This window comes from Papio anubis, chromosome X (genome assembly GCF_008728515.1).
Source record: "Papio anubis isolate 15944 chromosome X, Panubis1.0, whole genome shotgun sequence".
NCBI classification, from domain to species: Eukaryota; Metazoa; Chordata; class Mammalia; order Primates; family Cercopithecidae; genus Papio; species Papio anubis.
In genome coordinates this window covers 114574634-114718812 of record NC_044996.1, presented here as the reverse complement: position 1 = coordinate 114718812, position 144179 = coordinate 114574634, and the positions used below count along the sequence as shown (strand labels likewise).

The 144179-nt window shown below is 39.5% G+C and overlaps 1 protein-coding gene across 13 annotated transcripts; it reads right to left on the bottom strand.

Annotated features, from left to right (window-relative positions):
* Positions 1-47009: 47009 nt before the first annotated feature.
* On the bottom strand, positions 47010-108677 carry TAB3 (TGF-beta activated kinase 1 (MAP3K7) binding protein 3). 13 transcript variants are annotated; one of them, XM_021932568.2, is made up of 12 exons: positions 108397-108668; positions 91174-91275; positions 87235-87320; positions 86880-86983; positions 86080-86197; positions 78972-79163; positions 73740-75186; positions 72491-72651; positions 65913-66006; positions 62318-62401; positions 53372-53473; positions 47010-51172 (listed from the first exon to the last, which is right to left on the bottom strand). In XM_021932568.2, exons 6-12 carry the CDS (start codon positions 79071-79073, stop codon positions 51024-51026), a joined length of 2139 nt encoding a protein of 712 aa, XP_021788260.1. In that variant the 5' UTR covers positions 79074-79163; positions 86080-86197; positions 86880-86983; positions 87235-87320; positions 91174-91275; positions 108397-108668; the 3' UTR covers positions 47010-51023. The 13 variants fall into 13 exon arrangements, 12 of the variants coding, with proteins under 12 accessions (XP_021788260.1, XP_003917590.1, XP_009195635.1 ...); XM_003917541.3 differs by lacking the exon at positions 86080-86197 and having other exon boundaries at positions 108397-108669; XM_009197371.4 differs by lacking the exons at positions 86080-86197; positions 108397-108668 and adding an exon at positions 102788-105847.
* Positions 108678-144179: the final 35502 nt, after the last annotated feature.

Sequence of the window (144179 nt, the reverse complement as noted above, 5' to 3'; positions counted from 1 at the left end):
TTTTTAAGATGGAGTCTCACTCTGTCACCCAAGCTGGAGTGCAGTGGTGTAATCTCAGCTCACTGCAGCCTCCAACTCCTGGGTTCAGGTGATTCTCGTGCCTCAGCCTCTGGAGTAGCTGGGCCTATGGGCGCACACCACTATGCCCAACAAATTTTTGTATTTTCAGTAGAGATGGGGTTTCACTATGTTGGCCAGGCTGGTTGCAAACTCCTGACTTCCGACTTCAAGTGATCCACCCACCTCAGCCTCCCAACGTGCCGGGATTACAGGCTTGAGCTACCGTTCTCGGCCATTAATTAGCAAACTGGAAAGCAGATCGGGACAAATTACCCAGCATTGAGCAAAGAAAAAAAAGAAGGGGGAAAAAATCTCTGCCAGCCCGACTAGGAGTCCTGGAGTGGAGATTGCCAGTTAAAGAAGTCTCACACTGGGCAGAAGTGGCCAGGCCCAAGTTTCACTGAGCAGTCTTTGAAAGTGTTGGATGTTTGGTAAATGTCTACAACTTTTATTTAAAGATAAGGATGGAAGGTGATCCTTCCTCTGTGAATAATAATGAAAAACCAGACAGGAAAAGAATCTCTTTATATAGTTTATATACCTCATGCTCAGTCATTGGCTGGGGGCCACCCTGAGAAAAGCATAATCTCTGTTCAAAAACTGACATGGGTCCTGCAGGAGCTAATGGCTGGAGGCATATATAGGTAGTAAAACTATTAAAAAATGCAAAGGAGGCTGGGCATGGTGGCTCAGGCCTGTAATCCCAGCACTTTGGGAGGCCAAGATGGGTGGATCACTTGAGGTCAGGAGTTTGAGACCAGCCTGGGCAACACGGTGAAACCCTGTATCTACAAAAAAAAAAAAAAAAAAAAAAAAGCAAAGGACACTGAGAGTCATCCCAAGTGTCAGACTCCAAAGCCAAACCTCTTAACCACTCCCCCAAGTTTCTTAGCATCATTGACCCTCTTCTGAACATGATCAACTATTGTTCTGCCATATGCATTTCTGGGGCCAAAAGTTGGGGGATGCATATGTTCAAAAATGTTACCAAAAAATGGTAGTGAGATAGTATATGGTCAGGCGCAATTCAGCCACCCACCTTGACATCCTACTAGGATAGCTTAGATTATACATTCTAGTCTATGACACACGCAGACTTTCCAGGAACGTGCGCCATTCCCACTCAATAAAGTTGCCATGACGAATATTTGCAGGTATATTTACTTCTAAGCCTTTATTTTCTACTTCAATAGCTTCTGCCATTAATATTTATTATTAATCCACAAAGCCTACATGATTGTACCTAAGTAGGTGACCCTAAATTATCAAATTTCTATCCTATCAACCACAGAAGATTTATTTGTTCCAGGAGTAATTTATTTTGTAATCACTGATTCTCTGTGGGGCGTGGGGATTTCAGAGCTTTTCATGGCCATTGCTTCTCAGCTCACTAGAAAAATAGACTGAGCAGTCTTTGAAAATGCTGGATGTTTGATAAATGTCTACAACTTTTATTTAAAAATAAGGATGGAAGGTGAACCTTCCTCTGTGAATAATAATTAAAAACCAGACAAGAAAAGAATCTCTTTACATACTTGGGGTGAAAGGGGCCCAGTGAGTGATACATTTCATAACTCAGTTTAATGAACAAACTTTTTACCCACCTGTTCTGGCAATATACACATGTAGAAATAATAGATAAATTAAAAGGTTTGTATATGTTTTATAAATAAAATAAAGGAGAAGCCATCTCAGATAAATTTAACCATCATTTAGGGGAAAAAATTGGAAATAAAAGGTCAAATAAATCATCTTCTGCGCCTTAAAACTTTTTAAAACCACATTTTAAATGTGAGGTGGAGGAGGGAGAGGAAGGGGAACAGGGGAAGATAGGAGAAAGAGGAGAGAGGGAGAAAGAAGCAAATTAAAAACCAAATGGCCAGGCATGGTGGATGCTAGCACTTTGGGAAGCTGAGGCAAGAGGATCGCTTGAGCCCAGAAGTTCAAATCCAGCCTAGGTAATATAGTGAGACCTCATCTCTACAAAAAATTAAAAAATTAGCTGGGTGTGGTGGTGTACACCTGTGGTCCCAGCTACTTGGGAGGCTGAGGCTGGAGGATCACTTGAGCCCAGAAGGTTGAGGCTGTAGTGAGATGTGATCATGCCATTGCACTCCAGCCTGGGCAACAGAGTGAGACCCCATCTTGAAAAAAGAAAAACAAAACAAGCAAACCAACCAACCCAGGAACTCAGTGTGGCCAGTAGATTGAAAAGACAAGTCATTATTGAAAAACCCTTATTAGCTCACTGTCAAAGTTAATATGATAAATTATTGTGCAAAAATACTCCATCCCTCTCCTCTACTTCTGTGGAAGGACTCTATTTCACCCCATCTTAACTTTGAACTTGGCTACATGTTGGGCCAGTGGAATGTTAACAGATATGCCACAAGCAGAGACTTCAAAAGTGCCTGTGCAGTTGAGTGTGTCTTCTTGCGCCCCTGCATCATCAGGAGACGTGCCTTGGCTAACCCTCTGAATCAAGGATGATGAGAGACACATGGAGTTAATGAAAATCCAGCTTAAACCATCAGACCCCCCCAGCTGATCCGCAGACATATAAGCAAAATCAACGTTTATTGCTGTATGCCATAGAAACATTGCATTTTGTCATTACTTACCAATAGCTGACTGATACAATAATTATATCTCTTCTAAATGTTCTAAAGAAAGGATTTTTTTTTTGAGATGAAAAGCTTACATAAGTAAATGTATAGTGGTCCATGAAATACTTTGAGTCAAGTAGAAGACATGGGACATACCAAAATACAATTCAAAGTTTTCTCATTAGAATCACAAAATCCACAAGAAGTGATACTGCAGTGGCTGGAGAACCTGCTAGGGAATCAATGCATCAAAGCCATGGAATGACTGAGCATCAATCAATTCTATGCTTTGGTCTTGACTACTGAGGACACAAATAACGTTAACATAGCTAGACACCAGGTCAAGAACACTAGGTCAAATCGGTGTTGGGCATATGCTAATGTACTGACTCTACATAAATATCAATAAATCACTGGGATTGTAGAAAATTCTCCTACAAGTTTTGAAGTCATTCACTATTAAAACAATAAAAACATATGTGGCAGATTTTTTCAGTAATTATCTCAAATTTGGTCACAGCTCTCTATATCCAGGTCCTTAAGTGGTCCTCTTGTACAATGATTGTGGACTTCACTATGTGACTTTTGTCCAATGGAACAACAGTAAATGAGATGCAGATGAAAGCAGGGAAACTGACAGCACTCTGGGGCTAGCTAGTCTTTGGAGCTCTGATACCATCATGTAAAAGAGAGCAGGTGTATTAGTCTGTTTTCACGCTGCTAATAAAGACACATCCAAAACTGGGTAATTTATAAAGGTAAGAGGTTTAATGGATTCACATTTCCACATGGCTGGGGGTGGGGTGCCTCACAATCATGGTGGAAGGCAAAGGAGAAGCAAAGGCACGTCTTACATGGCAGCAGGCAAAAGAGAGCATGTGCAAGGAAACTGCCCTTTGTAAAACCATCGGATCTCATGAGACTTACTCACTACCATGAGAACAGTATGGGGGAAACTGCCCCCATAATTCAATTATCTCCACCTGCCCCCCCATGTGGGAATTATTACAATTATAGGTGAGATTTAGGTGGAGACACAGCCAAACCATATCAGCAGGCTAGCCTACTGGAAGATGAGCAGATCATGTGGAGCATACCACCCATCTGAGCACAGCCCAAATTGGCAAGCCTCAGAATTGTGAGTGAATAGATTATTGTTGTTTTAAACCATTACATTTTGGGGGTGATTATACAGTAAAAGCTACCTGATACACTGTGTGAGTGACCTCATGTGAATGGCTTTGCAATTCTTGTCCAAAAGAAAGTGCAGCTTGTTAGTTTGTTTTTACCTTTAAGAAGTTGCTAGAAACCTTAATAAAGATAATATTGAAATTTGGCGAAATATGTGAGTCAACTTTGACACTTTCTTCAGCCTGCATCTACCCATCACCAAAGTCTGTTGTTCTTATCTCCTATACATCTGAACTCCTTTTCTCCATGTCCACTGGCACCATCCTAGTCCAGGCTCTCAGCTATAGTAATAACCAGGGATTCCTCTTAACCCATCTCCCTGCACCCACCCTGGTCCCACTTTGAAGATCTGTTCTCCATGCAACTGTCAGAACAATCATTTTAAAAGCGAATCTGAACATGCCCTTTCCCCCAACTTAAGATCCTTTATTCACTCTCATTTATCTTAGGATAAAAACCTCTGTATTTCCTGGGACCTACAGCCCTTCCCAGGATATGCTGCTCCCCTTCTCCAGCCTCCCGTCCTTCCTTCAGTTCTGCTGAAGGGTGGTGGCTCCTCCTGCCACAGAACCTTTTTGTGTGCTGTTGCTTTTGCCTTGGATTCTGCACCTCTTGCTCCCCACTCTCCTTCCCACCTTCTCATCTCATCTCAGGCATCACTTACTCAGGGAAGCCTTTTCTGCCCCCCAGGTCCAGGTTATATTCTTCTCCTTTATTTGTACTTTTATCGCATTTTTTGGATTGGATATACTTACGTTTGTATAATCATAAGATTGATGTCTGTATTCCCAACTACAGTATAAACTCTAGAAAGCAAAGAATGCTGAATTTTGCTCACCTGTAGAGCTCTAATATCAGGCATTGTACCCATCAAGCATAATGTCTGACACATAACTGACACTCAGTATGTATTTGTCGATGGAATGGATGGTTTGATATGCAGAGTTGCAATTGTAGTACTTGGCATACAAAATTTACTCAATAGATATTTGCTGAATGAGTACGGAATGAATGAATAAGCCTGCAATGAGGAGGGGCTGGCAAATAAGAAACCATATCTTACGTGACATTTAGCATTGCTCCTTGCACATAATAAGCCAAATAAGTATTTTCAGGATGAACAACTAACTAGGAAATTTTGAAGGGATAAATAGGAATACGGACAACAAGGGAACAATAATTTGTTTCCTTTATACTTGAAATAATCGTGAATTAAGTGGCCTCCTTTGTGCAGATATGAAACTAATCTGCAAACAAAAAGTAAATTTAAATGGGTACCTCTCTGGATGTAGAGCTGGAAACAGTGGTGAGTTTCTATAGGACAATACTTTGGGATCATAATTACCTAACATTTCTATACAGTCTACAGGATGAATTTTCTAGGTTTGTACGACGTTAACATCTTCCCAGTACAGAAATGAGCACAAACTATAGTCAACTTTTCCTAAACATAAATAGAAATCAAAATAGAACATACATGTTAGCCTGTCTCCCAATTGTCCCCCTTATTAACCTTATTTAAAGCCTCATCAGCTCTCAAATGTACACAGATGTTTAAAAAGTCACCAGAGCTGCAGAAAATCTGCCCACAAAGTTTGAAGTAACCCACAGGTGATACAATGAAACCCTCTGCTATAGATTGCTGCAATGATAGGCCCCAATTTTGTCAGACCTCTCTGTATCCACGCCTTTGATTGGTCCCCACGTGCACAAGTGCACTAAATCAGGGCTTGACCATGTGATTTGCTTTGCCCACAGAATCATGAGCAATAAAATGACTGTTTTTTTTAAGCCTTTATGTTTGGGGTTCATTTTGCTACTCAGCAAAAACTAACTGCCCCAATGTTGCCACTGTAGCAGAGTTTTCCACACATGAATCTGATATGTCATTCTATTACTTAAAAACTTTCAAGAACCATCATCTCTGAGGAACCGGGGACTAGCCAAGAAGGTCTCTCTCAGAAAAAAAGTCAAGATTCATTCAGGAATTTGGTAAGGGGTGTGTGTGTGTGTGCACGCGTGCGCGTGTGCCCGCGCGTGCACGTGTTTGGGGCAGAGAATGACTCAGTGTCCATGAAATTACACGTGTTTCTGTGGAATCTAATCTAGTGGCAAGTTTTAACCTTATTTTGAAAATTCAGACTTTTGGGGATTTTTTTTTTTCATACATGATATTGACAGAGTTCTAAGTGTTAGGGAAAGAGAAATGTTTGTAGTCATTCTCTCCTTGAATTTCTTTCTTTCTTTCTTTTTTTTTTTGATGCATACTTAGCATCTTAGTGCAATACTCTGTTTAGGATGCAACCCCTTCACATTTTTAAACAGTGATAAATAGGTGTAGATGTTTTACTTTAAAAGGACATTTTAGTTAATGTTCCTTGAGGAGAAGCGGTAGTAACCAATGTTGCCCATTTGTCTGGTCATTTTGGGCTCCAGATGGCTTCGTCAATGCTTGAGGAAATAAGAATGTTTTATTGAGCTGGGAGATTAAATATGTGTGGAGCCACTTGTACCACTTTGGGAGGAGTTTTCAGTTTAAGCCTACAGCATTTCTGGTAAAACTCACATGAAGTGTGACTAAGTAATCAGAACTGCTTGCTATTGCAACAGGGAACTGTTACTGTCTTTTCCACAACTGAGAATTTATAGAACTGTCCCTCAGCCTACTAGCAGAAAAGCACTTTGGAGTATTACCAACTGGATTTGCAAAGGATGTATAAGTTTCAGGACAAATAATAAATATATACAATGTGCATCTCCGAGATCATTAATTAAATATCCTATCCAAAGTCCTTAAAAATGGGATTACCCAGCTAAAATGCCAGTAGGGGATTGCTTTGAAGTTACTGTTGGTTTAAAGACTTGAAATAGACGTCTCGTAAAATTTCCCTAATTAGTTGTAAGTGATTGCTGTGGCAATGATGTATGATTGTAAACATTCCACACTAACGCTTTAACAATTGTTGTTGTTGTTTTTTTTTTTTTTTTTTGGAGACGGAGTTTCGCTCTTTCACCGAGGCTGGAGTGGAGTAGCGTGATCTCGGCTCACTACAACCTCCGCCTTCCATTTTCCAGTTTCAAGTGATTCTCCTGCCTTAGCCTCCTGAGTAGCTGCGATTACAGGCATGTGCCACCACGCCTGGCTAATTTTTGTATTTTTACTAGAGATGGTGTTTCACCATGTTGGCCAAGCTGGTCTCGAAAACCTGACCTGGTGATCCGTCCACCTCGGCCTCCCAAAGTGCTGGGATTACAGGCATGTGCCACCGTGCCCGGCCCACTTTAACAATTTTTAAATAGCTTCTATCAGTAGTTGATCAAGTGACAGAAATCCAAGTTGAACTAGCTATAGTAGATTGCAAACTATCAAAATTATTTTCCTCCCTTCCCAAGGTGTAATTGATTTCTCTAACCTTTGCACCGGGATTGACCATGTGGCTGGCTTTGGCCAATCGGACACTAAAAAATGTGATGCAATCAGAAGCCTGAAAAGTGTTTGCATATTGAGGCTTGCCTTCTCCAGCAGCAAACAGAATCCCACAATTGCCGCGTGGAGAAGGCGAACTGGCCTACTGAAAACAAGAAAAAACATGGCTCCCCCACCTCCACAACACCCTAACCAATAGCCAACCACCTGTCGGCCCATAAATGACGTCATCCTCTGGATAACCCAGCTGCCAGCTAACCACAAATGCGTGAGTTAGCGCAGGTGAGATCAACTAACGCAGCCCAGCCCAGAGTCCTCTAGCTGACCCACATTATCAGGAGCTAAATAAATGCTGGTTTTACGCCACTGTCGTAAAGGAGGGAGTTACGCCGTAAAAGCTAACTGCTTAGCTTTTTTTTTTTTAAGCTTAAAACAAGGAAAATTTGTCGGACAACCCTGTGTGTTCTGAGACTGAGCCAAGCAGAAGAAAGATGGGACGTACTTGGGCCTCAGGAACAACCAGAACTAACTATATGGATGTCAGCACAAAATAAAAGATGAAGATATTTTAAAGGCTCATATCTGGTAAGCAATTAAAAAGTCAAATGTTGACCAAAACAGGAGTTCAAATCCACTGTTTTTTTTTTTTTACCCTTTGAAGTACTTCCTCCCACTTTTTTTTTCATGCTCCCCGTTGCCGCCATTTTACCCTCTGTTTCTCTCTCTCTTTCTCTCTCTCTCTCTCTCCCCCTCTCCTCTCTCTCCCCTCTCCCCTCTCTCCCCTCTCCCCCTATCCCCCTCTCCCGCCTCCCCCCCTCCCCCCCCCTCCCCCCTCTCCCCCCTCTCTCCTCTCCTTTCTCTTTTCTTTCTTTTTTTTTGAGACCAGGCCTGGCTCTGTTGCCCAGGCCTGTGGGTGCGGTGGGCCATCCGAGCCCATACGGCCTCTGCTTCCCAGGTTCAGAGCTGATTCCCCTGCCTCAGCCTCCAGAATAGCTGGGATTACAGGCGCCTGCCACCAAGTCCGGCCAATTTTTCGTAGTTTTAGTAGAGACAGGATTTCACCATATTGGCCAGGCTGGTCTTAGCTCTGGCCTCAGGTAATTCTCCGGCTTTGGCGCAAGCTGCTGGGATTACAGGCGTGAGCCACCTGTACCGGCCTACCCTCCGTTTCCTAATGTTTGAAAGCCCTTTTTTTTTTTTCCGTTACGCCAAAATCATGCAGCATTTTTTTTTTCTATGTCTGGTTTATTTTGGATTTTATCATAATGTTCTCCAGGTTCATCCATGTTGTACAAATGGTAGGATTTCCTTCTTTTTAAAGGCTGAACAATATTGTACCAAAATACTCCTTTATATCACAATTTCATTATCCATTCATCTATCAACAGACATTTGTTTTCATATTTGGCTGTTGTGAATAGTGCTACAATGAACATGGGATTGCAGCTGTCCCTTCACCGTATTGGTTTCAGTTCCTTTTGATATATGCCCAGAAGTGCAGAAGTGGGATTGCTGGGTTATATGGTAGTTCTTTTTTGTTTGTTTTGAGACAGGGTCTTGCTCTGTCGCCCACACTGTAGTGCAGTGGCACAATCACGGCACACTGTGGCCTTGACCTTCTGGGCTCAAGTGGTCCTCAGCCTCACAAGAGTAGCTGGGACCACAGGTGCGTCCCGCCATGCCTGGCTAACACACTTTTGTAGAGATGGAGTCTCCGGCCGGGTGCCGTGGCTCCCGGGTTCCACCTCCCCTTCTAGGTTCAAGTGATTCTGTTGCCTCAGCTTCCTGAGTACCTGGGATTACAGGCGCACACCACCATGTCCGGCTAATTTTTGTATTTTTAGTAGAGACGGGGTTTCACCATGTTGGTCAGTAATCCCAGCACTGGGAGGTAGCCAAGGCAGGCAGATCACTTGAGTGAAGTTCAAGACCAACCTGGCCAACATGGTGAAACCCTGTCTTCACTAAAAAAAAAAAAAAAATTAGCTGGGCGTAGTGGCAGGCCCCAGTAATCCCAAGTACTCAGGAGGCTGAGACAGGAGAATCGATTGGATGCAGGAGGCAGAGGTTGCAGTGAGCGGAGATTGCACTTCAGCCTGGGTGACAAGGGTGAAACTCTGTCTCTGAAGGAAAAAAAAAAAGAGAGAGAGAGAGATGGGGTCTCCCTATGTTGCCCAGGCTGGTCTCGAATTCCTGGCCACAAGAGATTCTCTCACCTCAGCCTCCGAAAGTGTTATGATTACAGGTGTGAACCACCGTGCCTTGGCCAGTTCTACTTTTAATTTATTTAGAAACCTCACTATTGTTTTCCACAGTGGCTGCACTAATCTACATTCCCATCAACAGTGTTGATGAGAAAAGTTCCCTTTTCTCCGAACCCTTGTTAACATTTGTAATTTCTTGTTTTTTTGATAAAAGCCATCATAACAGATGTGAGATGATCTCATAATTTTGGTTTACATTTCCCTGTTAATTAGCATACTGGCTATTTTTATGTCCTCTTGGACAAATGTTTATTGAGATCCTTTGCCCATTTTTAAACCAATTTATCCTATTTTATTTTATTTTTGCTATTGAGTTAGGTGAGCTCATATATTTTGGTTGATAACCCCTTATTATATGTAGCTTGCAAATATTTTCTCCCAACCTATAAATTGCCTTCTCATTTTGTTAACTGTTTCCTTTGCTGTTCAGAAGCCTTTTTGTTTGATGTGATCCCACTTGTTTGGTTTTTGATTGCTTATGCTTTTGATGTCATAACCAAAAAAAATCATTGCTATGACCCATGTCAAACTCTTTTCCTATGTGTTGAGTTTTATGGTTTCAGGTTTTATGTTTGGGTTTTTAATACATTTAGGTTTCGGCGGGTTTTTTCATGCATGTATGGCATAAGGGTCCAATTTCATTCTTTTACACGTGGATATCCGGTTTTCCTTGTGCTACTTAATGAAAAGACTTTTTTTTTTTTTTTTTTTTTTTTTTTGGGGGGACGGAGTCTTGCTCTGTCGCCCAGGCTGGAGTGCAGTGGCTGGATCTCAGCTCACTGTAAGCTCCGGCTCCCGGGTTTACATCATTCTCCTGCCTCAGCCTCCCGTGTAGGGACTACAGGCGCCCACCACCTCGCCCAGCTAGGTTTTTTTCGTATTTTTTAGTAGAGATGGGGTTTCACCGTGTTAGCCAGGATGGTCTCGATCTCCTGACCTCGTGATCCGCCCATCCCAGCCTCCCAAAGTGCTGGGATTACAGGCTTGAGCCACCGCACCCGGCCCGAAAAGACTATTGTTTCCCCATGGTGTCATCTTGGTGCCCTTATCAAAAGTTAGTTGACCGTATATTCTGGGTTTACTGCTGGGTTTTTCTATTCTGTTCCATTGGTCTATGTGTCTGTTTATGCTACTGCTATAATGTTTTGGTTACAAAAGCTTTGTGTAGTAGATTTTGAAATCAGGTAGCATGATACCTCCAGCATTGTTCTTTTTGCTCAGGATTGCTTTGGCTGTTTGGGGTCTTCATGGTTCCCTATGAATTTTATAATTTCTATTTTTGTGAAAAAAGACATTGGAATTTTGATAGGAATACAAATTAAAAGCTCAACTCCTTCTATCTAATTCAATGCAAATTGCATTGAATCTATAGATTGTTTTGGGTAGTACAGACATCTTAACTATTTTTCCAATCTGTGAAAAATATTCTGTTTATTTGTGTCTTCAATTGTTTTCCATTTTTGTCTTTTTGAGGCAGTTGTCCAGGCTGTAGGGTAGTGACACAATCATGACTCACTGAAGCCTCCAACTCCTGGGTTTAAGCATTTAAGTAGGTATGACTACAGGCATGCACCATCACACCTGGCTAGTGGTTTTTATTTAATATTTTTTTTTTTTTTTTTTTTTTTTTTGTAGAAACAGGTCTCACTATGTTTCCCAGGCTGGTCTCAAACTTCTGACTTCAAGTGATCCTCCCACATCAGCCTCCAAAAGTGTTGGGATTACAGGCATGAGCCATCATGCCTGGCCTCTTTCAATGTTTTATAGTTCTCTCTGTACACACCTTTGACCTTTGGTTTAATATATTCCCAACTATTTTTTAATGCTATTGTAAGTGGGATTGTCTTCTTGATTTCTTTTACAGATAGTTCATTGTTAGTGTATAGAGAATCACTGCTGATTTTTCTTTGTTGTTGAGATTTTATTTTTCTATTTTTTTTTTTTTTTTTTTTTTTTTTGAGATGGCATCTTGTTCTGTCACTGAGGCTGGAGTGCAGTGGTGTGATCTCGGCTCACTGTAACCTACCCTCCCAGGTTCAAGCGATTCTCTTGCCTCAGCTTCCTGAGTACCTGGGATTACAGGCATACGCCACTACACCCGGCTAATTTTTGTATTTTTAGTAGAGACGAGGTTTCACCATGTTGGTCAGGCTGGTCTCGAACTCTTGACCTCGTGATCTGCCCGCCTCCACCTCCCAAAGTGCTGGGATTACAGGCATGAGCCACCATGCCCAGCCTGTTGTTGAGTTTTTAAAATAAGTATCCTGCAACTTTACCAAACTCATTTATTGGTTCTAACCGTTCTTTAGAGTCTTTGGGGTTTTCTATATATAAAATGATGTTGTCTTCAAACAGGGACAATTTAACTGTCTTTCCAATTTGAATGCCTTTTATTTCTTGACTGGGACTTCCAGTCAAGAAAAGTAAAACAGAAGTGACAAGAATGGGCATCTTTGTCTTGTTCCTGATTTATTTTACAGAAAAAGCTTTCAACTTTTCCACATTCAGTATGCTAGCTATGAACTTCTCATATATGGCCTTTATTATGTTGAGGTACATTCCTTCTTTTATATATTGGCAAACTATAGTTGTATATATTTATGGAGTACAAACTGATGGTATGATTTTTAAAAAATACAATGTGGAATAATTAAGTCAAGCTAACCTACCCATCATCTCAAATTTTTGACATTTTTTGTGATGAGAACATTTGAGATTTACACTTAGTGACATTGAAATGTTCAGTACTCAGTTGTTAGCTATAATCGCCAAACTGTGCAATAGCTCTCAAAAAAAATCAAACTTATTTCTCCTATCTGAGGCTTTTTACCCTTTGACCATCATCTCCCCATTCCTCCAGCCCCCATCCTCTGGTAACCTGTCCCTGCCCTCCTAGTTTAAAAACTGTCTTCTTGGCTAAATATATTTAAGTCATTGCCTAGCATATTACAAAAGTACCAATTACGTATATTCATATATTTAAAATATTCTTGTAAGCATAAATACTCTTGTTAACAAACAGGAAAGCACTACTTTCTTTCCAAATAACATTTTAGAAAATTATAATGATGAGGATAGCTATTGGCTAATATACTACCTTCTATGGCCAAAATTCCAGAGCACCATTTAAAGTACTTCACAAAGATTTGTCCAGTTTTCTGGTGAGAACATTTAAATCCTCTTAAAAACTTGTTATTTGAGGTATTGCAAAGGATAGATCAAACCACCTTAAAGGGGGAGAAATGTGGAGCAGAAGTTTCTCATGTAACCTATCAACTGTAGAGCTAGATTCATGGCCACAAAGGCACCAGTGATCTTTCTCACAGCAGACAGAATCGGAGAGAATCCTCCCCAGAAAGCGGTATCTGACCTGAAAACTCTGGGTGCCCATCTCTACAGTGTTCTGGCCAATGAAGAAGGAAGACTTCCTTTCCAACTGCAATACAGAAAGGTCTGGGGAAGAACTTTGGCCCAACTGGAGCCATGTGCCCACCCCTCAGATTTACTGTGACAATGGAATGAAAAGACTACAGTTAGCAGTTCCAGAAGCACATGGATGAAGTGAGGTAGGAGCAGCCTCCTAAAGATCATTCTGTCAGGATAGATAGCAAATATTCTCCGAATAAAGCCTATAATCCAGCTGTGAGCAAAGCTATCTAAACACAGCAGAATACAATGCAAAGCCTTACTGAAGACTCTTTTAAATGACCATTGTAAGTTCCAGTTTTCTAAGAAGTTATAACAAACTCTTATGCACTTTATAACAGACCCCCAATATATAGAGCAAAAATTGACAGAAATATGAGGATAGACAAACCCATAGATATAGTGGGAGATACTAACCTACCTGCTCAGTTTAATATATCAAGAAAATAAGAAGATGGCTGGCTAAACACAGCCAGGTGGAACAGCTGCCACCAAGGGATCAGGACAACTGGTGTACTCCTAGCCGATCTTCAGAGGGAAGGCACTGAGACTGGAAGGAGGGAAGATACAGAAGCTGGGCTGAAGGGGGAGGAAGCTAGAGCTACTGCACACTGGGATTCATACCTGGCCCCTAACGACTCTGGAGCAATGGGTGAGTTGAACAGGCAAGGAGAAACCTGATCTGGCACTGGGCCTCTGGAATCCCGGCAGGAGGAGACCACTCGACCACCACAGAAACTTGAGTTGGCCAGGAAATCTGCTTAGAGAAGTAGTAGGGGCAGTATCCAGCTGGTGTGGAGCCCAGAGGGTTTGGCAGGGGAGCATGTGTAGTGGAGCATGGCCAGCAAAGTCCATCCTCCTAGGCTCAACTTTATTCCATAGGAGACTTTAGCCCTAGGAGAACTGTCAGACCTCAACTCTGTAGGGTGGTCTTGCTTATCAGATGGGGCTGGTCCTGCCTGAGTACCACTTGGAGCAGGCCTCATGTGCACTGGGGGCCCACATCATAGCTCCTGCACTGGCAGACTATGCTTGACCAGCAGAGAGGGCGTTATGGCCATGCACTAGCCCAGCCAACCCCACATTGCTTTGCCAGTGCAGTTCCTGTGTGCAGGGGTAGATCTTGCCTTCCCTGCCCTACCAGCATGCGTGTGCACATGCACCCTCCCCTGCCACTGCTGATGGAGTGAGTGCACTCCAATCCTTTCCTCCTACCATATCACCATTGCAATGGGAGCCTTGATGGGCACAGAGCCCACCAGTGCCGTCCCCCGCCAGCACCCAACCCCTGCACTGATACTGCCACCAGTTTGAAACTAGGCACAGAGAACAGTGGGCCCTCCCCAGCCCTGAGTGGCTACCTCTGCCTGTGTGAACATGCACAGAGAAAGCACACAGTCTTGCACGTGCCAGTACCCCAACACCTTGCTAACACCACCACTATCTCAACCTGTGTACACGGTTGCCAGCAGGGGTTCCTCCAGCTCCTGGAGCCATGTTAGCTCCACTGCAGCTGCAAATGCCCACACAGAAGCTGGTAGCCTGGCACCTGCTAGCACCCTGCTGCAGCCAACAGGTGTGCACACAGCTCCGCTGCTGCTGGCATGTATGAACAAGAATGGATCCTACTGCCACCGTCCTATGAAATGCTTTGGTTGGCACCATCCATCAGAGTGTTGTGACCAGCGGTCTGGGAGTACCTCAGCCCCCCAACCCAGAACAGTGGGTTCCTAACTTTGAGGAGCCAGAGAACAAAGTTGGGGCCCAAAACCAGTACCCCAGAGTTAGAGCATGCAGCCTAGGAGTCAGGAGCTGAACCTATGGCCCCTATTCTAGAAACGAAGCCAGTTGACTGAATTCACCTTATACCACAGTCAAACCCTCAAGGTTACCAAGAGCTATATCACCTCTGCAGCAGGGGTTCTTAACCAGACTGTGATGGCTGAAATGACAGAAATAGAATTCAAAATATGGATAAGAACAAAGATCATTGAGATGCAGGAGTACATGGGAACCCAGTCCAAGAATCACAGTAAAACAGTACAGAAGCTGACAGAGAACCTAGCCAGTATATAAAAGTACATAACCTAATAGAGCTGAAAAACACAAATTTTGTAATGCAATCGCAAGTATTTTTTTCTTCTTCTTCTTGAGACAGAGTCTTGCTCTGTTGCCCAGGCTGGAGTGCAGAGGGGTGATCTTGGCTCATTGCAACCTCTGCCTCCCAGGTTCAAGCGATTCTTGTGCCTCAACCTCCTGAGTAACTGGGATTACAGGTATGCACCATCATGCCTGGCTAACTTTTGTATTTTTAGTAGAGATGGGGTTTCACCATGTTGACCAGGTTGGTCTTGAACTCCTGGTCTCAAGTAATCCACCTGTCTGGCCCTCTCAAAGTGCTGGGATTACAGGCATGAGCCACCATGCCCGGCCAACACAATCGCAAGTATTAACAGCAGAATAGACCAAGTGAAGGAAAGAATCTCAGAGCTTCAAGAGTGGCTTTCTGAAATAAGACAGTCAAGAATAGAGAAGAGAATGACAAGGAACAAACAAAACCTCTGAAAATATGGGATTATAAAAGACCAAATCTACCATGCATTCATGTCTTTGAAGGAGGGGAGGGAGAGTGTAAGCACCTTGGAAAACATATTTCAGGATATCATCCATGAGAACTTCCCCAGTCCAGCTAGAGAGACCAGCAGTCAAATTCAGGAAATGCAGAGAGCTCCAGTAAGATATTTCACAAGATCATCCCCAAGACACATAATTATCAGATTCTCCAAGGTCATAATAAAAGAAAAAATGTTAAAGGCAGCTAGAGAGAAAAGCCAGGTCACCCATCAGACTAACAGCGAACCTCTTAGAAACCCTACAAGCCAGAAGAGATTGGGGGCCAATATTCAAACCTTTATTTTGAGACAGTGTCTCACTTCTGTTGCCCAGGCTGCAGTTCAGTGGCACAATCTCAGCTCACTGCAGCCTCAAACTCCTGGACTCAGGTGATCTTCCCACCTCAGCCTCCTGAGTAGGTGGGACTACAGGTGTATGCCACCATGCCCAGCTAATTTTTTATTTTTAGTAGAGACAGGGGTCTCGCCATGTTGTCCAGGCTAGTCTTGAACTCCTGGACTCCAGTGATCTGCCTAACTTGGCCTCCCAAAGTGATGGGATCACAGGTGTGGGCCACTGCACCTGGCCTATATTCAACGTTCTTGAAGAAAAATACCAAGGGCCAGGTATGGCTGCTCATGCCTATAATCCCAGCACTTTGAGAGGCCAAGGCAGGCGGATCACTTGAAGCCAGGAGTTTGAGACCAGCCTGGGAAACATTGTGAAACCCCGTCTCTATTAAAAATACAAAAATTAGCCGGGGCATGGTGGTGCGTTCCTGTAATCCCAGGTACTTGGTTGGCTGAGGCACGAGAATCACTTGAACCTGGGAGGCAGAAGCTGCAGTGAGCCAAGATCATGCCACTGTACTCTAGCCTGGGTGACAGAGCAATACTCTGTCTCAAAAAAAAAAAAAAAAAAAAAAAAGAGGGGGGCGGGAGGCAGTAATTACCACTGACCCCACAGAAACACAAATAACCATCAGAGAATATTATGAACATCTTTATGTATACAAACTAGGAAACCTAGAAGAAATGGATAAATTCCTGGACACATACATCCTCCCAAGACTGAACCAGGAAGAAATGGAATCCCTGAACAGACAATAATAAGCTCCTAAATTAAATCAGTAATAACTTACCAACCAAAAAAGGCCTAGGACCAGAAAGATTCACAGCTGGATTCTACCAGTTGCACAAAGAAGAACTTGTACCATTCCTACTGAAACTACTCCTAAAAATTGGGAAGGAGGGACTCCTCCCTAACTAATTCTATGAGGCCAGCATCATGATGATACTAAGACCTGGAAGTGACACAAGAAAAAAAGAAAACTTCAGGCCAGTATCCTTTGTGGACATTAATGCAAAAGTCCTCAACAAAATATTAGCAAACTGAATCCAGGAGTACATCGAAAAGCTTATTCACCACGATCAAGTAGGCTTTATCTCTGGGATGCAAGGTTGGTTCAACATATACAAGTCAATAAATGTGATTCATCACATAAATAAAACTAAAGACAAAAATCACATGATATCTTAACAGATGCAGAAAACGCTTTTGATAAAATTCACCCTTCATGTTAAAAACTCTCAGTAAACTAGGTATTGAAGGGATGAACATACCTCAAAATAATAAGAGCCAGCTACAATACTGAATGGGCAAAAGTTTGAAACATTTCCCTTGAAAACCAGCACAAGAAAAGGATGCCCTCTCTCACCATTCCTGTTCAACATAGTATTGGAAGTCCTGGCCAATGACTGAAACAAGATAAAAAAAGTAAGGGGTGGCTGGCACGGTGGCTCACGCCTGTAATCCCAGCACTTTGGGAGGTCAAGTTGGGCAGATCACGAGGTCAGGAGCTGGAGACCAACTTGGCTAACACGGTGAAACCCCATCTCTACTAAAAATACCAAAAATAGCCGGGTGTGGTGGCATGCGCCTGTAGTCCCAGCTACTTGGGAGGTTGAGGCAGGAGAATTGCTTGAACCTGAGAGGTGGATGTTGCAGTGAGCCGAGATTGTGCCACTGCACTCTAGCCTGGGAGACAGAGTGAGACTCAGTCTCAAAAAAAGGCATCCAAATTGGTAAAGAGAAAGTCAGGTATCAGAAAACCCCATAGTCTCGGCCTGAAAGCTCTTTAACCTGATAAATAACTTCAGCAAAGTCTCGGGATATAAAATCAATGTACAAAAATCACTAGCATTCCTGTACACCAACAACAGTCAAGCCGAAAGCCAAATCAAGTATGCAATCTTGTTCACAATTGCCACAAACAGAATAAAATACCTAGGAATATAGCTAACTGGGGAGGTGAAAGATAAGGAGAACAATAAAACACTGCTCAATGAAATCAGAGATGACACAAATGGAAAATCATTCCATGCCTGTAGATAAGAATCAATATCATTAATATGGCTATACTGCCCAAAGCAATTTATAGATTCGTCGCTATTCTTTTCAAACTACCAATAGCATTCTTCACAGAACTAGAAAGAAAAACCTATTTTAAAATGTATATGGAACCGAAAAAGAACCCAAATAGCCAAGGCAACCCTAAGCAAAAAGAACAAAGCTGGAGGCATCACACTACCCAACTTCAGACTATATTACAGGGCTATAGTAACCAAAACTGAATGGTACTGGTACAAAAACAGACACACTGAGCAATGGAACAGAATAGAGAACTCAGATAAGGCCACACACCTACAACCAACCATCTGATCATTGACAAAGCTGACAAAAACAAGCAATGGGGAAAGGACTCCCTATTTAATAAATAGTGCTGGGATAACTGCAAAAGATTGAAACTGGACCCCCTCCTTATACCATATTACAAAACCCAACTCAAGATGGCTTAAAGACTTAAAACCCAAACTATAAAAACCCTGGAAAACAACCTGGGAACTACCATTCTGGACATAGGAACTGGCAAATATTTCATGATGAAGACGTCAAAAGCAATTGCAACAAAAGCAGTAACTCACAAATGGTATCTAATCAAAGCAAAGAGCTTCTGCACAGCAAAAGAAACTAACAACGGAGTAAACAGACAACCTACAGAATGAGAAAAAATATTTGCAAACTATGCATCTGACAAAGGTCTAACATCCAGCATTTATAAGGAACTTAAACAAATTTACAAGAGAAAAACCCCATTACAAAGTGGGCAAAGGACATGAACAGACACTTTTCAGAAGAAGACATACATGTGGCCAACAAGCATATGAAAAAAAGCTCAATATCACTGATCATTAGAGAAATGCAAATTGAAACTACAATGAGATACCATCTCATGCCTACCAGAATGGCTATTACTAAAAAGTCAAGGCTGCAGTGACTCATGCCTGTAATCCCAGCACTTTAGGAGGCCAAGGCAGGTGGATCACGAGGTCAGGAGTTTGAGACCAGCCTGGCCAACATGGTGAAACCCTGTCTGTACTAAAAATACAAAAATTAGCTGGGCATGGTGGTGTGTTCCTGTAATCCCAGCTACTCCAGAGGCTGAGGCAGGAGAATTGCTTGAACCTGGGAGGTAGAGGTTGCAGTGAGCTGAGATTGTGCCACTGCACTCCAGCCTGGGGGACTGAGCAAGACTCCTTCTCAGGGGGTGGGGGGAAAGTCAAAACAGATACTTGTGAGGTTGCAGAGAAAAAGGATTGGTTATATACTGCTGGTGGGTGTATTAGCCTGTTCTCGCATTGCAATAAGGACCTACCTGAGACTGGGCAATTTATGAAGAAAAGAGGTTTAATTGACTCACAGTTCCACAGGCTGTGCAGGAAGCATGGCTAGGGAGGCCTCAGGAAATTTACAATCATGGCAGAAAGCGAAGGGGAAGCAAATACATCTTCACATGGTGGAGAAGGAGAGAGAGAGTGGGAAGTGTGACATACTTTTAAACAACCAGATCTCGTAAGCACTCAGATCACATGAACAACAAGGGGGAAGTCCACCCCCATGATCCAGTCATCTCCCAGCTTGCCACTCCTCCAACACGTGGTGATTACAACTCAACATGAGATTTGGGCAGGGATACAAATCCAAACCATATCAGTGGGAGTGTAAATTAGTTCAACCATTGTGGAAAGCAGTGTGGTGATTCCTCAAAGCCCTAAAAAACAGAACTATCATTTGACCCTGCAATCCCATTACTGGGTATATACCCAAAGGAATAGAAATCTATCATAAAGACACATGCACACGTATGTTCACTGCAGCACTATTCACAGTAGCAAACACATGAAATCTAAATGCCTATGAATGGTAGACTGGTTAAAGAAAATGTGGTACATAAACACCATGGAATACTACAGCCATAGAAAGGAATGAGACCATGTCCTTTGCAGGAACATAGATGGAGCTGAAGGCTGTTATCCTTAGCAAACTAACGCAGGAACAGAAAACCAAATACCACATGTTCTCACCTTTAAGTGGGGCTAAATTATGAGAACACATGGATACATAGAGGGGAACAATTGACACTGAAGGCCTGAGGGTAGAGGCTGGGAGGAGGGAGAGCAGCAGAAAAAATAACTAATAGGTATGAGACTTAATACCTTAGTGATGAAATAGGCAGTACACCAAACCCCTGTGACATGAGTCTAAATAACAAATCTGCACATGTACCCCAAACCTAAAAAATAAAATTGAGGATATAGACAATTTGAACCATGCAATTACATTTGATTTAATAGAAATACAGCAGCCAATAACCAATTCCATCATGACTGATACTGAAACAGTAGTCTTAGCTCACTGGGTTACCTTCCAAAATTCATTCCAAGAAGATTCACATAGACATTGACATTATAGAAAGATGGCCTAAACTATCATAGGGAAGTTAGAATTCACTTACTACTTCCTTCTCTGATCCTTTTTTTCCCTCCTCCTCTTCTAATGAGTTAGAAACTTGATGCCTCTGAAATCATCCTGTTAGATTAATAGCAGGTCTGTAACTAGGGTAATGTTCTATTTGTCCATATTCTTATTATGTTTTTACCATGTATATAGTCTCAGTAATAGAAATCTGGTAAACGGAGACAACTTAAACTACATTTATGTGTCTCATGTATATCTGTAACAATTTTGGTGAGAAAGACCCCATGGAAAAACCAATAAACTTGCCAAAATTCCTACTAGAAAGTCATTTGGAAATTGATCAGGGCAGCCAAGAACTGAATAAGGAGCACATGAAAAATTAGAACCTGCTGAAAGAACAAAATATAGTCTGTTCAAAACCCAAAACCTCTTCAAAAAGGTGGAGGCCCTTGGGCATCTGCTGCTCATTCTTGCATAGAGGAGGTACTCTTGTCAAAAGGCCCTTGTAATGAGTCAAGTAAAGGAAATATTTATTATATGGATTTTTTTAAAAAAAGCAAATGGGAACTACTTATTACTTGTCGGTATTTGTGAGTTTTATGGCTGTGACTTATTTGCTGCCAAACAAGCAAGTAAGTGCTGTATCTCCTAGCGACTCCCTCAGTCACCATTCCTGGTACTCTGTTGTCAAATGACCTGTCAGTTGGTTTTTATTCTAGCATGTCTTTTAAATAAGTTTTCAAAGTGGGGAATAGTTAAATCTATTTCTTCTTTTCAGAAGTCTTAACTTTGCTTGGAAGCTATTAACAAGATTGAAATCCGTAGAAAAAAAAGGTTGAAGAGGAATTTGCTGAAATGTTAACAGTAGTTATCTCTTAGCAATGAAATTTTAGTTAATTTTACTTTCCTCTTTGCACTTATTTTTCTACTGTGAACATAAATTGCAAAATCAGAAGGAAAAAAGACACTAAAATGGAAAGCATTTATGGCAAAGGCCATTTATAGTCATTCCATTTCTCAGGGCAATCATTTAATCTTTATAAGCAGAAGATATTTACTGCCATCATTTATCCTTGTATCCTCCATAGCTCCTAGTTTAAAAAAAAAAAAAAAACCAGCCAGGTGTAGTGGTTCACACCTGCAATCCTAGCACTTTGGGAGGCCAAGGTGGGTGGATCACTAAGCCCGGGAGTTCAAGACCAGCTTGGGCAACATGGCAAAACCCTGTGTCTGCAAAACATACAAAATTAGCTGGGCATGGTGGCATGTGCCTGTAGTCCCAGCTACTTGGGAGGCTGAGGTGGAAGAATCACCTGAGCCCAAGGAGGTCAAGGCTGCAGTGAGCTGTGATTGAACCACTGCACTCCAGCCTGGGCAACAGAAAGAGACCTTGTCTCAAAGACAAAACAAACAAACAAACACCACACATAATAAAGAAGTGTAAGGCACAATACTAAGCATTGCAAGAGATAAGGGATTATCATAAACACATGTAAAGAATTTAAAATTATTCATCTTTACAAGGAACTTTGTGATATAAATGGTTTCTGTATTTTACAGATAAAGTATCAGAGAGACAAATGACTTGCTCAATGTTACATAGTGAGTGGCTGGGCTAGATTGGTTAGTAATGACCCCTTAAAAAGCAAATCTTATGTGGCTTGCTGTGTCCAATGGGACATTAGCAAATAGGACATGAGCAGAGGCTTGAAAAGGTCTCAAACATTGGAGCTTGTTCTCTTGCTGCTGTTTTTTGTTGGTTTTGGTTTTTTTTGTTTGTGTTTTTTTTTTCTTTGAGACGGAGTCTCGCTCTGTTGCCCAGGCTGGAGTGCAGTGGCATGATCTCGGCTCACTGCAACCTCCACCTCCCGGGTTCAAGTGATTCTCCTGCCTCAGCCTCCCCAGCCTCCCGAGTAGCTGGGATTACAGGTACCTGCCACCACGCCCGGCTAATTTTTGTATTTTCAGTAGAGACTGGGTTTCACCATGTTGGCCAGGCTGGTCTCAAAACTCCTGACCTTGAGTGATCTGCCCGCCTTGGCCTCCCAAAGTGTTGGGATTGCAGGCATTAGGCACCACGCCTGGCCCTCTTACTGTTCTTTGTAACCCTGAGTCGACCATGTGAAGAAGCCAGGACTAGCCTATTGGAAGATAAGACATCATGTGGAGCAGAAATAAGCCCTCACAGCTGAGGCACATGAGACATTCTAGCCTCACCGCTGCCACACATCTAAGGCCATACTAAATATCCAGTCTCAACAGAGGCTCCAAATGCTTTCAGGAGTCAAATGAGCTAGCTGGGACGAGAACTGCCCAGCAGACCCACAGAACTGTGAGAAATGATAAATGCTTATTGTTTTAAGCCACTATGTTTCGGAGTCTGTTATGCAGAAAAATTATGTTACGCAGTGACCAAACCTGAATTTGATCTTTCTCCATTGGAAACTCTGATCTTTCCTATTGAATGCCACTGACTACCCATTCCTGCCAGCTTTCAAACAGATGAAAGGGATAATGACCCAAATAACTGGACACAAAGGGGCCATGTCATACACATGTGTAACAGATTCTACTAGATATAATTGGCAAAAAGGGAAGTCAACTCAGGCAAAATTATGTAGAGTCAAAATTGCCTTTGGAAACACCTTAGGTCCAGGCAGAGAAAACAGCAAGTATAAAGGCCCTGAGGAAAGTAGAAGATGGGCTTAGAGAGATAGCAGGGCCCTGCAGCCCAAGATTGAAAAGCCTTGATCAACAAACACAACAAACTGAGTGGGATTTTAATAGATTTAACAAAACACAGCAGATGCAGGTTTGTGAGCAAAATTGTAGTAAGATGGCTCAGAAAGCAAGCAGTTAGAGGAAGGAAGAAGAGATGGGGAATAATTGCAGCCATTTAGGGAAGAAACAAGGGAATGGCCATGTTGATGGAAAAGATGCGCTGGAATCAAAGCCTGCTGCAGAAGTTGAATCATGGCAGTTATTGACTAAGTAGATGCGGAGTGCAAAATCCAAGAAAAGAACATGAGTGACTAACATTTCGAAAAGTGTGTAGGTTGAATGCAGTGGCTCACGCCTGGAATCCCAGTACTTTGGGAGGCTGAAGTAGGGAGATTGCTTGGGTTCAGGAACCAGCCTGGGCAACATAGGGAGAGCCTGTCTTTACAAAAAATTTTCAAAAGTTAACGGGGCATGGTGGTGCATGCCTGTAGTATCTTGGCTACTTGGGAGGCCGAAGTGGGAGGATCACTTGAGCCTGGGAGGACAGAGCAAGACCCTGTCTCATCTCAAAAACAAACAAAAAAAAGTGTATAGAAGAAATCTTTTTTTTTTTTTTTTTTTTGAGACAGGGTCTCACTGTGTTGCCCAGGCTGGAGTATAGTGGTATGATAGTGGCTCACTGCAGCCTCAACTTCCAGGGCTGAAGTGAGCCTTTCTCCTTTAGTAGCTGGGATTACAGGTACATACCACTATGCCCTGCTAATTGTTATTATTTTTAAACTTTTCGTAGAGATGGGGGTCTTTATGTTGCCCAGGCTCGTCTCCAGCTCCTGACCTCAAGCTTTCCTCCAGCTGCGGCCTCCCAAAGTGCTAGAATTATAGGTGTGAGCCACTGGGCCTAGTCAGAAGAAAGTTTTTTTTTTTTGGTTTTTTTTTTTTTCTTTTCTGAGACAGGTCTCACTCTGTCACCCAGGTTGAAGTGCAGTGGGTGATTTTGACCCACTGCAACCTCTACCCGCTGGGCTGAAGGGATCCTCCCACCTCAGCCTCATGAGTAGCTGGGACCACAGGTGTGCACCACCATACCCGGCTATTTTTTTTTTTTTTTTGTATTTTTAGTAGAGCCGGGGGTCTCACCATGTTGCCCAACCTGGTCTCGAACTCCTGGCCTCAAACAATCCACTCATCTCAGCCTCTCAAATTGCTGGGATTATAGACATGAGCCACTGCGCCCGGCCCAGAAGAAATTTTTTATACCTACTGTCTGCCGAGCACTTTATACTCAGTGCCTCCTTTAATTTTTACACCAATCCTTAATGAGATAATTGTTCTCCATGTTGCACAAAAGAGAAAACTGAAGCTTGAGACAGTTTGAAAAATACGCCAAACTTAAAGGGGTGGCAAAGTCACAACTTGAACCCAAGTGTGTATGACCTCTAGTTGGGTGGGGAGGGTGGCTAGTGGCATCACAAACAAAGAACAAACCTGGGACAAGTCTGGAGGAAGAGTTAAGTTGAGCTTGAAGCCTGCTGCATGTGAGGCACTGGAAAGCATTCAGGTATGGATGTTCGGCCACCGGGGGAACGGGAACTAACCAAGGAGCTCAGGAGAGGCAAGGAAGCAGATTTGGGTCCGCTGCATTTGCCTTGCCTCATATATACACCGATATATTCTTATGAAACAAATTAATATTTTTTTTCAGTAAAACTGTGCATATCAGTTTGTATTCTAGAGAAGTTATCCAAAAATTTCATCTAAGCCAACCAGGCCGAATTTTTATCTTCTTGAACAGGGTGAGTTAATTCTGTCTCTGAACCTCAAAGTACCTCACTGTTAGTTAAAACATTTTGAGACAGGATCTCTCTCTCTTGCCCAGCTAGAGTGCAGTGGCACCATCTTGGCTCAATGCAGCCTCTACCCCCTGGGTTCAAGTGATTCTCCTGCCTCAGCCACCGAGTAGCTGGGGTTACAGGTGTGCCACCACCACACCCGGCTAATTTTTGTATTTTTAGTAGAGACCAGGTTTCACCCTGTTGACCGGGCTGGTCTGAAACTCCTGAGCTCAAGTGATCCACCTGCCTTGGCCTCCCAAAGTGCTGGGATTACAGGCATAAGCCACTGTACCCGACCAGTGAAAACATTCTTTTAATGTTTTCAAGGCAACAGTGGCACAAGTAATCAAGGTCTTATATTACTGATGTCAACTTACTGTCTGCTGAACTTGCAGGAAGCAAAAAACCAGTGAGTCAAATTTAGTAACTCATCTTTACGTTATATAAGCTTTCTTCTTCCCCACCCCCTTAGTTAAGGGGCCGACAAACTGTTTTTGTAAAGGGCCAGAGAGTATGTATTTTAGACTTTGCAGGCTGTATGGCTGCCATCACAACTACTCAGCTGTGTTGCAACTGTTCAGCTCTACCATTGTAGCAAGAAAGAAGCCATAGACAATATGTAAACAAATGGGCATGGCTGTGTTCTGATAAAACTTTATTTACAAGAACAGGCCATGGGCTGGATTTGTCCCACAGGTTATAGTTTACTAACCTCTGCCTTAGATAATTATGTAAGCTATGAGTAATATTTTCTGATGTACATTCTGTACCTTAGAATGGGTACTATATTCATTTTATTGTTTTAAAAATCACAATTATATTATCTTTGAATCTGGCACATTAGAGATCATTCAGATTTTGAGGAAAGAAACCATTTCTTCTTCATCTTGCATCTCCTGCTCCTTGCTCAGTGCATGGCATACATCAAATGCTTGGTTAATGCTCCTTTATAAATTGAAGGGTTAATTGCATCTAGCCAGCCAACACTCTCATCTCGGAGGTGAGGATATGGTATCATTGAAGAAGCACTGCAGCCAGTGGGGGATGCTTACTAGATATAGATTCTAATTCTAAATCTGGCTGTGATGCTAAGTTGCTACTAGTCAGTTCCTTTCTCTGGACAGATCTTCATCTGTTAAACCAAGGGCTGGAATTGTGGCAGACTCTGTTGGTTCCCTAGCTGACTGCTCTATATATTTTTTGACTGCTATTTCTAACCACCTTCTTCTTGCCTGTCTCCCTACAGAGGCTGTAAATGCCAAATATACACTTTCCACCCTCATTTGCAGTCAGAATTGACCATAGGACCCAGTTTTGGTCAGTGAGATAGAAGAAATATAGGAGGCTTCTGAGGAAGACTCCCCCTCTGCCTATGAAAGGAGCAAGGCCTGTAGGAAAAGCGCCTTTCCTTTATCACTTTGGACACCCTGCCATTTGTGGACATCATGCCTACAGCTGTGACAGCCATATTGCAGCCGTAAGGCTGTAAGCCTTTAGGGAAGCCGTAGACACCTCTAGTTTGTTGCTGTTATTTTGCTGCCAAACTCATTTTAACCAATGTGGTGATTCTTAGGGTACCCTTTAGATCTCTGAGTAAAGACATAGATGCAGTTAATCAAAGAACTGAGCCTTGAACTGAGTTTCGCTTTTTTGCCCAGGCTGGAGTGCAGTGGTGTAATCTTGGCTCACTGCAACCTCCACCTTCTGGTTTCAAGTGATTCTCCTGCCTCAGCCTCCCAGGTAGCTGGGGTTACAAGCATCCGCCACCATGCGTGGCTAATTTTTGTATTTTTAGTAGAGGCGGGGTTTCACCATGTTGGCCAGGCTGGTCTTGAACTCCTGACCTTGTGATCCGCCCACTTTGGCCTCCCAAAGTGTTGGGATTACAGGTGTGAGCCACCACGCCCAGCTCACATGTGCTTTTAATAGTATATGAATCTGCTTTATTTAATGTCCCATTTTATATTTGACTCACCCAGTCATTAATTTAACTAAAATATATGGGACTTAAGAGAATGCAGTCATTTTCTTTTTTTTTTTTTTTGAGACGGAGTCTCACTCTGTCACCCAGGCTGGAGTGCAGTGGCCGGATCTCAGCTCACTGCAAGCTCCGCCTCACGGGTTTACGCCATTCTCCTGCCTCAGCCTCCTGAGTAGCTGGGACTACAGGCGCCCGCCACCTCGCCCAGCTAGTTTTTTGTACTATTTAGTAGAGACGGGGTTTCACCGTGTTCGCCAGGATGGCCTCGATCTCTTGACCTCGTGATCCGCCCGTCTCGGCCTCCCAAAGTGCTGGGATTACAGGCTTGAGCCACCGTGCCCGGCCCCGAGAATGCAGTCATTTTCTTAAGCAGGCATTGATACCCACACTCCATAGATAGCATTTTGCATGAATGTCCTCCGAAAGGATACATAATCAACTGAGAGATGGCTCAATAAAAGCTGAGAGTTTGTTTGCTTTTTCTTTCTCAAATATGTGTGCCAACAAAACATCATAAATGATTTTTAAAACTTAAAGTTGGAAAACACTGAGCAGTATTATTTGATATTTGATGAAAACCAAACTGCTTAGTTCTGATTAGGCCAAATAGCACACTTCTAGTTCAGCTGAAAAAAAAGTTGCTGTGACAACCTCAAAAACAAATATTCTCTCAGATCACACCAGAAACATTTAGAAGCGATGTGCTAATCGGTTTACTCAATTGCCCTCAGTTCAGAATGACCCTTTTATTAGATGTTTTATTTCTTATATTCTTTTGCTATGAAGTAAAAACTACCCTTGTATAACAATCAAACATTTGAGACCAAATATTTAAGGAAGATTCATTTTATGCAGTCCATGGACCTGAAAGGATTTTAGAAAACTAGGGATAAATCTGAGAGCTGGAGGGAAATTCATCAAAATCTGATAATCTGGGCCATCATTAACCAGACAGATGGCACTGTCAGGAAATCAGAATTTAAAAGTAATATTAAGAATTAAGCTGTTGCTTACTAATGAATTAATGACAATGTGGCATCTTGGAATAATTTTGCGATTTTTAATTATGAGAAGTTTATGGGTCAGGCGCAGTAGCTCATGCCAGCACTTTGGCAGGCCGAGGCGGGTGGATCAGTTGAGGTCAGGAGTTCCAGACCAGCCTGGTCAGCATGGTAAAATCCTGTCTCTACTGAAAATACAAAAATTAGACAGGTGTGGTAGCACATACCTGTAATCCCAGCTACTCAGGAGGCTGAGGCACAAGAATCGCTTGAACCCAGGAGACAGAGCTTGCCATGAGCCGAGATCGTGCCACTGTACTCCAGCCTGGGCGACAGAGTAAGACTCTGTCTCAAAAAAAAAAGAAAAAATTTATGAAATAAAATTAGCTGAGGAAAAAGGTAACAAGTTCATAATGTAAATAGGAGTGACTAGTTAAATGATGCCTGTTCTTAAAAAACAATCTAGAAAAAACTTTTAGCAGAGAAAGACTTTTTGATGAAGGAAAAAATCCAAGCCACTCTATCTTTCTTTTTTTTTTGCTGGAGGCGGAGTCACCATCTGTGTCGCCAGGCTGGAGTGCAGTGGCGGATCTCAGCTCACTGCAACTCCGTCTCGGGTTCGCCATTCTCCTGCCTCAGCCTCGGTAGCTACAGGACTACAGGCCGCCACCTAAGCCCGGCTAGTTTTGTATTTTTTTAGTAGAGCGGGGGTTTCACCGTGTTAGCCAGGATGGTCACCGATCTCTGACCGTGATCCGCCGATCTCGGCCTCCCAAAGTGCTGGGATTACAGGCTTGAGCTCTTGGCCCGGCCTTATCTTTCAATAATAACTTGATTTTATGATTATAAAAAATTGTTACAAGTTCTTAATAATTTATTTTGTATTTTATATTTACTATATTCCAAAATGTCATTTTGGACATTCATCTCCCATGTCGTTTGTATTGTTCTGGAATGTCATGCTTTTAAATTATGTAACTAACCAAAAGTTATATTACAGATTAATATTTTTATTGACTCTGATATTTAGTCTTACATCTGTTAGTCTCTAGATTTACATAGGTCTCTATTTCAAAATTCACAATATGACTTCTTTAAAATTTTTTTCTCTCTACATTGTTTACCAAAGTGTAAGGGTAACTTTATTATTGGCTTATATACTTTAACTATGCTAAATGAATACTGTTAAGCATAGCTAAATTTTAGTTGAGATAATTTTATGTTACACAAGTAGGGTTCCATATTTCTGCAAACTTGTTTTTATTCTATGGTGCATATGGGATGGATTGTAAAAATGACCATAATATTTTGCAGCTCTTGCCACCAAACAGTGAAGTCTATTTCCTGACCCCTTGAATCTGGGCTGGCCAAGTGTCCTGCTTTGATGAACAGAATGTAAGAAATGTGCAAAATTTTGAGCTTCAGCCTAACAAAGCCTTGCAGTTTTTGCTTTCTTGTGGCTCTTGGAACCATTTTACCACTGTGTAATAACGCTGGGCTAGCCTGCTGGAGGGTGAGACCAAATGGAGCAGAGATAAACTGTCTTAGCTGAGCCCTGCACCAAAACCAACCAGTTCCCAGCCAACCTGGCAGCTAACCATAGAAACTTGAGTGAACCCAGCAAAGACCAGGGGAGAACATTCCTGCTGAGCCCAGCCCACATTGTTGGCCCACAGAATTCTGAGATAAGCGAGTGGTGGTGGTTTTAAGCCAAGAAGCTGTGGAGTCGTTTGTTACATAGCAATAGATAACCGATATACTCCATCTCTAAAGGACTTAAGTAAAAATCATTAGTGCATTTTTTCTACTTTTATATTTCCATTTATGTGTGTTTATTCTTTTGTAATTTGTGCCTTAAAGATCATATAAATGATTCTGAAAAAAGACACTTATAGTCTTGAGCTGACAAAGTAGATGTGTGTTGGAGTTTGAGAAGGATCAAGGATAATCTTTTTTAAAAAATTATTTGTTTTGAATTAAATAAGAATTAAACATTTATAGGGTAGAACATATTTTGATATATGCATACAATGTAGAATGATGAAATCAAGTGAATTAGCATCTCCTTCACGTCACCTACTTTTCTTTTATTGGTGAGAACATTTAAGATCTTCTCTTTTAGCGCTTTCAAAATATACAATACTCTTTCCCCTTAGTTTCCCACAGTTCAGTGACAGGCTCAGGAGTAAGGCATGAAGATAGTAAACGATCACTGCTATTACTCTCTAGTACTGGGCTGAATCTCAGGAATCTATAAATGGTCTAGGTTCTGATCCTGACACTACTGAGTGGCAGATTGAGAATTATACAGCCACCAGCTGCATTGTATGAATTTAGGCAACTCTCTTAGGGGACCAGCCCCTGTGAAACTTTAAGCATGGAGGGGAAGAGCAGAGTAAATGCCCTCTATAGGCAGAAAGGACAGGGAAGAGAAATTGTGTCAAAACGAGCAAGTATCTTCTCTTAGATTCACCAATAGTTCAGTCACCTCCCTCCATAGAAGAGCAGAGAAAGGCTAGGAATACTGCTTTAATGGAGCAGAGAAAGGCTAGGAATACTGCTTTAATGGACTGTCTCCCCAAATGTCAAGCCACATTAGGAGCAATAAATAAGTATTCTTACTTGACAGTGTCATGAACTGAAAATGCTGAGGGTAACCTGACCATCAGCCAAAAGTTAGCCGATTTAAAATGAGAAACATGCCATTTTGAAAAAAGTGAAAACAAGAAAACAAAACAACTTTTGCACCAGTAATAATGGCAGTAATAGCTATTGGCTTTTGAGTATTTATTACATGCCAGACTGTGTTTTAATGAAAGTATTTTGTTTAACCCTCATGTAACCCTATGATATAGGTATATTTATTGTCTCCTTTTAACAGGTGGGGATAATAGTGCACAGACATCCTAAGGAACTTGCCCTATGATACGTAAGATGGGATGAAATTTGTATCTTTTCTGGCTTGTTTCCATCCAAGAGTAAGTATATTTTGAGAAATTTATGTAGTTCACATGGATGGATTTGTGTAGTTCATAGACTTACCCTAGGATGCAATTTGAAACCTCTTCATTCTGTGATCATTTATTTATTCTTATTGTACAAACACTGAACTACCATAAGCTTTGTTTGTTTTAATTCAATGATTAGTTCTTTTCTTCCATCTAAGACATTCAATCCAATGCCCTGTTTGATTTTATTGAGGTACAGTTTTTAAACAAAAGCTTTATATTTAACTGTCAGTATGGCTTATCCAATCAATTACACCATTTTACCTATAGCCCCCTCCTCTTTACCCTATTGTAGATAGATAATTAGAACAAAAGCATGAAAAGTTTGAGGCTACCATTACAGTTTGAAAAATTTGTCAGAAGCAGACTTATCCTAGGATGCAATTTGAAATCTCTTCTTAACATTCTGTGGTCATTTATTTGTTTTTGTTTTTTTTCTTTTCTCTTTTTGATATGGAGTCTTACTCTATTGCCCAGACTAGAGTGCAGTGGCGCAATCTTGGCTCACTGCAACCTCTGCCTCCCAGGTTCAAGTGATTCTCATGCCTCAGCCCCCTGAGTAGCTGGGATTATAGATATGCACCATCATGCCCAGCTAATTTTTCTGTTTTTTGTAGAGACGGGGTTTCACCATGCTGGCCAGGCTGGTCTCGAGCTCCTGACCTCAGGTGATCCGCCCACCTCGGCCTCCCAAAGTGCTGGGATTACGGGCATGAGCCACCTTGCCTGGCCCATTTATTTAGTCTTATTGCACAAACATTGACCTACCATACGCTTTGCTGGTGATTCACGGATACTATGAGTCTACTGTTGTAGTTATCTGTTGCTTCATAGCAAGTTATCCCGTACTTAATACCTTAAAACTAAAGCCATTCATTATATTTCATGGTTTTGTGGCTCATGAATTTGGACGAGTCCTGACTGGCTGATTCTTTTACTCCATATGGCACTGACTTTTAGTAAGGGAGAGTGGGTACATGGTAGACCCATTAAATGAAGCTGTGGGATTCAGGAGGATAAGTCACCGTAGTGTTTGCAGAAAAAGTAAAGATTCAGGGCTGGGCACGGTGGCTCAAGCCTGTAATCCCAGCACTTTGGGAGGCCGAGACGGGCGGATCACGAGGTCAGGAGATCGAGACCATCCTGGCTAACATGGTGAAACCCCGTCTCTACTAAAAAATACAAAAAACTAGCCGGGCAAGGTGGTGGGCGCCTGTAGTCCCAGCTACTCAGGAGGCTGAGGCAGGAGAATGGCGTAAACCCGAGAGGCGGAGCTTGCAGTGAGCTGAGATCCGGCCACTGCACTCCAGCCTGGGCGACAGAGCGAGACTCCGTCTCAAAACAAAAACAAAAACAAAAACAACAAAAAAAAAATTCAGGAGGGTGGGGAAGGCATACATTTTTCTTGAATTTGTTTCTTGAGGTAGAATTCACATACCATAAATTTACCTAAAGTATACATTTCAATGGTTTTAGCATATTCGCAGTTGTACAATTGCCTCCACCATCTAAGTTTAGAACATTTTCTTCATCCCAAAAAGAAACCCCTTACTCATCAGTAGTCACTTTCCATGCCCGCTCCAACAGTAGACAACCACTAATCTTCTTTCTGTTTCTATAGATTTACCTATTATAAAATTTTCATATAAGTGGAATCATGCAATATGTGGCCTTTGTGTCTGGTCTCTTTCAGTTAGCATAGTGTTTTAAAGGTTCATCTGTGTTATGGTACATATCAGAACCTTATTCCTTTTTTTTTTCTTTTTTTTTTTTTGAGACTGAGTTTTGCTCTTGTTGCCCAAGCTGGAGTGCAATGACGCGATCTTGGCTCACCATAACCTCCGCCTCCTGGGTTCAAGCAATTCTCCTGCCTCAGCCTCCCGAGTAGCTGGGATTACAGGCATGTGCCACCACACCTGGCTAATTTTGTATTTTTAGTAGAGGCGATGTTTCTCCATGTTGGTCAGGCTGGTCTCGAACTCCCAACCTCAGCTGATCCGCCTGCTTCAGCCTTCCAAAGTGCTGGGATTACAGGCGTGAGCCATCGTGCCCAGCTACAACTTTATTTTTTATGACTGAATAATATTCCATTGTAGAGATATGTCACATTTGGTTAGCCATTAATCAGTTGACATTTGGGTGGCTTCTACTTTTTGGCTATTATGAATAATACTGGGCACAGTGGATCACACCTGTAATTCCACCACTTTGGGAGACTGAAGCAGGTGGATCTCTTGAGCCCAGGAGTTCAAGATGAGCCTGGGCAACATGGTGAAACCCCGTGTCTACAAAAAATACAAAAATTAGCTGAACATGGTGGTGCGCACCTGTGGCTCCAGCTACTCGGGAGGCCGAGGTGGGAGGATTGCTTGATCCCAGGAGGTGGAGGTTGCAGTGAGCTGAAATAGAGCCACTGCACTCCAACCTGGGCAACAGAATGAGACCCTGTCCCCTCCTCCAAAAAAAAAAATGAGATTTCTAATTTTTTCACATTCTGACCAACACTTATTATCTTTCCGATTTAGCCATTCTGGTGGGTGTGAAATAGTATTTCATTGTGGTTTTGATTTGGATTTCCCTAATGTGTAATAATGTTGAGTCTCTTTTAATGTGTTTGTTAGCCATGTATATATCTTCTTTATAGAAATGTCTATTCATCTCCTTTTCCTATTTTTAAATTGGATTATTTTCCTTTTTATTGAGTTGTAAAGGTATTTTTTATATCTTGGATACCAGTAGCTTATCTGATATCTGATATATGCCTTATAAATATTTTCTCCCATTCTGTGGGCTGTCTTTTCACTTTCTTTCTTTTTTTTTTTTTTTTTTTTTTTTGAGATGGAGTTTCACTCTTGTTGCCCAGGCCGGAGTGCAGTGGCTCACTGCCGCCTCTGCCTCCCAGGTTCAAGCGATTCTCCCGCCTCAGCCTCCTGAGTAGCTGGGATTGTGCCACCACGCCTGGCTAATTTTTCTATTTTTAGTAGAGATGGCGTTTCACCATGTTGGCCAGGCTTGTCTCGAACTCCTGACCTCAGATGATTAGCCCACCTCGGCCTCCTAGAGTGCTGGGAATACAGGTGTGAGCCACTGCGCCCAGCCTTCACTTTCTTAACGGTATCATTTGAAAAAAAAGTTTTAAATTTTTATGTAATCCAATTTACCTATATTTTATTACTTATGTTTTTAATGCCATGTCTAGAAACTGTGGTCTAATCTAAAGTCATGAAGACGTACGTGTTTTCTTCTAAGAATTTTATAGTTCGAGCTCTTACAATTTGGTCTATTTTTGTGTATGGTGATAAAAAGAGGTGGGGGTTCCCACTTCTTTTTCATGTGAATATTCAGTGGTCCCACCACCATTTATTGAAACACCATATGTTCCCCCCATTGAATTATCTTGACAACCTTGTTGAAAATCAACCATAAATATAAGAATTAATTTCTGGAGTCTCAGTTCTATTCCATTGATATACATGTCTATCCTCATGCCAGTATCATGCTGTTTTGACTACTAGCTTTGAAGTAAGTTTTGAAATTGGAAAGTGTGACTCCTGTAACTTTATATTTGAAGATTGTGTTGACATCTAGTTCCTTGTATTTCCTTATGAAATGGAGAATCATCTTGTCAATTTATTCAAAGAAATCACCTAGGATTCTGATAGCTACTGCATCGAATCTATGGATCAGTTTGGGGAGTATTGTCATTTTAACAATGTTAAATCTTCTGATCTATCCACATGGATGGCTTTCTACATATTTAGATCTTCTCCAATTTCTTTCAACCACATTTTTTAGTTTTTAGTGTACAAATCTTACGTTGCTTTTGTTTTATTCCTGAGTTTTAATCTTTTTGGTGCTGTTATAAATGGAATTTTCTTATTTTAATTTTCAGATTGTTCATTGCTAGTGTATAGAAATGCAGTTGATTTTGTATATTGATCTTGTATCCTGCAACTTTGCTGAACTTATTTATTCTAATAATTTTTAGTGGATTTCTTAGGATTTTCTATATACAAGAGTATGTCATCTGCAAATATAGTTTTACTTCCTCCTTTCCAATTTGGATGTGTTTTATTTCTTTTTCTAGCCTAACTACCATGGGCTAGAAGACTTAGTACAACATCGAATAGAAATGGTGAGAATGAACATCCTTATCTTGTTCCTGATGTATCCAGTCTTTCACCATTAAATATGATGTTATCTATTACCTGTGGGTTTTTTTTTTTTTTCATAAATGCCCTTTATTAGGTTCAGGAAGCTCCCTTATATTCCTATACTGTTGGGCATTTTAATCACAAAAGGGTGTTAGATTTTTGTCAAATGCCTTTTCTGCGTCTATTGAGATCATGTGATTTTTGTTCTTTATTAATATGGTATATTACTGACATGGTTTGGATTTGTATCCTCTTGCAAATCTCATGTTCTATTGCAGCCTCATTGTTGGAGGTGGGGCCTGGTGATTGGATCATGGGTGCGGTTTCTCATGAATGGTTTAGCACCATCCCCTCAGTGGTGTTCTAGTGATAGTGAGTGAGTGATTTATCATTACATCTGGTCGTTTAAAAGTGTATAGCACTTCCCCCGTCTCTCTCTTGGTCCTGCTTTTATTGGCCATGTAAGATCAGTAAAAACTCCCTGAGGCCTCCCCAGCAGCAGATGCTGGCACTATGCTTCCTGAACAGCCTGTGGAACCATGAGCCAATTAAACCTTTCTTCTTTATAAATTATTCAGTCTCAGGTATTTATTTATAGCAATGCAAGAATGGACTAACACGATTACATTTCCGCCCCCCCCTCCGATATTAAATCAGTCTTGTATTCTTAGAACAAAACCCACTTGGTCATGGTATATAATCACTCTTATATATGTCTGGATTCAATTTGCTAGTATTTTGTTGATGGCTTTTGCATAAATATCCATAAAGGATATTGTGATGGTTAATTTTTTTTTTTTTTTTTTTTTTTGAGACAGAGTCTTGATCTGTCACACAGGCTGGAGTGCAGTGGTGTGATCTCGACTCACTGCAAGCTCCGTCTCCTGGGTTCATGCCATTCTCCTGCCTCAGCCTCTCGAGTAGCTGGGACTACAGGCGCCCACCACCATGCCCGGCTAATTTTTTGTATTTTTGGTAGAGACGGGGTTTCGCCATGTTAGCCAGGATGGTCTCAATCTCCTGACCTCGTGTGATCTGCCCACCTCGGCCTCCCAAAGTACTGGGATTACAGGCATGAGCCACTGCTCCTGGCCGTGATGGTTAATTTTATGTATCAGTTTGATTGGGTAAGGGATGCCTGGATAGCTAGTAAAACATTATTTTTTGATGTGTCTGTGAGGGTGTTTCTGGAAGAGATAAGCATTTTAATTGGTAGATTGGATAAAGAAGATCCACCCTCACCCGTGTGGGTGGGCATCATCCAGCCCATCAAGGGCCTGAATAGAACAAAAAAGTGGAGGAAGGGAGAATTCACTCTTTGTAGGAAGTTTCTAAATTATTAATTTAATCACTTGTCTCAGGTTTATTAAGACTTTGTATTTCTTTGAGTCAGTTTCAGGAGTTTGGGGTTTTCTAGAAATTTTTCCATTTTATCTAAGTTATCTAATGTGTTGGCATGTAGTTGTTCCTAGTATTTTCTTAAAGTCACTATTATTTCTGTAATATCAGTAGTGATGTCCTCTCTTTCATTCCTGAGTTGAGTAATTTGTTTCTTCTTTTATTTTCTGTTCAGTCCAGCTAAAGGTTTTCAATTTTGCTGATCTTCTCAACCAATCTTTCACTGATTTTTTTCTATTTTTCTGTTCTCTATTTTAATTGTGCTCTAGTCTTATTTCTTCTGTTTGCTTTGCATTTAGTTCACTAGTTTTGTAGTGTCTTAAGATGGAAGATTAGGTTGATTTGAGATATTTTTATGTTATAGGCATTTATAGCTATAAATTTCCCTCTAAGCCATGCTTTAGCTATATCCCATAAGTTCTGGTGTCTTTTGTCTTTTAATGTGTTGTGTTTGAGTTATCTGTCGAATTTTTAGGTGGAGCAGTCTAAGTAGGAAGTTCAAAATGGACCTAAAATTTGGAAGTTCAAGAATAGAAATAAATGAAGATAGGCGTCATTATCATTCTAGTGATATTGATAGCAACAGGAGGCAGCCAGATGCCTAAGCAGATAGGGGTGGGTACCTGGTGAAACCCCACCTCCAAGCCGAAGATAGTTTAAAGCCTGAAAGCCAAGTTAAATCCTCGGACTGGGTTGCAAACTTGCCTTCCTGTTTGTCATGCTTTCTTCTGATTGATCCCCACCCTTCACCTATTTTATATCTAACTACCCTTTCCTAATTGGTTTTCTATACTTTTGTGTCCATGTTTGAGTGGTGTCTTTGCTTTAACCTTTTTTGCATAGTCACAAGCCAATCAGCATGCACTTCCCCATCCTGTGCCTATAAAGACCCCAGACTCAGTTGGTAGAGGAAATGGCCTGGGGACTTTGGGGAAGATGACCTGTTCTTCCCATTCCCTCTCCAGCTCCCCTCTTTGCTGAAAGTCGTTTTTATCACTCAATAAAATTCTCCACCTTCAGCATCCTTCAACTGTCCGTGTGACCTCATTCTACTTGGACACTGGACAAGAGCTTGAGACCCACCAAGTGTGGGTACCCAGAAAAGCTGTCACACTGGCCCTTTGCTCTCGCTGGCAGAGGGAAGTCATCCCATGTGATGAGGCAAGGGGCCAATTGAGCTGCTAACACACCACCATCAGTGGATGGCAGAATTACAGGAGCACTGTAACAGCCCCTCTGGGGCCTCAGCGTCACGGGAACCCTCAACTGGGCACCGCCACATTCCCCTCGAGGTGGCACACCTTATGTGGCTGAGGACCCCGCATTGAGCTTGCTTCTGTGTTGGCGCCCAGAGTAGCTGGCTGCATCCCATACTGGCTCGCTTGTGCCTGGTCTGGCCACAGGCCCCACACAGAACTTGTTCCTGTATTGGCACCCAGAGCAGCTTGCTGGATCCCACACTCGCTTGCTCACGTGCTCCCTCCCACAAGCGGTTGAGTGCAGTGGGCCAAGTAGAGGGGTTGCCCCCGAGTTCGGGGAAAGTGCCGAGAAAAATCCTGCATCAATATCTGAGGGCAGTGGATGGGTGACTAAGGAAAGGACACGAGGTGAAAAAAAAAAAAAAAAAAAACAGTTTCAAGAATGAAATGCCATGTCAACAACATGAATATGGTGAGCAGGAGAGGAGGTATCCAAGGAGGAGGCTGGAAAGTCATCAAGGGTAGAGGAAACTTAAAAGGTCCTGAGATCTTAGAGCCCAAGGTGAGAGAGAACAATAAGAAGCAGTTAATATCACAAAGTCAAGTGAGATAAAGCCTGAAACCATGACATTCTCAAGTTAAAAACCACTTTCAGCAGGCAATTTGGCAGAGTCCAATCTATAGCAGAGGAATCAGCAGCAGTAGAGTATAAAGCTAGGATAAAATAATAAATGTGTCTGTGAAACAGATTTGGGAGATAACAAAGTAGAATTAGTGTTTGGGGACTTTCAAAGTACATTTTTAAGAAACTCATTTGTGCACATGGTTTAGATGACACAGAAGAACTGCTATTAAAAAGTAACCATCTTCTACACAGGGGTAAATACTGATGAAGACTCTCTCCCTTAACCTAACTGTAATCAGGTTCCTCTAAACTCTTCTCAACCAGGCCTGATTTTTGGGCTTCTATATTCATTTCTGCTTACTCCAGTTTTAGCAAGAATCTTATTGGGTCAGTTTAGTGAAAATCCCCCACCATTAATATCTGATCAAATTTCTCATTCCCCACCCTGGATGCACATGGCCTGGCTTTGTAATAATCCTATCAAGTAGGTTTAGCCAGAGTGTTTCTTATCCTTGATGTTTTCTCTTAGTACATTTCCATCAACTCACCCCACCCTGCTCCTTGGCTATAAATTCCAATTCTTCCGTGTATTTGAACAGTTGAGCCAGATCTCTCTCCTCTATCACTATCGTCCTGAATAAAGACACCTTACTGTCTTTTTTTTTTTAGGGGGCGGGGTCAGCTCTGCAGCCAGGCTGGAGTGCAGTGGCGGGATCTCCAGCTCACTACAAGCTCCGCCTCGAGGTTCAACGCCATTCTCCACCTCAGCCTCCCAGAGTGGTTGGGATGCAGCCCACCACAGCGCCCGGCTAGTTTTGTATTTTTAGTTGAGGCGAGGGTTTCACCGTGATGTTAGCCAGGATAGTGCCGAATCTCCTACGGCCTGCGTGATCCGTACATCTCGGCCTTACTGTCTTTAACAATTGTCGTGAATACTTTTTTCTTTAACAACATTGATCATTGTTTCCCTCCCAAATGTTGTATCTCTAAATATGCTCATACAAATTCTTGCTTTGTCAACTTTAGATAATACAGTTGGGGCTCAGAAAGTGATGCCCCAAGGACTGGCACTTTGACATGTTCAGAGGCCTTAGAAAGTGCCTCAGAATCAGGATACCACTAATCTTGCTCCTCCCCCCTCAAGGGCAGGGGTACACCATCTGGAATTTTAAATGACCAACAAAGTTTCTTCTTAAAAGAAACAATTACCTTCCATCCTCTCCCTGACATCTCATTATCTCAGAAAAAAAGACAACTGCACCTGGGAGAACTTTTTCACAAGATAATACCTGCCTCTTGGGCTCATTCGGTCTCTAAAGAGAATCATTTACAAGTTAATTTCTATCTTCTAGGTCCATTCATTCTCTGTACAATCATTTGCTGCCCCTCAGAAGAATTGTCTGCATTCCCTATGACTCCTCTCCCCCATGAGAAAGGATATATAAGCTTCTGTACCTCATTAGGTTATTGGGTAATTATTCTCCTGGGATTCTTCTATAATATACACATTAAAATTTTGTATACCTTTTCTCCTATTAATCTGCCTTTTGTCCGTTGATTTTTCAACAATCTTTCAGAGGGCGAAGGGGAAGTTTTCCTACAATACCTAGTGGCTTTCTGCTTTCTTTTTTTTCCCCCCATCAAGTTCTGGGGTACATGTGCGTGATGTACAGATTTGTTACATAGGTAAACATGTACCATGGTTGTTTGCTGCACAGATCAACCCATCACCTAGGTATGAAGCCCAGTACCCACTAGCTATTCTTCCTGATGCTCTTCCTTCCCCGACTCCCCATCCCCTATAGGCTCCAGTGTGTGTTGTTGCCCACCATGTGTCTATGAATCAACCCAAATGTCCATCAGTGATGTCCATCAGTGACTGGCTTTCTGCTTTCATAGAGGATTTGACTCATTCACATCTACGCCTGTCTCCTCTTTTCCTCCCAATATCATCATTACCCTGTTCTGTTTTTGGTTGCCTTTGAAACTTTGAATAATGTACTTAAAGCTCGATTTCTTATCTCAAATATGGCTGGGGTCCTTTGTCTCCATGTTATGAGGCTGGGACATCAACGCAAGTATTCTCTATTTCTGTGGTCACCATTCCCAACTCCCTGCTTCTGTCATGTGTACTTTCACACTGACCAGATTAGTAGCATTTATACTCTCTCCTTTAACCACAATTTAGTCATTCTGGCTTTGTCTCCGGGTTGATTCTAAAACCTAAACGTCAATAGTATTCCTATTGCTGTGACTTCGCTAAGTACCAAATTGAGTATTAATATGTTATTTCCTGGAGTATCAAAGAAGATAGAACACTTCCCTTCTGGAACTTTCTGTCCACCTGTTGCAATCTGAACTGATTGCCTCTGTACAGCTGTCATTCAGAGGCTGCTTTTCATTGCTCTCCTAAGATGTGCCATCTATTTCCTAAGTGACCATTTCTCCTCTTCCTCTTCCTCCTTACCCTTGGTTACCCCCACATTTTGCCATAGCCTATCTTCCAGAAATTTCTCCAAAAAATATAGAAAAGGTAAACTGCTGAGGACTTGCTTTGTCTAAAAACTCTTTATTCTGTCCTCATACTTGACTGAAATGTCCTAAATGTCCCACATAATTTTGAAACCGCCTTTGCAAAAATCTTAAGTGAAGAAATTATGGCAGTGAAAGAGATCAGACCTAACAGACCCCATCTTGTTTCTAACCTGGGAAGAAATTTAGCTTATACTTTAAACTCTGAAACCAAATTGATGATAGCCCTATCCTGAAAAGAACCCTTCTTGACTGGGCTGCAAAGAGTCTGACCCTCCCCAAATTGCTCCTAGGAATAACATTACTGCTGCAAAATCTAAGATCAGTGCTTGAGATATTTTGCAGACCCTGTATTCTATTGCAGCACCCAGACTGATAATCTGGCTCAATCAGTCCTGCAATCCCATCCAGGAACAGAAGTCAGCAAGAAGAACTCACTTCAATCCCCTATTATATTTCATCTCCAACCCGACCAATCAGTACTCCCTACTTCCTGAGCACATACCCGCCAAATTATCCTTAAAAACTCTGATCTGCAAATGCTCCAGGAGACTGATTTGAGTAATAGTAAAACTCCCGTCTCCTGCACATCTGGCTCTGCGTGAATAACTCTTTTGCCAATGCAATTCCCTGGTCTTAATAAACTGGCTCTCTCTAAGCAGTGGGCAAGGTGAACACATTGGGTGGTTACAATTTCAGTTTAAAAATCACTTTTACTTAATACATAGGATGAAAATACACTATTAATGTTGAGAATTCCAATACCAGGTGGGTTATTATTCCTATTTATTTTCTTGAGATGGAGTTTCACTCTTGTCACCCAGGCCTGAGTGCAGTGGTGCGATCCCAGCTCACTGCAACCTCTGCCTCCCAGGTTCAAGTGATTCTCCTGCCTCAGCCTCCCCAGTAGCTGGGATTACAGGCATGCGCCACCATGCCTAGCCTATTCCTTTATAGATAATGTGTCTGTTCTTACTGGAAGCTTTTAGGGTCCTTTCTTTCTTAAGTTCACCATGAGATGTGTATTCTTTGCTATTTATCTTTAATATCACATAGTAAACCCTAGTGTGTTCCTTAATCTCTAGGAATTTTGTTGTGTCGCCTCTTTAATAAGTTTCTGTTTTTCTCTATTTTCTTTCCAGAATTCAGTATTTGGAGATTTAACTTCCTGGGTTGAACCTCTATAGCCCTTCATTTTTCTCCTATTTTTCGTGTCCTTGTGTTTTGCTATACGTTTGGGAGATTTCCTCAACTTCCAAGTTTCTATAGATGTTTACTGTTTTAGTAGTTATGTTTTAAGAGCTTTTTTCTATAATCCAAGTATTTCTGTTATGGTATCATGTTCTAGCTTACTAAATGCAATTTCTCCTCATTTCTAAAAGAAATAGATTTTTTTTTCATTTTTTATTCTTTTGAGACAGGATCTCAATCTATTGCCCAGGCTGGAATGCAATGGAGTGATCATGACTCACTGCAGCCTTACACCTTGCCTTACACCTTGCCTTACTTTGCCTTGTGACTGGCCTTACCTTACTTTGCCTTGCCATGCCTTGTGCCTTGTTGTGCCTTGCCTTGCCTTGTGCTTTGCCTGTGCCTTGCTTTGACTTGTGCCTTACATTATCTTGCCTTGTGCCTTGCCTTGTCTTGTGCCTTGCCGTGCTTTGTGCCTTGTGCCTTGCCTTGCTTTGCATTGCCATGCTTTGTGCCTTGCTTTGCCTTGTAACTTGCATTGCCTTGCCTTGTGCCTTCCCTTGCCTTGACTTGTGTGTTGATTTGCCTTGCCTTGTTACTTGACTTCCCTTGGGTTGTGCCTTATGTTGTGCCTTTCCTCTTCAGGTAGCTTGATTTTGAATTATTTTTGAGGCAGATTAGCTCTGCTCGCCCAGGCTGGGAAGTCTGCAGTGGCGGGTTCTCAGCTCACCAGCTCCGCCTCGGGTTTCGCCCTACCGCACTCAGCCTCCCAAGTAGCTGGGACTACAGGCGCCATACACCAGCCAGCAGTGAGTTTATGTATATATTTTAGTAGAGAGGCAGGTTTCCTGTGTTATGCCAGGATGGTCTCGATCTCCTGGCCTAAACAGTCATACGTCTCGGCCTCCCAACGTGCTGGAATAAAAGCTTTAAGCCTCCAACCCCGGCCTATTTTAGTTATTTTTAGATTTGATGCCTTACAGTCAGAAAAATGTGGCCTGTATAATTCCGTTTTAGGAATTGAGGTTTTCTTGATTTTTGGGGGGGTAAATGTTTGGACATTTGAAAGAACAGTTGGTTATTGGGAGGTATAAAGTTTTATTATAGCAGATTTAACCAAACTGATAATATTCACTATTTGTCTATTTTGCATGTGAAAATCAGACAATTGTGTTCCTTTATTTGACCTTCATAGGTAAGATTTTTTCAATCCTCCTGTCCCATGTTTCTTGTATCTTCATTGCTTCTCTCCTATCTGCTGTGTTTGTATTTTCTGGTATTCCTTATTGCATCTCCTGAGTCTAGTTTCACGTTTATTTCTTCTCTATGTCAGCTCTTCATCTCAGTATCTCTTTCCTCCGAATTCTAGAATCTCTATTGACTCAGTTTTCTGAACTTCACTACCTGTATTTGTATTTTAGAGTTTTAGCAAAAATTAGTTTTCCTTTGAAGGAAACCTTTTTTGATCTGATTGTTCCTTTTTGAGAGATACAACATGGTTGTAAATTTTGTTTGGAATTCAATTTAGAAATTAAGGTTTTCTCTTTCCCTTCTGTAGAATGAGATTCTTTTTTCAGAATGCTACATCTTCATGTACATTTGATTTTTAAAGAATTGTAAATACCATGTGGGTCACATTGTTTAACTCTTTTAATATCTTAAGCAAAAATTTGTCTACTTCTGTAGTCTAATTTTTCTTGGTTGGAAATTACTAAAAGTATTAGAAAGATCGGGAAGTTCAGTGCTTTGCTAAGCACTTATTTTCAGCCACTCAGTAACAGGCATCAATGGGTGCTGTTTTAAATATTCATTGCGGGGTTGAAAATTGCTCCCTGGAATCCTCAGCTGGGCCAAGCAAGCTTTTCCTCTGTGTTCATTGTGGCAGCTTGAAGTTACTTGGTGCCTTATGCCCCTTAACTAGGTGGCCAAACCACTCCCATTAAATGCTTTCTGTAGTGAACTGTGGTGCCAAGTGAGCCAGAAAGCAAATGCTGCAATCTACATGCTTCCTGTCCAGCACACAGATCCCTTCCCATTTGCCCACTGCTCAGAGTTTGGGGGTCTTCATGGGTTCTTTTGAGGAGTCCCATAGACTTGATTTGCAGGTTGACTTTCACTGATGGCTAGAATTGTGGGCTGGCTGACACTGGTTGCTACTGCCCTCCATACATCCCCATCTGCTTCCTGTAATTTCTGACCCTGAGAGCCTATTCTCTAGTCCTTGAAAATGCTTTTGTTAGTTACACCAGTGGAATTTGGGAAGAGAATCTCAAATCGTAATCTTAAAATCAGAGTCTTCCTGCCACATGTGACCATTTGATTCACTGTCAAAGTGTATAGAGAATGCAAGCTATTTCCATATGCTAACCCAATTTTCTCCTCTCCCAACCCCAAATACCTTCCATATATCTTTTTTTGAATCTTGCACACCCAAATCAGACTAAATGATTTGAAAGAAAACAGAATTGGGGGATAGGATTTAGAAATTGCTGTAAATGTTAGCAGTTCTTGATCAAGGGAATGGAATTGCCTGAAAACTGCCTCAGTCCCCAGGAATAAATGCACAAGTCAGTCAAAAGAAAACAAAGTAATATAGAATGTAGTAACTGGCATTTTGTTCCCACCACAGTGCAAAACTCTAGAGAGCTAGGCAGCACCACTTTTCTTGCACAATATATTATCACTGTCATGTTATGAAAGGGTGGTCAAAAGCACACCCACCAATGTTCACGAGGCAGGACAAGTGAGATGGTTTGACTGCTCTGAGAATAAGGAACTTGCAAAACAAAATCTCACTCACATATTCTATTAATATCTTTGAAATCTCCATCATAAAACATTACCTGGTCAATGTTCTAGAAAAAAGGCCAAGAGGACAAAGTCAAGTCAGGAAGTCTTCGGAGGAATGCAGGTGGGATACACACTGTGCATCTCCTACACAACAGTCCTCCAGTCTTCTGTGTGGAAAACTGAGCTGGGCAATACCTGAAATCATCATAGTGATAGTGGGATTAAAGACTAATTATGGGCCAGGTGCAGTGACTCACACCTATAATCCCAGCACTTTGGGAGGCTGAGGTGAGCAGATGGCGTGAGCTCATGAGTTCGAGACCAGCCTGAGCAATATGGCAAACCCCTCTTTCTACTAAAAATACAAAAGTTAACTGGGCATGGTGTCACACGTATGTAATCCCAGCTACTTGGGAGGCTGAGGTGGGAGGATCATTTGAGCTTTGGAGTTTGAGGCTGCAGTGAGCCAAGATCGTGCCACTCACTGTACTCCAGCCTAGGTGAGAGTAAAACCCTGTCTCAAAAAAAAAAAAAAACCAAAAAAACCCAGATATGTCTCTGAAAATGAGCACCACAGTGAACCATTGTTGTGGTAACCAAACAGATTTGAAGTACTTTTCTATTTAAAAATCAGTCGTTTAAAAGGGACAACCCAGGGTGCAGGAAGCAAGGGGAAGGGAATACTGCACACACTATTTAAAAAGTTGTCTTAAAAATTATCTTTGACATTCTATGCATAATTGAACTATAAGATGTGGTAGAGGATAACTCAATAGTAGATGAAGGAATTCCCTTATAAAAATATTCCGAGACTGGGCAACATAGCAAGGCCCCATTTCCTAAAGAAAAAAAAAAAAAAAAAAAAAGCTGGGCATGGTGACACCACTCAACCCTGTGGTCCCAGCTACTGAGGAGGCTGAGGCAGGAGGATCACTTGAGCCCAGGGGTTGGAGGCTGCAGTGAGCTGTGATCGTGCCACTGCACTCCAGCCTGGGTGACACAGTGAGATCTTGTCTCAAAAAATCCAGTTAACATATGACTGGGCTTCTGACAGAGACTATGAGAATGCATATAGACTTAAAAGACATAATCAATTTCATGTACTCTATTTAGACCCTAATTTGGATAAGCTTGTTAAAAAATCCTTGAAACTGTTAGAGAAACTTACCACTGGATATTCAGTATTTAAATTATTTTGTAAGGTGTGATGAGTGTACTTTGCTTATGTTGAAAGTTTATTTACCAGTGAATTGATATGATGTCTGGGATTTGTTTCAACATAATCTAGGGGGAGGTGGAATGAAAACATAGATGAAATAAGAACGCTTATACATAGATAATTTTGGAAGCTGGGTAATAAATGGGGGATCATTATATCTCTACTTGAGTATGTTTGCAATTTTTCATGTATTAAAACAGTGTAGTGGAAATGCCTTTTTGAGACAGTTTCGCTCTGTTGCCCAGGCTGAAGTGCAGTGGCACAACCAGGGCTTACTGTAACCTTGACCTCCTGGGCTCAAGCGATCCTCCCACCTCAGCTTCCCGAGTAGCTGGGACTACAGGCCTATGCCACCATGACCAGCTAATTTGCATATTTTTTGAATGGACAAGAGTTTCACTATGTTGCCCAGACTGGTCTTGAACTCTGGGTTTAAGCCTTCCTCCCACCTCGACCTCCCAAAGTGTTGGGATTACAAGCATAAGCCATTGTGCCCAGCCTGGAAATGATTTTGAATTTAAATGTGCTTAATCACTGAAAGTGTTACCTACTATAATTCATTTGTGGTGTAATTTCTGTGTAAAAGTTGTAAAGGTTTACTACAGACCCTAACAAATTATCAGAACGTTATTTGCCTCTGAGATGACAAAGATTTTTTAAAAAAGAAAACTACGTATTCTTTTGTAAGTAACATTCTAAAGTGGAATGAAAAGAAGTTCCTAACATATTCCAACTTTTATATAAAACCTGCTTATGTATAATTTTACCAATTTTTCCAATTGGAGTAATGTGCACTTAATACCCCAAATCTAACATTACATGTTCTAATAAAGGAAGACAAATGTGATGATTAGGTTTGTGAGACAGCATATTTCAGTCCAGACATATGAGTGCTGACACTAGAACTAATTTGATACTGTAAATTTCTAACTACACAGAAAAGATGCAGAATGTAGTGTTTGCTTTTAGTTTATTTATTTTGCAGGAATCTTTGACTTTCCGAATATGTACTGTTTGGAGGTACGATGCATGCAGAGCCTTTTAAAATGCCTTTGTACAATTTCATCTCAAAATGATTTCATTCACAGCATACACAGAAATCTAAAAGAGACATGGTATTTACAAGATTTAATAAGTTTTTGCTGCTTTAATGAAGAAACTGATCAATTCTTTTACAGTAGGGAAAGAAACATGGACATTTGGTATCATAAATAATTCAGAATTGTTCAGTCTTAAAGTAACTTTTCATGGCTTTAGAATTAAAATTGAGTCATCATTCTATTAATCTCTGAATGCCCAAGCCATGCAGAATCTACTTGTATTAAATATTTGGGGATGCAAATAATACAGGAAAAGAAGTCTGGTGAATGTGAAAGCGTCATCAGAATTAACTTTTACAATAGGCAAATACTGTTAATTCTTTCGAAAAGATACAGTAGTGGCGCAACACAGGCAGTGCCCAATTTATTCCGATTTTAAAAAGTAACATTTCAGTTGTCATTTTTCTTTCTCTACAGATATACAGACACACACGGTAACATGGACTCATTCAAGGTCTAACAATGGTACAATATTAAAATAATTCGATTTTTAACTCTAAAGAGACATCTTCACATTCCAGGATACATCATTGATATTTTTAAAGGACAATTCGTCTATGCCTTATATTCTTTTTGTTTATACTGTCAGAAATACATTACAATTACCTCTTAAAAGACTATATAAAATTGAATTGCCACAGAAGGTTGGATATGAACCCTAGACAACTGTGACAAAGCAATGACAAAATTTAAGGAAACATTGATTTATTTGCATAATTAAAAAGTACTAAAATTGAGACCAGCTCCTTAAAAATTAAACTGCTTATCACACTTCCCATTTCTTCCAGGGAAATAAACAAATTAGCAACACTTTCCCCACCATCATTATTAATCTGCTCTAAAACTACATTTTTACAATGCATTTCTTTGTTTCTTTAAAACCCCCTGCCTCTACTCTCTTCCAAACAAAGTCAATATCAATTCAAAACATTTTACAATGCTTAGAAAGTTTCTGGCTCCTCTATTACCATTTTAAACTTTTAAAAACTACTCCAAAATTTAAGGGGCAATGTACTTTAACAAAATGGCAAACGTGCTTTCTAAAATCCCAGTTTACAAAATAGTGAAATAATGTAAAATGTATAGTCAGGTCTATATGTTACCAGATACATCAAACTAGTCATTTTAAAGAAGCAAACCTCTTACAGGAAACAAGAAGTGCACCAGCTGATCCAGAGAGCACAGGCACCTCAGCAGCCAGGCATCATCCGATTTATATCCTACCACTTTCATGCCAATTGTCCGTACATACCAACTGATTACAAGATCCTTTTGAAAAGGCACCTTGAAAGTTCGGTGAATTCTTGTTCAAACTGGTCATAGGCAAAAAGCAGTATACATACGGGACACAGTTAAATATATCAGATTTATCAGTGTCAAGTCATTTTGCCTGTTTTAAAACTGAATACAGCCTATGTTGGCATATGAAACTTATGCACAATTAAAAATTAACATGTACAAAACTTCCTTAAAATCAATCTGATACTGCATACCCCACCCTTTACACCTATCCAATAGACTGTTTGCTCTCTTTTCCTGGCAGGTGAAAACAATGATTGACTAGATATATCACCAAAGAATTGAAACCATGCATCTACTGTATAACAGCTAATTAACCTTGATGTATTTTCATGCAATAGTTTTAAAGTCATCTACGTGGTTTTATAAAGCATCAGACTGTTTTCAGACATGCTACTTTCATTCTCAACTGACAACTGCCAAGTTAATTGCCTCCACTTCAGCATATCACTATGAATACTGGTAAACCTTTTAGCTAGGACACCAAGCAGTATATATATATATTTTCCCCTAAATTGTAACTTAAAAACAAGTGGGGTTGACCATCACTAAAGAGATATGAAACCATACAAAGGCAAAGGCATATTACAGAACAGTAGGACGGCTAGACTGTTATTGGAGACAGAGACCAGGGTTACAAAAACCTTTAAAGAACATTGTTTTGGGGACCATGCTTTTGAGCCCATCTGCTTTCTCACCGTTATTTTCACAGTTTTGCCACAGTTGTTGTATGAGAGATGTTTTATCAGTGTAATTACCACGCTTCCTTTGGGAGACAAGTGGATATATTTTGGGGGAATTTTTCACATATGAAAAAAATGTTTTCAAAGCTGTAGGCAGAGTGTGAAATGATGATTCTGATGGAAAACTATGATGAGTTATTACGCCTTTGGTTTCATTATGCTATTAAGAGCAGCTTGCTTTTCCAGGTCTGCCAGAGATTACTGCTAAATTAGAAGGGGGGTGTGTGTCTGTGTATGGGGGTTCGGGGAGATACCTGATGGGAGAGTCTATGGATATTCCTAAGATGATATCCTCAGGTAAAATCCTTTAGGATGGGAGAACCTACTAACTTTATTGCTGTTTATACTCACCAAAATGAGGGGAAGATTCCAAAACTCCAATTCTGAGCTAAGAAGGAACTCCAGCAATGGCAGAGACCTTAATGAAACGTGCTATTAAGTTTCCAGTGATGCGCCTTAGTGAGTCACATGATTTTATATCTCTTCACTTATCCACACCCTGAAGTTCTATTTCATAAATAAGGAGTGCTTTAAAATGACCTGAACTGCCTGTAGAAACTCAATTGACCTCTAGATACAGTTATGTTAAATTTTAAAAGTTCTGTTTCAAAGTCCTCTATATTCACCTTTCTCTTAATAATTTTTGACAATCCCTCTCGTTTCCCAAATAATGCAGTGTGCAACTTTGTCATTGGCCAACTGTAATTCCCCTCACATTGGTTTATTAACATGTGCAAGTAAGTTTTTATCGAACAGTTAATATTGATTTCTTTTCAGCTAAATTAGGATTATGGCACAAAGTTTTATCTGTGCTGTAAACATCATGAATTTATCACAAAATTGGAAGGAGGAAAAAAAAAAAAGGCCCTATGGACTGCCAAAGTGTAAGAACCACAGCTGAGTTCAAGATTTCCAAATGGATTTTGGAATGGACTTGCATTTGGCATACATTCTCTGTGCTACTGGCAAAGCGCAGTGTTACGAGAATATCATTTATAAAATCATACTTTGTAAGGACTTGTTATTTTGAAAACCAGTGGCCTTAATAAAAACATGCAGTAACTTAAAAAATGCATCTCTTATGTGGCATAAGTAGGTCTTAGTTACCAGTGTTGATAGAGCTTGATGAATCACTGTACAAGCCAAAGGCATCTTACCACCTCTGATTGTACTTTTAAACAAAGGCATGATATGCCTACTTCCTGACTGCTACAAATCACATTTTAAAACATTTTGTTTGTGTGCATGTATGTGTGTTGGAAATAACCCCTGAAAAAAGCAGCAATTACAAATACCCTTAATTAATTTGCCCCCCGCCCCCCCCAAAAAATATTCTAGGTGCTTTTTCCTGTTGTCCTCTTTAGTAGGAAGCAACCGGAAGAAGCACGGGGAGCCTTGGTTTTCCAGAGAGCAGCGACCAGGTAAGTCTGCTCTGGGAATTCACAGTTTGTATAAACTGTAACATTTTATACTATGATTCAAAGTTCTAGTTTGAAAAATAAGGGCCACTCAGCAGTAACTTTAACAATTGGGATTCCACCACAGAAGAGCTCTTGACTTCTGTGTGTACATTCTTTCACAGAGTGAATCCTTTCCCAGTTTCAAGTATCCCTTCCTATCTCTCACTCTGTAGTGAGTTAAGAAAGGAGAAAAAAAGACCTCCCCATTTTTCCTTTCGTGAGCACAACGACCACAAAGCCATTCCTCCTCCCCGCTGTGCAATCGAAAATGAAAAGGCTGGGTGGATGAATAGAGTCCCGAGGTTTCCTTTTCTTCTGGTGGTGCTCAAAGTTTCACTTTCAACCTGGCGCAGACTTTTCTGAATTCAAGTGTACCGTGGCATCTCGCACTGCTCACAGCGATTTAGTGCTGGGTGGTTAAGAAAGGTGCAGCTATCACAATTCCACGGAGCCCCTTCGTAGTCTTCATCTCGAGGTTGTGTCCGAGGACTTTGTGTGGAGCCAGTTCGATGCTCTGAGGGAGGTTAGGATTAAGGGGGGTGGGGGGGAAGGTAAATAGATTAACCTTTTTCCAAGTATAATCCCAAACTGAAAAGAAAAATACCACAAAAATCAAGGGAGTTAATTGCCTACTTTAATATGTAAGCCAATTAGTAAACATATCTACTGGAAATGCATAGTTGAACAGAAAGTTGATCTTTTACTTTGTTCTAATGACTTTTTTTTTTTTTTTTTTTTGGCTATAAGAAGATGGATATATGTCCAGAATAGACTGCCTTCCTAGGTCATTACCTGTAAATAGTGGAGAGTTATGCTTTATTCCAGCCAAATGAAAAAAAAAAAAGAGAGAGAAATGTTTTATAGCATGTTAAATTCTGTCGCCTCTGTAAGTTTTCCCTGACGTTCAGCCCACCTTGACTTTTCCTCTCTATAGTATAATACTATCCATACTATATTAAACATCTGACTAAATGTGTGCCTTCTTCCATGACAACTTAAGTTCTACAATATGCATGTATTTTATATTAATGGTTCATAAATAGCAGTGGCAGTTCATACCAAAGTTTTCCCCAGAACAGTGAAAAGAGAAAGATTCTACAGTTCATTTTTCATAAAGCTAAATTCATTCAGTATAAAAGACTTTTATTCTCATATTCTTTCCTACATTTTTGGCATTAAAAATCCTTCATCTATCAGTTTTTAAAAATGCCCATACCTGGCAACCTTATGTTGGTCCCCAGGATTTGATAAAGAAATCCAAATTTACATTCCTCTTAGGTCCTTAGTCCCTCTGGCTTTGTGCTCAAAAAAGCTCTTTGCATCTAGAGTTAACCTGTAATTTCTGTCTTTTAGGTCCCTACTGAGACTGAGGTCAATGAATAGGAGACTAAAGATCTCCAGATGGAATTCACCCTGGAATCTGGGGTAACTGGAAATGGTCACTATGAACTGGAAATGAGATTAAGATCTAAGGTAAGCAACACCTTTTTAAATAGGTAACAAAAGAAACAGATCTAGGGAAGCTTTGTCAGTTACTATTTTGGGCTAGGCATATCTTCCACTGGAAATTAACAAGCTGACTTCTAGTTTATCAATTTGCCTTATATGACAAATGTCATAACATTCCCCAAGAGGTAAAGAGAACTGAATTTTAGACCCTGAACCTTACCCCAAGGTATGATAATGCTCAGCCTCAAACAGCAAGGTGATCTTAGCCTTACGATGTAATAGAAAATTACTGGGTTCTTCAGTCGCTTTCTATGACTATAAATAGGAGATGGGCTTGTTTCTCTTGCTTCAACTATTGCTTTTTAACTGCCAATATCACCCACCTTGTGTCTTTTGTTTGGCTCATGACTCTAAAACGTGGATTTAATACAGTTTTCTTTTTTGTCTCATATGGAGGAATAAAGCCTTCGGTTGGAGGAAAAATGTTTACTATGCCATTTTCTTGTGTTTTTTTTGTTTTTTTGAGACAGAGTCTCGCTCTGTCGCCCAGGCTGGAGTGCAGTGGCGCTATCTCGGCTCACTGCAAGCTCTGCCTCCCGGGTTCACGCCAGTCTCCTGCCTGAGTCTCCCAGGTAGCTGGGACTACAGGCGCCCGCCACCACGCTCGGCTAAATTTTTGTATTTTTAGTAGAGACGGGGTTTCACTGTCTTGATGGTCTTGATCTCCTGACCTCGTGATCCACCCTTCTCGGCCTCCCAAAGTGCTGGGATTACAGGCGTGAGCCACCACACCTGGCCTACTATGCCATTTTCAGAAAAGGACCTCTTTTGTCTTTACCTTTTAAAAGAACAATATGCCCAAAAACCTAACACTTAAAAAAAATTTGTATCTTACTGTTGTTGGTTTTTAATAGACATGCTCTAAAAACTCAGTGTTGCTGTAAGTGTAAAATATACACCAGATTTCAAAGATTTAGTATAAAAAGGATGTAAAACATCTCCCTGATAATTTTATATTGATTTCATATTGAAATAATAGTTTCTATATACTGAATTATATAAAATGTTAAAATTTCATCTTTGCTACTAGAAAATTTTAAATTATATATGTGGCTTACATTATATTTCTATTGGACAGCACAGCCTTAGAAACTTGGTAATTTTTTAAAGCAGAAAATAAAGGTATGGTTTTACTTATAATTCTACACAGATTAACATGTGTCTTTGGACATTCTGCACAAACTCTGGACACACAAGTACAAACCATCTGCAGCTGCTGCATGGGTGTCATGGATGTCTGCCTGTACTTTGGAGGTCACGCTAATTCTTCGGGCTTTTCTCTCAATTGTGCAGGGGTCTGAGGAGTCTGCATAAGAAGAAACAACGCCAGAAAGAAGTGATCCAGTCTTTCAACTCCAAGAGTGAACAGGCTCACAAGATCTTTCGTGCAACCCACGCAGTTGAATGCATTTACCCTTCCTATTACTTCATGTTACCTTTTTAGCAAGGGCAAGTACCATATTTAATACTGCTTTTACAACTTATACAGAGCAGTGGTTCTTACGACTTTTTCCATCTTCTCCAATTACATCTTGTCCCATTACTTAGAACAAATGCCCTATTTCACTGTTTTCTACTTTTTAATGGATTAAGGGTACAAACTCAGTGATAGCAAATATATGTCAATGTGAAAGCAAAATTTGGGAAAATATACTTTAGCAAGTATCTGATTAAGCAATAATTATTTAAAAATTATGGGTACTATCCATACAGTAAGGCTATTAGAATGATGAAATGTGATGAAAATGACAGGATTTTTTTTTTTTTTTTTTGAGACAGGGTCTTGTTCTGCTGTCCAGGCTGGAGTACAGTGGCACAATCATGGCTCACTGCAGCTTTGATCTCCTGGGCTCAAGTGCCTCAGCCTCCCAAGTAGCCAAGACTACAGGTGCATGCCACTACCACGCCCAGCTAATTTTTTTAATTTTATTTTTTGTAGAGACAGGGTCTCACTATGTTGCCCAGGCTGGTCTCAAACTCCTGGCCTCAAGTGATCCTCCCACCTCAGCCTCCCAAAGTGTTGGTATTACAGGCAACTGTGTCTGGTGGATTTTTTAAATATAGCAGTACTTGAAAAATCAGAACCAACTCGATATTATATACTGACAACCACGTGCTCCCAAATCATTTCCTGAATTCCAGTTACCTATGTGTGCAGAAGCCCAGCAGACACCTTGCAACACAGACAAGAACTGTAGGCATCCTAATATCTTGCTAGAATATTGTTTCTATAAATTTATAGTTTATTAGTAAGCAACCCTTTGTATTAAAAATGAAAAATGGCAGCCTTTATATTATTTGCCCTTAGGAACCAAAGAAAGATCTTGCATTTTCTAATCAATTCTGAGCTGACAGTACAACTCATCTTTGGAAATCACTGCTCCAGAATCCAAAGCATGGTGCTCAGGTACTTAAACACTCCATTGTCCAAGTAAACAAAAGCAGAGTTAATGTCTCCTTAGGCTCCAAAGAATAAGGTAAAGTTCTGTTTCTTAGATTTGCAAACTACTTCTACAGAGTCACATACCTTATCTCACTAACTCTTACAACCTTGGGAGTACTTGGCGGGATTGTCCCTCTGTGGTGCTCAGATTGCGTTTGAACAAGGTCGGGTGGCCAAGATGACCAGGACCAGTGCTCAGATTGTGGGACACCAAGGTCAGTGTGCTTGCTTGCTTACTGATGAGGATTGGGGGAACTTTCTAAGCCCACTGAAGAGCACACATACCCACTGTATTGTTTAACTACAAAGTCCAATCTGCCACTGTTATGAGTTACTAATAAGGGTTGGGAGACTTTCTAAGCCCGCTGAAGAGCACGTACACACTGTATTGCTTAACTACAAAGTTCAATCCAAAAAGGCTTGTTCCTCTGTCTCTTTCTCTCTCTTTCCTTCTGTCTCCCTCATATTCTTTCTCTAATTATCACACTTACTATTCAGATCAACTATATTCCACTTGGATTTCTGCTATATATCTGTAATAACTCCAAGACATTTATTCAAACCAATAAACCTATTCTACCAGTAATTTGTGTTTTACTGGTTTATCTTTTTTTTTTTTTTTTTTGTATTTGAGTGGTATTGCAAGCCAATCTGTGCTAAACTATATGTACTTTTAGAAAAGGCCGATTTAGTTTCAAATACAAAATGAGAATCTGCAAGTGCTTAATGGAAAACAAACTTGATTTTATGGAGAAAACTAAATAGCTTTTATAAATCTGATAAAAGCCTCACCAAAAAATGATAGAATTTAATTAAGTTCTACTGTTTCTAAGTTTTAACAGAAAAAGATAAAAAAACGGGTTAAAGACAATTTGGCATATAACAGAACCATTTATACTTTCACCAATAATATATATTATTATAGAATTACAACTACTAAATTTCTAAAATAGAAATTCATTTATAGCGAAGAGGACTGTTTGAGATGGCTTCCTAGTCTCCTTTTTATTAAAAGGGTATATATGTAGAGTATAAACTGCTTGGGGTAGGAGTCATGTTTTCCCTTTGTAACATCAAGCATCTATCTACATAATACATAATTGAGATACGCACTGAGCATTCAATACATATTTAAGAAATTGTAATCGAAATCCCATTATAACTAACTCTAAGGGACTATCAGTTTTAGCAAATTGTATTTGAGTCAAATGAGCCATAGAAGAGAGTCTTTCAGACCAGGAACAGTGACTTATGCCTGTAATCGCAGCACTTTGGGAGGCCGAGGCAGTAGGATCACTTCAGCCCAGGAGTTCGAGACCAGCCTGGGCAACATGGCGAAACCCTGTCTCCACAAAAAATACAAAAATTAGCCAGGTGTGGTGGTGTGCGTCTGTAGTCCCAGCTACTCGGGTGGCTGAGGCAGGAGGATGGCTTGAGCCTGGGAGGTCGAGGCTGCAATGAGCTATGATCATACCACTGCACTCCAGCCTGGGCGACAGAGCAGGACCCTGTCTCAAAACAAAAACAAACAAACAAAGTCTTTTTAGTGTAAAGGTACCTGTAGAGAGCTAGATGAAGCTTGATATTAATGGGACCACATCATGGAATATTAATGCAAGCCTTGTTCAATTCCCAGCTAAGGAGGATACCAAACAGGAACCTCCCACCTCGAATACATGGTGTTGGTCCCAAAGACAGAAGGCAAAATGACTTTTTTTTTTTTTTTTTTTGGAGACAGCATCTCGCTCTGTCACCCAGGTTGGAGTGCAGTGGTGCGATCTCGGCTCACTGCAACCTCCACCTCCCAGGTTCAAGTGATTCTTCTGCCGCAGCCTCCCAAGTAGCTGGGATTACAGGTGCACGCCACCATGCCCAGCTAATTTTGGTATCTTTAGTAGACACGGGGTTTCACCCTGTTAGACAGGCTGGTCTCGAACTCCTGACCTCAAAGTGATCCTCCCTCCCTGCTGGGCCTCCCAAAGTGCTGGGATTACAAGCATGAGCCACAATGCTGGCCTCAGAATGACATATTAACACGAACATCACCATTGCTAGAAAACCACAATCTGACTATACAGGATCCTGGCAGCAGATCCATTTCATTACCCCAGGAAAATTTCTTCATATTTCTTTTTTCATGGTCTTTCATATCTATTCCTTTGTCAAGTGTCTGTTCAAGTGTTTTACACCTTTTTTTATTGAGTTGTCTTTTTATTACTGTGTTGTAGAAATTCTTTATATACTCTGGATACCATCCTTCATCAGATACGTATTTTACAAATATTTTCTCCCAGTCTGTGGTTTGCCTTTTCATTTTCCTAATAGTGTCACTTGATGAGCAGAAGTGTAAAACTTTAATGAAGACTAATCTATCAATTGTTTTTCTTATTGCTTCCTGCGACCTGTCTAAAAACTTTTATACCTATATTGCAAAGATATTCTGTTTTGGAAGCTTTATAGTTTAACTTTTATACTTAGGTGTATGATCTATCTCAAATTTGTGTGTATGATGTGAGGTAGAGATCAGACTGTGTGTTTCTTCCACATGGATATCCAGTTCTTCCCAGCTCTGCCTGTTGAAAAAATGTTCCTTTCTCTATTGGTTGCTTTGGTGCTTTTGTCAAATATCAAATGACAGTGTGACTGGGGGGTGTAAACCTGGGCTCCCTATTCTGTTCCAGTGATCTATGTCTTTATTCCTATACCAATATCACTCTGTGGTTATTGTAGCTTTATAGTAAGTCCTGAAGTTGGTTAGTCTAAGACTTTTTTTTTTTTTTTTCTTTTTTTTGAGACAGGGTCTTGCTCTGTCACCCAGGCTGGAGTATGGTGCTGCAATCACGGCTCACTGCAGCCTCAACCTCCTGGGCTCAAGCAATCCTACTGTCTCAGCCACCAGAATAGCTGGGACTATAAGTGAGGCTGCAGTGAGCTATTTTTAAATTAGCTCTACACTAATACACTTTTAATACACTTTTAATTATACCTTGTCTGGCTAATTTTTAAATCTTTTTGTAGATGAGGTCTCATTATGTTGCCCAGGCTAGTCTCGGACTCCTGAGCTCAAGTGATCCTCCTGCCTTGGTCTCCCAAAATGCTAGGTTTACAGGTGTGAGCCATTGCACTGAGCCAGTCTAAGACTTCTGGCTGCTCTTTTTCAAGATTGTTTTGGATGTTCTAGGACTTTCTGTATTTCCATATGAATTTTATAATCAGTTTGTTAATTAAAAATGCACTACCACCTAATGGGGTTATAATTGGTATTACACGGTATCTATACATAACCTTGTAAGAACAGGTATCTCAAAAATATTGATTCAGTCAGTTATGAACATGGTATATCACTCCATTTACTTAGGTCTTCTTAAATATCCTTTGACAATGTTTTATAGTTTTCAATGTATACATCTCTGGATAAATTTATTCCTAACTGTTACATGGTTTTTGATGGCATTGTAAATGAAATTCTCTTTTAAATTTTATTTTCTAAGTGTTTACTGATATTGTAAAAATATGTTTATATATAGACTTTGCATCCTGAGGCCTTGTTAAATTCACTTATTAGTTCTAATAGTTGTTTTTCAGTATCCTTAGGATTTTAAAAATAATTATGTCATCTGTAGTATATATAGTTTTATTTCTTCTTTTCCAATATTTATTTATTTATTTCTCTTACTGCATGGGCTTGGAACTCCAGGTACAACGTTGAATAAAGGTGGTGAGAATAGACATCCTTGCCTTGTTCCCAATGTTAGTAAGTTCAGGATTGCATTATTTAAGTAATAATGGTAGCTAAAGGTTTTTGAAAGATGCCCTTTATGAGACTAAAAGAGTTCTTTTCTATTCTTAATTTGTTAAAAGTTTTTGTCTGTCAGGAATGACTGTTGAATTTTGTCAAATGTTTTTCCTGTATCTGGTGAAACGATCACATGCTTTTTCTCCCTTTGTTTAATATGGTAAATTACACTGGTTGGTTTTTTAATGCTTTTATACCAAGATTACATTCCTAAGCTAAACTCAACTTGATCATGATGTATTTTTTTTTTTAAATATATTGTGACTTATTATAAGTCAATGAGATAGAAAACAGAATTATGGATTTTTTGTTTCTATGTTCATGAGGGATATTGATCTGAAATTTTGTTTTCCTTTCGTGAGGGGCAGATACATAATGTCTTTACCAGGTTTTAGAATCAGAGTTCTGCTAGAGCCATAAAAAAAGACGGGGTACAACACCAACAGCGAACCCTAATGTAAACTATGGACTCTGAGTGATTACGAGGTGTCAATATAAGTTCATCAATGGTAACAAACGCACCACTCTGGTGTAGGATGCTGATAATGGGGCAGGCTTTGAATTTGTGGGGGCAGGAGGTATACGGAAAATCTCTGCAACTTCCTCTCAGTAATATGAAAAGAAAATGAAAAAACAAAAAAGAAATATGGGACGCATTCCCTCCTGTATTTTCTCAAAGCATTTGTGTAAGATTGGTATTTTTACTTTCTTAAATATTTGGTAGGATTTACCCACCAGTGAATCTATCTGGATCTGGAGTTTTCTTTGTGGGGAAAATTTTGATAGTAGATTCAGTTTCTTATATATATATATATATATATATATATATATATACATATATATACAAACACATACTTACTAATATTTACTGTTTTGTCTTGTTTTCAGTTTGGGTAGATTATATGGTTCAGGAAATTTGTCCACTTTATCTAAGGTGTCAAGCTGCCTGGCATAAAGATGTCCATCACTTTCCCTTATTATCATTATCATTGTAATGGATAACCCATCTTTCACTTTTGATTGTCGTAATTTGTGTTCTCTTTTTTTTTTACAGATCAGTCTACCTTGAAGTTTATTGATTTTGTTTACCTTTTCAAAGATCAAACTCTTGCTTTGTTATCCTTCCTTTCTTCTACTTTGTTTTTACTTTGTTCTTGTCTTGTTTCTTAAGGTAGAATTTCAGATCACTGATTTTGGATATTCCTGTCTTATATGAGCATTTAAAGCTATATGCTCCCTTCTAAGCACTGCTTTATTGCATAGGAAAGAATTCTGCCTTGCCCAAAGAGAGGTCTGGCTTTGTCCCTGGCTCAATACCTTGACATTTCCTGAGTAACGACAGTGTCTGTTATTATGGTGGGTCCCTCAGACCACATGATATGGTTTGGCTGTGTCCTCACCCAAATCTCATCTTGAATTCCCACGTGTTGTGGGAGGTAACTGAATCATGGGGGCAGGTCTTGTGATAGTAAGTCTCACGAGATCCGATGGTTATTATAAGGGAGAGTTTTCCTGCACAAGCTCTCTTTAAGATGTGACCTGCTCCTCCTTGCCTTCTGTGATGATTGTGAGGCCTCCCCAGCCATGTGGAATTGTAAGTCAATAAATCTCTTTCTTTTGTAAATTGCCGAGTCTTGGGTATGTCTTTATCAGCAGCGTGAAAACAGACTAATACACCACACCTATAGGGAGTTTATGCTGAGGGATGGCTCATGGTGCATGTGTATTCCACCATTTCTAATCAACTTGGTCCTGTTTCCAGGGTAAAAACTTTCCAATGCACTCCCTTAGATAGGGCAATTCCTCTAAGACAGCTCCTTGAATCAATGAACTAAAGTTTGTCTGGCGATACTTCTTTAGTAGACATTCAGGCAAAATCAAGTTTAAAGACTCTGATTTTATGAACCCAAAAGACTAAATTGATCAATGGTAACTATACACTTCAGTGACTTTCAGCAAGAAACTGCATATAATGCTGCCAAAGTGCCAAATCTGGCACTTGGCAGTCATCCACTAAGATGATTCTTTGTATCATTTTTAGAAATCAATAAAACCATTTTTTGGCCAGGTGCGGTGGCTCACGCCTGTAATCCCAGCACTTTGGGAGGCTGTCACTTGAGGTCAAGAGTTCAAGACCAGCCTCGCCACCATGGTGAAACGCCGTCTCCACTAAAAATACAAAAATTAGCCGGGCATGGTGGTGGGTAATCCCAGCTACTCAGGAGGCTGAGACAGGAGAATCGCTTTAACCCGGGAGGTGGAGGTTGCAGTGAGCTGAGATCGCACCACTGCATTCCAGCCTAGGTGACGGAGTGAGTCTCCATCTCAAAAGAAATCAATAGACTGTTTTTAAATGCAGATCAGATGAAACATCCATGGTAATATTAAACAAAAGAAGAACAGATACTGTGTTGCAACTTATAAATGAAAAAAAAAAAAAAAAAAAACCACACTGTAATGAGCTTAATACACGTAGAAAACTATTCAACCAAAATTTAAATAATTAGGTCAGGTAGTATTTAGATAGAATTTATATATTCTTTAATTAAAAGTAAGTCTGATGAGATGTTAAATGTTATACTCTCTGGTAATTTTTTTTTAAAAAATAAGGCATTCTCCACTATTCTATGTGTCTTCACAATCAATCTACCTGGAGTTGCTTAAGGCAAAAAGAATTAAAATATTAAGAATGAGGCAGAAAGTTAATCTACATTCAATGACTACTTATTTATGAAAGAATGAATAAATGACAGGGTCTCTGTCGCCTAGGCTGGAGTGCAGTGGCACGATCTCGGCTCACTGCAACCTCCGCCTCCCGGGTTCAAGTGATTCTCATGCCTCAGTCACCCGAGTAGCTGGGACTACAGGCGCGTGCTATCAGGCCTGGCTAATTTTTGAATTTTTAGTAGAGACGGGGTTCTGCCATGTTGGCCAGGCTAGTCTCAAACTCCTGGCCTCATGTGATCCGTCCGTCTCGGCCTCCCAAAGTGCTGGGATTGCAGGCATGAGCCACTGCATCTGGCTTAAATGATTAAACATGTAAGTTCAATTAAAATTAATTTTTTAAGATATGGAAATGCCAGTTAAACATTTGGTATATAAAAATAAGAAGAACACATTTGATATCTTTAATTTTAAATCATTTCTATGTAACAATTATCCGGAAATGATTCCTTCAAACCTTGGTTATGTAGGATTTCTTTTGTTCTTGATGGGAAAACACCTAGTCGCTACTAATTGCTATGCTCCCCTTTTGAGTACACAGGGATTCTTTTGTTGTCTGAAAAATAATCTTAAGTCTACTGCAAATCTAACTTTCTATTCTCACATTAGACCTTTAAAATCCTCATTATTTTATGAGAATTATCTTTTAGGGTTATAGTTTTTACAATGCTAAGTAAATTTATAATGTTAACTATGTAATACAGCGTTTCAACTTCTGTTTGTAAAAATTATATATTCCATCAAATTACCTCTGACAGTAATTCTAAGAGTTACTAATTTCAGTACTTTTTAAAAACTAAAGTTTGGGGACATTTCATTATTGCCACATTAACACCAATATGGTAAATTTGTTGAGACCAGTAAGCAACATGGTGACATCCCATCTCTACAAAAAATAAAAAAAATTAGCCGGGCATGGTGGTGTGTGCCTACAGTCCCAGCTACTTGGGAGGCTGAGGCAGAAGGATCGCTTGAACCCAGAAGGTCAAGGCTGTAATAAGCCAGGATTGCACCACTGCACTCTAGCTGGGCAGCAGAATGAGACCCTGTCTGAAAAAGAATAAAAATATGGTAACTTTATGGTGAATAAGTTAACCTCTAGTGGAAGTTTCTTCAGATATAAATGTGAAATCCCAAATTATTTTGATATTTATTTCTATCATATTTGTGACATTTTTCATACTCACCTTTTTTAGATGGCTTGGGTGGTACAATTGGGCCAGGTTCTATGTTGTCATAAAAATTATTCATGGCTTTTGGATCAAAGTTTCCTATAAAGGAAGCAAATTCATCAGGCATTTAAGAACTCTTTTTTCCTGTTATTTGATTTTTTAAACGAAAATATGTAAATAAAACACATAAGGGAAAAAATGTTTTCCAGGATTTCAGAACTCATCACATAATTCTATCCTCCCAATGAGATTGTGTTTTCATCGCTATGAGAAAAGACCCAAGAAAACCACTACATAGATGTATGTCTACAATGTATTACACCTAAAGGAATATTTTTCTAATTGTAAGGCTAGTCTCCTTAGGCCGGATTAGGCATGTGGGCATTTGGGGAGATAAATGAAGAGGAGAAATGAAAGGATGGTTGAACTGTTTTCTCTTTCTGCTTTTGATTTTTAATGAACAAACCGTGAGAAAGAACACTTAAATAATGAAAGCTTACTTTCATATTTTTCATAATTTACCTTAAAAATTCATTATAAATTGAACTATGGAAGAAGCCAAATATAAACATTTACAAGGATTAATCAAGTTATATTTTGAGACTACTGAACAACCTCAATACATGTGAAATAACATCAACAGTTTATGTATTCTTATTTTCAAGAAAAGGAGAATCTTAAATGTTAAATGTTTCCTAAAGATTTATCAATGATAAAAGGTGCCAGTTTCAGAATAGATAGAACAATACCTGAGAATTTTGTCTTGCCACAAAATTTTCACCTGTCTTCAAATGTTCATTCCCTGGTCTAGTGTCTATTTCAGCCACATCTCCTGCCGTGTCTCCTCCAAGGCTGGTTTTGATCTAGTGCCAGTTTTGGGTGCTGCCTTCACTTCTGTGAACCTATCACTGTGCTCTGCTTGTTCTAAACAATTACGGTTAACTGTAGCCATACTTATTTATAGAAGATGCTGTATGGTACTAACACTGATAGTTTAAATATATGATATCTCTTGATTTCCAGATCTACTTTTTTTTTCCCCCAACACGTTTTCCTTACCAAAAATCACAAAAAAAGCTGGTTTTCATAAAATCATGCACTGATTTGCATCTATTCTAAATGCTTATTTCCCTGCCTCCCCCCTCACCACCAAAAAAGGTTTAGATTCCTTCCTTAGCTTAAAAGTTTAGATTGGGAACTCAGTATACAAAGTTTTCTGCAGTGTGGAAGAGTAGAATTTAGTATAAAATGGATACATTTAGATTCGTTATGAAAAGAGATTTAGAAATGCCTAAGTATCCCAAAGAGCTCATTGTCCAATGCAGACAAAAAACACAGCTCTTTGCTTGTAAAACCTTAATAGTGGTTTCCCTTGCAGGCCCTTTCACAAATGTTTTATCCACTTGAATATGCTGTTTTAAGATAATTTTCTGAAAATAATTGCTGTGATAGCTCATAAAAGCCACAGTGCTATCTGATGTATTAATTGGATCTTTTTATGCTTTAAGAAGCTGCATATGTATTTCTTCAATTACTGGTTACAGCTCATGTTCTAATTTCTAGATCACAAAAGGCTTACTATAAGTATCCTAACCAAATGTTTCACTGTTTTGCTTCAAAGACCACACAAGTAGAAAAAATTGATGCAATCTTGTAAAATATAGTAGCAATAGTTTATGTAACCCCTACATCATGCATAGTCATTCTTTGATTGCTTCAAGTTAGTGGGCTAGAGAGTGACTAGGCTTCTGCAAATAACTTTAAGGGTACCTGACTAGATTGCTCAATTTTCACATTCAAATTTGCTTCTGTCTGTTCAGATAATGCCATGTCTTTTGGGTTCACCTGCCACTAATCTTTAATCTCTCTCTGTTTTTTAGACCAAGTCTCTTTCTGGTGCCTAGGCTGCAGTGCAGTGGTGCAATCATGGCTCACTGCGGCCTTGACCTCCTGGGCTCGGGTGATCCTCCTGCCTTAGCCTCCCACGTAGCTGGGATCACAGGCACATACCACCACACCTAGCTAATTTTTAAAAAACGATTTGTAGGGATGAGGTCTCCCTATGTTGCCCAGGCTGGTCTCTTAACTCTTAGGCTCAAGTGATCCTCTTGCCTTGGCCTCCCAAACTGCTGGGAATACATGCATGAGCCATTGTGCCCAGCCTACTGTTTGTTTAATCTTGCCTAAAAATGGCAATGAGATATTTTATTATATACTCTTAAAACACTGTAGAAACTCTTAGCTGCCATAATCAAGAAAAGTAAGTGTGGGGGATGGGGGGGCAGGAAAGCTGATTAATACACAGAATCGTTAAGAAAAATTACATGTCAACTTTAACGTAACAAAACACTTGTATATAGCTGTATTTTAAAGTTAGACGAAGACCTACTTTTTATGTGTCTGTTGGCTGGGGTTCCATATTGTATTTCTTACATAAACCACACCCATGATGACCTACAGCAGAGGTTGGCAAACCTTTTCTGTCAAGGGCCACATAATATTTTAGACTTTGTGGACCTGTGATAGAGTCTCTGTTGCAAGCAGTCAACTGTGCTGTTGAAGCACAAAGGCAACCACAGACAATTTGTAAACAAATGGGCATGGCTATCGCTCCACTAAAACTTTTATTCACAGAAACAGGCAACAGGCCCTAGTTTGCTGAACCCTCATCTATAATTCTGATTGCTTTAGAATGGAGCAAGAAAGATATTAAGAACACTTATAATGCAATTTGAGTACAGAATCCTTTTAGACTTACATGATTTTCTCCCTTAACCTTTTTCAGTTGTTTTCACCAATATCTAATTCACAATCCCTATTTTTTGAGTGATCTGCCTTTGGCTTTCATAGAAAGAGCAACTTTCTCCTTCATGTCAGTTTATGAAACATTAAAATGCAGAAATACAATAACTGGTATAAACAGGTTTGGGGACAGAATCAACTCTTGGTAAGCAGACAATTAACCGATGGGAGCAATATTCATAGGCCTACCAGAATGCAGCCTACTAGTCAAAAGTATGCAGCAGCTGTGGACATCAGTCAGTATATTTTCCACAGAAAATGAAGACCATCTCTAATCTGATGAGTTGGGTAAATGAAAGTTTAAGAGAGCTTCTGCTGTAGTATACTTCTGTAAAAAAATCCAAAAAACTAAAACTATGATTATAGTTGAATGTTTTCACATAACATAACATGAAAAATAACATATAGAGTTTATTTTAAAACTGAGAAATCTGATACTCTGATTTGGGATCCCTTTTTACAGATACTTTAGATGTCTATCACATAATATGAACTCTACTAAGTTTTAGAATTAAAACCCATCAATTTATAAAATATTCACAGTAAATGACAAAAAAAGGATAAATGCAAAGTAACAACAGAGAACAGTCTAAATGGTAAGAACTTGATGAAATTGCCAAAGTAAAACTATTTTTTCATCCCCAAATCTGATCCATGACCATGGGACAGGGCGATCTCTTTACCAGGATTGTAATCTTATCATGGATAAAAACTGTCTCTTAAATCTACAAAACCAAAGTTATTGCTATTTAAGCAGCTTAAAATACCACACTATTACTTATGGTTTACCAAATAATCAAGTCTATACCTCTAGATTGAAGGAGGTCAACTTCTTTCAGTGTACAGTCAACATTTATCTGGAGTTGTCTGTTCATGCTTCTCAATCTTGTCATTTCCTCAGGCTAGTAAGAAAGGACCCAAAATAGCAATTGTGGGAAAGTCATTATCAAGCTCAACATTTAAGAACTGCGTTTCATGTTAATTGTAATGATTGGGTATTACCAAGAATATGGCCTTAGTCCATAAGAGGGCATGTTTAAGAAGTCCTATGTGTATGTTTTTAAAGGAATAGTCAGGTAAAATGGGGACATCAAAATGGCCACATATAAACAAAATCTGCATATAAAGTGGCGAGCTGCAACAGTGGACTGTGTTCTACCATACAAGATACTACCATTTTAATCACAGAGCACTGAGAATATTTTGTTTCTATGTTTTCATGGTAAGGGAAAATGTAAGAATCAACCTTTTAAACGAGTCATATCCATGATCTTAGTCTTGTCCAGCCTGGTAAAAATTACAACAGTATGGTGTTTACCAGAATTCTCTCATTCCTTCTTCTTAACAATCTTTTAAGGTAGGTACTAATACTGTGCCCAATTTGTAGATGAGGAAACCGAGGCACAGAGAGGTTATATACTTCTCTTAAAGTTATAAAGCTAGTAATTGGTAGAGCCAGGATTTATATAAAAGACTCCTATATAAATTCATATATAAATATTTTTGTCATCTTTTTTTCTAGATTGAAGGAGGCAATTACTCTAGTGCATGAAAACTTCAGAAACAACTGAATTCCATTTTTTCCCCAACTTTGTTTTCTTCTGCCTCCACCTCTTCAGGCCAGCCCACTCCTTAGGCCTTTCAAGGGCACATATGAGGCACTGAAATGTGAAGAGAGTCCTAATCTTCCATTCAATAAAGCTTTTTGGAGGCCTTTACTTCCCATGCCATTCTTAATTTATTTTATACATACATGTGTATATATGTGTATATGTGTACATATATACACGTGTACATATGTGTGTGTATATATATGTGTATATATATATACACATGTGTACATGTATGTACAGTAAAAAAGTCAAAGTTTAGAATCTAGAGGCTGAAATACTGAAGCTTTCAGCACAGCCCAGTTATTAATGACTAGGGTGATTTTAACTATAACATATAAAGTGAAAAATTAAATATCTGCTACTCTAGGAAGGCAGAACAAAATCCTACTCTGTTAAAAACATGTACTTTGCTGAACGCTAAATATGTTAATATGCCAGTGAAAGAAAAATGAGCAGAAAGGATATCTTAACTCATATGATGTTAGGAGGTATTATCAGAATAACTGAGAATGCCCATTAAATAAGCAGGTATCAAAGTTTAAAATAAGTGATAAAAGGCAGAATATAATAGCTACAATTCCACAGAATGCTAGAGGAACAAAAAAAGTCATTCAGAAATATTTATTATGGACTGCCTTTTCTAATTCCTATGGGCTAAAACTATGTGACATTAATGTGTAAAATGCTTTGTGCTTTGCCTCTCAAGCAATATTCAAATAGTTTAAAATATATACTTGAACATTTAAATTAAAGATAATGTATTTAGTTAAGGGCTCCAGACAGTGATGCTGTCTTCCTAGGAACACATGGAAGAACCTATCGGGAAAGTCAAGCACCTGAAAAGGATGATCTTTTCCATAGGTTTTAGGGAGTTGGGGACAAGAGAGATGTTTCAGCCACAGTGGCCCTAAACAGTGAAGCGGCCACCACACATTTGCTCATAACAAAAAACATACTCTCATCAGGCCGGGCGCAATGGCTCACTCCTATAATCTCAGCACTTTGGGAGGCCGAGGCAGGTGGATCACTCGAGGTCAGGAGTTTGAGATCAGCCTGGCCAACATGGCGAAACCGTCTCTACCAAAAATACAAAAATTAGCTGGGCGTGGTGGCGCATGCCTGTAGTCCCAGCTACTCGGGAGGCTGAGGCAGGAGAATTGATTGCACCTGGGAGGTGGAGGTTGCAGTGAGCCCAGATTGCACCACTGCACTCCAGCCTGAGCAACAGAGCGAGACTCTGTCTCAGAAACAACAAAAAGTACTCTCATCAACAGGCTCATTTCCAAAGATAGTAGAAGCACTCGATCTTACTAAGGGTTTATCAGTAAGATTCCTATGTCCTTTTTCATATAGCTTCTGATTAAACTGAGGGGGGAAAAAAGCAGTTTCTGAGAAATTACCGCCATTTGTCAAAAGTAGTTTTTGTGGAGAAGGAATTTCAAAATTGGGTATGTATAATTCAAAGTTGTCTGTAAGATAACAGGATGTTTGTAGCTAACATTTCAAAACAAAAAACGGTAAGCTTTTTTTCCAAAGCTGGCATAGACCAGCGTCAGAGACCACTGATGTTCTTTTGTGGCTTGGCCTCAGTTATGCCTCTGGGACTCAAAGCTGTGGGGCAGTCCAAAAACCTAATCAGAACAGGAAGAATGGGGGGAAATAACTTGAGGGAGGGGGCAACTGGCAGCTTTCTGCATATTAAAATCTTATCTTTCAAGGTAAAACCTACATTTCCCCCTTCTCCTTGAAACTGTTTCATCTATAAACTTTATAGGCAAAAAGCTAACATTTCTATCTCAATACTCTGAAAGTACTTATATTTTCTCTCACACTCAAATACATATAGACTCACAGATATACCTATCTCATTTCACATGCAGATCTAAGAGATGGCATCTTCGTCAGCATTTAATACAATGCTTTGCAAATAACAGATTAAGGGAAATGACACCATCATGCATCTTACATGTACTTCTGCTCTCCTTAGAAAAAGATTATTTCACTGCTACTCTAAGTTTCTACAACTCCCCCTACCCCATAGCTGGTCACAAATGTGCACTGCAGTATCATTAGGCAAGCAGCTTTCTAATCAATTTTGTATACACTACCTGATAAGCAATTTGTTTGAAAACTTGAAGGTAGCAATGTGTGCTTTAGTAGCAAAAACATCAGTTCTCTACTGGGTATTCCTATACACAAGTGGGACAATGATAAGGCTAGCCATCTACTGATTACCTACTTCATGCCAGGCTTATTACATACACTGTCTCTTTATCTTGACAATTATTATAATGTACCTGCTATAATTCTCTTTTACAGATAGGGAAAATCAGATGTAGAGAAGTCAGATATAGCCAGTGAGCACCTGAGCAATTCTGACTCCAAAGCCTATGTGGGCTCTCTTTCCACTATGTCATGGTTCTTCAAATGAGCCTTGATGAGCAAAATGGGCATTCTGACTAAATGATTTATTTCTTGATTAATTTCTTACATAAGAATAATCTTATATATGTTCCTCAAGTTCAAAGGAAGTCAAAGTACAAAATGCTTTAGATTTGTGTGTCTAAACCTCAAGCAAATTTTTCTAGTATTTTGCAACCAACACTTTTATAAGAACACTTACTATTTGTTGGGCATTGTGTAAACTGCTTCACATAAATTACCTCATATAATCCTAATAAAAATCCCGTAAGATGGGTACTATACCACACATTTTATAGATAACAAGCATAGAGAAAGTTACTTATCCAAGGATACATGAATGACACAAATAGAAGTAGGATTCAAACTGGCACCTGACTTGAAAGCCTACTCACTGTCTCAACCACCACGTACAACTGTCCCTCTGCCGTGTACTACAATTGTCCTCCATTTTACTCTAGGCTTGGCAACACATGGGAAACACACTTAAATGTCTTATCTCTCAGATGTTAGCACCCACATGAACTACCAATTTCTCAGTCTGGGGGATGGCTACATGGGGGTTCATTATACTATTTTATGTATCTTTGAAATTATAATAAAACTTTAAATTACAGCCCAGGGCAGCAGTTTCACCAACTTCTCTTTTTCCTTTCTCAAGAAGATAGACTGGGGACCAGGTGCAGTGGCTCATGCCTGTAATGCCAGCACTTTGGGAGGCCGAGGCGGGCAGATCACAAGGTCAGGAGTTCAAGACTAGCCTGGCCAACATGGTGAAGCCCCGTCTCTACTAAAGATACAAAAAATTAGCCAGGCGTGGTGGCGCACACCTGTAATCCCAGCTACTCGGGAGGCTGAAGCAGGAGAATCACTTGAACCTGGGAGGTGGAGGTTGCAGTGAGCCGAGATTGTACACCTGCACTCCAGCCTGGGGGAAAGGGTGAGAAACTCTGTCTCAAAAAAAAAAAAAAAGAAAGAAAAAAAGAAAAAAAGATACGTCAATAAGAGCTCTGATATAAAATCTGGGTTTTTTTTTTTTGTTTTTTAAGTACTAACCTATGCTACATTAGACAGTTCTCCACTTCCAATGAAAAACAACAACAACAAAAAAACCCCAATATTTTATTTAGCAGGGATTATCACACAGCAAGTAGTTGCTAAATAAAATGTATATGATTAAAGAAAATTGGCCGGGCGCGGTGGCTCAAGCCTGGAATCCCAGCACTTTGGGAGGCCGAGACGGGCGGATCACGAGGTCAGGAGATCGAGACAAATACCATTCTTTACGACAGAGGCACATACTACTAAAAATACAAAAAAAACCCAAAAACCCAGCCAGGCCCGAGGTGGCGGTCGCCTGCTCCAGTCCCAACTACTCGGGAGGCTGAGGCAGGAGAATGGCGTAAGCCAGGAGTGGGCTTGCAGTGAGCTGAGATCTGGCCACTGCACTCCAGCCTGGGCAGCAAGGCATAAGACTCTGTCTCAAAAAAAAAAAAAAAGAAAATTACTATGCTAAGAAAATTTGTTTATGCTCTACAGGTACCTAAAGGTTTCCAAAGTACTCAATCACCATAGGTGGATTATATGGGTTATGTTCTTCAATATCTTCCACAATCAGAGGATTCAATTAAGATTTCAAATGGAGAAAATGAGGCAGAAATTTGATTTGTAGTAACATCACCTTTCCATTAAAGATGGCTCTGTTATTTTTCCATTGCTTTAAGTAGTTAAAATCTTCCTCCTCACTTCTAATATTGACTATACTGAGGACTATAGACGATATTACAAAAAAGTCATTAAATTAGTGAATATGACTATTTCTCAAGACTCTCTTTCTCAAAAACTCCCACTTGTTCCCTGTTACCAGCAGAATAAAGTTCAAGCACCTCGACCTAGCATTCAAGGTCAAAGCCCCACTTACCCTCTGTTAACTCTTCAGAAATCTCATGCTTATGCCAGGGAATTGTAGTCACTGTCTCCTAAAAGTCACTCTCCATCTTGACTTCAAGCCTTCATTACCTTATTATTGTTCTTTTCTCTTCTAAAATGCCTTCCCCTTTTCTCTCTGCCTATTGTTTAGGGCAGTGGTTCCTCACTCTTTTTTTCCTTCAATATAATAATCTTATGAAAATCTGATGAAAGCTATAGACCCACTTCCCGTATTAGACACACTTATGAAACTCTGCATATAATTTCAGAGAATTCACAGATCCCCTATGAAGCCAAGAACCTCAAGTAGAAACTTCTCTATGAGGGAGTGGCTGCAGACATGCTGACTGCAAGAGCCCTGACATATGCCCACTTCTCTAAACCTGTAAACTCAGAGATTGCCCTAAGTTTAGAGAGGGTAGGAAAATGAGGAAAGGCTTCATGGAAAAAGTAGAGGTTAAGTTGAGCCTTGAAGAACAGAACAGACAAGATTTACATGTGCAGAGCTTTTTAGAAGGGCATTTCAGCAGGAGGATAATGTAAGAGCAGAGAAGTGCATTGAATCTGCACAGAAACGAGTTGATGTATGAATTCTCTCATTACCCATGAACATATAGAGCACTTACCACACTGTATTATAATTATCTGTTGATGTATCTATTTTTCCCACTGGTAGATATGTACTAAGCATCTAGCATAGTATCACATTTCATAAACTATATGCACAAAACTGCTAAATGTTGAAAGGTAAAATGATAGGTTGGATCATAGCTTGTGAAGTCACAAGATTTTAAACATGTTTCAAAATTATCAGTTGCTTGGGATCGTTAGAACTCATATACATTAACCATGTTAAAAATATATTATCTGAATCTTTTCATTAGAGCAGTTCCCTTTAAGACTGCTATCAATCAATACTGTTACCTCAGTTTCTACATTTATACTTAACAAAACCGCTCTGCCTTAAAATATTCTACAGTCAACACTTCCCCAAAACTCATATTGATCTATTCTAAATCATCTGAACTAATGTACTTATAAAAATAATTTTAAATGTTTAAAAATATATATATATCATACGCTTAGAATAATAAATGAATACACAGAATAATTCATCAAATTTTTGGTCAGTGTGCACTTTTCTATTTTGACAGAAAGCAATTTACAAATAAATGAGATGCTATACCTTGATTATTATCATCAGTGTTTGAAAATACTGATGAGCCTATGGAATTTGCATACATGAATTATTTTGACAAGAACTACTAAAGGCAAAAGTCCTTCATCTTTTGTTTTAAAAAACAGCAACAACAACAACAACAAAAAACCCAGAACTCTGTCAGGAATAAAACCTAAAGAAAAATAAATGACCTGATAGCCAAAATCCCGACCCACCTATTAACACATCTAACAGATCACTTACCGTAGGGATCGCAGTGGTGCAGCTGACTCTTCTGAGCCGTCTCTGCATCAGGTCATGCTCCATACCGTTAACTTCAGACTTCAACCGCTCTAGCTCCTCTTTCTCAAGTTTCAATTGCTTTGCTAACCTCTCCATCCTTGCTCGTTGATGTAACAGCAAGGCTACAGCATTATAGATAACGTCATTGCAGAGAACAACACTGAACAAGTGACTGGAAAATTTCGATATGTATTACTAATGTATAAAAGACTCATTCAACTTGGGGGTTGGCATTTACTCTCATGTCTTTATAATGCTATGCTGCCTCCATATCTGCTTCAATTTAGCTCTCTGAATGCTATCAAAGTGACATCACCTGAACATCCCTCTTGTTCTATTGTCCTAAGATTCTCTTTATACTTGTGTGTGTTTTGAACAGGCTGACTACCAGGCATACTTAATCATTACTTCCCTTCTTATATACTGAAAGAAAACTAAATTCTCAGGTATCTTGAAACAATCTGAATAGACGTTTTAAAAACTCTATATCTAATTTAGGTCTACTATTAGCTAATCCAATAATTCCACTTCTTATATATTATTTATATGTAAATATCTTTATGCCCTCTGGGCCATCCTCTTTAGAAAAGATTCAGATTCTTTCATTTGATGAACTTTACTCCATTTTCCATGAATCTCTTTTTTCCTACTCTGTAGTTTGTACTTTTGACAATTTCCATTTCACTTGTATTTTTTGCTCTATGAATATTCTTTCTAAACTAAGCCTTATTAGGCCTACAATTTCATGTTTTAAAACAAAGTCTATAGATGACTCTGAAGCACTAACTTCATTCTTTTTGTTTGTTTCAGACAGTCTCCCTCTGTTGCCCAGGCTGGAGTGCAGTGGCGTGATCTCGGCTCACTGCAACCTCTGCCTCCTGGCTTCAAGTGATTCTCCTGCCTTAGCCTCCCGAGTAGCTGGGATTACAGGCGTGCGCTACCACACTTTAGCAGAGGTGGGGTTTCTCCATGTTGGCCAGGCTGATCTCAAACTTCTGACCTCAGGTGATCCACCCACCTCAGCCTCCCAAAGTGCTGGGATTATAGACGTGAGCCACCACACCCGACCACTAACTTTATTCTTAATAGCAATGCTACTGCCCAACATTTAATACTAAACATTTAATTAAAACTAAACAGCTAATATATTTGAATGGGAGATTGCTGCCTCACCACAGAAATGAAATTTCATAAAAGGGTTAAAGTTTACCTTGTGTGTAGGCATAGTCATCTGATCCAGAACTAGAACTCCTCTGATATTTATGGCTTCCCTTTTCTCCCCCAGAGCCTGGTATCACTGAAATGGGCTGAATAGGTTCTGGTGCTGCAGAGCGCTCTTCTTGGTCCACTAAATTTAAAAGATTTTCAGTCGTTGCTCGGCCTACGGTAATTTTAAAAACTGTAGTTGGGTTTGGTATCACTCGAGGAGATGGTGATGGAGTACACGAAGGTCCAGTTGGCTGTGTGTATGTAATATACACAGGATTAACACTAAACGGAGGTTTTGGTTGACTAGATATCCCTCTTGAAGGAGAACTTGAAGGTGGCGTGGTGGCTGTGTATAGTGAGTGTTGATTCCGTGGAGATGGTTGATTACTGATGGGTGAAGGACTCCTATTAATTGCTGTCCCAGGTCTTTGAGAAGGTTCAACTGTAATTTCTATCTTCTTCATGGAACCTTTGGATAAACTAGATGCTGTGTATGGAAGATAGGCTACTGAATGGCTTCCCTGTTTCTGATAGCTAGGAGGTCCTTGTTGATATGGATGGGGTGGAGTAGTTGAAGGACTAGGTGGCATAAAGATGTGGCCCAACTGGGAAGGTTGCACTTGATGCTGTGGAGAGCTGAAGGGTGAAGGACATTGAGAAGGAGGTGGTGAATGGTAAGCAGACTGAGGGATCTGCTGCTGTTTGGGAGAATACTGAGAAGGTTGATAGTTCTGTTGGTGTGGATAAACAGGTAAAGGACGCTGGCTATAGTGAGGCACTGGGCCCTGTGGCGAGGACTGCCACGGTGTACTCTGAGGAGTTTGTCTTCCTGATGAACTCTGAGATGTCTGTCTAATATAAATAGAACCAGGAGATCCATAGAGATTGCTTGGAATTTGTGGAAGAATTTGTAAAGCTCTTGGTACAGTCTGTCCAGAAGGGAGGTTCTGGGATACTGTAACAGTAATTGGATTTGTACTATACCGAGGTATGTGCATGTATGAAGGAGGTGGCGGTGGTGGTGAAGGCCCTTGCATAGCAGACGGATTCATTCCTGTTTGCATGGAAGATGGCTGTTGAGGTGGCTGTGAAGGAGGAGTAGCTGCACTTCTGTTCTGTTCATTCATAAAAAATGGATTGTAGTTGGGAGTAGCAGCAACAACAGCTGGAGCTGAGTGTGGTTCTTGAACTAAACATATCAGCTGTTTACCTGCTGCATGCTGTGGATCAATATGTCCATCACTTGAGCTATGTACCAGTGTTCGACCACCATTAAGTTGGGCTCCATCTCCTGGGTGATAGCTACTAGGAGAATGGACACCCAGGTTAATATGTAAAAGGCGATTTCTATTCATCCTATTGTCATCTGGACTATGGTATTCCATATATAAGTATTTGCTACTCTCCTGGGAAAGGGCTCGGCAACAGGCTTCAAGATTGTTGTTATTCTAGGGGAGAAAAATGGTAAAAGTAACATTGGCAACATTAACAAATTCTAATAGTGGAAGTCAGGCTTTGCCAGAGAGTTATGCAAATACTACTGTCACAGAATAAATAGAGAGCAGTATCTTAACCACAAAAAGCTTCATGGTCATCTATCCTGAAAAGGAGATACCAAACGATCCATATTACTTTACAAACATTTAGCTCACATTACTAGTACTACCACTACTGCTACTGCTACAGAAATGTAAAGTACCTACTAATGAACACTGTGACTCAACCCCAAGTTTTCTGACTCCAAATCCAGGACTCATTTTATACTTGTTGCATCTCAACAAATTAAAATGTTGGGCTTATCTCGGATTCACCACAATTGCTGCAATATAAGTATAAGTAATATCCATGATTAATATTTAAATTGATAAAAAACATAAAAATAACCATGCTTTAGTTTTTAAAAGGCACTAAAACCACAAAAGGAGAAAAAGAATTACAATAAAATTCCTCAAGAGTTAAAACAATAAAAATTCTAAAGCAGCCCTCATTTTTCTTTTACCTAAATTTATCCTTGAATAACTTCAACTGTCTGAACCATTATATAAGATTTAAGCAAAATGAATAAGTATTAAAAAAATCCATAACTTAAACTATGGCTCCATGACTTTGCCCGAGTTAGGGTAATTTAATTAAAAACCTGGTGTCGACTGCCTTAATTAAATTCATTCATACTCTCACAGTCTCGAAAGTTTTTACCCGCTGAAAGGTGTCTTGGTATACTTTCAAAATCACTGAAAGATGTGAATTGTTTAGTTCTACACACTCACAAAGAAGGTAATAGCAAACTGACACTTTAGAAGTTCCAACTGACAGTAATCAGACTAATAAAAGGCTCCCTCTTTGTAAAATTTTAATATATCAAAAAGCAGTTTTCTATTGAAATACAGAATTCCAAACTATTTTACTAGTGTAAGACACATATTATCCACTGCTTTTGAAGTAATCCATAAAAGTTTCCCAATTATTGTGACTTTCTCTGTAGTTCATAAATATACACAGAGATATGCACATGCATAGATATTACTATATATTTTAGGAAAAATGTTTTATATAAAAACGAAAGGAAATAATTCACTTCTGCTGAGAACCAAATGAAGTTAAACCTAAAACAGGACCCATAATGTTGTAATTTTAGAGTTGGGAGAACTCCTATTAGAGTTCATCTGCTCCAATGCAACTCACATTTACAGATGAGGAAGGAGATGCCTGGGAAGTTACATTGCTTGACAATAGGCACTTAACTAGTTAACTGGAAAGTCAATTCTAGATTCTTACTCTCCTGAGTCCCAGTGCTCTTTCCACATGGTAATTTCAAGGGAAAGGATGTTTGGCCAAAAGGACATTATTAAACTAGAGCTTTAGGAAGTTTAAAAAAAAGTCAAGCAAATCTTTGCAAAATGAATTCTTAGAAATTTAATGAATTGGCTTTATTAAAACTCTATAATCATTTTTAACCTTTATATAAAGTTTTTGATACTAAAATTCAAATACTTTTAAAAATACTTTGAGTCACAGAAAGATGTATTAATTGAAGAAGAAAATCATTACAACTCAAAGATCTGAATTATTTTTACCTTGCTTGAAAATCGTATTGAGCAAGGAAGGGAAGATATTAAAAGCAAATTTGGAGCCAAAGGATTCAAACTGATTGGCAACTAGAATGTGTCACTGACAGACATCTGAAGGAAAAAAAATATGGAAGGTGAAATAAAGTATTCTATTTTTTTTTTTTTAATTGACCTATGGATTGGGGAAAACAAAAACTGGAGAGTTTTCTTTTAAACATAAGGTAGTCATGGATACTTTACCATCTGGTATTTTTATTATTAATAACCCTGAAATTCCATGTTCTGTATGCTGAGTTAGATAGCCTATGTAGTATTGTCACAAAAAGTATCCAAATTCAAAATGATATAAAGTTGGAATTGTCAGCATGTCTATAGTGACAAGTTGAGTAAATTTTCCTATGAAGAAAATTTAAAAACCACAAAACCAAGATATTAAAGTATTATTATTACAGAAGTATTTTAAAAAGAAAACTACCAGAATAGATTATAATAAGGATAAAAAATGTATCAAACAGTAAACATGGAGAAGAAATCAAAATCATTTCAGAGGTAAGAATTTTTAAGACATATAATGAACACTTTTGAAAGGAATGAGGCAAAAAAGCATCATATTCCTAAAAAGTGATCCTAAATTGAGGATGATACCCCTGAGTGAGGCTCTAAGGCTTGCGCATTAAATGCAAACTACTGAGCCTCATACATTTTAATGTGAAAAACAGTTTTCCAGAGCCAGTAGGTGGTAAATCTCCATACAATATATTTTATTAATCCCAAAGGAAGAAAAAAGTGGAAGACTTAGGACAGCGTAATTATCAACAAATGTTCACTGAGCTGAATGTAAAGTTCTATTCCTTCAGTTTAGTTAAATGGTCATGAGAAATGCAGGTAATAAAGGGCTAAATGAAATAAAACAAGGTCAGGGCTAGGTGGGGCCCTAAGATAGGTGAGGAAGGTGATTGCTAGGAAGTGGTTTAAACTAAAAGCTTCACCCTTACTTGGTTTCACTCTGGTGGGAAGTATCTTTGCTCTACCAGAAACCAAAATGGGGCCAAAGTAAAGAGCTGAGATTCAGGCTGGGAATGTGTGTGAGAAAAAGCAAAGGCAAGCTGTAACACAAAAACCATAAGCCCAAAGCTCTAGACTAGTAAAGGGCTTGCAAACAAAGGAAGCACCTCTGTTACCATCATTGTTCTGTGAGTCTCTATAATTAACCACACCTGTATATAGGTTTAGGTTATATCCTGAGCTGCTCACACTGCCATAAGGTAGAGTTTGAACATGAGTACTGACTGTGTGTGAGGAAGACCAGTGAGCATGGTAGAAGTAGTGCTGCCCAAAGTTAAGCAAATAGGTAAGTGCCATAACCCAAAACACTACGATCCTGTGAAGGATGACATAAAACACAACAAGGGGACAGTGGGACAGGGGAAGTGGTAGGCCTACTTCTCTGTTGTCCCCTGAGTGGGAAAGACACATTCTATCTTAGAGATGAGAGATTCAATGTAAGACACACAGCAAGACAAAGGTAATGTGAGTGAAAGTGGGCTTACATTTAAAGTGGGCTTACATTTAAAATTAGATATCAGTAAGGATTTAGCATTAGAAAAACAAGGAGTGGATTATCTACAGACTTAAAAAAAAAAAAAAGACTCAAAAGTGTATAGTCTAAGAAGTTAAAACGATAAATTTGAGATTCAAAATTCAACTCTAAGGACTGAGGGACTGATAGTACAACCCAAAATCTTCAAAAAGTGAAACATAAGGAGAATCTGTTTTTCTTGTTGCTACCTGCTTTTACTCTCCAATCTGTGGTACTCAATGGTGGGAGATTTTGCCTCCCATGAGACATCTGGCAATGTCTAAAGACATTTTCAGTTGTCACAACTGCGGGGAAGCTATTGGTATTTACTGGGTAGAGGCCTCGGATGCCTAGAATGTTTAGTAATTCTACAATGCACAAGGCAGACTCCCACAACAGAGAATTATCCAGGATAGACTGTCAACAGTGCCAAGATTGAGGGGAAATCCTGCTCTAAATGTTCCCCCCGACCACACATACACACACACACAAAGAAAACATAACTGGGTTCTAATTACATCACACATCACCAGCTCTAATAGGAAAAACTAAAACTTAATATCATTATCACTGGTAGGTAACTTACCTGTAACATGCACTGAGACACCACGCCCTCTGGAATTTCAGGGAAACGTTGTCGAAGATCATGGAGAACCTGAATATCAAGCTGTGGGCTGCTTTGCGCCATGCCAGAGCAAATGGTGGCCAAGTTTCTCTTAGGAAATGGATGTTAACTGGCTTTCCAAAAGTGATGATCTTCTAGCACCACAGTCATTTTCTATTTAAAAAAGAAAAAAAAAAGTATGGTTAAGTCTAGTTACATATTTCACTTTATTCCTATTGATCCTGTACAACTCAGTAGTAGTGGCATCTCCTCTAAGGAGGCTTCCACTGACCCTCCCCGTCTTAGTCCTGCTGCCTTGCCTCTCCCCTCCATGATGCTGCCAAAGCAGGCTTTGCTTACCCTCACAGGAACACTAAACACACTATACTGAAACCATCTATGCACCTAAAGCTCTCACCTATTTAAAAAAAAAACCCAAAAAAACCTGAAGCCCCACCTGGAATATAGCTCATTATTACAGACAGTGAGGATGTACTCAAGAAGTGATGGGAACATATAAAGACCTGGAAGTCAACTTGAAGAGGTGCACTCACTGGCCACATTTGCAACAATTTGAATACCAAAATAATAGAAGACAGTAATGAGTTATAAACCTGTAGAAAAGAGGGAGCCGTGCATCCGTATCAATGAATCTAGCTAAATACATACATACAAAAATAGGGGAGAAGGGAAGTCCCTGCTTACAGTAAAATCCAATCGGTAAACATGCAGGAGTGCTGGAGCTGGAAAAATCATTTTGCAGTCATCATAGTATAGAGACTGCTTCAAGCAAGTATCATCAATGGATGCTAAATCTAGGGGAAAATCTGCATGAAGAGTAGGAAGTACACACAGTTTTATAATTGTGTACCCAAAGCTTATTAGTTGCAAAGGGGAAAAATTTAATTATACAGTGGACAAATTGAACAACATCTTGACTGGGTGATCAAAATGAACATCACCAATGAGGGCCAGATGGACTGCATAGGCCTCCAGATGTGACACCATGAGAAGAACACATCATTTTATAGTATTATAGTCAGGAATGCATAACCTGAAACTAATCATGAGGAAATAGAACATTTCTCATTTTGGGTTTTTCTATAAAAAAGGGTGGGGGGAGGAAATGTCATTTTAAGACAAAGGTTTGAAAAATGTCCCAGGTTAAAAAAGAGAGAGCCATGACAACTAAATCTTTTACCTGATCCTAGATTGGATCCTATACTAAAAGGGAAAACTGTTATAAAATAAATGAGTGGATCTATTAACCGAAGTGAAATGTTGACGGTAGATCAGAAGTATTCTGTATCAATAAATGTACTGAATTTCCTGTTTACTGAATTGATAACTGTGCTGTGGTTACATAAGAGAATATTCCTATTTTTAGGTATTAGACAATGAAGCATTCAGTGGTAAAGGGCATGCAACTTACTCCCAAATAGTTCAGAAAAAAAAATATGTACGTGTGTGTACATACAAACGTGTACATGCACACATACCTGTGTGCACAGACAACTATAAAGCAAACAGGAAAATGTTAATAGGTGAATTTGGGTAAAGGGTATACAGTGTTCTTTCTCCTATTTTTATTCTCATAATTCCTGTCAGTTTAAAATTATTTCCAAATAAAAAGTAAAAATGAAAACAAAAACCAGCTAACCAAACAAAAGCCTGTAGCTCTACTCAAGGTCTGTGCCTTGTTCACCACTGTATTTCCAGAGCCCAACCCCATATCTACTCAAGTATCGTTAAATGATGAATCAATTTCACTATACTAAATCAATCTACCTAATAAGATAGATTTGGATAAAACAATATTCATACTCAAAAATATATAGACAAGCCTTTTAGATGAATCTTGTCCCCCCATCTCCTGCCATCCCCCACCCAGCAAATATCGAGGGAGTGGAGTCACCTATATAGGGTAACTTGTGAATGCTTAGGGAAAAAAATTGGTTTAGGCTACTAAATCAATGGGTATATTTTTCCAGTTTGTCCCTGTTGAAAATCCCAAATCTGAAATACTAAGAGATTCTACCAGATTAACAATCCAGGATTTAAAATGTTTTAAAGTCCTTAGGGTTAATTTAACTTTTTTCTGAATGGGGTTTGAATTATCTATCTTCCATTTTCACAGTAAAGCAATTTCTAATTTCCACTGGCCAAAGGAGCCCTAGCTAGATGTATAATCTTACCAAGTCACTGAGGCTCTAAGGCAGCGTTGTCCAGTAAAAATATGTGAGTCATATGTATAATTTGAAATGTTCTAGTGGCCAACTTAAACAGGTGAAATTAATTGTAACATTTAACCTATGTCAAAAATATTGTTTTAAATGTAATCTACATAAAATCATTGTTATTTTATATATATATTTCAAATGATATCTTTGAAATCCAGTGTATATTTTATACTTACAGCACATCTTAATTCACACTGGTCCCATTTCCAGTGCTCAGTAGCCACCTGTAGTTAGTGGCTACTTTACCGGACAGTGCAGCTCTAAGGCTTTAGGATCTTCATTTAAATAATAGGCAACAACCTAGAACTCTTAGATTCCTTAATTCAACATCTCCTTTTAGGGTATACAATCAAGTAGGCACACGGCCTAGCACAGGCTAGGTGTTCAATAAATATTTATTAGGAGAAATGGGGAGAAAAAAGGAATTCACTGAATTTAATGGTAGGAATGACCTTAACTCATCAAATCTGCTTGTATTTACAGAAATAACAGTTTTCCTAACAGGAAGTGATCCCAATATTTGAGGTGCTAAACTACATTCAGAACAGTTCATGGCGATTTAATCAAACCTTCAATAAAGAGCTTCTGAAGCAGCCAAAGGCCTAACTCCAGCTTTCCCAGTGGCTCCCAAAAACGGTTTTATTCATTTCCCAACCTTACTTACAAGCCTTTAAAATACAAGGGCAATACCATTGTCTTTTTTATGAGATAGAAGAAAAGGCAAGAAGGATCAAAACAAGGACAGGCAGGCTTCACGTGTCAAAAGCATAGGCTCCATATACTTCAGAGATCTTGAGAGCGGCCAGTTCTCACCTAGCTTTGTCAGAGCCTTCAGAAACCTCAGATGCTACTGAATCCAAGGTTACCATTATTTTTATCACTATTATTAGCTACCATTTATTGGTAGCTAATAATATGCCCTCAAAGGTAGTTATGATTATCTCCATTTCACAAATAAGAAAATGAACTCAAAGAATGAACATACGGCAGAATCATGACTCAAATCCATGCCTGCCTTCTCCAAAGTCTGTGTTCTTTCTACTGTGTCACTAGTAGGTATCAGAGCCTTTCTAATTATGAGTGCCTTTCTCTGACTGGCTAAGGAGCAAACCCTCATTAAGTTTATCATTCAAATAGGGAGCTAAAGGTGTGTGGTGAGGTGGACGACTGAGAGGGAAGGAAAAAATTCTTGTACAAATAAGTTAGCTGTTTAAACACACAAGAAGAAAATGCCTTTTGAAAAAATGGTTATAAATACTTGCCTTTGAAGAAACATGTGAAAGCATCTTTCAAATGGAAGCCAACAGCTTACAAAAATGGCTACCATCTGAAAAGATGATTAATAGACTGACTTTTCACAACAAATAGGAATCTAAACTGGTAAACACATATCCTCCCTTAAGGGATTATGTATGTAATCTTAATAGTGGTTAGCACTCTGCCCTGTACAAACATTCACTCACATAAGCACTAATTGACATGAATAATCATTTAGTATTTCACTGTAATATATAACACTCAAACTTAATTTTTTGATAACTATATCATGTTACAATACTTTAAAAAAGCAATTTCCATTTTGCTCACTGGGAGGCTTTCTGTTTACAAATAGAAAATATTCCAGCCAATAAATTAAGTCAGTGATACAGTTTAGATGTTTGTCCCCTCCAAATCTCATGTTGAAATGTGATTCCCAACGTTGGAGGTGGGGCCTGATGGGAGGTGACTGGATGATAGGGGCAGATCCCTTGTGAATGGTTTAGCACCATCCTAGGTGAGTCCTTGTTCCATTCACTCAAGATCTGATTGTTTAAAACTCTAGGACCTCTCCCCCACCCGCCTTGCTCCCGCTCTCGCCATGTTACATGCCTGCTCTTGCTTCACCATCTGCCATGATTGTTAAGCTTCCTGAGGCTCTCACCAGAAGCTGGGCAGATATTGGTGCCATGCTTATGCAGCCTGTAGAATCCTGAACCAATTAAACCTCTTTTTAGAAATGACCCTACCTTGGGTGTTTCTTTACAGTGATGTAAGAATGGCCTAATATAGTCAGTTTCCTTTAAAAACACAAAGTTTTACAGTAAAGTATTACACTGTACTTTTATATTTAATCTAATAGAAAACAAAATGAAAACACTGTCATATAGTGTCATATTATAGATGTGGCTACCATGCAGATCAAAGCATATAATCTATTCTTGTCCATATATATCAATGTAGGCAACAACTACTAAGCAAAATACACATTGAGTTTGTTTCTTAACATTATAATGGGCTTAATACAATAAGCGCTGAATGATGATTTGTCACTTTAAAACCAGACAGAGGACTCAAGCAGTATCTAAACTGTACAGGCTAGGCTCTGGCATGACCAAACTCCTGGGATACCCTTGAAACACCCCCACTAAAGTCCAGATGGCCACAGCTGTGGATTGTGGAGCTGTGTAGGCGGTAACCCTAGATCAAGAAAGAAGAAATACTAAAGACATAAACCCTATGATCATCACACAGTTCAGGGGCCACATGAACCAAGAGATTCTGCAGAGTTTTAAGCCTTTAATGCATGTCAGCTTTGTGAGGATTTTTTTCTTAAAGGCAAGACACACTATGGGGCCCAGATGCTATGCTTAGCAGTGGAATCAGAGGCTTCCTTCAGTGGTGCAGCTACCTCCCTAATTCAAGACTGCTGGTAACACAAGGCACAGTGGTTTCTGTTCCTGAAAAAGCAGTTGCTAGGATGTCTCCCAACAGAATTGCTCCTCCCAATCAGAGAGGAAGCTCCCCCAGAGCTCTGCTCTAATGCCACAATTCCCCACACTCTAGAAAATGATGTCGACATCTAGTGCTTTGTTTCCACAGTTTTTTTCTGAGCTCAGCAAATAAACAGGGTGGTGCCATTATGGCCCAGAGTGTTTTACCTCTGTCAGAATTTTAGGTCACTTCCTAAAACAGTTGTATCAGAGGTAGTAAAACCAATGGTCTGTGCAATGAATTCAGCCTACAGATTTGCCTGGTTTGGCCGCCGCAGTGTTGTTTTGTTTTAAGTTGAGCTACATTTAAAACTGGGAGACTGGCCTGGTGCGGTGGCTCAAGCTTGTAATCCCAGCACTTTGGGAGGCCGAGACAGGCAGATCACGAGGTCAGGAGATCGAGACCATCCTGGCTAACACGGTGAAACCCCGTCTCTACTAAAAAAATACAAAACAAACTAGCTGGGCAAGGTGGCGAGCACCTGTAGTCCCAGCTACTCGGGAGGCTGAGGCAGGAGAATGGCGTAAACCCGGGAGGTGGAGCTTGCAGTGAGCTGATATCTGGCCACTGCACTCCAGCCTGGGCAACAGAGCGAGACTCTAGCTCAAAAAAAAAAAAAAAAGCTGGGAGATTTCACATAAAAATTTACATATCTAGCTTTTCTCTGAAAAAATCACATGATCTAGCAACTGCAGGCAACAACTGGCTGAAGCTAAGGTACCACTCCCCTTTTAGAAAGGACAGTTTGCCTAGTTCCTATACTCCCTAGCTGGTCCCAAGCACTGCAGCCTGGCCTTGCTTCACCCATCTAGGTATCTCCTGGGTTTGTGACACCCAAAATGTGTTCTGCAGAAAGGTTTAAAGATACAACGGTAAGTATCAGTGTACTCTAGTGTGTCTCAACGGCATACTATTGATGCAATAATTTGGGGCACAAGAATTCCTTGTCATGCAAGACTATTCCAGGCAATGAAAGGTATTTAGCATCCTGGCCCCTCCCATAAAATCTCAGTAGCACCCCCAAGTGGCCTCTAGAGAGGCAATACTTTCTTGGGCTGACAGCCACTGCTAGCATATTAAGGTAATGAGGTGAGTGAGCATTTCCCAGGTTTGAAGAAAAGTTAGCCTTGTCTTGAGAGGAATTTTAGGATTGCAAAATAAAAGAATCATTAATTTTTCTGGTTGGTCTGGCCCAGTAATAATTGTTGAACAAAACACAGTATGTATATGAGTATAAAGCTTTCAAGCTTTCACCCATTTTTTTGCTGCTTTGGAGGTTTTGATTTTAGATCACATTTATTGAGCCGTATCTGTGTCCCAAGTACTGTGCTAAGTGCTTTACCTCATTTAATCCCCAAAATACTTCCATGAGAGGTAATATTATCATCCACATTTTACAAATAAGTAAACTTGAAGTTCAGAGAGGGCAAATAAATTGCCTGTGGTTACACAGTCAGCCAGTAGCAAAACTAAGATACAAATTTAAGGTTATGCTCTTAACCATTATTCTTCCGTACTACTGGCTACCTGGTAAGACTCTGATGATGTCATAACTGTTAACAACAGTTTAAACCAAACCTTGCTTTTAAAACAGAAGTTTTTATACTAGAGTGTGAATTATTCAAGTTAAACAGTAATAAAAAGTGGCTGATATTGAGGCATAACAAATGATATTTTACTGGCAGAGATAAGAGTTCCATTTTTCAAGATTTTTAATGCATACATGTAAAGGTGCTAACCAAATAACAAGGGAGAGAGGAATACGATAGTTATTATTTCCCCTAAATTAAGCCTTCTAAATAATTTATGAAACAGTCATCCTATAGGATTTTTATTACGATAGAAACCATTTTGAAATAGTCACATATTCACTGCATCTATCTCATATTCTGTTATAGTCTCAAGAGATATACTATAAGACTGAAATATTTATATTAAAATAATCCTCAAAAACATTTTCAATTTAAATATGGCCTCCAGAAACAATATATTCATATTTAATTTAAACTTAACAGCCCCCACAAAGAATGTTAGCTGCCACATTAAACTTATACACAAGAATATTTATAAATATGCATAAATATATAGAGACTACATACGCAGAAATTTCAGCTGAGAGGACACAGAGGCAACAATACCCCAGGAGTAATGAGCACACCCAGAATCCAGATCTTGATTTCTAATTGCATTCTCTCTTTAATAAAGGGAACCAAGGCCCTGTGGAGAAATGGATGATTCTAAAACTGGGGCAGGGAATATATAGGATGAGCCTGGAGCATCTTGTAGTACCAGAAAGTTAAGGAAGTACTAAAAAATCAAAATCCCATGATGATGAGGGCATGTCAAAATGACACAGGAGCCAACTGAAGGCGCTCCCAATGGTCAAAGCTGGAAAATTTTGAACACCAAAATAAAGTAGTATTGTATTATAACCCAACGTATAAAATAAATAGCCATGAGCCCATGCTGATATAAAGAAATGACTGAATAAATGAATGAATGATAAATAAATGAGGGTTGGGGGGAGCCTCCCACGCAGAAATCCCAAACAATTTACATAGATAATTCACCTCAAGGAGGTGGAGCATAACCTCCCACCTCTTCAGTGTGGACTGCACACAGTGACTGCTTTCCAAAGAGCACAATACAGGAAAGAGGTGTTAAAAAAAAAAAAAAGATTACAGTGAAGAAACCTAACAAACACGTTCTCAGCCAGGTGATCAAGGTCAACATCAACAGTGATAAGTCACGTTGATAGTATGGACTGTTTGCATGGTGTGATGAGAATGTGAGAGTGGCACTTTATCTTTGTGGTCTTCCTCCTCAAAACCCATAACCCCATTCTACCCACGAGAAAACCATCTGACACATCCCAATTGAGTGATAGTCTACAAAATACCTCATCAGTACTCCTCAGAAACAAAAGTCTGAGAAACTGTCACAGCCCAGAGGAGTCTAAGGAGACATAACAACCAACTGTGATGGGGTTTCCTGGATGGAATCCTGAAAGAGAGAAAAACATGTTTAGTAAAAGTTAAGGAAATCTGAATAAAGTACAGACTTCAGTTAATAATAATGTTTCAATATTGGTTCACTAATTGTAACAAATGTACCATGTTAATGTAAGCTGTTAATAACAGGGGAAACGGAGTGCAGGGTATATGGGGACTCCCTGTACTATCTTCTCAATTTTTCTGTAAAACTAAAACTGTTCTAAAAAATATAGTTATTTAAAAATAGAAAAAAAAATATACCTCAAGATGGTTTATCAACCCTGGCACAGAAATTTTATTCACATCTCCAGCTCTGAAAGCAACTTCTTTTCAGTAGTCTATAAAATCTGAGAAAACGAAAAGATGGTTATCTTTTTGCTAACTTCCCAACTCAATATGGAAAGTAACAAAAACTAGTAGACTTCTGGTGCCTCAAAGTAACAGCAGACAGGATGCTAGACCACACTTTCAGGGCAGGTTGGCTCTTTCCCAAGTATCCTTACAAGCTGAATCTTCTTTTCTTTAAATATCTTCTACAGCAAGTAAATTCTACATTATCCCACAGAAGACAGCAGAAGTTCAAAAAGAAAAACAAGTCCACTACTTATTTTCTTAAGTCAACACCTGGTTCTGACTTAGCATCCTGAGCCTCCATTCTATTTAGAAAAGAGAAGATTAAGCCCAGGCCTATGAAGCATGCATATAATTTTTTTTTTTTTTTGAGACAGGCTAGAGTATAGTGGCAAACTCACGGCTCACTGCAGCCTCAACCTCCCAAGCTCAAGTGATCCTCCCATCTCAGCTGCCCAAGTAGCTGGGACTATAGGTGTACACCACCACACCTGGCTAATTTTTTTATTTTTTATAGAGACAGGGTTTCACCATATTGCCCACGCTGGTCTCAAACTCCTGGGCTCGAGCAATCCGCCCACCTGGGCCTCCCAAAGTGTTGGGATTACAGGTGTGAGCCACCATGCCCAGCCTATATGATTTTTAATTGCATAGCATACAGTGTGTATAACCTTTTGAAAAATGCTACCTCTATTACAAATCCTGTTTCTGGTCTGTGAAAAACTACACACACACACACATATATATATATATATATATATATAGAGAGAGAGAGAGAGAGAGAGAGAGAGAAATAGTAACCTTATTCACTTATTTTGACAGATGAGCACTCTCCCCATTTAGAGATTATCTGCATTCTCAGTAAACCTAGTAATTCAATGTTAATATTATCATTTTAGGGCATATATTGGCTTTTATCAGAGCTATCATACACACAAGTTTCTAATTGAGCTCCTGAGTAAACTTCATTTTACAACCACAGTAGAGCTAAAATAACATACCCTGTTTATATCATATATTTAATTTAGCAGTTTACCAAACTTTCTTATTTTTTAATTTCTCAGTTACTTTGATTATCCAAAAAAAAAAATGAACTTCAAGTATGAGCAAGAAGCACTGTGCACTGACATGAATGCTGCTTCTACCATGTGTAATTTTTTTTCTACTTTCTGATACAACAATGCAAAATCCACCCCACATTTTTTTTTTTTTTCCTTTGAGACGGAGTTTCGCTCTGTCGCCCAGGCTGGAGTGCAGTGGTACGATCTCGGCTCACTGCAACCTCCGCCTCCTGGGTTCAAGCGATTCTCCTGCCTCAGCCTCCCAAGTGGCTGGGATTACAGGCACCCTCCATCATGCCTGGCTAATTTTTGTATTTTTGTAGAGATGGGGTTTCACCATTTTGGCCAGGCTGGTCTTAAACTCCTGACCTCAGGTGATCTGCCCACCTTGGCCTCCCAAAGCACCGGGATTACAGGCGTGAGCCACTGCGCCCGGCCTTTTGTTTGTTTTTTGCCATCCCACATTTATGTTAACCCCTTCCTACATGCCTATAAAGTTTTCTCCCTTTCGTAAATGCCTATAAAAGTCACTGTGTGTGGATTATCACTTTCAACATTTAGTATATTAATTTTTTAGTCTCCTCTAGGATTTTTCACTATAAATCTTGAGAACAAGAACCAAACATGCTCTTTTGGCTACAGTGCCTTATACACACTAAATATTCAATATAAATGAGAAAATATAGGCCTTGAAAATAACTGGAAATCTAATATGCTCTGGTTAAGGTGTTTTAAGGTCTTGGTTGCATCAATTCCTAAATGACGTTATTTTAAAAGAAAGACAGAATAACCTATTGGTGACATATGCCAGGGGCAGATCATCTGCACATTTTATTACTTAAAGAGATTACTTAGAACAGTGTTTTTTAAATGGTGGGTTCTGACCTATTAATGAATTGTATAACAAATGTACTAGGTGATGACTATCAGGGGAAAAGAAAAAGAACAGAAAATATCGAAGTGTTTCACACACAGTAATGGCAAATACTAATTCAAAAAACTTGTTTCAGGTATGTGCATATATACTAGATCACGATTAAAATGTATTTCTTACTGTGGGTTTGAGAAATAGTGACTTCAAATATGGTGATATATTTTAGGTTATATAAGGAAAAATATTACTACTTTCCTTGTTACCTTTTTCTGAATAGATGGAAGCTTTCTGATTAAGAAGCAAAGTGGAGGTACTGGAGAAACCCTCTAGATATGAAAGTTGAAATGACTTAACTCTTCACGTTATGAATTTCTGTGTGATTTCTCTCAAGTGCAGCCTAGATGTGTTCATGTAGCATCCTCACATACATATAGGAGGCTCCTGCCTTATAATATATTTAAAAGATTTTTTTAAAAAATGGATAATCAGTCTCATTAACCCTGAAATCCAAGATCACAACTATGGGAATTTCCTAGTGGAAGAGTTTGAAAGATTAACAGAAATGCCATTTATAATCATTAACTAAACAATTTCTAATGCATTGCCCATTCATTTAATACAATCTAAGCTTGGCGATACTGAAGACCCATGTCCTCGTAGTGAGAGAAACACACTGGCAGTTATAATAGAGTGGGGTGAGTTCCACAATTAGTAGTCAGAAAAAGAAACAATGAAGGTAGAACAAAGAGAAGGAGAGCTGAGGAAAGCTTCAGGGAAGAGATGACATTTAAGCTTGATTACAAAAAATAGGTTTTTTTTGTTTAAAATAAAAACTATAGAATAATAAAGCTGGAAGAAACTCCACATCATCTAACCCAGTAGTTCCCAACCAGGGGTGACTTTGCTCTGCAAGGGACATTTGGCAACTTCTGAAGATATTTTTGGTTGTCATACTGAGGAAAGGTGCTATTGACATCTGACAGGCAGAGTCCAGAGATGCTGCTAAACATCCTACACTGCACAGGACAGCCCCTGACAACAGAAAATTATCCAGCCCAAGATGCCAATAGTGCCAAATCCGAGAAACCCTGAACTCAACCCAAATACAAACACTTCACACAAGAAGATAACTAAAGGCTGGAGGGATTTTAAAACTTGTTAAAAGCCAAGATTATTAAATAGGTGTCACAACATCTTGCCTAAGTACTTAATTCACAGCACATACCCATGTGTGTTATTATACTAGGAAACAGATGTTAAAAAAAGTGGGAACATTTTCATAAGGTAGAAAGATAAACTGTCTAGAAATCACAACTGATACTGTTATGTAGTCTTTCCTGATACAGATCTACCAATGGTTCAAAGCAAGAATTATGGTTACAATACCACTAACAAAATTATACCCTTATTTGTTCATAATACTGTATTTACCATCTGCTTAATTCAGTTATTCAACATGGATTTGAGAATAAGAAAGATTACAAAAACTAGGAAGTTGGAAGATTTGTATATCCCACACACATCTTGTTATTTCTTGGGGCAGATCTTTCAATCTCCACCAGCTCTAATGCTGGGGATCTGGCACCTGAGTAGGATTAGCCCCTTTTATTCAAAATAAACTGCTAAATTACCCTTCTATTTTCTGGTGAGGTTTCTAATAGCAAATGAATTGTCCAAAGAATTTGTAACTCCCACTAGCAGTAGTAGTAGTACTAGCACTAGTAGTAGCAGTAACAGCTGCTGCTCTTAGGGTCTTGACTTAGGGCCTAAATCTAAGCACATGAAATCACTTGGACATCTTTTGTCATCCTTGCTCTTAAATACACAAAGGACACGGAATATAAATGGAGGGGAGGGTATAAACATGTTAACAGTAATATAGATTCAATTTCAAAAAAGAAATATACTCCTTACCTCCAATTTTCAACTGGTAAAAATTCAACTAAGATAATTCATCCAGTTTGACACAACACAATTCACGGTTAGAAACTTGAAGAAAAGGCTGAAGACAGTATCCTAAAAAATAAAAGGCTAATGAGGTAAGATTCAAACTGTGAAAGCTTTAAATACAACAGTGTGAGCAAGTGATATAGTGTATGAATAAAAGGTCATGAAAAAGCAGGCAGCCATTTTACTACATGAAATTTCAGTGAATGAAATTTATGTTTAATTGACACTAAGAGATAGTTTTCCTGACTGTCTGAGCCACCCTGCTCCTCTCTCATCACCTCGAGTGCCTAAGGCAGAGCTTTACAACAGCAGAGGGGATGAACAAAGCTTTCCTGAGATTTTAGCTTCAGAGAAAGCTAGCAAGAAGAGCTTTAGCTGCATCCCTGGAAAACCATCAGGAGTCCCTGCAGCTTCCCAAGATGTACTAGTCATTAAAATTAAATGAATTTGATTGCAAAACTGTGCTGAGGCCCTTTTAGGGCCATAGGTCTTTAAAATTTAAAGGACTCCGTGGTGAGTCTGATTTAGTCTCTGGTAAAGTAAAGGAACTTTTTAAAATTCCCATACCCCAAGTAAGCACCACACTCGCACTGCAAGCCCACAACAATGACCAGAGTATACAATCTTTTCTTCTGTTTTGTTGTTTGTTTGTTTTTCCCTGTTACCTTACCTCTTCTCAATAGGATTAGAACTGTTCATTCAGGATTAGAAGGCCTTCCCCATGACCCAACCCACAAAAATCACTAATCTAACATTCAGGAATAGCTTTAACTTCTTCAAGTTATCAAGTTTTCATAAACCTTAGTAAAATAATAGAGTTATACATTTAACAACTCAATAAATGACTACATATTTCAGGTTAATCAAATAGCTCTTGTGAATGAGAAAACAGTTTGTCCACATATAAATATTTCAGCTAATAATAGCAGAAGTGACCAAATTGAACAATCATAATTTTGCAACCTTTAATTACATAACTAAATTCATGCACTGGTAATCAATGGATGGTAAAAGCATTAGGTAAAAGGTTGGGCTTCACAAAGGGATCAAGCTGTCACCACTTGAACCCTCTGATGAACCTTCACAACACTTAAGGTGAAATGACCAGACAATATATGCCTCCAGGTGTAATGTAATATGAAGTGACCACAAGCACTCTTGCCCACCCCTCCAAGAAAATATATTCTGAACCTAATTAAGTACATAGATCTAATTTCCAGTCCATATGAAATAAGAGGATAAAGAAACAAGTTAAACAATACTTCACCAGAATGGGATAGTCTGAGGATGAAAAAAAGCAGACATGATTGTTATAAATTATAAGAGAATTAAGAGACTTAAGGGGCATAACCAAATACAATGAGTAGATCCTGTTGCAAAGAAACCAACTATAAAAAAAGAATTTTTTTTAGACGATTAGGGAAATTTAAGGATGGGCTAAGTACAGGTGGCCCTTGAATGGCACAGGTTTGAAGTATGTGGGTCTACTTATATGTGGATTTTTTTCAATAAAAAAAAGTTACATCAAGTGTGCCTGTCTCTCCTTCCACCTCCTCCCCTTTTTCTGCCTCTGCCATGCCTGAGACAGCAAGACCAACCCCTCCTTTTCTTCCACCTCCTCAGCCTCTTCAACATAAAAATGACAACGATGAAGACCTTTATGATGATCTACTTCCACTTAATGAGTAGGAAATATATTTTTCTATGATTTTTAACATTTTCTTTTCTCTAGCTTACTTTATTGTAAGAATACAATAATATATGTAACATACAAAACATGTGTTAATTGTTTATATTACTGATAAGGCTTCTGTTCAACACTAGGCTAGTAGTAGTTAAGTTTTGGGGGAGTCAAAAGAAGCTCACGCCGGTAATCCTAGCACTTTGGGAAGGCAAGGCGGGAGGATCCCTTGATCCCAGGAGTTCAAGACTGGCCTGGGCAACATGAGGAGACCGTATCTCCACAAAACAATATAAAAAAGTAGTCAGGTGTGGTGGTGCATGCTCATGGTCCCAGCTATTCAGGAGGCTGAGGTGGAAGGATCACTTGAGCCCAGGGGATTGAGGCTGCAGTGAGCCATGATCATGCCACTGCACTCCAGCCTGGGGGACAAAGTGAGACCCTATCTCAAAACAACAACAACAACAACAACAACAACAACAAAAGTGCAGGTGGATTTTTGACTTTGCAGGCAGTCAGCACTCCTAATTTTGGCTTTGTTCATGGGTCAACTGTATTGTATATGCTATTAAGAATTCTTATTAGGTGTGCTGTATAAGATAATAACATTGTAGCTATATAAGAAAATGTGTTGTTTTAGATATATTAAATTATTGAGGAGTGAAATTATGTCTTGGCTATGCCTTAAATTCTTGGAAAAAAGAGGAGTAAGGAGATGAAACTAGTATGGTAAAATGTACATAACTGTAGCATCAGAGGTTCATTGGACTTTTCATTTGTGTACATTTAGAAATGTTCAAATAAAACGTTCAAATGTCAAGTACCTACAAATGAACAAGGGTATTTGACATTCACAGGCCTAACGTAAGATAATTGTTCAAGGCTATCATTACAAGTGAGTAGCAAGGATGTTGCTGGATGCTGAAAACAATGATTTGAAAATGAGATATGAGGGGGATTCAGAAGCAGAATCACCACTAGAAGTATAGAAGCACTGACTCTATTGCTGGGAAAGAAGTACAAGGCAGATAAGCTTTTTGCCCTTCTTAAGATTCAGAAGGATAAGGCAAACACAACTGGCTAGGATTTCATCAAGAGTGACTGGAGAAGCAACAAAGGAAGCCTTGAGTGCCAAGAAAGACGGCAAATGAACTGGAAAGCAAAGACGCATCTCTTTTAGAACTGGAAAAATTGAGGCATGTCTAAAAAGAGATAAAGGGACTGTATGTGTAGGGATGAGAAAGGACTAGTGACACAGCAAGCTTTCTAACAGGGCAGAGAGGTTGGTAAATTTCAGAGCTGGTGGTACCATGTTCTAGAAATGGGGTGGGAGGCGGTGAGGATGAGATATGAAGGAGTAATCTCCTAATTGTCTCAATCTTCAGGACATGAGTCATGGGGTCAGGATATTATATGACTTACAGAAAGAAGAAAGCATAACATGATAAAACTGGGAAGTCAGTGAACATCTGCAGGCAAGAGTTACCTGGCCATTATAGCTGAAACACAATGTTGTAATAGTAACAGACAAAGAACATATGCCATTCACCAGGTGTGGGACTACAGACAAGTTACTTAACCTCTTGGGCCCTGTTTCCTAATCCTTTGCTTAATATCACACCTAACTATCACATACTTACCTCACAAGGCTGCTGTGGGTTATTAATTTACATAGAAGGAAAAAAGTTAGTAAAACACAATGTTCATTGATTAGGTTGTTTGAGGGTTCTCATATGGCAGAAATCTAAGAATCTCAGCAGAATTGCCTTTTTTTTTTCCTATTTCACAAGGCAGATACATATTACACCAACATACAGGTATGCTAAGACAGAAGTTGTGACTGCAAAAGTGTAACTAGAAAAGTATTCTCTTCCATGACAGGAAAAAACCTTAGTTGGTATTATGCATGCTAATTTCAATAGCAATTAAGAGGGATTTCATATTTTGAGCCATTCCAGACATAGCTGAAATTTAAATCAACCTGTCCATTGTCAAGGTCTAGCAACTGACCAAGGTTGAAGAAACTTAAAATATTGTTGAGTGTTTAGTAAACAATTTACTTATATTTACGCACATACAATGTAACCTTTCAATTTAAAAATGTATATAATTATACAGGTGAGTACAGCTATATAAAACAAAGCTTAAACAGAACTAGGGCTGAGTCTGAAGTCTTAGAGAAAATGATAGTCTCTGCCACTTCTAAGAAAATCCTGCCCATAAAGAGCCAACAAAACACCTCCCTATCTGAAGGCAAGTAATAGGGTTGGTTAAAATATAAGAAATGGCTTTCTTAAAAGTGTCAAAGAGCTAAAACAGAAGGACAAAAGGGAAAATCCTCTTCACCCACTTTTGGGCTGGGACCCTGAAGGGGCTACACCTTAGAAATAAGGGTGAACCACAATAAATCAGTTCATACACTGAATGCAGTGTGGCCTTGAGTCATCTGGTTGGCCCAGGAAGGTCTCCAAAGCTGAGATTTGATTAAGCAACTCTGGATTTTCTGGATTCCCTTAAGCAGATGTACACACACACATATACTCCTTTCTGAAAAACTATCATCCTTGGTCTCAAATGATTTCTCAAATAATTTTTCAAATACAATGCCCAGCATGCAATTAAAGACAATCAGGTACACGAGGAAACAAGATAAGATGACCACAACAGATTCAGAAGGACTCCAAGTATTGGAATTATCAGACATGGATTTTAAATTATGCTTGCTATGTTCAAGGAGATGAAAGCCAAACTTAAAAACCTCAGCAATGACCCAGAAATCATAAAATGTGACACAGCAGAATTTGGGTGTTTTTGAGACCAGGTCTCACTCTGTCACCCAGGCTGGAATGTGGTGGCGTGATCACAGTTCACTGCAGCCTTGACCTCTGGGGCTCAGGTGATCTTCCCACCTCAGTCTCCTGAGTGGCTGAGACTACAGGCATGCACCAGCATGCCCAGCTCATTTTTGTTTTTTTGGTTTTTTTGGTTTTTTTTTTGTAGACATGGGGTTTTGCCATGTTGCCCGAGCTACACAGCAGATTTTTAAAAGAAGCAAAGAATAATTTTATTACTGAGAAATGCAAAAACCGAAATTAAGAATTCAATAAACAGGTCTAACAGCCAACAGACACCGTTGAGATAGTGAACCAAAAGATAGGTCGGGGAAAATAAAACGCTCAGAATGAAGAGAGGGTAAGAAACGTGGAAGATACAGTGAGAAAGGTCTAATATCCAAGAGTTAATCAGAATCTCAGAAGGAAAAGAGACAGAATGGGGCAGAGGCAATATTTGAATAAATGTTCCAAAAATGATGAAACCTGTCAAACCACACGTGTAACAATCTTAATGAATTCCCACCAGACAAAGGAAAGTTTTAAAGCATCCTGATGGAGGGGCAGCGGGGGCAGGGGTGGGGAGATTACTTTCAAAGAAGCAACTGTTAGATTGACAGCTTAGTTTTCAACAACAAAAATGGCAGCTAAAAGACCGTGTATCTCCAAGGAGCATGAAGAAAACAACTGCCAACCTAGTATAGGAGAAAATATCCTTCAAGAAAAAAATTAAAATACAGACTCAGACAAATAAAAACAGAGTTCATCTCCAGCAAACCCTCACTACGAATGAAGCAAAAGAAAACTGCCTCAGGATGGAAGGTCACAGATAGAGAAAGGAATGAAGACCCATGAAGTTCAAATAAGCATGTGAAATCTAAAGGAATATTGACTGTATAAAATAATAATGTCTTGTAAGGTTTAAAATACATACAGAAAATTAAATTACAGGACAACAATATGTATGTTACAAGGTAGGTAAATGGAACTAAGGTGCTTTAATATTCTTGCTTCAACTAGGAGGAAGGTAGAAGTATCAGTTAACACTAGACTTTGATAAGTGAAGAATACATGCTATAAATGCTAGGGTAATCACAAAAAGAATACAAATGAATAAGTGATATCTGAAGTAATAAAGGAAAAACGATATAAAAATACTCAGTCAAATAAAAGAAAAATACAGGGGGAAAAAGAAATACAGAGTTAGTAGAATAAAAATGTGATGTTGTACTTAACCCCAAAATGTCAATAATTATATTAAGTATAAATGAATCAAATGTTTCAAAAAAGAACGATTATCAGATTGGGTTAAAAAATAAATCTACAAATATATGTTGCTTTCAAGAGACCCATCTAAAACATGAGAATACAGAAAGGTTAAAAGTAAAAGGATAAACATATATCATGCAAACATTAGCTAAAATAAAGATGGTATTGCTATATTAAAGATGGTGTTGCCGTATTCGTTTCAGACAAAACAGAATCAAAGAAAAAGGATCACTAGAGTTAAAAAGAGTCCCTTCATAGTGATGAAATGCTTAATTCACCAGAACAATATAAAGAACTAAATCTGTATGCACTTGATAACATGGACTCGAATTATATATAAAGCAAAAGTTGACAAAACTTCTCAGAGAATTAGACATGCATTAGTATCTCAGGGGTAAATTTTAAGACATCTCTTGGCTGGGCGTGGTGGCTCACGCCTGTAATCCCAGCACTTTGGGAGGCCAAGGCAGGTGAATCACTTGAGGTCAGGAGTTCGAGACCAGTCTGGTTAACATAGTGAAACCCCGTCTCTACTAAAAATACAAAAATTACAAAAACTAGCCAGGAGTGGTGGTACGTGCCTGTAGTCCCAGCTATGTGGGAGGCTGAGGCAGGAGAATTGCTTGAATCCAGGAGGCAGAGGTTGCAGTGAGCTGAGATTGCACCACTGCACACTCCAGCCTGGGCAACAGGGCAAGACTCCAGCTCAAAAAAAAAAAAAAGAAAGAAAGAAAGGATATCTCTCTCAGTAGTTAAAAGAATAAGAAGACAAAAAAGTTAGTAGGGACAGAGATACAATATGATTACCAAACTTGATCAATGCGCATATATAGAATGCTATATCCAATAACTGCAGAATATATACTTTTCAAGTGCTTACATATTTGCAAAAACTGACCACAAGCTGAACCATAAAGTAAGTCCCAGGGCATTTTAAAAGATTGAAATCACTCAAAGAAAATTCTCTAAGGAAAATGTGTTAAAGCCAGAAACAAAATACAAAAAATACACAGAAAATTCTCATAATACTGGAAATTAAGAAATATACTTTTAAAAAACCCATGGATCAAAAAAGAAATTACAGTGAGAATTTAAAAATATTGTCAAATAATTAAAATATTACATCTCAAAAATGATGGGATGCAGGTAAAGCAATACTTGAAAATGAAATGTATAGCTTTAAATATGTATGTCAGGAAGGAAACAAGGGTATAAACACCTACCTACCCATCCCAAGAAGTTAGAAAAAGAGCAAAATAATTCCTAAAAAGGTATATAAAATATAATGAATATAAAGGCAGAGATTAACAAAATAGAAACACTTGAAGAATACTATTAGTATTTTTAAAACTGTATCTGTAATTAAAAGCTTTCCCACAAAGAAAATTCTAGGCCTAAATGGCTTCACTGCTAAATTCTATCATGCATTTAAAGAAAAAATAAAACCAAATTTAACCTAAACTCTTCCAGAGAATCAAAAAGCAGGTATCTTCCTTAGCTCATTTTACAAGGCTACTAAAGCCTGACAAGGACAGCACAAGAAAAACAAAATTTCAGGCCAACCCCACTCACGAACAAAGATCTAAAATTCCAAAGTAAAATTAGAGGAAAATGTGATGTTGACCAAGCTGGGTTTATTTCTGGAATGCAGTTTATTTAGCATTAGGAAATCAATCAACATAATGTGACTTGAGGAATATCCTATGGCTATATTAACAGTAGGAAAAACATTTGATAAAATCCAGTATCTATTCATGATGTAAGCTCCTAACAAACTAAGGACAGAATAAAACTTCCTTAATCTGATGATAGCTAGAAAAAAATTAAACTAAACATCATATTTAATGGAGAAATGTTCAAAGTTTTCCTTTCAAGAAAGGAAACAAGACAATAGCGCCACTATTACTACTTCTCTTCAACATTATGATCGAAATACTAGCCAGTACAGTAAGATAAGAAACAAAAGTATAACATTTCGAAAGGAAGAAACAAGACTTTATTTGCAGATAAGACTGAATACATAGTAAAAGATCGAATACATACTCTAAAGATACATAACTAAAAGTTTAGCAAAACTGTTAGATACAAGGTCACTATAAAGATATAAACAAACAAAATAATGGCTATAAACATTTACGATATCAAAAATATCAAATATCTACAAATAAAACTCTCAAAAGTTGTGAACAATCTTCTGGAGAAAATCACAACCATTACTGAAAGAAATTAAAGACCTAAATAAATGGAGTAGTGTATCATGTTCATGAATCAGAAAATGATACAGATGTCAATTATTCCCAAATTGCTCTCTAGATTCCATGCAGCTCCAATCAGAGTAGCAACAGGTTTTGTGGGTGTGTGTGGAAAATGACAAGATGACACTAAAATCAAAGAAATGTGCGAAGGGTCAAGAATAGCGAGGATGCTTTCGAAGGACAATGTGGAAGAACTTGTTCTACTAGATATCAAGTTTTATGATAAAACTATAATAAACAAGACAATGTGGCATCAGTACAAGTAGAGACAAACAGACCAAAGGAACAGAACAGAGAGCACAGAAACAGAACCACAGATATATGGACATTTGATTCCTGAAAATAGCAGGGAAATAGTGTGCTGGGACAATTAGCTATCCATATAAGAAAAAACAGTATTATCCCCTACCTCACACAATATACCAAAATCAATTTCAGGTATATGCTAGATCTATATGTGAAAGCCAAAACAATAAAGCTTCTAGAAGATGAGAGAATACCTTGAAGTAATCTTATGAGAATACCATGAAATAGAAAAAGCATGCCACACAGTGGGAGAAGATATTTACAACCAGCAAGGGCTCATTTCCAGCATATAGTAAAAAACTCCTACAAATCGGCAAGTCAAAAAGACAAGGAAGTACATGACACATTTTTGAAGGAATTCCTCCCAAAATAGTCATGAAAGCACAAACCTGTTACCTGGAAGATTTAGTTAAAAATACTAACATTCTCCCTGAGCTTTAGAGAGTATTTTTAACTATACATTATCATTAAAAAAAAAAGTAACTGCTCATATTTCAATAAACCAGTTCTCCCATTCCTTATCCAATCTAAACTGTAAAAGAAATAATTACTCTTGAAAAGTCCTGTTGAAGAAATCTTTGCCTACTCCAAGGTCACAAAGACATTCTCCACAAACTGAGATCTACCTACATATCCATCAACAATGATATATAATGATCTATTCATACAGTGGAATGATATACAGTAATGAGAATGAACAGTCTACAACTACATACAATATAAATACATCTCAAATTCACAATGTTGCATAAAGGAAGTCAGAGACAAAAGAGTCCATTTAGATAAAGTATAAAAGTAGGCAAAACTAACCTGTGGTGTTAAAAGTTAGGAAAATATGCGGAGGTGGGGCTGGAGGTGGGTAAGATGGTAAGAATTTCTTGATCTGGGTGCTAGTACACAAGTGTGCTCAGGTGGTGAAAATTCACTGAGTTGTTCACTACCATACTTTCTGTGTACTTTCTGCATATTAAACTTCAGTAAAAGGTTATTTGGGTTTTTTTTAAGTGTAAAGGAGTACATTTTTCACAATTGTTTAGGGAATATGAGAACAAAAATGTTTGAAGTTCATTGCTTCAGGGTAAAGCACAAAAATCAGATAATAAAATTTTAAAAAGCAACATACTAATTACCAAAAATATATAAGAGGTGTCAAACCAACTAGTGACTCTCAAACTTACAGTAATATTGGTTTGAAACTATTTGAACCCAACTGATAAACTGACTTATATCTAGACTTAGTGACTCGTGTTGATTCATAAAGATTTCAGATAAGCAACTTGATCTTGCAGGTTTTTGTTAAACAAGAGGGTTTTTACATCTTAGAAGTTAACTAACAACTAGATTTACACATCTAGTCAAACTCCCTAATTTTACAAATGAAGAAACCAAGGTCCTTTGAAGTTGGGTGATTTGTTCAAGGTCATAAGAAGCTCTGAATACGTCTAAACAATTCAAGTTATTTAATTAAGTTAACCTCCTCCCAATTTTCTGTAACTTCTAGGGGATTTCCACCTACCAAGAGTTTGTTTACTGGCAGTGTCCCTCAATACACACTATAGTCAACTGAAACATTTTTATCCAAACAACTCAAAATTAATTTCTTTGCCATCCATGACTAATAGCTAAATGCTATTTCTGTGGCATAAAAGATAAGACTTTCTAAAAGTAAAGTTCATGATGTGCAGCCTAACAGATAACTTGCTGTTTACATTAAATGATGACTTTGACATCAAACTGAAGGCATGTGCGAAAAGTTAGAGTAACAATAGCACCTATTACATATGGTATCCCTGAAAAAAACAAAAAGACTCTATTGTTATCACAAATTGAAACCAAGGATTTTCTAAAAGCGCATATAAACAAATGTTCTAAATTACTGAAATTTAATTATACTAACTTAATATTAATTTATTAAGTCAATCATAACTATGATGAGTACTAAAAAATTAAATTCTCCAATTCATTTCAATTAGCTTCTATATCCAAGAAGTATGCTTAACACTTTTAATAGGAAGAATGACTCATCATTTTGAAATCAAATCCATCAAAAGTGAATAGTGCATAAACGAATTCATTTAGTCCCATGAAAACACAGTTTTAAATTATAAAAATGCTTTAGCCTAAACTCCATCACCATAGTGTTCTTTCCACTATAATAGGACTCTCTCCTTTTATTTCAACCTATAAAGTTCAGTGCCAAGATAAATCCCTGGACTTGCCATCCCTAGAGGAAACACCTAGCCCTCGAGTATGTGCAGAAAACTTCAAACTAAAACAGAGAATGGTTTTATAGCCACAGAAATCTATTCACTAAAGAACTGGCGGTCTCCATGATATAAATACAAATAATTAAAAATGACTTAACAACTAAGTGCAACATGGTATTCTGGAACAGAAAAAGGACATTAGTGAGATTCTGGTAAAATCGAGTAAAATCTACAGTTTCGCTAACAATAATGTACCAATGTTAATGTCTTAGTTTGGACAAATGTACCAGGGTTATATATACTTGGGTATATGGGAATTCTGTATAATCTTTGCAACTTCATTGTAAGTCTAAAATTATTGCAAAATAAAAAGCTTATTTAAAAAGAAATGACTTAGCAAAAACTACTAAAAGTTGAGAAATTTGTAACTCAATTCTGACTCAATTAAATGCCCGCAGTCAATATCTTTCTTAAAATAATGGTCTCCATCAACACAAGGCCTAAATGGGGAAACAGAGTGGGTTCTCAGAAGGGACTCTTTAAATGCTATTTCTCCAACATTAAAAAATAAAATAAATCCCCCAAAACTCCTTAAAAAAATACTTCAGGCAGGAATGAAAAGTCTGAAACCATTCCAAAGTGGAAAGGAAAGAGAAGAATCCTGTTTAGTGCAGAAGATGTGGGCAGTGGACAGCCAAGCAGACAAAGGTATTCTAGAAATCCTAGACCAGTAAAGCTTAATAATTAAAAAATACATAACATTTCTTATGCACTCACTTATGGGTCAGGTGCTATTTTAAGTGCCACACACGTATTAACACATTTAATCCTCTTAAGAACCCCATAAGGGAGGCACTACTTTTACCTACATTTTACAGATGGGAAGTTCTGTAAGTAATGGAACAGAGATTTGAAGATAAGCACTCTGAGTGGACAGTCCATGCGTTTAACCACTATACTATACAGCCTTTTGAGGAGCCAAGCCAGAAAAAAGCTACTGCCTTCTAGAGACCAGTCTCCACTACTTACCCTCGGCCTCTACCAGAGGAAAAAGTTCTCTTCCCGAGGCTTGACGGTCCTTGCTAGAACTGCAAAGGAAGATAGCCCTACTGCCATATCTGCAAGATTGTGGTCATAATCTTTCAGTACTTGATGTACTCAGTGCATGTTCCTGCTGAGACACTGTTACACATAAAAGTTAGTTTTTATAATACTATCAGTATTCAAATTCATATATGTTGGGCTGGCTTGGGAATATGAACACTATTACGTGACATTTTTCTGTGGGAAAATGGTGCTGCTTAAAAAAAGTCTTACCAATGGATCATTTAGAAATTGAGGCTCCCCCTACACAGACTCTAGCCTGTAGATACCAAGATAACTGAATTTTAATAAAGACATTGCAATCACTCAAATAATCTACTTTTGCTCAAACATCAAAAAGGCATAGTTCTTTATACCTAAAAAAAGGAATGGTGTAACTGAAAAAAATAAGCTTAATATTCTATGAATTTCCTGCACTATGGCCAATTGTGGATGTATCCAGCAGTTAACATACTGCTCTCTCCCTGAACCTCTCAAATAAACTCTGCATTAAAAAATTGCTACCAGGTAAACAAATATATCTTTCATGCCCACACCGCAGAACAGAAGGCATATCATCTTAGAAAGTAGCTAAAGTAATAACAGTAATAGTAGTAATGATGATGACAATGTAATAATAAGAACTAACTCTTTTTGAATATTCACCATTGCTAGGCATGTTTTAAATATGATACATCCTCTGGCTCATTTAATCCTTATATGAGGTAGATACCACATTATCCCCACTTCAAAAATGGGGGAACAGGTCAGAGATTAAGTAATTTGCCCACGAACACAGAGCTAGTTAGTGTCAGATCTGAACATCTGAGCATTTTACCGCTAGAGATCATATTTTCAACCTCCGCACTCTGTGTGTAATTAAATAACTTGGTAAACTCTAAAATGTCTTAAAATGAACAGAGCATGCTTACTGAAAGTCATTTTTCAAACGAAAGAGTGGTTTGGAAACTAAAAAAAAAAAAAAAAAAACCCATCTTGCCTTTTATTAGGAGTATTTCCTTCAACCAAGATAAGACTGAACACATTTATGGAAAACAAATTTAAAATGTACTTAGTTTTGTTTTTATCACCTTCAAATCCCTCACTTAATTGTCTGAACATCACAAACAGTGGTAACAGTATGTAACCTCAACACACTCTTTATTTTAAAATCTTGAAGTAAAACAAACACACTGTCCCATGTTATTTACTCACTAAATAAACGAGGGTAAAATAACTGCAAGAGATCCAATACTTTTGAAAAGTTTCAAATCAGCAGTAATTCACGGTGGGAATGAGATGTTCCTTTTATGAAAAACCAAAACTATGCTCTTTCAACAAAACTTCAAGATATGCCTGCTTTAATGACAATATTAGGCTGAGAGGGACTAGCTTAAATTTTATTTCAAAACATGTGCCTAAATTTAGAAATTCTTCATTGACAATCTAAAAAGCCTATCAGTTTATCTCCCAGAAGAGTCATCTGATCCACATAAATCTAATTCCGGACAGCTAAAGGTGTACTATTAATACCTACCATTTCAGTGAATAATTAACAAAAAGCAGGCAACCCTCAACAATTTCTGGAGCACAAGCTGATTTTTAAAATCATCTATTTGAAACTCAGATTTTGCCTTTCCAGGAGACAGTGATCAATATGCTAGGTTTCCAAGCCGGCTCACAAAAGCCTAAATGTCCAAAAGGTTACAGAAGTATAACAAAACACAGAACCCGTGCAGGCAATGTTTCTACAGGAAAATCAATTTAGCATCCCAACTGAGGATAACAGCAACTACTCCTGACCCATTTAGCCCTGGAGGTAGAAAAAGGAAATCTTCCCTTCCATAACTGGAAGTCTGAGGTTCTCTAGGACCATAGACTTCGGCTTCCACTATGAAGGAGGGCAAAAAGGCAGAGCTGGGGTGGGAGGAGATCCAGGGATGAGGAAGGCAAGACCAACTGGGAAAGAAGGATGGAGGGGGGGATGGCAGCTGAAAGGAGTGAGGAAACAGTGCGAAGATGGTGGGCTGCTGAAGAGGATGAGTGTACAGTGCCTGTTCCTGCAGCACGTGGGCTTTTACCAACTTTCCTCCTTGACGCTTAAGGAGAGGGAAGAGGAGGAGAAACCATTGGAGGGTCTTGACAGTGCCTCCCTCACTCTGGCTATTCTCGTTCTCCTTTTCAAGAAAGAACAGGGTGGGTTAAGAGGTCTTATCCACATCCCTCTTGACCTCCTAGAGCACGGGAATGTGGAGAAGGGACTTGGAGGAGTTTTGGTGCCTTCCTTGTTAGTATCCACCCTATCAAAGACTTCAATGTCAACGGAAAACTAAAGGTGCCAGGTAAATGGCAGGAACAGCATCAGAAGGAGAGGATGGAAAGTAGAGAAATTTGAAGCAGGGAGGGAAGTAGGATGTTAGAGTTGGACAAATAGAACTGTCCATGAATTAAACTATAATAAATGTTCTTATTTAGGATTAATTCAGTTTGATAGTTCCAAATATTTCGTCAGGTCCATTTCACTTTTAGAGAAATAAATATTTGTGGCCATGGTAATCATTTGAGGTTACTATATAGAAGGTATGAAAATAAACTTATAAGTAGATATGAGGCAATTTCCCAGTGTTTTATCTTTATACAGTGGCAATATAAATCATTTCAGAAAGGCTTTGTTTACTTGGTAAGCATTCAGTTACATTATCATTTGTTGATTTTTTTTCGCCCTAATAAACAGCCCAAATACCATGAGTAATTACTTTCACAAGTAAGGAAGTATATTTTATTTAACTCTTTCTTGGGAGTATAACTATATTTAAAAACTTATTCAGATCAAAGATTGCCCATCAAGATGCCAAGGGATTATTTAAAACAGTCTCTAAAGCCACATAATACACACACATGCTGATGTGTACTGAGGAACACAAGACTTCTTTTTCTGTTTCCATGAAGACAGGACTACTTAACTGAAGGCCCCCGAACAATGTACTTCTTAAATGAAGCAGCAAATCCCAAATTTCATAACTTTTCTAGAACTTTCAGCCAGAGATAATTAACTAGGCAGCGAAACCTGACCAAATGACTTGGTGGAGGATGAGTACCAGATATTTAGTATCTTTTTCTCTTTTTTTATGATTTCTGTGGCTGTTCTTCCACTTCAACTCTACTCAGATGTGGAGCCCTTCTCTTGAGCAGAGATAAGGGCCAGGATGGCAGGCTCTGCAGCACATAAGAAATGCAACAGCAGAGACAGTGGGAGATAAAAGTGACCACTGGCAAGATGTTCACGCTGTTTCACCAACACCTCAGATACTGCCTGGGAACCTGTTAAGGTCTTTCATTCCCTTGCCCCATAGCAGATTATGGTAGATCCCAGAAGAGCTGCCGTCTTTTCTGCAAATCATGAATAGGGTCCAAAACCTTTGTATCAAATTTTTAAAGAGAAGAAAAACAGGGTCAGCTGTCAAGTACTCCACTTGCTGGAGAAGGCTGGGGTGTGTATGCGTACCTCCAAGCTCTGATAAAGCAAATTCAAATCCCTATAGATAGTTGCCATTTTAATAATGTAATTTGAAATACTATTCAGGACCAGAATAAAATAAATAAATATTTGTTCTTTGAAGTATCTTGGGCATGCTGATGCAAGAGGCAAAGTTGCTGAAAATATCTGAATTTCAGATAGGTCACTACCAGCTATTAGGAATCTTTACAGATTAGCAGACTTCTAACTCAAATATTACCTCTGGCTAGAAAATGGACACATCCGAAAAGGAAAAAAAAAAAAAAAAACCTTGAGATTATCTGGAGCCAAGGACACTGAAAGCTTTCAAGATTACCAACAGAACTGAAAGGTTTCTTTGTAACACAAATTTCCATTTTCATAAAGTTTGTATCAGTCAGCACAAAAACTTATGCAGAGTACGGTGAAAGAACACACGCTCTAGAATCAGACCTACATGGGTTTGAGTTCTAGCTCTGCAATTTAAGGGCTATATAATCTCCTCAGGGAAGTCACCAAAGAATATTCGAGGTTAGTATTGTTCTGTGCAATCGGGATAACATTATCTTTTTAACACGGGGTGGCTGTGAGGATCTCCAGTGCCTGAATATAATCGACATTAGCTCTGTTTGCTCCAACAAACTGTACACAGTGTGGTATCTATAACTGAAGAGAAGACTCCATCAAATAAACATATGGAAGAAAATTCAGGGTGATTGAATGCAGATTATGTTCTTTCGGATGTGAAGATGAAAATCACATATTTAATATTTACCTTCACTGAAGTCTAACTTTCCCTTGATTAAGCCAGTTGTAAGCAAATGGGGGCGGGGGCTGTCCCTAACGTTGTAAAGATTCATATCACACACTGACTAAAAAGCATGTATATGTATATGCCTGCATTCTTCCAGTGTTCATAAAAACATACCATCACAAAATTTGCCATGGGTGATGAGGCCCTTTATAATTTAACACTGTGCAAAATTAAACTCTCATCTCAAAAAACCCTTTCTTTCTTCTTCCACGTGTTCTTGTATACTACTGCAAATCATTGCTAAAGCAAAGAAAAAAGTAAATTCTCTTATCCTTTCAAAATGAAAAAGTGCGCAAAGAAAGCTCAGTTTGCCAAACCGTTCCCTTTTCTCATTCATTCTTGTTCTTTTAGAAACCAGAAGTAAATATACTGTAGGCCAAAATGACTGCCTGATTGACAAACGTCACTGAAGAAACACACCGAACTGACAAGCCCGGTCTGGACCAAAGGTGGCAAGTTTTCTTAAATAATTCAAGTAAGTTACATTTCAGTAGAAACAGAAGGCTTTACATTTTAACACATTAACAGTGTTAATTTTAACACATTAACAAACTTCGGATTTTTTTAATGCAGCTTACTTTATGCCTCACCTGTCCCTCACCCTTCAAATCCTGCTTTTACGCACTTTATGAACTGGCACACGGTAGGAAGCTACAGAACTCCAACTGGGAATAACTAATCTGATGTTGGACCTCAGAGGACTGCTTGTGTGATCTTTAAAGGAAAGCAATATTTTCTCCTTACTCAACACCTACCAACAGTCATCTGTAAACCTTCTCTCCAACAATTCTTACTATACTGCTACTAACCTTCACATCTCTCAACACCCTCAACGGCCCCTACGCTGGTGCTGCTAGTCCTCATCCTCAAACACCTTCCTGGGGGCTTAAAGCCGGTCCACAGAGGCTCACTCTCCGCAATGCCTAGGGTCCGGCGAGGAAGGGAATCTTCCCCTCCGTTGGGGGGACCAAGGCCAATAAAGTCGACACCCCACCCCAGCCACTCCCTCTCCCCTCGGCCTCTCAGGGCGTCTGGGGCGGGCGCGGACGCGCCAGGCCCTGCGCAAACCTCCCGCAGCCCCGCAGTTCCCGCTGTCAGCTGCAGTCCCGGGCCGAGCTGAGTCCCCGGGACACCAGCAGTTGCGCACACGCCCACCGTCTCAGGCACAGGGTCACTGGGACGATCCCGGGGGCGCCTCCGACGTCCCAGCTCCGGCAGGTGCCGGGCCTCCCCGCGGACACTCACCAAGCGGCTGCTGCTCTCTGGTCGCCGCCGCCGCCGCCTCGCCCTCACGCCCGTTGCCTGCTCCCGCGGGGGGTCCGGGCCGGCGCCGCTTCCCCGCCCGAACCCCCAGGGTGCGCGCCGTGCGGGGCCGGGATCCGGTGTGAGCCGCCGCCGCCGCCGCCCCCTTTCCTCCCTCCTCCCTCAGTGCGTCCCTCCCACCGAGGCCCGCCTCGTATTTCCTAGATCCGGTCTGAGCGAGAGCTTGGCAAGCAAGCTCTGGCTTCAGGGCTTCCGTCGGGCGCCGTCGCTCGCCAGGTACAAAGATGGCGCCGCCGGGTACTGCCAAGGGCGATCTCGCGAGGCTTCCCCCACAGGAACAGGAGGGCGGGGGCCCAAAGGAAAGGTGATAAATTAGGGAAGCCTGAGCAAACACTTCCCATATCGGAAATGGGCAGTACCAGTTACCGAGGAAGTTACTGCGCCTGCGTGCGCGGGTAATGACGCATGCCCGGAACGGCCCCTAAAGTAGGACCTGGTTCTCCAGGTTTTACCTGTTTCCACTAGTGGCGCGGGGCGGGGTAATGAAACCTAGTCAAGAAACCCAGTAAAGGGCTTGGCAGGACCAGGCACCAAGTGAGAGGCGTCCCTTAAGGCTTGGTCATCCCTCAGGAGCCCGAATGGCCAACACACTTTTGCGTCCTCGGGAGTCTTCCAACCCTTTGCTTGTCCTTATGGGTTCTGTCACCGAGTATTCTTTGCAAAGCCTCAGCTGCACCTTCTTCATCCTGTTATGAGTTCACATTATTGATCAAGAGCTTCTTGCTGTGTGCTTGCGGATGACCTCACAGCTGGCAGCCACAGTCCTGTTTCCCACATCACCATCTAACTTTCTCTTTCATTTTTGGTGCTACATGAGCCATCTGATACGAATAATTCTTTTTCCTATTTTATTTTTTCTTGCTCATTCATTCAAACGTGTGTTGTTCAGTTTCCTATGTGCTAGCTACTGAGGAAATGCTGTAACCTCAGGGAGCTATTGGCCTGGGATGGAGATGAATGAGAAAAAACAATGATGACACTTGAGCACAGTAAGTTCTGTGATAGAAATGAGTACAGAGAGGAGTGACAGATGTGGGGGGAGGATATCATAAAATACATCAAAGAGGAAATCCCTTTTTTTTTTTTGAGACCGAGTCTTCCTCTGTTGCCTAGGCTGGAGTGCAGCTGTGTGATCTCGGCTCACTCCAACCTCTGCCTCCCGGGTTCAAGCGATTCTCGTGCCTCAGCCTCCTGAGTAGCTGGGACACTGAGTAGTGTGTACCTGTAGTCCAGCTGATTAGTTTTGGTAGAGACAGGGTTTCACCATGTTGACCAGACTGGTCTTGAACTCCTGACCTCAGGTGATCCACCCGCCTCGGCCTCCCAAAGTGCTGGGATTACAGGTGGTGAGCCACCGCGCCCAGCCAAAGAGAAAATTCTTGAGAGGTGTCTAACAGGCATAAGATTTAGTCCAGTGAATCACTCGGGGTGATAGCAGGAAACAAACCACCCCAATTATTTCAACCAATAGAATTTAATATCAAGAATTGATTATTAAGCAACTGATAAGGTCAGAGAGAACTGTTAATGTACCACAGAGGTAGCAACTGCAGGAAGCAGCTACTATGCCTAGAGCTAGAAGGAGGACGGGAAGAGGTTGGGATTATTACAATTTATACGTTTAGAGGAGTTGCCTTGTGGAGGTAAAACTCAGACCTCTGAGAAAGGAGCAGCATCCGCTGGTGTTATGTCTCTGGGCAGGGCTCAAGGCGTTGCCTCTGCAAGTGTGGGCAAACTGCAAACGATCCAACTGCTGCTATGGGAAGGAAGTTCTCCTGTCCCTCTGGGAGCTTCCAATCTCCCTCTAGCCTGGGGATGAGAATGTAACAGCTGGACTGGAGCTGAATTTGACCCACATCCTGAAGTAGAGCAGCTGCAGTGTCAAGAGCCACTCATTTTGGAAGCTGGATGTGGTCAGAAAGGGGTTCATTCACTCCTATCACACACCCCACACAGTGGGGCCCATCGTGCTCAAACATTTGTAGAAAACCTGCTTCAAGTTCAGGTTTTGGACCAAGGAGAGCAGCCCCAGCCAAATCACAAAACCATGAGTGAGAAAAAAAGTCTCAGTAGCATGGCACTGAGACTTTTGCTTATTATGTGGCAAAAGTGGACTAACACGGCAGCTCTGTTCTACAAACTGAGCCATGGTTTAGTCTCCCTATGTCTTCTTGCTCCACCATTCCTAGACTGTTGTCCTAGTCTACATGGTCCAGAATGGCTCAGCACCACATCACATTTCAGTCATCAAGGGGGAGAAAGCCTACCCATTTCCTTTAAGGGCATGACCCAGAAGTTGTTAGCATCAACTTATGTTCACAACCCATTGGTCAGATGTTAATTACGTTACTGCATCTACCTGCAAGGGAGACTGTGAAACGTGGTCTTATTCTAAGCAGTCCTGTAACTAGCTAAACATTCCATGACTTTGGAAAAAACATTGAGGGGACAACCAGAAGACCCATAAAATAATCAAAACTCGGACCTTATTTGAAGTTATATCTTGTCCTCTCTCCCAGTTGGATCCTGCCACCGATGAGGGGCTTCGAGTCAAGGAAGCAGGTGTAATTCTTCTCTTTCTGTCCCTTAGGCTTCTACTTCTCCTACCCCATCTTGCTAACCATAGCTGTATCTCCTCCGGGGGTGATAGAAATGGAGGTGGCAAGGTGTTGCTTTACTGATCCTTTCATAACATGGCTTTGTCTTTTCTGGACATGGAAAATGCTGAAAATTGGCTCTCTGTTGATTTCTTCTGTGACTTCTTCTTAGGGTCCCACTGGGAAGATTCAGGAGTACCTGTCAGGACACAAATGAAGCTCTTTCTTCCATCTAGCCTCTCTTTTCTCAGCCCTTTGTCTCTCTTACTTTTCAGTGCTGCTGTAAGTCCTCTCTTGGTTGTCAATGCCTTCTATATGACTGGCATCCGAATGCTGGCTCTTATAGGGTGAGTATGATTGTTCAGGACCCCCTTCACTGCACATTTCTTAAATATGGACTCAATCCTTTTAAACTTCTCCTCAGCCCCTGTCTCTTGTGGAATACCCATAGTTTCTTACTGCCAGTGTTACTTCAACAACTGGCAAACCCTTTGGCAGGCACAAGCAAATAGCTCAAGCTATTTTGCCTTCTGAGATGCTCACCTGATCCATGAGAAGTTCACATGTCCTTGCCATACTGAACAACAGACATGCTGCCTTGTCATTGCTGCTCCAGCAAGTTTTCTGCCTTTAGAATTCTGACAAGAGGCAGTGTCAGTGTCTATACTGACATGGGCCTCCAAACTCCAGGGATACATAGCAGGCTCTCCCTAAAACTTTCTCTCTGGGTTGGACCTACAGATAGCTTCAGTTCAGTGACCAACCATCTGGAGGGTGATATGTCTTGAAGACATTCTTAATCAGCTCTCAGAGGCCACCTCACTCTCATTTTTCTCATTGGCTTCCCCCTTTTCAGTGGGAGAGAAAATCTACAACACCTCCTTGAAGATAATAACTAATATACCTCTCCCTTGTAGTCTTCTCTTATTTAGGCTGGAGGAAGTGTTTGAGTGAGGTCATAGAACTGGTTTTGTCACCTCTTGGTGAGTCCTGTAGAGAAGTGCCTAGGAGCTCTCTTTGGAATGTGGTAGTACTTAGTATGCATTCTTTTCACCTGTATCAGACACATCTTATGTATCATTTCAGATATTTTTGGCCTCACCTGTTGCATCAATATTCTATTGTCCTGCAACAAACCACTTCAAAACATCAATAGTCTAAAATAATAATCATGTTATTTGCTCATTATGCTGTGGGTCAACAAATTGGGGTGGGCTCAACTGGGCAGTTTTTCTTCTGGTCTCACATGGGGTCACTCATGGTAAAAAGAATAGAGGCTATTCATGGGACCAACGACATTCGGTGTCACTCCCAACTCCACAAGGTATGGTCTAAAAGCTAAAAAGTTAGCTGGGCCTTTCATGGACCATTTCATGAGGCTGTCTGCTTTTACATGATGAGGTATATGATGCCAGCAGTTCTCATTGTCATATGCAACTCCTTTGCAGTAAAATGGGTCCATTGGTTTAAGGCAATACTTTGTGGGATACCATGTTACTATATGACCATTTGTAAACTCCTGAATGGTGGTGCTAATGGGAAAACTGTGGATAGGTAAGCCAAACTCATATTCAGAGTATGAATCAGCTCTGGCAAGAATGAACTGCATGCCCCACACCCCATGTGGAAAGGATCCAAAGAAATCAATCTGCCAAAGTGGCTGGTCTCCTTGAGAAATGGTGCTGTACTGTGGGCTCACTGTTGATCTCTGCTGCTGGTAGATCAGGCCAGTAATAGCTAATTGAGCCTTGGTAAGAGGGAGCCCTTGCTGGGCCTGAAGGGTAACACTGGGTTCAGTTGAGAGAATCCCTTGCCCCTTTGCTTTCCTTTCTTATAGTGCAAGTCTAAGAGGAGCCTTGTCAGTGATGGACTACTCAGGCTGCTTGATGCCAGGCAATCTGAAGTTGCGGTGCCAACTGTTTATAGGCATTGTCTGGGACCTTGGGGTTAATTAGATATTACAATTCTTCTATGAGGGGAAGAAGTCCTATGGGAAGCTGAAATTGGGTGCAGCTTTTCTTTTTGGTAAAAGGGCAGATCCCTGGTTCCAGTTAGCTTTTTGCCTGTAACCCAACATGAGTTCTCAGGATCACATTTAGACAAATCTGCTCTTTGTACTAAAATACCCTATTTAAACTATGTTAATGTTCTGTGTAGACCCCTTGATTTTTACTTCGTGATTTAGTGATTCTCAATGGAAAAGTGGTTTCTTATAATCTAATTTTTTTTCTGTATATTCTACCCCCTACTCTGCTTCCCACCTAACCTTCATTTAGTACTTGCCCCTGTACTGGCCAGTACCTTAAATAACAAGTGTCAGAATGCCTTCTGAGCTTGCTAGAAGAATTAAGAGCAACCTACTCTAATTTTCCCTATCATAAGCACAAGAAACAACTGAATTGAGCCCTCTTATACCAAGACACTGAAAGAGGGAATATAAAATTATTAATTAGTTCTATATCATGACTATAGTGGGGACTCTGTCTAAAGAACAGTACCAACCCAAAGGTAATGAACTAAGGGATAAAGAGAGACAGAAGAACTAGATTTGGGGGATATCATTTGTACTCCTGCATCATGCAGTACTTAAAACCAGTCCTATCTTCTATACTATTAGTTACATGATCTCTTTTCCTTTTGCATAAGCCTGTTTGGGATATGTTTTCTGTCACTTGCAAAGAAAAGATTCTAAATGAATATATCATGAATGAAAGAGTTTAAGAAATGAATGGTTTGAATACTCAAGATCATGACTGAGTATAGGGAAGGTGATAAGGTTTGGCTCGACGTCCCCACCCAAATCTCATCTTGAATTGTACTACTATAATTCCCATGTGTTGTGGGAGGGACCCAGTGGGGGATCATTGAATCATGGGGGCGGTTTCCCCCATAATGTATTCCTGGTAGTGAATAAGTCTTCCGATCTGATGGTTTGATAAGGGGAAACCGTTTCGCTTGGCTCTCATTCTCTCTCTTGCCGCCACCATGTGAGATGTGCCTTTTACCTTCCACCATGATTGTGAGGCCTCCACAGCGATGTGGACCAGTAAGTCCAATAAACCTCTTTCTTTTGTAAATTGTTCAGTCTTGGGTATCTCTTTATTAGCAGCCTGGAAATGGACTAATACAGAAAGCAAAGTGACCAAAAATATTTATATTGTTTCAATAAAATGAATCCAATTTTTGCCTATTGCTTAGGGCTCAACATGTAATAAATACTCAAGACATAAGTGCTCAATAAGCATGTGTTAAATTAATTGTAATTCTACAAAAGGAAACACACCTGGAGAACCTAAGGTGACACAGTGAGTGGACAGGGGCAGGATTTAAACCCCTCCCCACCCAAAGTAAGTGATTTATGAATCAATACTGCTTACAAAATATTGTAGCTGAGAGTATTCTTGGCTTTTGGGAAGACTATAGACTACCCTTCAATACACATTAAAAAATGGCTTGTTTTAGCAGCTTTTTTTCCTGATGGTTTTGAGGTTTTCCTGAACCACAGAGTTTCCTTTTCATAGTAAACATGTAATAGTACAAAGAGACATTTGACAGATGAAAACTGAGGTTAAGAGAATTGCCCAAGGTAATAGGTAACTGGTCCAGCCAAGATGGGAATTCAGCCCTTCCCTTCCCAAATGCAATGAGCTCTCTGCCAGTAACACCAGAAACAGTAAGTATCATTTATTCACAGCCTTAGGGATTAATTCATCGTTCAACATACATTTATTGAGCCATGTTCTGAGGATACCGAGATGAATAAGACAAAGTCCATGGCTTCAAGGTATTTGCAGCCTATTAGAAAGAATGTCACATAAACAAATAAGCATAATGGAATGTAGCAAATGAAGCCATAGCTCATGCCTTTGGTGTTCTAGAAGCTATGGGCCTGGAGGAAGTGTTTGGGAGAGTGGGGGTTGGGAAAAGTTATGGGTGGGACAGAGTTGTCTGCAGTTGTCCTGAAGGAGGTCATGTGTAAACTTATAATAAAAATGAGTAAATATATGTCCAGTTGTTATAAATAAAATAACAAAATTCAAAATTAAGGTTTATTATTATTTCCATCTTACCTAGGAGAAAGTTAAAGCTTTTTAACTTTTTTTTTTTTTTTTTTTTTTGAGATGGAGTCTTGCTCTGTCACCCAGGCTGGAGTGCAATGGCTCAGTCTTGGCTCACTGCAACCTCTGCCTCCCAGTTCAAGTGATTCTCCTGCCTCTGCCTCCTGAGTAGCTTGGATTACAGGTGTTAGCCACCACGCCCGGCTAATTTTTGTATTTTTAGTAGAGACGGGGTTTCACCATGTTGGTCAGGCTGGTTGGTCTTGAACTCCTGACCTCAGGTGATCTGCCCTCCTTGGCCTCCCAAAGTGCTGAGATTACAGGCGTGAGCCACCATGCCCGGCTAACATCTCCTTTTGCTACTTAAAAAGATGACTTGCTTCTTCCCAAAGTTCTGAGATTACAGGCATGAGCTACCATGCCCGGCTAATGTTTCCTTTTGCTACTTAAAATGATGATTGGCTTACTCTCAAATCTCATGCTCTCAATCAGAGAGTGATGACACCATAAAAACTCTTTCTAACTTCTTTTTCTACAATCTTCTGACTCACTGTTGTGAGCTCAGAGATGTGAGAGGGAACAGTTGGGAGATGCTAAATCATGGTGCATGAGAGTGAGTCCTCTTGATATTCCTTAGACAAGGAATAGTCTTGGAGTAGCTGATAAGGTGCATGCATAGATCTTTCAAACCCAGATGGGTTAAAAACCAGTTTCAGGCTGGGCATGGTGGCTCACACCTATAATTCCAACACTTTGGGAGGCTGAGATGGGAGGATCACTTGGGCCCAGGAGTTCAAGACCAGCCTGGGCAACACAGCAAGACCTTGTCTCTACAAAAAAATTAAAAACTTAGCCAGGCATGGCAGCACTTACCTGTGGTCCCAGCTATTTGGGTGACTGAGATGGAAGGATTGCTTGAGGTTGGGAGGTTGAGGCCATAGTGAGTCATGGTCATGCCACTACACTCCAGCCTGGGTAACAGAGCAAGACCCTGTCTCAAAATGAAATTCCAAAAAACGAAAAAACCCCACTAGTTCATATTATGATTCATGTGTGTAATGTCCAAAAGACATGTTGAGGAATAATCATTGATAATACTTAATTTGGCATATTTGATTAGAAAATTATAAATAAAGCATATTAACTTATAGTCAAAAGTCAGTGGATAATTATTTAAAATATTACATTTAATCGTCTATAATTCTATTATTATAAAACAATTACTTTCCTTTTTACTCATTCATTCATTCAACAAATATATAAGGAGGCTCTGTGATGTTATGTCTTATGCTAGAAGCCAGAATCATAGCAGTGAACAAAGATCTGTGGTTATAGCTTTCCACTTAAAGGGATGGATACACAAACAAGTACAATAAAGTGTAATAAGGGTAGATATGAGGAGCACCTAGTAGAGATACCTAATTTGGACTGAGGGACTCATGAAAGGCTTCATGGAGACAATGACATCTAAATTGAAGGAAGTGACAGGATCATTTACTTTTACAAATGCAGTAATACTTGTATCAGTTAGAGTAGGCTAATAGAACTCAAAAGAAATCCTCAAAATTTAGTGACTTAAAGAACACAATTATTTCTCCCTAACATAACAGTCTAGGTCAGGTATTGTAGGTTGACAGGTGTTCTCCTCCACATGGTGATCTAGGGACCCACGGTCCTCTTGCTTTGTGCCTCTATAACTTCTATAGCCTTGTTACCTACAAGGTTGAGGTTGGATTGCCACAAACAGATATCAGCTAGTAGATGACAAAAAATGTGTAAAGGAGGCACCTGGCCAGGGAGTATTACACATCCCTTCTACTCATATCTCATTGACTAGGACTTAATCATATGACTACATCTAACTTTATATGCCTAGGAAGCAGGTTAGAATGGATTTTGGTGAACAGTTACCAGAATTCACCATGATGGTATACGTAAACTCTTTTTGTAGATTCTTACTTTACTTTTCTTCATATCAAACATTTTCCATGTTTCTTCATAGTCTTCATTAATGTGGTAGGTTTTATTATTCTTCAACAAATTTCCTTCCCTTCTCCTCTGGGTCCATCTCTATAGAACCTCTTCCGGGGGAGGGGCCTCCCTGAAGGAGTAGTATCTGTCCCATTGATAGCAGGCTTGGTCATGTGACTTTCTTTGGCCAGTGGAATTTGTCCAGAAATGAAATATTCCACATCTGAACATAAGCTTTAAGAGCTGTTACTCCGTCCATACTTTTTGTCCACTGCCATGAGACCAACATGGGGACTGGTCCTTCCAACTGGGTCCTAGGATGAAGCAGAGCTATAGCTAACCTGCAAAGGGTAGGTAATGTGAATGAGAAATAAATCTGTGATAAATCACTGAAATTTGGGAATCATCTGTTACCGCAGCATTTAATTTTTTTAATTTTTTAAGCCATTTAAAAATATTGGACATTTAAGTGGTTTCCAATTTTCTGCTATTATATGCCATGCTAAAATGGACATCTTTATGCAAATATTTTATTTCTTTTATATTATTTTCCAAAGCCACTTTTTTCAGATTAAAAAACTGAGTCAATAATGATATGACTATCATTATTGCTCTTGTTTCTAAGAGGGTTATATTGTCTGTGTATTAAGACAGGGCACAGCAATAAGCACAGAAACTACTCTAATACTGTCAAAAAAGGAAAAATTAAAGAGGAAATTGATTTCACAAATAATGAAGAAGCTGAGAAGTCAGTGATGAAACTACCCTGAGAATGGCAACAGCAGAAAGATGCTGCCATCCCTAGGGATGGGAAACATTTATTTGGAGGAGGTGGTTTTACCAGATCCCAGAATCCAGGGCAATTTAAAGGGAACCTGAACCATGGCTATGTCTGCCTGGTCAGAATTGTCCAGTAGTAGCTTGGACCATCAAGGGAGGTTTGGTTTGGCAACAGCTAAATCCATGGAAGAGATGCTTTAAGAATCAGAAAAAGAGGGAGAAAAATACTGCAAACTCTTCCCTCTTGCTCTCCAGTCTCTCCAATCTTCTGCCTGTACCATTGCTATAGTTTGGATATTTGTGTCCCCTTCAAAATTCATGTTGGGACTTAAACCCCAATGTGGTAGTATTAAGAAGTAGAGTTTTGGTGGATAAGCTTTTTGATGTGTTGTTGAATCCGGTTTGCCAGTATTTTATTGAGGATTTTTGCATCGATGTTCATCAGGGATATTGGTCTAAAATTCTAACAACGAGATCACTTGGACTCAGGAAGGGGAACATCACACACCGGGGCCTATCATGGGGAGGGGAGAGGGGGGAGGGATTGCATTGGGAGTTATACCTGATGTAAATGACGAGTTGATGGGTGCAGCAGACTAACATGGCACAAGTATACATATGTAACAAACCTGCATGTTATGCACATGTACCCTACAACTTAAAGTATAATAATAATAAATAAATTAAAAAAAAAAAAAAGAAGTAGAGTTTTTAGGAGATGATTAAGTCATGAAGACAGAGCCCTCATGAATGGGATTATCAACTTTATGAAAGGGCTGTAGTGAACTAGCTAGCTTTTGCTTATCTATCTCTTCTGCCATGTGAGTGGGGAACGTTTGTCCTTTTTGCCCTTCTGCTCTTCTGCCATGTGAGGACATAGCAAAAAGGCTCTCACCAGGCACCAAATGGCAGCTCCTTGATCTTGGACTTTCCAGCCACACATAGAGCAAACTCACCAGTTACCAATGAAGAAAACTCCAAAATACAAGTCTGTTACCACATACATCTCAAAGTCCAGGATCTCTGAATGATGTGCTGATGTGTGATCCTCTATATCAGGCTCAGATGTGTCTCCTTGTGATCCTGTGATTTATAAAAAGCAAGACAAGTTATGTGCCCCATTCACAACATAATGGTGGACTAGGAACAAGGTAATAAGAACAGAAACACTGATGTTGGAAAGGGAAAAGGGGAACCACTGAGCAGTCATTATTAGTTCATGGTACTTATTAAGTCCTACTGGCTTGGAAATGCAAAAGCTCCTTGTCCTAACATTGGATTGAATTTCTTAGTTAGCTCATCTGACAGCCCTTAGCTCTGCTCTCTTAAGAAAACTCCTTGTCCATTGTCCTTTATGGACCTTGTCTCTGCTCTCTGGAAGGTTCATTTTCATTGATTATTATGGCCATATTTGCAGTGGGCGGTTCTTGGGGATTGCTCAGCTTTCACAGCCTGTTTCCTACTGAGAAGTTTTGGGGTTCCTAACACTACATGAGGGCTCTAATCATGATAGGCATTTGCAAACCAGCCTTTTGGTTTCTGTGGCTTTTGGATTCCCTCTACTACTCAATAGGATTCTGGTCTATTTGCTACTTGCCAATTACATATAGAAGTAACCATAGTCGGCCGGGCGCGGTGGCTCACGCCTGTAATCCCAGCACTTTGGGAGGCTGAAGCGGGCAGATCACGAGGTCAGGAGATCAAGACCATCCTGGCTAACATGATGAAATCCCGTCTCTACTAAAAACACACACACAAAATTAGCTGGGCATGGTGGCGAGTGCCTGTAGTCCCAGCTACTCGGGAGGCTGAGGCAGGAGAATGGCGTGAACCTGGGAGGCGGAGCTTGCAGTGAGCTGAGATCCGGCCACTGCACTCCAGCCTGGGCGACAGAGTGAGACTCTGTCTCAAAAAAAAAAAAAAAAGTAACCATAGTCTAAGATCTCTTCCAGGTAAATTCTTTTGCTGTCACTGTTCTCTGTGCTGATTCATCTTCCTCTCATTGAACTTAATAGTTGTTTCCTTAGGTTCTTCTGAATAGGTTTGTATGAGAAGTTGGCATACTTAACATGATCTCCACCTCTGCTCTGGTTCTGATTTACTGGTCAAGAGGAAGATGTGTGAGGAGCCACAATATTATTTCCTGCCAAGTCTTCCTTTATCTGCAGCCTCTTTAAGCTGCTTTACTGTGAAGTTGCAGAAAGCAGATGGCTTTTTCAATCACGTAGGACTCTGAAATTGCAGGCCACGGGCAAAGAACGTACTCTTGACAGAGCTATGTTCCCTTCCATTTTTTGTTGCTTTCTGTCTAACTCTCACCGGGGTCCATCACTCTATAGGATGTTGTTATAAGTACTCAGATACAGCATACACTCCCCAAACATTTGGAATCTTTCTTATCATTTACCCCAGTGCCATTGCTTGCTATGTTCATGAGTTATCTTCTAAGATCTTGCTGACCTTTGTTAATACTGTTACTAGCTAAAATTTCTATTTCCATGGAAGAAAGAGAAAATGGATATTGGGGAAGAACTTGCATGCTCACACAAATGCCTATTGATTTGGACAGGTTCTTAATTCCATTCCATAAAGTGAGTCAGCAACTTGCAGAAGGCATGGGGCCAATGAAATAGAAAGCTGGCACCCTCAGATTGCCATACATGAAAGGACTCACTGTTAAAAGGAAACCCAGACAGCCTCCTCCTCACCAAAACAAAAAATTGTGGCTAAATTTTTGCTAGTTTTGATATGACTGGTATAGATGCCTAAAGATTATCTCATAACTAGCAAATCCTGACTTTCTGGGTCATGTCAAAAACTAAATAAAAAAGAACTTAATTTTGAAAGTCTAACAAAACAGCTACCTGCTGATTTTAAAAGCTATAAAGGTGAGAAAAGCCATGCACTATTATAATTTTTTCAATATGGTTGTCGGATTGCTGAAGTTACTTCTGAAATTCTTTTGTTTCCTTTTAGAAATATTCAATGTTGATTTGGAGCTTATAACATATTCTAAATACCACATGATATTTCTTTCCTTCTTACGTTATAAAATAAACCTTTAAAGAGAATAAAAAATTAATGATTGTCACAGAGATTTTTCCTTCTCTTCTCAGCATGTTCATATTATGTATTATGTCATTTTCTTGATGTTCATTTCATCTGATAACTGCACTCCAGATTCCCTCATTTCTAGCACAAAAAATACCTTCATTAGTTTGCACTGTCAAAATACAAATTAAATACCAATATTATTTAAAAATGGGAATAATGGCTATTCTAAGAAGTTCTGGGACAAAGCCAATAGACTTTGAGAAATGCATATTGCTATAGTTTTTTATACCAATAGAAATATAAGAAATTTTGCCTATTTGTTCACTGCTACATACCTGGTGCCCAGAACAGTACTTGGTGCACACTCAATAAATATTTATTGAATTAATACATTGAAATCAATAAATTTCCTTTTAATAATTCTAAAATACATTGGAAATATTTAACTAAAGTAGTCAAAAGAGAATTAGGTCTTTTCAAGTCTAAAGAGGAGACAGCATGATGTGAGTATTTAGTGATGGCCGTCCAAAACTCCAAGTGGACATCTCGGCCCAGGTAACATAGACTGGATCGGTATGGCATTGAGCACTGTTTTTGCCTAGACTGGAAACTAGCCTAAGGGGCCTTTCCTATGTGTCCTTTCTCCTGAGCCCAAACTTAATTTCTTCTCAAGTGTCTAAGGGGTACAAGTAGGAGTAGAGGTCTTTTTCTTAGGCGAATGAGTGAGGAAAAGAAGGAATATGGCCCATTTGTCATCACCAGTCACAGAAAGAGGTCATGAGTAAGGCTGGGCGTGGTGGCTTACCCCTGTAATCCCAGCACTTTGGGAGGCCAAGGCAGGTGTATTACTTGAGGTCAAGAGTTCGAGACCAGCCTGGCCAACATGATAAAACCCCGTCTCTACTAAAAATACAAAAATTAGCCAGGTGAGACTGAGGCACGAGGATCGCTTGAACCTGGGAGGTGGAGGTATCAGTGAGCCAAGATCATGCCACTGTACTCCAGCCTGGGTGACAGAGCAAGACTCCATCTCTAAATAAATAAATAACAATAAAAAATAAAAGATTCTGAGCAAAAAACCTCCAAAAAGGGAATTCAGAGGGAGAGGAATCCCAATGGCTTATATACCATTTAAGTTACCATTTAACTTCCTAGTTTATCATGCAAGCTGAGATCATTGATTTGAGATCTTTGCTTTTTTCTCAAATAGGTGTTCAGTGCTGTAACTTTTCTTCTAGGCACTGCTTTAGGTACATCGCACAAATTTTAATTTGTTATATTTTTGTTTTTATATAATTAAAAATTCTTTCTAATTTCTCCTTTGATCTGTAAGTTATTTAAAGTTGTTATTTGAGGATTTTCCAGAGATCTTTCTGTTATTGTTTTCTAATTTAATTTCATTGCGGTTATAGAACACATTGCAAAATTTGGATCCTTTTAAATTCATTGGGACTTGCTTTGTGGCCCAGAATATGGTCTATCTTGCTAAATATTCCATGTGTAATTGAAAAGAATGTGTATTCTGCTCTTGGTACACAGAATGTTTTATAAATGTTAATTAGGTCACTTTAGTTCATAGTATTATTCAAGTTTCCTACATACTTGCTGATTTTTTGTTTACTTGTTTTTTCTGTTTACTCTGGATTGATTATTGAGAGGGCTGTTTCAATCTCCAACTGTAAATGTGGAATTATCTATTCCACCTTTCAGTTCTATCAGTTTTTGTTTCATGTATTTTGAAGCTCTGTTATTAAGTTTATAAATACTTAGCATTATTATGTACTCCTCATGAATTGACTCCTGTATCCTTATGGAATGACCATCTGTATCCCTTATATTCTTTTTTTTTTTTTTTTTTTTTTTTAAATTTATTTATTATTATTATACTTTAAAGTTGTAGGGTACATGTACGTGCAGGTTTGTTACATATGTATACTTGTGCCATGTTGGTCTGCTGCCCATCAACTTTCGTCATTTACATCAGGTATAACTCCCATTGCAATCCCTCCCCTCCCCTCCCATGATAGGCCCGGTGTGTGATGTTCCCCTTCCTGAGTCAAGTGATCTCATTGTTCCAGTTCCACCTATGAGTGAGAACGTCTGGGTGTTTGGTTTTCTGTTCTTGTGATGGTTGCTAGAATGATGGTTTCCAGCTGCATCCATGTCCCTACAAAGGGCGCAAACTCATCCTTTTATGGCTGCATAGTATTCCATGAATTGTATATGGTACTTACATTTTCTTAATCAATCTGTCACTGATGGACATTTGGGTTGATTCAAGTCTTTGCTATTGTGAATAGTGCTGCAATAAACATCGTGTGCATGTCTTTATAGCAGCATAATTTATAATCAACTGGGTATATCCCCAGTAATGGGATGGCTGGGTCATATGTTTGCATCTACTTCTAGATCCTTGAGGAATAAGCCATACTGTTTTTTCCATAAGTTTGAACTAGTTTACAATCCACCAACAGTGTAAAAGTGTTCCTATTTCTCACATCCTCTCCCTTTCCTGTTGTTTCCTGACTTTAATGATGTCCATTCTAACTGGTGTGAGATGGTATCTCATTGTGGTTTTTGATTTGCATTTGCTTTGGTAAGCCCAGTGATGATGAGCATTTTTTCATGTCTGTTGGCTGTAGATAATCTTCTTTTGAGAAATGTCTGTTGCTATCCTTTGCCCACTTTTGATGGGGTTGTTTGTTTTTCTTGTAAATTTGTTTGAGTTATTTGTAGGTTCTGGATATTAGCCCTTTGTCAGATGAGTAGATTGCAAAAATTTTCTCCCATTCTGTAGGTTGCCTGTTCACTATATCCCTTATATTCTTTGCTCTGAAATCTACTTTCATGTTAGTATAGCCACTCCAGCTTTATTTTTACTAGTGTTAGTGTGGTATATATTTTCCCACGCTTTTATTTTTAACCTTATTTACATCTTTAAATTCAAAGTGGATTTCTTGTAAGCAGCATATTTGGGTCTTGCTTTTTCATCCAATCTGATGATCTCAAAAATTATCAGAAGTTCTTTTCATATTTAGTTTGTATTACAAACTTTTAAAAGTTCTTTTAATGTGTGAGTATGTATATATTGTATCTGTGTATGTATATGCAGATGTATATATTTTATAAATAAAGGTATGCATATATATTGGAAAGTGTCATCAAAAATCTTATTTATTCACAGGGTAAACAGTAAACAAGGCATGGAGACCACAGCTTTAGGGGGAATGTGAACAAGTGACCAGTACTTATTTCAGGTGAAGAAAAATAAGGACTGAGGGGTGAGACAGAGTCTGGACATCACACAACTCTAGTTGAGTGGCATCCCTCTATCATATACGTGAATGATATTCACTGGAATTGTGTTAAGCTATGGCTTTTGCTAGAGGATCCATTTGGAGGAAAGAATAACAGAGCCATGTGTGAAAGAGGCTTTGAAGGGTCTGTTCCCAAGTGGACTCGAGGCCAAGCAAGCTGTCCCAACATACATCATTGGTCATGAGTCCAGAAGGATTGTCCAGTGGAGGGAGATATGCATATTGGGGAAAGGACTGGAGGGAAGAGGGCAAGACAGAAAAGATCCAGAAAGCTGCATAGGGGGCCCTTCTAGTCTGTGGCTAAATCTAAGTTATGCATGTTCATTGTTTAAATACATAGTGTGTCCAAAAGTTGGAAAGGCAAAATGTTAAAGTACCATCTCTGAAAAGGAGATATTTTATAAAAGCTCATGCTTACAAAACATGCTGTTAAAATAGTTCACTTGGATAACAAGTATATTCTGCTGAAGAATATTGGTAATAATAGTTCTAAGGACTAAATGTGTACGTGAACTGTCTAAAGATTACTTCACTCAACATCAGATTTCTTGAATTTATTTTTTGAACTTCCAAAAGCAATCTAAAGCCTGCTATCTTCCAAGTTGTGCACTGAAGGTGTGAATTTCCCTCAGCCCTTATAGGGAAGCACTTTGGAATTCATTTCCCTGACATGAGATTGCTTTCCCCAAAGCAATTTTGGAGGGAACATTAAGTGCTATAGAACTAGAATAGGAGAAATGAGCCCCACAAAATGTTTTTAATCAGAGTAGGAGCACATTTAATCACTGTGTAATAGAAGACTTTAAAGGAACAACACTTTAAGAGACTTATTGACTAGGAAGTTGATTTAAACTGGTCGTCGTCTTCTCTTTCGCTTTCCATTTTGGAAATGTTTGGCCAAGGTTGAGCTCAATATTTTGTTTCTTTTTGGTAGTTATTCTACAGCCCACCATTGCCACTCCCTTTAGCATCTTCATCCTTTGAACTATAAATGGGAATTCTCATGTTTTGGTTTTTGTTTTTGCAAGTTATACTTGTCTCTGACAATTCCCTTTTCATTTGATAAAAGCCAGAGTGGCACTGTGTATTTTCAGTCATATTCCCCCTGGTATCAAATGTCACAGCTGGGTTGCAAGAAGGTTTATTTGTATTATCATAGCATTTCCTTTAGATCTCAAGGGGCCTGTATCTCTAAAATCACTTGTCTACAGGAACTTCAGGGAGAATAATTTGACCTTTTAGAAAGTAAACTTTCCAACTGAGTATCTCCCTCTGGATCTAGGTTCAGATGGTTGTGCATGCGCGAGCGTGCATGTGTGCCTTGAGCTTTTAGGTTAATATAGATTCTGACTTTTCAAGGTGATATAGTGTGTCTTTGATTTCCCAAACAGAAAGAACTTTTGTTGATTGTGATAATGAGTAAACTATAAATATTGTGGCAGGATAATGTATTGAGATCATAATGTATGTTCTTTCTTCTTATTTTTTCCTCCTTCATTCCAGAAAGTTAGTAAATTTTTTTGTGCACCTTCCCAGAGGATAGTTTGTATTTTATTTGTAGGCAGAAATAGGGTAACTAACTATCCCAGTTTGCTCAGGATTTGTAGGGGGGTTTGAGAGGGAAACAGTTCCTAGCACATGAGACTTTCAGTACTGAAACCAGGAAAGTCCCAGGCAAGCCAGGACAAGTTGGTTGCCCTAAGCAGAAGTCATGTACGAGATCCTTCCCATCTGGATTTTTTTCTAAACCCTGAGCTCATTGAGGAGAGGTGCCCTTAAAGGTAAACGGGGAGAGGAATGCCATGTTTGTGTAAATTTCTTATTGAAATATAACATACAAATTTAAAATGCACAAATCATAAGTGTGCAGTTCTACAAATTTTCACCAAGTAAACACACATGTAATATCCAGATCAAGAAAGAGAATATTTTCAGGATCCCTGAAGCCCTCTTTTCTTTTAGTCACCACCCCCTTGAATAACCATTATCCTTACTTAAAACATTTTAGATTAGTTTTACCTGGTTTTAAAATTTATTTCAATGGAAACACACAATTTACAATCTCATTTCCAGTTTCTTTCATTCAACATTATGTTTGTGAGATTCATCCATGTTTTTGTATGTTATCTAGTTTGGTCAATTCTTATTGTTATATATATCCCATTATATGACCACATCACACTCTTAATCCTTTTCTGCTACTATAATAGAATGTCACAGACTACATAATTTATAAAGAAAACAAGTCTATTTGGCTCACAGTTCTGGAGGCTGGAAGTCCAAGATTAAGGGGCTGCTTCTGGTGACGGCCTTCTTGCTGTGTCATATCATGGCAGAAGGGCAAGCAAGCATGTGAGACAAAGGAAATCAGGCCAAACTTGCTTTTGTAACAAATTCAGTCTCATGATAACTAACCCACTTCCATGATAACAGCAGTAATCCATTCATGAAAGTATAAACCCAAAATAGAATTGTAAGTTCTACAAATGGCCACCCCCCACCCCCTTGACCAAGAGCATTTCAAAGTAAACGTGAAGATCTAATTCAGGCCATGATGGGAAGTGAGGGTCAGGCATATTATACCCTCCTCCCTTTGGAATTGAGGCACAACTGACCAGCGCTAACATTAAAACAGAGATCTTAAGACTGACCAAACAGACTGTAGCGATAAGATACATACATGACAGATAGAGGATCTGAAATAAATCAAAGTATTTTACCCTGAAATATATTTCTTTGACGTATTTAAAAATGGTTCTACAAAGCTGTCTGTTGTGGGGAAAATCTACATTCTGTAGAGAGTCCCCTTCCCTTTCCAGGTCTTTTCCTGACCCAGGAGGGATTAAAAAAGAGTCTGGCACTTCTTTAAGTCTGATAAGAAACATTTATCATGTTCTCTCTCTGAAGCCTGCTACCTGGAGGCTTCATCTGCATAATGAGAACCTTGATCTCCACAACCCCTTACCACAACCCTGACATTCCTTTTTATTGATTCCAGGCCTTTAGGTGAACTCAACCATTTGCCAATCAGAAAATCTTGGAATCTACTTATGACCTAGAACCCCCTCACCCCCACCCACCCCACCTCCCCTTCAAGTTATCTCACCTTTCCACACCAAACCGATGTAAGCTATACATGCATTGATTGATGTCTGTCTGTAACTCCTATCCCCCTAAAATGTATAAAATCAAGCTGTAACCCCACCATCTTGGGCACATGTTCTCAGACCTCCTGAGGCTGTGTCATGGGTATGCCCTTAACCTTGGCAAAATAAACTTCCAAATTGATTGAAACTTGTCTCAGATACTTTACGGTTTACAAAGGCAGAGCCCTCATGGCCTAATCACCTCTTAAAAGTCCCACCTGTGTTATAATAGCAATTAAATTTCAATCTGTGTTTTGGAGGGGATATTCAAACCATAGCAACCACAATATACTTATCTATGCTATTTTTGATGAACATCGTTTCCACTTTGGGACTATTATAAATAGTGTTACTGTGGATATATTAAAATCAGGAAAAGATGCATAGGGCAGAGTGTGGAAGGATTCCCAAGGATTCCAAATGTGAAGCTCCCATTGTTCTCAGGATGCATTACTCTCATGACATCAATGTGTAACAATATCCACAAAGGATTGCCAACAATATTCTGTGCAAACTGTCAACCGAGGAAGCTCACTTCAGCTTTTATATCCAGAGTTTTTATTGGGGCTTCATTGTGTAGGCTTGAGTTGTGGTTGAATTCAATCTCCAGCTCCCATCCCCATCACATAATTAACCTTTCTGGTATGTCTAGCCTCCACCAAAAGACTATCTAGTGTGGCTTGCCCCACCCTTAGCATGCACTGTTGGGTGTGGTCCAAGTGGCTGACCATGGATAACAAAGACAGTCCCATTTCTCCAAAAATTCCAAGGCTTTAGTGGTTACCTTCAAAAGCCAGGACAAAGGCCAGAACACTCTTTGAACAAGGCCAAATTCCTTCCTACACAGGACCCTTCCTTTCCCCTTTTTCTATAAGACTCTTGGATTCTGATATAACAGTGAGAGAGGAGCTAGGCTAGTAATGATTGGGATCATCTGCCCAGTGGGAATGGAGACCCAAAACAGAATTTAAGGTGATTTATAGAAAACAAAGCAATACCATATTTCCTATATGTGTGATATTGCAGAATAGTATTTTGCAATATAAACCAATGTGTTTTTTATTATTGGTAATTACTTTTTACCCCCACAGCCCTCCCCTTACTAAAATGAACAGAAAGAAAAGAGAATCATTTACTTTTGTGCTACGAAATAGGCTTTTGAAGCTCTTTGTGGAACTTATATTTATGAAAGAAAAGGTTTTGGGGCTGCAAGAGCCTGAGTAGTTTGAGTATCAAAACCCAAGGTCCTGAAGGCTTCAGGATAGACACAGAAAGATCTGGAAAAAGACCAGATCAATAATAGCTGCCTAAAGCTATATAAAGTTTTCCCAGGACTAGCAGAGAGGAGACTCATGGGAAAAAGAACCCTATAAATGTGTTCCTAAGAAGGGGCTCGATTCTCTGCATGCACTCTCTCTACCCCTACCTAGGTTCTCTAAATAAAGGTGGGAACTAGGAAGGGTTTTTTCTGTCCTTTGTCAAAGAGTAGAAGTAGAATGCACACAAGTAGTGTACCCACCCTGGGCCATTGGCAAAAATAGAGCTACCTGCAAGAAATTGGAACCCTGAATATGATCTCTGCCTGGGAGTGAGTACAAATTTGTAATACCTTGGACTGTGAGTATGGCAAAGAGAATGAAAGGGCAGAGACACAGTCAAAAGTTGCTTGTAGCAGACACTCTCAGTGCCCCATCCATGGCCCCTTGACCTTCATCATTTCAACGTGTTCTCTGTGACTTCTGCTGGCCAGTACCTGCATCTCTGGACCTACAAGCCCTTCTCCCTCCAGCAGGACTACTCTGTTTGGTGCAGCAGATTAGGAGTGCCAGGGAATCAACTCTCTGAGGGCAGTCCTCAGTCAAAAACTCTTATTATAGTTATTATCACCCATTATAAATTATATCTCATTATTAATACCCCAGATCCTTCACCCCTTGGGTAGTATAATTCTGATGTGTGTATATTTTACACTTTTCCTCCATGGGGTTGTCCTGTGCGGTCAAGTTCCAGGTGCCCATAGTAGTTGACTTAATAACATATCTGCCTTTCCTTCTCTGCATTACTCCCCCTACCCCTACTCCCACACACAGGTGATTTCTTTACCTCCCAAAGAACTACTTGTACTTGAATTCTTGTCTCAGAGTCTACATCAAACTAAGGCACAATTCTTCTTAATGTTTGTAAAGATGCAAAGGTTTTTTTGTTTTTGTCTTTTTTTTTTTTTTTTTTTTTTTTTTTTTTTTTTTTTAAGAAGAATAAGAGAAAAGGGAGAGGATTGTTCCTCCTACACCTATTAGATTTCTTTGGTGGTTCCCTGCAATGGATTCGCTGATTAACAGCGTCTGCTAATACTCAGGGAAGAAAATATCCTCATGTGCTTTGTGATTTTTTGCTATGAACTCATCTTCCAGGGAAATTAACTTCCATGAGAGTCCTCTGTGTGTCCTGGGTTGAGGAGGTGTTATAATTGGATGGTTTAACATTTGCCTTTGCTCTGGCCTTGCAAATTTCATAAATTCAAGATCAGTTTTAAGTAAATTTCTCAGCAAAGGATATTCACCGTCCAAGGTATTACAAATATGTACTCACTCCCAGGCAGAGATCATATTCAGGGTTCCAATTTCTTGCAGGTAGCTCTATTTTTGCCAATGACCCAGCATGGGTACACTACTTGTGTACATTCTACTTCTACTCTTTGACAAAGGACAGGGAAACCCCTTCCTAGTGCCTACCTTTATTTAGAGAACCTAGGTCCAGTTTTCCGGTTTGACTTGTTCCTTTAGCCTGAATTCCAGTGCTATTCTTATGTTAGAAACCTGTGCACCTTGAGGTGCATATCTAGGGCCAATACTACAAAAGCCGTCTGACCTCAATTCCTTCTCACTGCTTTGACCCCTGCAGATTTGCTTTTGAGCTCAACTATGTTTTAGAGTATTTTTTCATATCACTTATCTAGCATGTCTTTCTTTCGTTTTTCTTTTCTTTTTTTCTTTGGGATATGGTCTCACTCTGTTGCCCAGGCTGGAGTGTCATAGTGCAATCACGGCTCATTGCAGCTTTGACCTCCCGGGCTCAAGTGATCCTCCCATCTCAGCCTCCTGAGTAGCTGGGACCATAGACACGTGCCACCATGCATATACATATATATACACACATATGTGTGTGTGTATGTATATATGTGTATATACATGTATATATATGTGTATGTGTATATATATATTTATTGTGTGTGTGTATATATATAGAGAGAGAAACAGAGTTTTACTATGTTGCCCAGGCTGTTCTCAAATTCCTGGGCTCAAGCAGTCCTCCCACCTCAGCCTTATCTAGCCTTTCACTGAGGTAGGAGTAAAAGGGACTTTAACATCTTTCCAGACAACAATAATTACTGTGAGTTAAAGCACTGTAAACTCTCAGCATGTCACCCTGCCCACAATGAAAACAATTTTTCACATTATGCAGAGTCCATTCAGGCCTCCCAAAGCAAAAGAGCCCTCAGGGAAGAATTTTAGCCTCTGTTTCAAGCACTTAGGCTTTGTTTCAAGATTTCAACAATCTCTGGAATAATTTTTTTAGGCAGATTTCATGGTCAATCTACCTGAGCTGTTCCTTTCACCAGAAGTCTTGGCAAGAGGAAAACTCTTCCCCAAAACATGGTCCAAGATGGAGGCATAGCCTTAACATAAGGAGAGACACAGCATAGGATTTCTTTCCCAATTCCAGAGGAAATTAATCTCAGGGAGCATGGCTCTTCTCCTAGTCCCATATATATTGGCATGCTCATCTTCAAAGGTAACCTAGTATAGGAAAAGACCAAGGACTTTGAAGTCAAACATTATAGCATCAAAGAGTGATTTTCAAAAGTTAAAAACATGACTCTCATACAAATACAAAATGGAAATATGTCAGAGATTTTATTCGATTCATGCATGAGGGAATCAATAAGATGGTAAGTGAACCAAAATGCTCTTCTGTGGAAATTAACTTCCATGAGCGTCCTCTGTGTGCCCTGGGTTGAGGAGGTGTTATAATTGGATGGTTTAACATTTGTCTTTGCTCTGGCCTTGCAAATTTCATAAATTCAAGATCAGTTTTAAGTAAATTTCTCAGCAAAGGATACTCACAGTCCAAGGTATTACAATTTTGTACCCACTCCCAGGGGTGGTTCAAAGAGCATTTTTACTACTGGCATATTTATAGTCACGGGGAAAGCCACTTTGAAATAAATGTACTAAGTTAGAGACAAAACGTGTTAATATCCAAACAGCAATGAAATCATTCCTTTGGGGTTATATTTTCTACTGGACATAAAAATTAACATATAACTACAGAGTCTGAGCCCTTAATTAATAGTAAATGGCAAAGTTGCCCACAGATACATCTCCCTTGAAAATTAAATAATGCTTAGGTAATCCTGTCAATACCGCAGGGTGACATTAAAACATCATATAATCCAATTTCCTCCCTTATTTCACAGGTTTTAAATATGTATCTTAACAATAGCTAGGATATGTAACTATGCAATATACTAGCTTTTGAACAATTACCTAATTTCTCTGGGACTCAATTTCTTCATCTGTAAAATCGAGACAATAATATCTGCCTTGCCTGATTATCTTTTCTTACTCTTCAACTAACGGGAGACTAAGTAGAGATAACCCCTGGGTAGTTGGAGTTGGGTAACTTTTACACTCATGACTAGGAGTAGAAACCTTTGGATCCTAGGGTCAGGCACCAGAGCCTAGGTCACCATATCTGGGGATGGGAAACTTTGAAAGAAAACAAAGTAAAAAGGAGTAGCAAATCTAAAGAGGAGTCAAAAGGAGAAGAAACCCAGAGATAAAGCCAAGAACATGTGTCAGCCAAAGTCATACACAAGTTTGGAGTTCAAAAAATAAAATGCTAAGAGAAAGGAGACGAAGAAGAAATGTGAACCTGACTCACAGAATGTGGCAGCTTTTGTACTATTCAGTGTTACCAGTGGTGTGGGATGGCCTATCCTTGAAGATTAAGGTTATCCTTGGACAATGAATAGTGTAAAGGTTAAAGATAATTTATGCCAGCCTCCTTGTTTCGTCTCTAAAAATAGCAGGTGTTTAATAAATGGTAGTGATTATACTTTTTATCTGCTTTTCTCTCAGTGGAGGTTGTAGGTGAAGCAGTTATCTTTAAAAATAATCTATGAGAATTAAAGTCTCTGCGACTTATTTGTTTAGTATAGAAGAGATTCATACTACTGATGAAAATGAGGTGGACATCTGTTGTTTTTGCCTGCTGTGGCAAACAAGGTATGCCATTTGCATCTTCTTTAAAGAAAAATCTTGTTAATCAGCTGCAGAGTGCAGTTATCTGACAGTCCCCAACTACAGTGTCTTCAGGATCTGCCTCAGCACGTAATTGTGAGGCCCTGCTCTTCCTGGGCAAGCATAATGTGGCCACAATGACGTGGCCATTTCTGCCGAACATAGGTCTTCATTAACAGGCAATCTTTTTTCAGAGCTCCCCACTGGGTTGGCTGAGCCTTTGTCAGATCTGCATTGCAGTCTGAGGCTTTCTCTGCCTATTTCTACTTCCTCTCTCACTTTGTTTTTGATAGATGTCAGATTTGCATCACCATCTTAAGGCTTTGTATGTTGATCCTGCTTTCTACTTCTTCATTTTTTTCTGTTAAACCCCTCAATAAACTTTTTGCACTCCTCATTCCATCTTACTATTTACTTCCCAGGGGACCTGAATGGATGCAGTTGGTACTGGAAGTGGTCTGAGAAATCAGGAGAAAAGATGGGGAATTGTGACTGAGTCACTCACCACCTGATTGGCAATGAGGAACCCATGCTGGGAGGTATGATGGACCCTGGCCTAATCTTGCAGTCTAATTGCTATAACTTCCACTGGTAGTGATTTGAGAAAAAAAATCTGATGGAGGGAAATGCTCTGGCTGGTGCAAGGATTGAAAATTCCATGGTGTGGGGAGGTAGGCGTGGAGGCGTGGGGTCGTAATACATATAAGAACAGTGGAATTGCCTGGTTGTTATTGAGATTCAATGACACCCTACAGAGAGATAAATAAATACTGAGGGAACTGAGTAAATAATTGAAAAACAGGTGTGAAGGCAAGAAGTCCTCTTTGGTAGTTTACAAAGAGGCCCTTACGTCCAGGGGTGGGATAGCAGAAAAAGCTGAGGACAAAACTCAATAATTAATAGTTATATTCATTGACCTTCAGAAATGATTGAGTGTTCAGCTGAGGGAGTTTATTATACAAAAGTTGGAGCCCTGTTTGGGACAAACTTGGACTCTGGTATATGGGATCAGGACATGTGGGTGAATGCTCTTGTGATTTTGGCTCCCCAGTCTCTTTAAACTCTGAGAACCTTCACAGGGGCCCACCTTTCCCTATTACAAGCTAGCATGCTCCCTCTTACCCTCCAGTGTAGAAAAATACACCAGCACTATCTTCTTCCCCACAAGGCTGTAGAGGCTGCTCTCAGGATCTGTCTCCACTGTATCTCCTGATTGCCATGGCAATAACTAGGATTATGTTATGTCTCCATTGGGAAAGTGCTGAGTCTGATAAGGGAGGAAAGGGAATTTACCCCAAAGGGGTAAGACCATGCAAGACCTATCAAGCATGCACTGACAAGAGCTGGGGAAGTACTTACCAATCGGCTGGATTTTGAGGGTAATTGATTAATGGGGCTGAAAACTATGACTGGATAAGGGAGGGTTTATTGACTTGATGGTACTTTCTTGGGACATGCTGGCAAGGACCTCGGGCGTGGGGTAAAGTCACTGCTGGGTGGTTCCAGAGAAAGTGGCAGCCTAAATTGAGCAAAATTGAAGTATCTAAATTGCTATAACAAACTGTAGAGCAAGGAATAAAGAGTCTGAGATAAGTGGGCAGACAGGAATGCATATATTATGCAAGGCCAAAAGGTCCACCAGTGGATTATGCCCATGGAAATGCCCAGAGGACACACTACTTGCCAAGGCCATCAGAAATGTGCTGGTGAGATGGTCATCCATCAGCATCATTAAGACATTTAGTGGTGGCTTCTGCTGCATGTTGGCCTGGGTTAAATCAGGGAATCTGTCACAAAACTTGGTTTGTTGATAGCAATAGGGATGATGGGACTCAAAAGCAATAGAGGCCAGGTGGTGGTGGCTTTAATCACCAGAAGCCATGGGGGTGCAATTATCATTATGACTAGAAAGATTGAAATGACTGCCAAAGGGCCTTAACTAGCAGAGAATTGTGAAGAGGGTTAAAAACTACAGCTCCCTAAGGGCAAAACCCATGAGCATACAACCAGGATGCTGGTTAATCAAAAGAATGCAAAAATGTACGCATAGAAGGCTTAGAGTGTTGATTCAATAGAAAGTCCTGACACATTGCCCATTTCCTGGGTCTGAGCCAGATTTTAGGACCAAAACCCATCGACTAAAGAGATGATCAAGGAACCAGGTCTCCAGGTCCCCAGGAGGAAGGACACTGAAACACTATGACAGTGTAGAGTGTGACAATTCCCCTAGTCCTTTCCCAAAGGGACTGTTATTAACTTAGATGACTGTTACATTGGGGAAAGGGAAATATGCAGACAATTTGAGGACTATTGGATCCTAGTTGACATTGAGGTCTAGACACACTAAGCATCATCGTGGCCCCCTGTTAGAGTGGAGGCATATGGGAGCCAAAGTCTAGCTTACCGATTTTTTGGACTCACCTGGTGGTTATTTTCCTAGTCTCTGTGTAATTGGGATGGATATACTTGGCAATTGATTTAACCCCCACATTGGGTACTTGGCCTGTGTAAGGCCAACAGCTATCATAGTAGGGAAGGCCAAGTGGATGAAACATACCTCTTTCTCTATCACTTACCCCAACCCCCAACCTGCCAAGGCAGTAACTCAAAAATAATATCACATCCCGGGGGGTTGCAAGAATTAGTGCTGCCCTTAAGAATCTAAAAATATGTCATGAATTATTTTATTCGCTAGTGTGGCCTCTGCAGGAACTGAATGGATCCTGGGGCATGATCACAGATTGTTCCAAGCAATCAGCCCATCCACAGCTGCCAGACTGAACATGGTGTCCATGTTAGAACAGATTAATGTGGCTTCAGGTAAATGATAGGGAGTCATTGATTTGGCATGTGTTTTCTTTTCTATCCCAGTCAGGAAAGAGGATCAGAAACAGTTCTCATTTATCTGGAATGTACAAACTATGCAGTCACAGTTTCGCCACAAGGCTTTCTTAACTTGCCTGTCCTCTGTCATAACATAGACCAAAGAGATCTGGGCAGTCCCACAGAATATCACACTGATCCATTATATTGATGACATTATGCTGATTGAGAAAAGTGAGGAAGAGGTGGCCAGCTCTTTTTAAGGGTCCAGTGCTTGGGCACACTGGGACATCCTCCATAAAGTAAACTAATTGTTGCATCTTATATCCCTCCCACAAAGAAGGAATCATAACATCTGGTGATCTCTTTGGGTTCTGGAGACAATACTTTTCATCCCTAGGAATAGCATTTTAGGCATGTACTGGGTGACACAAAACACTACCAACTTTGAGTGCATCTAGAGCCTGAAAGGGCTATGTAGCCCAGGGTACAGTGCAATCAGCCCTACAGATCCAGTCCACCCGGTGGCATTGGAGGTGTTGGTGGTGGAAAAAGATATAGTATGGAATTTATGCCAAGACAGATATGATCCCCAAGACTATGAGGTGGATGCAATAACCGGATAGGACTTTGGATTTATCTTTCTTAGAGAGGGTGTGTGTATATGTGTGTGTGTGTGTGTGTGTGTGTGTATTTGAAGATTATATAGTCATGTGTCACTTAACAATGTGGACATATTCTGATAAATGTGTTATAAGGTGATTAGTGTACTTACACAAACCTAGATAGTACAGTCTACTATACACCGAGGTTATATGGTACAGCCTATTGCTCACAGGCTACACACCTCCATGGCATGTGACTGTACTGAATACTGTAGTCAGTTATAACACAATGGTAAGGGTTTTTGTATATAAACATAGAAAAGGTATAGTAGAAACACAGTATAAAAGATAAAAAATAGTACCCCGGTATAGGATACTTACCATGAATGGAGCTAGCAGGACTGGAGTTGCTCTGGGTGAGACAGTGAGTGAGTGGTGAGGAAATGTGAAGGTTTAGGACATCACCGTACATGACTACAGACTTTATAAACACTGCACACTTAGGCTACACTAAATTTATAAAACATTTTTCACTTTATAAACTTAATTTTTAAAAACTTTTTGACTCTTTTGTAAAACACTTAGCTTAAAATACAAACACATTGTACAGCTGTGCAAAAATACTTTCTTTATACCCTTATTCTACAAGCTATTTCTATTTTAAATTTTTTAAATTTTTACTTCTTAAACTTTTTTGTTAAAGACACAGCACACACATTAACCTAGGCCTACACAGGATCAGGATAATTAATATCACTCTCTTCCACCTCCACATCTTGTCCCACTGGAAATTCTTCAGAGGCAATTAACATGCAGGGAGCTGTCATCCCCTATGATAACAATGCCTTCTTCTGTACTACCTCCTGAAGGACTTGCCTGAGGCTGTTTTACAGTAACTATTTTTTTCACAAGTAGAAAGAATACACTGTAAAATAATAATAAGTAAGCACATAACCCAGTTACATAGTCATTTATTATCATTATCAAGTGTTATGTGTTGTACGTCATTTTATGTGCTATGCTTTTTTTTTTTTTTTTTTTGAGACGGAGTCTTGCTCTGTCACCCAGGCTGGAGTGCAGTGGCCAGATCTCGGCTCACTGCAAGCTCCGCCTCCCGGGTTCACGCCATTCTCCTGCCTCAGCCTCCCGAGTAGCTGGGACTACAGGCGCCCGCCACCTCGCCCGGCTAGTTTTTTGTATTTTTTAGTAGAGATGGGGTTTCACGGTGTTAGCCAGGATGGTCTCGATCTCCTGACCTCGTGATCCACCCGTCTCGGCCTCCCAAAGTGCTGGGATTACAGGCTTGAGCCACCGCGCCCGGCCTGTGCTATGCTTTTATAAGACTGGTACGCAGGTTTGCTTACAGCAGCATCACCACAAACACATGAGCAATGTGTTATGAAAGCTGAGAAGTCACCAGGTGATAGGAAGTTCTCAGTTCCATTATAATCTGATGGGACTACTGTAGAATATGTGGCCCATCATTGATGAAAATGTCACATGACTGCACATTGATATCTACTCTCTACTTCCTCTTTACTAATAGAACCTACAACAATTTTTAGGGAGGCACATGGATGTCTGAAATAAAGACTAAATTTCTCAGCCTCATTTGCAGTTAGGTGAACTTTTGACTAAGTTCTGGTCAACAGAGTACAAGTTTAAGCGCCATTATAAAGGGGAGAGTAAATACCTTCAATTCTTCTGCTGCCTGGAAAGTGGATGTGAAGACTGAAGCTGAAGCAACTGTCTTGAGCCATAAATGTGGTAGCTTGTTTTAAGGATGGTCAAACAGCAAATTACACAGAGCACAGGTCCATGATAATAGTTTCCCTGCCAGCTCAAGATTGCTTAGGATTCCACTTAGGTGAAAGAGAAATAAACTTCAATTGGCTTTAAGCTAATGTTACTTTGGGGTTTTGTCACTCACAGCCAATCCTAATCATGAAATAGGATTATTTGCCCAAAATAATTGTGGTGTTTTAGAGTAATTGATCTTAAGAAGTATTTACTGTATTTCTGATAATTAGATAACAGAGCTGCCTATTGATATTGCTGCCAGTTCATGTCAATTTAAAAAATACTGATCTTTCTATTCTACAATGGGAGTTAAAGTGAGAGGGTATGATTCTAAGTTATCTAAAAGGTTTGCAAATAGTCAAGATACGAGGCAAGGGAAGGGAGGTAGAATGCAGTCTTATATTACATCACTTTAAACCATTGATTGTCTGACCTCCAGACCTTTAAGAGAATAAATCTGTGTTGTTTTAAGCCAGAAAAAAAAAAAAAAATTCCATCATTGATTGGCTGGGAGCAGTAGCTCATGCCTGTAGTCCCACCTACTTGGGAGGCTGAGAAGGGAGGATCCTTTGAACTCAGGAGTTCAGGGCCAGGCTGGACAACAAAGCTGGAGACTGTATCTAAAATTTTAAAAAATTTTTTTGATTTATCTGTTAGGGGGCCATTAGGACAGACCCCAAGTCTCACAATAGTGCTGAGGCTATGGGTCTAGTAAGCATGAATAATAAGTGGTCCATATTGAGATCACAGAATTGTTATTCATATCTGTCAGTGAATGGTTAAGGAGCAATCAATTAAATTAGACCTGCAATTGACTCATATTTCTTAATAGATTATTGGCAAAAATTATAAATGAGTGTATTAGTGGCCGCTCATGCCCATGTGAAATATTGTCTGCACAGTCTCACACATATAGTTTTTCAAGTAGGAGCAGACGCTGAATTTAAATTCATTGATCAGCAGACCAATAGGTCTGTAGTTTGGGCTGAATTAGAGAAATGTCCATAAAAATAATGATACTATGTGAAAGCCTGATCAGGAATGCAATTTAAGAGGCTTAATTAAATTATAAGCAGTTGCTTTGGATTATGAAAGATGAGTAAAGGAAACTTTCTGGGTGTCAGCTGAAATCTGAGCATGCTGCTTCAATCTCATTCACCAGATTCAAAATACGGATTCATAATGTCCTCTAAACCGTGTTCATTAGTGCTTACAGAGGCCTAATTTAGGTCAATTGTGTAATGTAACAAGGACATGTTTTACATATGCATTTTTTTTTTACTTAAAATATTTTAAAACTTATTACTTTAGTTAAGCACTTCTTATGCAATAAGTTTGTAATAAGGGTTACCTTTAATAACCTCCTCCAAGGTGACCTCTTCTCTATGTCTTTTCACATGACACCACATTATTCTAGTTAAGGTTATGTTTTGTTTTGTTTTGTGGCATCCCAATAGTGCTTGTCAAACCAGAAACTGGAAGGGCAAGGCCCACATTTATCAAAACCTGAAACATGATTTTAATTGTCAATGGTCTATTGTTAGACATGAAAGGGGAAGCTCCTCTCTTTGGGTATTCAGGGCAATTTCAGGAAAGAGTAGGACATTGCCAATGAAATTTAAAAAAGAAAATCCTTGCTCTTGATTATTTTTCTCAGCCTTTTAATATCCCCATCCAATTAGGGTAATTAGACTTTATGACAAGTCAACAGTTGAAGTAAAACTGTACACTGTCTACAGAGTACAAAATACCTATAACGTATGGTGCTGACCTCAAGGGTATGAATAGTATTCTCCTAAGATTTGTCACATTTCCTAACACTCATCAATGTGCAAATTATAATTGTATATTGTTTGTTGAGAAATTTTACATGTAAGCAAATACAGCTCTCTTCGTACAAGTGCTTATGGAGAACCAGCCTTGGCTGCCCTCTGTCAATTGTGATGTTCAGGTTTTCAAAGCTCCATAAATAAAGATGATTAAAACCGGGAAAGACTAAAATATATATAAAAAAACACAATCTTGGACACACTTAAAACTGTAAAATTGAATACATTTTTTAAAAGGCCAACTTGTCAATATGTATCAAGACTTTAAAAAGCATATGGTTTTTATCCAAGCATCTTCACTTTAAGGAATTGTTTTAGAAGAATATAATCATATAATTGAAAGGCATCTGTAAAATAACATTTGATTAAGACAATATACTACTTGGAACAATGAAATATATGACAATATGTAAGTGGTTAAAAATTATAGCTGGGAGAGGTGGCTCATGCCTGTAATCCCAGCACTTTGGGAGGCCGAGGCAGGCGGATCATGAGGTCAGTAGATTGAGACCATCCTGGCTAACAAGGTGAAACCCCATCTCTACTAAAAACACAAAAATTAGCCGGGCGTGGTGGCGGGCGCCTGTCGTCCCAGCTACTCGGGAGGCTGAGGCAGGAGAATGGCGTGAACCTGGGAGGCGGAGTTTGCAGTAAGCCGAGATTCTGCCACTGCACTCCAGCCTGGGCAATGGAGCGAGAGTCCGTCTAAAAACAACAACATAGAACATAGAACATGTCTGGAAATTTATAGTAGGAAATATCAACTGATTTCTAGGTGCTAGAAACATTTTATAAAATATTGCAAACACACAAAGATATGAAAAATAAAATGAGAAATATTTGTGTACCTAATACTCGTCTTTATCAAATGTTAACATTTTGCCATATTTGCTACAGTTGTAAGTAATAAAACATTTCAGAGAGAGACAAAGCCCTCTGTATTGACCCCTCTCCAACCGATTCCTCTCTCTCTCCTAAGGTTCACTACTTTCCTGAACTTGCCAAAATGTTAGATTTGCCAAAATCATATATTTAATATGTATATAATACCACTCCACACATGTATGTACATAAATGTATTATGCATATTATATGTATATATTTGATAGTTTTTGCATTTTAAAAGCTTTATCGAAATATCATTATAAAGTATATGTCCTGCAACTTCCTTTTTTCTATTAATATTGTGTTTTTAAGATTTATATGTGCACACATATATATTAATAGCTTTGGGTAATTTAAATATTTAAACCATATTCTACTTTTTTGACGTACCATAAATCATTTATTTATTCAACTATTGATGCCAGTGTAATGTAAATGGCAGTAATGTGTCACTTCTGATATAAGGCAGTTGAGAGCTGGTGTGTGTTTGTTTTTCCTTTTTATTTGTAGAAATTTCTGGGGTACATATGCAATTTTGTTACATGCATAGATTGTGTAGTGGTTAAGTCAGGGTTTTTAGCATATCCATCATCCAAATAACGTACATTGTACCCATTAACCAATCTCTCATCATCCTACCCCCTCCCACTCTTCTGAGTCTCTTTCGTTTATCATTCTACTCTCTACATCAATGTGAACACATTTTTAGCATCCACTAAACAATCTTATGACTGAGAATATATAATATTTGTGTTTCTATGCCTGGCTTGTTTTACTTAAGATAGTGACTTCTAGTTCTATCTATGTTGCTGCAAAAGACATAATTTCATTCTTTTTATAACTGACTAGTATTCCATTGTGTACATATTCCTGGTGTGTATGTCTCACTCACACACTCTCTTTCCTCGTTTCCTGGCTGGATGTAGTGATTCCAGTGGAAGACCACAAGGATCACAAGGACTGAAAAATAGAAAGAGGCTGGGTCTTTGGAAAGTCATATGGAAGTCTTTTCTTAAGTACTCAACAGCTCCGTGAAATGAACAAGAAATACACCTTTTATTTTGTGAAGCCATTGAGATGTGAGTGTTGTCTGCTACAGCATCTAGCTTTACTTGAGTAGGAGAGTAAGAACCAAGATTTTCTTTTAGTTTTTGATGTTTTGCAGTTTTAAGCACAATGTATCTGTGGATTTATATGTATTGAGCTTGGTGCTTTAAGATGTACTTTAAAAAATGAAGAGAATTCTTTAATACAGGACAATTATTAATTATTACTTCTTTAATACAGGAAAAACCTCTCCTCAAATATTACTCTTTTTGTTATTTCCCCTTTTTCTTCTTCTGTAACCCTATCAGACGTATTGTGTAATTTCTCAATGTATTTCCCATGTCTCTCATTTTCTGATACTTTTTTTTTTATTGTGGCAAAATATACATGACATAAAATTTACCCTTTTAACTACTTTTAAGTCTACTATTCAGTGGCATTGAGTACATTCACAATGTTGTGCAACCATCACCACTATCCATTTCCAGAACTTTTTTATTGTCTCCATCAAAAACTCTGCACCCATCAAACAGTAACTTCCCATTCTCCTAGCTTTTTAAGGGTGGGTATAGATTAGCCTTTACTCTAGGACTAGTTTAGCTTCTGTCATAAAGAGTGATCCTCTGAGCTCTTCACTGAAGGCCTGGATGTTCAGCATGAAATTTCTTCTCTGATTAGTCATAACTCAACCAATGCACATTCCTGTGTGATCTCTGGGAATTGTTCAGATTACAGCTCTAATTTATCTTTTGCCCAATATCAAGCATGTTCACTCTATGCACGTGCAGCTTAGTATTCAGCAACAGACTCAAGGGAATCTCTACGTTTATTTTTGGATCTATTTCTCTGCACATCTCCCTCCTCCCTGGTACTTTATCCTATAAATTCCAGTCATCTAAGTCTTCCTGAGCACTGACAGCCATCTCTTCAATTCATCAACACCTCCTTGCTCTGCTTGGGATTCAAGGTTTGGAAATTGCCTCTAAGCAGAAAACTGGGGTGATTGTATAACTCACCCCATACTTACATCCTTATGGTCCTGTACTGCATGTTGTCCAACATCTACAAATTGTCTCATATACTTTGAGCAGTTTTGTAATTATTTATGGTGGGAGAATATGTTAAGCCCCACTTACTCCACCATGGCTGGAAATAGAAATTTAAGTTTTCAAGCCATAAACTCAAATTTCCTCCAGAAGACCTTAAATGTAAAGAAAAATACTTTTCTACTAATTCAGGTGTGGTGTCTACTGGAGAAAATCGTGGGGGTGGGGGTTAACTGTGGCCTTCCTGAGTTATTGAGAAAGATAAGTAAATGTGGATAAATTAAATTTGGAAGGATGAAAGAGCTTTCCTTGGAGACACTGAAACAGTTCCAGGAGCCATTAGGGAAGAGAGGGTATCTGAAATAATAGATGCCATTCATACTCTGTTCCAGATCTTTTTGGCTTGCCTGGGTCACTTGAAGCTACGGACACTCCCAGCAAGCTAACAACTTCCCACAGCTAAGTATCTGGGTATCTCTACTCTTGTGCCAAGGGCTTTCTCTGGCACTGCAAAAGCTTGCTCAGCTTCCTGTAGGCACAACTTCTGCAGAGTAGTTTATGGCCCTGGAGACAACCCTCAAGCAAGGGAAGAGAAGAGTTGCAGCATAAATTCCTCAGCATCCTCAACCTGCACTGGGGCAATTTTGAGGGGCATTCCATACATATCTCAGATAATTCTCAGCAGGACTGAGCCCTAATTGCCTATAATGACAACCTTATGAACACATATTTTGTAGGCTTTTTTCTCTTTCTTTTCTCACTTTTCCCAATTCCTCACATGTGCTTCCTGGGACCACTTTCCAAATAAACAACTCATATTAAAATCCTTGTCATGGGGTCTACTTTTAGGAAAACCCAAGCTCAAACATCTATTTTGTCCAGTTTTGGTTTATGCAAATAGTTTTTACAATGATGGATCCTCTACAAAGAATATGTTTCTTGCCTATAATCACCAAGTTAATACCAAAAGTAAACTTAGGGGTTTAAAGACTTGTTTCTTACCCATTTAATGAGTTTCTTCTATTTAAATCCTAAATGAGTGACCCATTTTTTTTTTTTTTCCTTTTTGAGATGGAGTCTCACTCTGTTACCCAGGCTGGAGTGCAGTGGGGCAATCTCAGTTTACTGCAACCTCTGCCTCCCGGGTTCGAGCGATTCCCCTGCCTCAGCCTCCTGAGTAGCTAGGATTACAGGTGTGTGCCACCACGCCCAGCTAGTTTTTGTATTTTTAGTAGAGACAGGGTTTCATCATGTTGGCCAGGCTAGTCTCAAACTCCTGACCTCAAGTGATCTGCCCGCCTCAGCCTCCCAAAGTGCTGGGATTACAGGCATGAGCCACGGCGTCAGGCCTGAGTGAGCCATTTCTGTGGTCTTTGGAATTGAGTTTACACTCAGGTAGGAAAGCAGGAAGGGGAAGGCACGGTTTGGATTTGGTTGCGAACTT

Coding starts and splice junctions, on each gene's coding strand:
- TAB3 (XM_003917541.3), bottom strand. CDS start 79,073: ATGGCGCAAAGCAGCCCACAGCTTGATATTCAGGTTCTCCATGATCTT. Junction 72,652..73,739: donor TGACTATGCCTACACACAAG/GTAAACTTTAAC, acceptor ATAATGCTGTAG/CCTTGCTGTTACATCAACGA. Junction 53,474..62,317: donor ACCCAAGCCATCTAAAAAAG/GTGAGTATGAAA, acceptor CTTCTTATGCAG/ACTCCTCAGACCCCTGCACA.